At 34.1% G+C, this 125,014-nt stretch overlaps 1 protein-coding gene across 1 annotated transcript; it reads left to right on the forward strand.

Annotated features, from left to right (window-relative positions):
- Nucleotides 1-69,248: 69,248 nt before the first annotated feature.
- On the forward strand, nt 69,249-115,441 carry LOC129225108 (clavesin-2-like). The gene is made up of 6 exons (XM_054859667.1): nt 69,249-69,408; nt 89,169-89,277; nt 90,521-90,648; nt 106,234-106,430; nt 108,317-108,427; nt 115,184-115,441. The coding sequence occupies exons 1-6, from the start codon at nt 69,249-69,251 to the stop codon at nt 115,439-115,441; spliced, it is 963 nt and encodes a 320-aa protein (XP_054715642.1).
- The last annotated feature ends 9,573 nt before the right edge of the window (nt 115,442-125,014 follow it).

Genomic DNA, 125,014 nt, shown 5'->3' on the forward strand with positions numbered 1-125,014 from the left:
TGCCTTGAGTAGGTGAATAGTTTTTAGTTTAGCAGCGTTATTTTATCGAATCACATTTTCGTTCTTTCGTTTTTCTTTCCGCATCATTTTCAAGTGGAAAGTGGATAAAGCAAGAAATTTGAATGTTTTATCTCGTCGTGTGGTTACATAAAATGCTTTTTCTTCGTTTCACTGCGTACAAAGATGAAGTTCAGCCAGAAATGAATGAGCCTATTTCCCATACACCAAATTCGATTTTGAAAAGTATCTCCATTCCATTTCGCTTATGCTTCAAATTATTTCAAATATGTCATTTAACTGTTAAAAAATTATCTACCAACTAAATGAATCTTTTATGCCCAAAAAGAAAACAATTTTTTATTTGAAAACGATATCAAATTCATTCTCTCAAAATGTTGTATATCAGGAACTGCTTATATTTTCGATAGTTATATTTTAAAATCAAACAAACTTTTGTTGTCCATGTATAAGCTTAAAAACGTAGAGCACATGAGGTAGAAATGATATGCATCGAAAATCACTTCCAAAACGGATAATAAAGGACTTTATTACGGACAAGTTTTATCTAAAATTTTACAAGGGTTCTTAGTTTGAGGTGGAGTACATTGAGGTTTCAATCACTTATTACGTAAGAAACGACTGTTGTTTTAGTTTTACCAGAAAAATAATCACGCATTGGATACGTAAATGTTAAGAAAGTATAAAAAAGTATAATTAATTCTTTCAAAAAATAATCTCTTATGTCTAGGTATGTGGTTGTGACAAATCAAACTAACTTTCAAACTAAAATATTTACTGTTACAAATAAATAAATAAGTAACTGGCCCAAAATGTATGAAAAAGGATAATTTGATTTTGAGTTTACGTGATAAACTTAAAACTTTTTATGCACAAAATCAATAACGCTAAAACATATTTTGTGCACCAAAAAATCTCCTAAACTAGAGAGGACCTAATAGAGGCTGGAACATGAAACAAAGTTTCTGCTATTAACACCTTTTTCTGATTGAGGTTATGATTGCAAGTTGTCTAAACAGTTGTTTTTTGTGTCTGCAAACTTTCACATGTAAGTTCATGGAAACATCTGATATCAAAAAGGTCAAAATAGTTTTATGTTTGCATTCTATTTCTTAATAAAATAACTGTTTTAAGGTTATAGCTATATAACTAACACAGTAACTGATATAAAGTTAGTAAAAGTGCACTGGTTCCCTTAAATGGAAGCTACTTGAACCCAGCGTTCAAACGGCCCCAAACCACATTTCACCACTAAATTACGTTCAGTAAGGTTTGTAATCTTTTAAAATAAAGACGTTAGTTACTATTTAGAACCGTTTTTTGCAGATCTGGGGATAAAAAGGGTCCGAAAGTAAAAGAGAACTCCTTGAAGTAGGAAATAATGCGGATTATTTAGAGGAAAAATTACAATTATGTCCAGATTCAACTAGTTCCGGAGAAATGTCTCAGAGAGTGGCATCAGCCCATTTTGACTTAAGTATATCAACTCTAAAATGGAAATTAAAAGATCGTTCACGAAACAAGTCTGGGCATCCTGTAGTATTTAGTAGGTAGGAAAAGCAGTATCTAATAATCCGATCCGAGAAAAAAAATCCACCCGAACCAGTAAATTGAGGGGTTTTCTTTTTAATGTCTAATGTTTAAATAACGAGCATTTGCAATTGGTTTTAGCTGTAGTTACATTATGTTTCTGTTTGAGAAATTATTTTTGCCTAAAAATATGTTTTTATGTATACGTTGATTTTATATTAATTTATATAAATAATTTGCAATTTATACAAATAGTTTGCTTTCTGGAATGTACGTTTTGAGTTTATTTTTCAAAATCATTGGTCCTTCTTGATACCACCACCTGTTTTACAGCTTTTTTCTAATGGATTTGCTGAGTGGGTTCAAGTAGCCCCAGCGCGGGGCTACTTGAATCCAATTTAAAAAAATAGAAAACAAATATATAAAAAGAGTTAAAATTGTTGTTTAAAAAAATGTTAAGGTGGTAGCAGAACCAGGGCTATGGAGTCGGAGTCGGAGTCGAAGAGTTGGAGTTGGAGTCGGAGTCATTGAAAAGCATACCGACTCCGGGCTTCTTTTTTTTTGTCTCTAATTTTCACTTACTCTTTTAACATAAAAAAATGACTACAAATTGGTTTGATTTACGTATATAGTTCTCCGAATTAAAAAAAAAAACATTGGCAACTAGCTGGCTTCTTCATTTATCGAACTTTCACTTTCTGTAATAGCTTATTCCACGTACCCGCTAGTTTGCTTGTTTTTTTTTTAACTTTCTTGAACTAATAGCAACTGTCAGCAAACGGTTTTGTTGCCTATTACATTTATACAGTAATCACTTTCAAATAAAAATAATAATATTTTTTTACTCCGATCACAGTTAAATAATAAAAGGAAGGTATTCCTTGAGCAAGTCGGGAATATATATCAGTTTTTTAAATCGAAAGACTATATATATAAGCTTGGTTCTCTCTAAAATGTATAAAATAAAAAAAAGTAGGGGAGGGTGGCCCAAGGCGGGTTGGGATTCGTATGCCACCGTATGGAGTGCAAGCTGCGATGTATGCGTATGTCGTGTTTACCTGAACACCCCTGAGTTTCAATCAGTCATTGCGAAGCAGCAGTGAAACGGCATGGCGTAACCAAGCTTAAAATAAGAAAAGTGATACATATCAAAAAAACTGGAGGTATGTAACTTGTGATTACTCGAAGAAAAGCTTTTTTTTTTTTTTTAATGTCAATAATATTACGTTATTCTGACACCATCCGCGTTCAATTTTGTTTGTTTCTTTCTTAAATTTGAGGTTATAATGGGGTCGTTTATAAAATTAACTTGGGGTCGTTTCCAAAATTTTAAAAGTACTTTTTTCTGAAAGAGCATGCTTAAAAATATAGGATCTGACCATTTTTTAAATAATTTGTCCAAGTTTAATATTTTTAAAAAAATTACTTAAATCGGTGCACTTTCATTGTTTACGTTTCTGTCGTGTGACATCACAAATGACGAAATGCCATTCAGTGTTGTCATTCACGGAGAAAAATATTTAATTCGCATCTTTACTCACGTGTATTGGCAACGATATGGTTGATATAGCAAGCGTAGAGCGCAATATTTAATTCGCTTCCTGATTATCATAACGTGGAAACGTTGTAGAAAATGCGCCAAATTGCATCATTTGTGACGTCATAAAGACCACACTTTGTTTTCAAAATTGGACATTTTAAAAAATTAATTAAAAAATAACTGTTGGGAAAATGAAAGTATTTTCTGGGTTCATGTTATTTTTTTTACTCATTCTATCAATTTCAGTGACTAAAAGTAGTACTTTTAACTGAAGGAAACTACCCCATTATTGAAATAAAAAACGTGCCTTCGAGCAAAGCGAGTGGGACAAAACGGGTATAAAACTTAATCATATATTTATTTATAATTTCTTGACACATGTGCTGGCTTCGATTTTCTATTTCAATAGGATTAGTAAAAAGTTACTTTTTGTAATGGCAATTAGTTAGTCTATTAATTTAGTCAGTTATTTCTTTTTGTTTTATAAACAAATGTGCAGACTTAGTTTTTCAATTTAAATTGGATAAGTATAATTTTTTTACATCTATTTTTTTTAATGACAGTTAGCTAGTCAATTAATTCAATCACTCATAAGTTCATATTTGATTGGCAAATGTACCAAATTACAATAATTACGCTTACCCGCTTTAGGCCCCCTGGTTAGGCAAAGCGGATTTTTCAAGTGTTTGTAATGTTTCATAATAAATAAATATTTGGTCTAAAGTAATTGCAAAAATCATTTTTTATTTTGAAGTTCAAAAACCCTGCTAAGAAATAAAACTGATATTGTTGCGATAAAAATCCAAAAGCTACAACTTTCGAGCGTTTCTTTGTTAACTTACCCGCTTTGGACCTCCCTCCCCTATATGATTTCTTCGTTACAACACTCAATAATTTCAATTAATCTTAAAAATCTTCATATTTAGGTTAATTCTAAAGCAGCCAATAAAATTTTAATTAAAAATTGAACGAAGAAGAAATATAGGTACAGTAAAAGCTATTCGCACAAGGCTGTATACCGCCACATTTTGTGTAAAATTGCTCAAGCCGTACATGTACCCGGCCTCTCTTCGTAAAAAAAAATTTTACGCTTAAATTTTATAGATGCAATATTAAGATTTATTGGGGAAGTTTTTCAGAATTAAAGCATTTATATCTTTTATAAACTCTGAAATTAACTTGAGGTGGCACCCACCACATGGATGTCACCCGGATCAGACCTCTCCCTCTCAAGAAAAGTTTTTTGACTTTGCAAAAAAAGGTTTTATTTCTCTCTCAAGTTACAGCTCTCAGAAATTTAAAGCACACGATTTAATCACCATTTATTTGTTAAACATTGAAGGAGAGCACATTAATCTTTTCCAATTAAAAAAAATGAGATTTTTAAGATATCTCACTTTTAAAGTCGTAACTATTTTAAAATTTAAGTTTTAAATTGAATTTCAATCGTTGTGTGCATCGTTGTGTACAATGAAATACCACGCGAAAACTTCATGAAAAGGAATTAATATTTCATTCGCTGTTCAGAGGTTTCTTCCTTTTCCCATGAGGGAGGAAACCGAAATAAAGAAAAGAAAATAAATAAATAAAAATCTGGAGTCGGAGTCGGACGTTTCAAAATCCAGGAGTCGGAGTCGGAGTTGAAGTCGGCCAATTTCCTTCCGACCCCGCAACCCTAAGCAGAACGTCTAAAAAGTAGTAAAAACAAAGTTATCAGTTCACATTAAGGGTTTAACAAAGCATTCAGTGTAAAACTCGCAAAAAGTATCAAATTTCGGGTGCAAGTAGCAGCAGTTTACAGTATGTGATTAGTTTTTGTTTCACAATATAAAAAGAAGGTTATTAACAGAAACAAATACATTTCTTCGTAGACTTGACAATGAGGAAAGAAATGTATTCATTGATTGATTCAGATTGAAGGTTTTGGCGATTTAATTTTCTCACAAACGAAGAGCTGTTAACTTTCTTTTCTGATATGAAGGAAAAACATATTTTTTCTCTGTTTCTCTAAAATTTCATTCTAGATCAACAACCCCAGTGGCGTACCTAGTATAGGTGACACCCGGGGCGGTAAGGCGGTAATTTATTGTGTTCCCCCCCCCCCTTCCCGCTACAAATGCAAAAAAAAAGGTTTTATAATCTAAGTAAACATGAAATTCATACAATTTTCACAAACAACTACATTTGTGTTACAATGAAATTTTAAGTGGAACAATGTATAGAAGATAAATAAAAACAATGAACGCTTTTTATATAACTTGTGCTAGGCGCGTGTGTGCGTCGAGTAGTCAAAAAAAGTAAGGGGTTGTATGAAATTGTTGGCCCTTTAATTATTTCAAACGTATCTCAACTCAAACACAGGTAAAGGTAAGTTTCCAGTTTTTTGGTATAAGAAGAAACCACTACTAGGTTTCAGTACTGACAATATGAACCTGATCCGAAATATAGTATTGACTCCATGATGGGAGGTGCAAGACAGAGACGGAGCACGGGGGAGCAAGGAGCACGGGGGGGGGGGGGGTTCCCCCGTACTCCGCCTCTTACTGGGGGGAAACTTCCGTACTAAAATTTACGGGAGTTTCTCCCCGTAAAATTTTTAAATTTATAGTTTTAAAAATACATTTTAGCTTTATATTTTTCAAAAACTTGTAATTTTGACTTTAGGTATCACCCCCCAGACGAGTGACACCCTTGCAAACCCGTAGCGACGCCACTATAACACAATAAATTATTATTATTATTTTATTTTTGGAAGCGATTATAAAGTAAAATACTTTCTCATGGAAAGCACTGTAATTTTAATATAAATTGTTTGACAGTAGGTGGCGTTTGTAAAATACTGTATGGAAATCGTTCTTTCTTTCTTTATCTTTTTAAAACTTCAAATTCAAAAATTTGCTCTGAGAGAAATTTTTACTGTAATTTGGCTCTATATACTTCTCCAACTCGCCAACGCTCGTTCGTATGCTTGCACACTGAAACAGAAAATGCTCAATTAAAACATTTTTTTTCTTCTTTTTTGTTGAAATCTCGTTAAAATATATGGAGTTTACCGAAACATAACGCTAACATTTTAAGATTATGGAATTAATGCTGGTCTTATAATAAAAAGCAGTTTTCTTTCCGCAAAGAAATGTTTTCCCTCAGAAAATCGTTTTAACTCTTAAAAGTGCAGGTTGGTAGAGTCAAAGATAACTATGATAATTACAGCTATTAGGGGACTTAACTACAGCTGATGTCGGAAAATCGATGCTGGTATGACGGAACATAGACTTGTTTAGCTTTAGACATATTTCTTGTTATCATAGATATGACGTGATATGTCTTTTTCTTAGCAGCTGGTCTAAAGGTAACTACCGCCACTTTATCGTCTCTAAAAGCATGGAATTGAAAACACCCAATGACATCTGACACATGTAAAATTCAATTTTCCATGCAAAATCAATTGTTTTCTCTTAAAATTGCATTTGCAACGAGCCTCTGCAATGTTTTTTGTCCCACATGATTAGGGGGTCCCAAATGCTCTGCCGCAACTCGAATGTGAGTCGGCACTGTTAAGTGAGATAATGAACTTAAAAGCGTGGGAAAGGCGGAAGTCCAGGGGAAATAACTATCGACCCAATTAGTGTGTGTGGTGGAGGAAAATAAAAACCCATCAAAAGAGGACATGCGGCTACCCCTCCACTTCCGACCTTCTCTTGTTTTAACATCATTTTTAAAACTATCTTGCGTAAATAAGCGTCATTCATCTCTTTTTGTGTTTGCTTTTGTGAAATTCCTTTGAATGTTATCTCCTGACGAAAAAGCTGTTCAACCAGAAATAAGAGGCTTACTTTTTGATTCTTAAAATATTTCAAGTATGCTTCATTCATTAAGGTTGTTCAAAATGGTTGACAAGTTGAATCCGCTTATAACGAGCCCGGATTTAACGAGAACAGGGATTTAACGAACAAATAAGAAATACTTGTTTGTATCAATGATAAATCCATGGCTTCCAATGAGTGAGCCATGCTTAAAGCGAACAATACTTTGTGATTTTTAAAACAGTTGACTGATATTCCTCGGCAAAATTTTTTTCCTTTTAATATTATTTCTTCACAAAATTCCTTTACTTTGACTCATTTATTGGCAAAAAAACTGTTCAACGAGAAATAAGAGGCATACTTTTCTACTCTTGAAATATATTTAAAGCATCCTTCGTCCATAAAAGTTGTTTAAAACGGCTGTTGATTCAGACAACAGTTGAATTCGAGCACGGATTTAACGAGAACATGGTTTTAACGAGGAAATCAGAAATACTTGACCGGTTAAATGTTAAGTCTATAGGATTATACCTTGCTTTTTATGAGCGAACCACGCTTAAAGCGAACAATACTTTGTGATTTTTAAAATTTCTATTGATTTCTCCCTTTAACGTTTCGTAGTCAACCAAAAGTTATAAATCCTGACACCAACTGATGAGGCCCTTGTTTTTCATTTGCGGAGTAGTGAAGCATTTGAAAATCATATAATTCTTGACGCTTGAAATTTCTATTGACTTCCAACTCAGCTTATACTTTTCTTCTTCTTCTTCTTCTTTTTTTTTTTTTTTTTTGAAAAATTCCTTTATTATTTCGTAGTCAACCGAATGTTGGGGATGAGTCATAAATCCTGAGAACAGCTGATAGAGACTGGGGATTGGGTATAAATTTCTAACAAAAAAGTGCCCTCTAGCAGTGGCGTTCCAAGCAGAGATGTCAACCTTGGAGGGGAGGGGTAATTAGTGGTGTCGTCCCTCCCCCCACCCGCCAGAAAAAATTAAACTTTTATGTAAACATGAAGTTCATACAATTTTCAGAAATAAATTTTTATTTGTGGGGTGTAACAGAAGCTTACATAAATAAAAGACAAGTACAAATTATTAACACATTTTATGTCAAATTGGGCCCTTAATGCAATACATCGCAATATTTTGCTCCATTTTCGTTGAAATTTAATAGATTAAAACAATTTAGATGTATTTGGGGAAACTCTTCAGGACTGATATATTTACTATATTTTTCAAACTGGTAAATCCATTTTGGGTTTTGCCCCCCCCCCCCTCCTCTCCAAATTGGTTGGTACCCTGGTCGGACCGCCTTACCCCTCCCCCTGTACTGTGTTGACAGAATCATTGTCATACGTAAATAGTCTAAATTCCTCCTAAACTGTACAAATTCATATACAGTGCAGAACCTTTTATCCGGGAACCAAAAAACCGGGAAACCAGAAAACCGGTAACCTGTTGCCGATTTTACCGCCATTTTTAAAAAATACGCATTTTCTGCAATTTTTGAAAAAATAAGCATTTTTTGAAATACTTAAAAAAATATGAGCGGTTTCTCAATAAATACCATATTTATATAAGGGAAAGTGTTTACAAAAAACGAATTTTAAAGGGTTATCCTTAACGCGGGGCAAAATTTCCAAAATATTTTCTTGAATTAAAAATTACACTCAAGTCTGAAATTTTCGTGTTTTATTTCAACTGCAAACTAAAGAAATTAGTGTCACATTCTAATGCAATATTTTATTGAATGATCTCTAATTAAAGCCGTTTAGAGCGTAAGTGACGACGCAAAAGCGAGTGAAACGCCGAAAACCAGATTCGCGAATTTTTCGGATAGTTGATGATGGAATCTAGAAATCGTTAAACGCAAAACTTCATTAATTAAATTTCTATTGGTATGAACTTAATGCAAAGGCAATAGTTATCACTAACTACAGTAATCGCAAACACCAAACCTTTAGTGGAAAAAAAAAAAAAAAAACCGCATTCCTTTCATACACTATAGTAGAAAAATCGCACATTTTCAAAAACTCGTTTCTTGCCCTTTCGTTTTAAAACATCGAAAAGTGGTGGTTTTTTTTTTTTTTTTGCTTTTTTTTTTTCCTTTTCAAAATGAATGTGAGGGTCTCAGGGCTTATGGATAATTTATCTTTTTTTGTTGCTTAAATTTTTCTCTCTCTAGTAGTTTTTAATGTTTCGATTTGCCACAGTTCGTCTTCTGAACGAGGCAGGGACAGAGTCTGCAAACGGCGTCCAATCACATCCCACACATGTTCGATTGGTGACAGGTCAGGAGAGCATGGTGGCCAGGGAAGCATCTGTGTGCCTTGGAGAGCATGTTGGCAGATACGAACACTGTGTGGTCGGGCGTTATCCTGCTGAAAAATTGCATTAGGTAGCCCTTGAAGGTAAGCGATTGCCACCGGCCTCAGCATATTATCCAAGAATCGTTGGGCCGTCATAGTGCCCTGAATACGAACTAGAGGTGATATGGAATTGTACGCAATTGCGCCCCAAATCATTACGCCACGTTGTCGTTCGGTGGGACGTTCCACAGTTACTGCCGGATTAGATATGCCTCCACGTCGACGCCACACACGTATGCGGCGACTGTTACTGGATAAACAGAAGCGGGAATCATCTGAGAACACGACATTTCGCCATTCTGTCATCCACGTCGCTCTAGTCCGGCACCATACTAAACGTTGCTGTCTATGTTGTGTGGTCAATAGCAGTCTTCTTAGCGGACGCCGTGATTGCAAACCACGTGTGACCAAACGACGGGAAATGGTTCTAGTTGAAACGGGAACATTCAGAATATCTTGCACCTGCTGCAGAATCGAGGAACAAGTGACTTGTGGGTCTGCTACAGCTTGTCGGTGGATGTGTCGATCCACGCGTTCTGACGTCACACTGGCTGCCCCCGCACCCTTCAATCTTGCCACATTTCGTTGTTCCAACCATCTTCGGCACAGCCGTTGCACTGTGCTCGCATCCATGTGGGTATCAGCTGCGATTTGACATACGGACCAACCTCCCCTTTTCAGTCCGATCACTATACCCCTCGTAAAATCGTGTATCTGCTGGAAGTGCCTTCATTGACGGCGGCCTGGCATTATCTCGTGTTGCACGTATCTTCCGAAACAAAAACAAAATTTCTACGATAATTCTCCAGTCAGAAATAACGACACGAATATTGTCCATTCTGCAAGTTCCTTCCCGTATATCTTACTTCCCATTACGTGTCGGAGAGCTGCACATTTCACATCATTTACATAACTCAGTGATGTACGTTTACTCAAAAATTTGCATAAATTTCAGAACACTCCTTCTTGGTGTTGCATTTTCAATGTCGAGCAGTGTATATAACAGCGAATGATCGAGTTTCGCTTCTGACGTCATCAACAATCAAACTCGCTGCACGGCATGATAATTTGGTAATATTTTTTTGTTAATGTTTGACATGCAGAGAAATGCTTTATTTTTACAAGGCTGAACTGGATACGGTAACTTAACTGTTTTACTGGTAAGACTGTCAATCTAGGAGCCATGAAGGAACGAATAAAAATGGTCAACAGTGAACGCTGTCTACTGGAGTTTAGGGTTAATCCACTGCGGTTAGAATTAAAATTTTAACTATCAAAATATCACCAAACAGGCAATTGCTTCGTTCAAATGTATAAGCATTTTTCACCCGCTATATCTTGATGGGCGGTTTTCTAGTCATGATATAATTTCCATCTCATTCCATCTTATCTACAATAGTGCAAGAAATGGACTTTCACTTAACCTATAAATTAATAATCGCGAGTAGGAAAAACTAATATTCTGCTAAGTATTCAAAGTTTCCTAAATTAGTTTATGATGTGATCCCATTGAAATCCCGTTGTGAAATTTCCAACATATTTACGTCACATTTGTACGCAAAATATCTTTCAAATTTTTGAAAAAAGCTTTTTGAAAATATTCAAGGACAGGCAATACTTTTCACAACCTTGAAACTTGAATATCACATAACCATATCAAGGGATAGCATCTCAAAGCTTATTGCAACAGTTTGTAAATGTCACCCATTACCCCCCCCCCTCCCCCCTGTTTTCAACAGAGCTGAGAAAAAAAAAACTTTAGTAAGTTCTTGAACTACACTTTTTGTAATTTTTCGATTATTAAGGGAGGCGTCACACGAAAAACTAAGAATATTTTTTTTAATTCCCCTTTTTTTTTTTCAATATATGGGTAGTCTTACAACCAATAAATGTTGCTAAAATCGATGATGGTGAAGTTGAGAGGCTATTTGATAGGACGTTCAATCACGCTAAAATAAAAATATCATTATGAAAGATAAAATAAAAATTCAGGACGGATAAAAGATATAGGGGGCGTTTACAAATGAAGTCACGCTTTGAGGGAGAGGCTTGTGAAGTTTTGACAGTCTGTGACAAGGAGAGGGAGGGGGTGACAAAAACTGACATTACACATTTTGGTTGAAATATTAATACAGTGAAACCTGTTTAATTTGACCACTTGCGGTGCACTACTTTAGTGGTCAACTTAAACAGGTGGTCAACTTATAGAGGTTGAATTATATGATATAGATCCAACTCTGTGCCTGAAAGTAGCGGTCAACTTAGAAAAGTGCTCAACTTACAAGGGTGGTCAACTTCACAGGTTTTACTGTATTTTTTTAATAACAATTTGTTTGCGTAACTTGCATGATATATGACATGCGAAGGGAGCGGGACAAAGCTAATTGCTCTGCGTGAAACAATTAAAGGCTTTTTTTTCATGGTGTTGCACTACTTTTTTTGCGATGAAAGTAAAATTTCATCATCAAGGGAAACAGTTAAACAAAGTAAGGCCCCTATATATACGAGCCGGCGCATCAGCTTAAGATCAGCCTTTTTGGATCGGAGCGCGGGTTTGATTGGTTGTCTTTTCTGGCGATTGTTCGCGTTTGGTGATTGTTCAATGCGAGCGATTATTAACGGCACGTGAATTGTTTATCAGATAAAGCATTATTTTCGGCAAATTTGGCGAAACCCGAAACTGTGCTGTGGTAACCCAAGCAGTGCAACAATGAAAAATCCGATCCAAAATGGATAAACTTAAGCTGATGCGTCGGCCTGTCTATATAGCGGCTCTAAAACAAAGTGCTAACGGGAGTGACGTCATAAGTTAATAATCATTTGGTAACAACTCACCAAGTCGTTGCCAAATTTAGCACCGAAACTAAAATGCCAAATCTACTGTCAGTTTGGCAATAATGAGGACTGTTGATTGTATTTCTTAAATCTCCCAAATTAAGCAATTGCGGAGACTTCAAAGAACGATATTTTCTGCTCTTCCTCAAAATTTCTAATTTCTGCTTAGAACTGTTTGTTAATTGCAGATATAATTCCTACTTTCCTGAAGTATTTCTGCCAAATTAAATTGAAAATTTACGGGTTATCCGTAATGGGGTTGTTTCCAAAATTTTAAAAGTATTTTTTTCTGAAAGAGCATGCTTAAAAACATAGGATCTGACCATTTTTTAAATAATTTGAGTGAGTTTAATATTAAAAAAAAAAAAAAACTTAAATCGGTGGCTTTGATTGTTTACGGTTTTGTCGTGTGACATCACAAATGATGAAATGCCATTCAGTGTTGCCATTCACGGAGCAAAATATTTAATTCGCATCTATACTCAAGTGTATTGGCAACGATAGGGTTGATAGCAAGCGTAGAGCGCAATATTTAATTCGCTTCTCGATTATCCTAACGTGGAAACGTGGTAGAAAGATGCGCCAAATTGCATCATTTGTGACGTCATAAAGGCCACGCCTTGTTTGAAAAATCGAACATTTAAAAAAATTTATTAAAAAATAACTGTTTGGAAAATGAAAGTATTTTCTCGGTCCATGTTATTTTTTTCACTCATTCTATCAATTTCAGTGACTAAAAGTAGTACTTTTGACTGAAGGAAACCACCCCATTAACTCCAGTGTTGCATGTCCTTTGCAATTTTCTAATTTTCAATCATATTCGTTTTGATTTTTTTAATCCTTTTCATCCGTCTTTAATGTAGCTAGTGACACCTCATCCAAAATTGCTCCCCTTCATTTAGGAGGCAGACTTTTGTTTACTTATTATAATGTTGTATCATAGTCTTCAATTTTGCTGTCGTCATTTTGTGTTTGGTTCTGTTTTTTAAAATTAAAATTATCCTAAAATTATTGTATAGACCAGTTTTTATAAATTTAAACTTAGTTTATGTGTTTTTTTTCCAGCAGTTTATTTCAATATTCTAGTAGTTGTATGTCCTTTATTCTGTAATAAACTTTTGGTAGCATTTTTCGTCATTCACTTTAGTTTTGAAAAATGAATAAATAAATAAACAACCATTAGGCGTAGTATGGACTTCCAAGCTCTTGCGTTTTTAAATCTAATAGAACCAAACAACAGTTCAACTGAGGAATATTTTACTCTTAAAAGGTAATTCACAAAAAAATAAATTTTTCGATTTTTTAGTCTCAGAAGAATGGGGTTGTTTCCTTCAGTCAAAAGTACTACCTTCAGTCATTGAAATTGATAGAATGAGTAAAAAAAAAAATAATAATAACATAGACCCAGAAAATACTTTAATTTTCTCAACAGTTATTTTTAAATTAATTTTTTTAAATGTCCGATTTTGAGAACAAGGCGTGGTCTTGATGACGTCACAAATGATGCAATTTGGCGCATCTTTCTACCATGTTTCCACGTTATGATAATCAAGAAGCGAATTAAATATTGCGCTCTGCGCTTGCTATCAACCATATCGTTTCCAATGCTCGTGAGGAAAGATGCGAATTAAAAATTTTTCTCAGTGAATGGCAACACTGAATGGCATTTCATCATTTGTGATGCCACACGACAGAAACGAAAACAATAAAAGCGCATCGATTTGAGTAATTTTTTTAAAAAATTAAACTTGAACAAATTATTTGAAAAAATGACTAGATCCTATATTTTTAAACATGCTCTTTCAGAAAAAAAAATACTTTTAAAATTTTGGAAACGATCCCATTGTGCAGTTAATTCATTGAAAAGTTTCTGATTTTGTATTGATAACACATGATATCGATTGCTCTGTTTATTTTCCAAACCAACTGCTTGACTGTACGATCAATCAGAATTGCTTTGTAAGCAATTGTAATTTGCTTAAGTAAAGCTAACATCATAAAAAAATCAGACGGTGACCCCACGGCACATCCTCAAAATCCTTTAGTGCTAATCAAGAGAATGAGCAGGTAAAGGGCAGTATCTTCAGAAATGAGTCCTCGAGATATTAAAGTAACGCGTTTTGGATTTTTGGAAAATTTTTGAAATTAGATGTTTTATCGCCGTTTATTTTTCCGACGGAAACCAAATAAGAAAGCTTGTACAATAAAGCTAACGTGCAATAGGTGAAAAAATGCAAAACTTGAAAAATGAATAATTTGCAGTTACACCCTTAACTTGCCCACGGCAGAATAATCCTTCACTAGTCGACCCGTGCGGAACTCCGCACTGTTCTTCGAATCGTTTCATAAGGCATTTCGCTCTTTAAAAATTTCAGAGAAAGAATGTTATGAAGAAAAACCGAAAAAAGTAAACGGAAAAAAGTAAGCGCACAAGAGAAGGCATGTAATTTGAAGACATCAGTAACAAAACCTCGTTAAATACAACGTTACAATAATATGATCATCGCTCCCCATTTGGTTGTATGTATTTTCAATGAAAATATAAATATCAGTAAAAGTGTGGCAGAGTGACACGTGAAAAATCAGTAATTTTGCATGTGAAAAAACAGGTTGTGGCAAATACAGTCCTGCCCATGTGAGCATCTGACGGAAATAAAAAGAAAAATTAAAAAGATATTTAGTGGCACGGATTCGAACTGGCGCCATTCTGATTAACAGTACGACGCTCCAACAAACCTAGCAACTGCGCCTTCCTTTTCGAATGCTATTCATTGAAGGAATGCGTAATAAAACACAGTAAAAAAACTTTTTGCCGAAAAAAATATAATAAGATTATGTGTCTATGTTTTGTCATTAGCCAGCATGATACGATTTAAAATTATTCGTAAAACATGGAATTTGATTAAAGAATGAGGAAGATCTCACGTAGCGATTGAAACAAACATTCTAGAGAAGTAATAAATTCGATTGAAAAAATAAGTGTTTTTATTTTTGAATATTCACCAATTTCCCATAGCAGGCTTCTTTAACCTGTACGGCATAAATGCCCGCACTTGTTTTTCTTTTAATCGAACACTTAAAATTCAAAACCAAAACCAGTTGAAATGAGTCCGTTTTTTAAGTGTAATTTTTCGAATGTAGACAAAATGTTTTTTTTTTTTTTCAGCCGAAAGCAGAGGAGTAGAAAATGATTTCTTACTAATGAAGTTGATAATAATTTTAATGTTTTCTATCGTAATCGAATAAATAATTAAAGATTTACTGGGTGAAACTCGTAGTTTTAATTTGGCGTAGTATTTTTTCATTTGTTCAAAAGTTCGAACGCTGCTATTAGAAAAATCTACATTTCAGCATACAATGAAAATTTTTCTGCTCAAAAAGGATTCCCTTGAGGTATATCTAATATTTTTTTTATGCTTACATTATGCTCAGTGGTCTGGACGGAGTCAAAGCTTTAAAAAAAAGGGAAGAACACCCTTCGATTAGCAGTCAACTTATCTGAATGATAACTGTGGCCTGCATAAAGGAGTCGAAACACCAAATAGCATTCCCACTGCATTTATTTTATTACGTGTGTTATCTGTTGTATGTTATGAGTACATGTAATGCGTAATATTACTGTAAATTTGCTATTATGTCGGACAGCCCGAACTGGCCCGAAGTTCAGACAGTTTATAGCAGAACGCTCTACCGAAAAAAAAAAAAAAGAAAAACCCACAGGTTAATTTAAAAAAAATTTTCTTGCCGAGTAGTGTTTTTATTTTTGAAAATTTTTACAATTTGTTATCACAGTCTGTTTGAACCGTTATGGCTTAGATGGCAGCACGTGTTCATCATTTAACAGCACGGTTAAAATACAAAATAATTTGAACTAAGTTCTTTTTTAAGCGTAGGTTTTCAAATGTAGTAAAAATGTGATACGCTATTTGTTTTTTTGCAAAAAGAAGAAAAATATATAAACATATATAAATTGAGGTAGTATTTTTTTTATTTGTACAAAGAATCAAAAACTCATTAGAAGAATCTATATTTACACATACGATTTATTATATTTTACTGAACAAAAAACAATTCCATTGTAGTCTGGAATCTTAAACCTGATACTTATATTTTCGCTTACATTATGCTTTAATTTTCTTACCGGAGCCAAAGCTTAAAAAAAAAAAAAAAAACTTACAATTGAGTATCAATTCAGCTCCATGTTGCATCAAGTTTTCATAAGAGCTAGGAGCGTTTCTATATCATGTATTCCCTCATATTTGTTATTCATTGTTCATGTAATGCGCGATATTTTCCTAAATTTTTGATGCAGATTGTCCGGACGTGGGCCCGAACACGCATTCTCCTGGTTACCAGTCGAACCCTCTGCCGATCAAGCTATTCAGCTCTGTCGGTCATAGTGCAAGTTAAAGTTATAAATTTAACCGGAAACCTCATTCTTGTTATTTAAAGCAGGTTTTTTTTGCCCGAAAAAACAATTTTTAGACCGTGGGTCTATTTTTCGTCAGTAGCCTGCATGATAAGCTTTAAAATAAGGTGTAAATCAAAGAAACCGATCAAGAATTGAGGAAAATCTCGCGTAGAAACCAAAAACAGGCTACAGAAATATTATATAAGGATTGCAGAACTTTTTAGTTTCCTACGCCTTGAAAAGAATAGTAAACACCGAGAATAACACTTTAAATGGAGACAAAGGGGATGAGTAATGGTTTTGTTAGCGTCGGAGATTCGAAACTTCATTAGGAAAAAAAAAACAATATTTGGAATATGTATGTAGAAAAAAAACAATACAATAGGGCCTTCCCCATGTGAGGAAAAAGAAACAAAACAAGTTCAATTGTTACCTTCCTAATTTTGTTGCGAACTGATGCAGAAAAGACATTTACGGAGATGCATTTTACAAATTGATTTTATTGTTAGTGTAATTAATTGGATTTTCGCTAAATATTTCTAATATCGCCAAACTGACATCGGACTCGGCTTCACGTTTTTATCTCCAATTTTTCCCCAAATTGGCGATTCACTGAATTTGAAAATCTAAAATTCTGAAGGCAAGTTAAAATTTTTCGCGGACGACCAGCGCTTTGCTCCCTGCACTGCACTTTACACTGAAATCATCGAAATTCAATTTGTCAAGGATATAAAGGCAAAATCGCAGATTATTATTCTTGTGCACTGGGGAAAAGTGAACTCGACTGACCCTTTCGAGGGAATGAAATTACAGAACATAAAACTAATAAATTTGAAAAAAGCAGCTGAATTAAACAAAGTGTTTTTGTTATACATGGCAAAGTGCAGGGTGATATGAAGGGGAAAAAATTAAAGAGAAAATTTAAGCTCTGCCGAAGACGAATTAAGAAGCTATTGTCTTATAAAAATATAAAAAATGATTCTGCAGTTAGAAAATCGATGTTGACTTTCGCGGAAGTAGTCTTGTTTAACTGTGGACAAATTTCTTGCTCATCATTATTATTAGAAATGCGCCAATTAATCGGCCATAATCTTCTACTTTGCCGATTATTTAATTACTATCCAAATTTTGCCAATTCATCGGCCGAAAAAAGAAATTTTTCAAAAAAATTTTTAATGCATACCTTCAACAAGAAACTGCGATGAATACATTTCTTACCAATAAATAAGTATAATTTTCTACAAACATTATTCTAACACGAGTATGAAAGTACACAGAGTGAAAACAAAACAAGTAATTTAGAAAGTGCGTAAATAATCTGAATGAAATATTAACTGAACATTTCCTAAGTTTGTTATGATACCCTCACCCCAGCTTTTGATGAAACACCTTTTTTTTTATGCATTTTGTTCCTTCTAACTATGGTACAATTCATAACGGTACAATTCTGCCGTGTGCAAGTAAACGGCAGTATCTATGGAAATGAGTTTTCGAGATATTTGAGGTGTGAAGAAATGTGTGGTAGATTCAATACTAACAATGGGAAAATCTTGAAATTAGACGTTTTTTTCGTGCCTTTTCTCAGCGGAAACCAAATAAGCGAGCTTGTACAATAAAGATAACGTACAATAGATGACAAAAATGCAAAAAAAAAAAAAAAAAACTTTTCTCAGCGGAAACCAAATAAGCGAGCTTGTACAATAAAGATAACGTACAATAGATGACAAAAATGCAAAAAAAAAAAAAAAAAAAAAAGAAGAATGAAAAATTTGCAGTTGCTGGCATTTACCTGCATACGGCAGAATTAATGAGAAAAATTCCGAAGAAATAGAGAAATGTGAGGCAAATTTTTTTAAGATTTTGGATCATACACTTGACATGGAATGACCCACATATAATTACATCATACATTTTACAACTTACTCTTTGAATAATTAGTTTTGGATTCAACAGAAAATTTATTATTATTAGATACCATTTGATTTTTAAAAAATATTTACATTCATCATTAGCTTTTTTTACAGGATGATGGTTGTAGTAATGTTATTTTTTTTTATTTATTTTTTCTCTTTTGAATTAATACACACATGCATAAAATGTTGCAACACATCCGCGTTTCGGTACTTTTCTCCTTTTGCAAAGTACTTTTGGGTATTCCATACAGATTCAACGGATGAGTTCCCTCGACCATTTTTAATTTTTTTGAAACTCATATCCCAAAAAGATGCATATGAATGATGTTTAAAACCACTTTTATTTTTTCTCTAACCTTAACCCTTGATTTTTTAGGGGTCATCAAAAGTGATTTTCGCAGTCAAAAATGGGACTTTTAGATCTTTGCATTTTGGCCAAAATCTATTTGAATTACATTTATGGCAGTTAATTTTACGCTTTGATGTTAAAGTGCATAAGATGATCGTCTCACATGCTGAGTTACGTGGGTGTAACTTAATAATTAAAATAATGGCAACAGGTTAAAGTTCAAGGTCAAATGTAAAATTTTTGCTCATTTTAAAGGGTCATAACTCGCTTAGGGGACGGAAACGCAAAATGAAATATGGCAAAAACTAACCACTGGAGTCACACTAATGAGAAAATATAGCTGTAATTGTGTGTTTGTTTACCCTTTACAAATTACAGCCCCTCAAAGATCAGAAAATTGAGAAAAATGACATCTTTAGACCCCTGTAAACCAAAAGGGGATGAAATTAAAAATAAAATTTCTTGGCCAATTGAATATTCCATTCAAGTACTATACATTTTATACATATTGTTTTGTGTATTTGGTTTGTAAAAAAGATACAGGTCTTTGAAATTGAGCAATTTTGCTAGTTAATTTACGCACTAAAACAGAAATAAAAAGTGTGAAAATTTCATTGCACTTTCTTAAATGGCCTATATAATATATAATACTGAAAAACATATTTTAAGTATAAAAAAAAACTATTTTAATTTGATAACTTAGAAATATTTGAACATAAATGAGTAGTTCATACATGATTGACAGCTTAAGTAGTTAATTTATAGACTATTTACATACACAAATTTTCAATACATACAAACATACGCTCTGTACATTAACTTATGCAACTTGCCTAAATACGTGCAAACGCATTATCTACATAGTTGAAAGGAAAAAAAGGTGAGTTTTTCATTTCTTGCTTCAGTGTAGTTTTAAGAAAATGAACTCACACAGTAGTACTATAGTTCTGGTGGTGACACAGCATGTGGCGTACTGAAATACTTTACTCAAATACACAACAAAAAAAGAAAGAACTTTCTTAATTTATGTAATCACGAAACGGATGTCAACTTGAGAGCTGAATGCCATTTCTATGCAATATCACACGGTAGTGGACATTGTAACGGAATCAGAAGAACCGTAAAAAGAATTGATACTACTAAGACTAGCTTGCAAAGAACTACTAGAAGTCACATTTTAATTCCTACAGAAATGTAGGTATACCTTCTGCATTTTTGCTACTAACCATTGCATGTATCCTTGTGAGCATTCAGCATATTAAACTTGCTGAAAAAATGCTGCAAGAAAGGTTTGACTCTGCAAATAAAATTCCCAACACAACATTTAATCACTGCTTTATGCCACCGTATTTAAATATTATCACTGTAAAATTATTGTCCCCTAGCAATAGGTATGAAGAATAGTGTGTTACTAAAAAGACTATCAAAGGAAAATGCCCATTATTGTCAAAAAAGCTATTACATAGCTTGTGTTGATCACTAAATTTAGAACCCCTCTCATTGTCTTGCTCCTAGTACATTTTCGAAGTAGCAAATTATGAATGTGCCTTGGTAAAGCATTTTAAAACGCCATATACTTGAGTCACTATTACAACTATAGGACTACTAAGCGAGTTCATTTTTTCAAAACTACACTCAAACAAGTTTGCATATGTTTAAGGCAATTTAGATACGTTAAAGTACAGAGCATATAATTGTGTGTATTGAAAATTTGTGTGTGTAGATAGTCTATAAATTAACTACTTAAGCTGTCAATCATGTATAAACTACTCATTTATGTCCAAATATTTCTAAGTTATCAAATTAAAATAGTTTTTTTATACTTAAAATATGTTTTTTTCAGTATAATATATTATATAGGCCATTTAAGAAAGTGCAATGAAGTTTTCACACTTTTTATTTCTGTTTTAGTGCGTAAATTTACTAGCAAAATTGCTCAATTTCAAAGATCTGTATCTTTTTTACAAACCAAATACATAAAACAATATATATAAAATGTATAGTACTTGAATGGAATATTCAATTGGCCAAGAAATTTCATTTTTAATTCCATCCCCTTTTGGTTTACAGGGGTCTGTCATTTTTCTCAATTTTCTGATCTTTGAGGGGCTGTAATTTGTAAAGGGTAAACAAACACACCATTACAGCTATATTTTCTCATTAGTGTGACTACTACAGTGATTAGTTTTTGCCATATTTCATTTTGCGTTTCCGTCCCCTAAGCGAGTTATGACCCTTTGAAATGAGCAAAAATTTTATGTTTGACCTTGAACTTTAACCTGTTGCCATTATTTTAATTATTAAGTCACACCCACATAACTCAGCATGTGAGACTATCATCTTATGCACTTTAACATCAAAGCGTAAAAATAACTGCCATAAATGTAATTCAAACAGATTTTGGCCAAAATGCAAAGGTCTAAAAGTCCCATTTTTGACTGCGAAAATCACATTTGATGATCCTTAAAAAATCAAGGGTTAAGGTTAGAGAAAAAATAAAAGTGGTTTTAAACATCATTCATATGCATCTTTTGGGGATATGAGTTTCAAAAAAATTAAAAATGGTCGAGCGAACTCATCCGTTGAATCTGTATGGAATGACCCTTTTATGTAAATCTTATAATTTTTATAAAGAATAAAAGTCTTGGATAAAATGGCTACTAATAATTAAAAAATAAATTAAAATTAAAAGCGCTCCTAAATTTGCCTACTGAACATCTGAATATCATGAAATTTCTGGCATAAAATAATTTACTCAGAAATTTATAATATTTATTTTCCAATTACTTTTTTCTACAATTATTTTTTTTATGTTCAGTATCCCTCATGAAAACATGAACTTTGATAATGCAGAAAGCTGTAAGATATTTAACTTTTCTGTACATCAGCTATTATTTGCTACTTTTCTTAGTAAAACTGAATCTATAAGCTGAAACAGAATTATATCAAAATCAATTATTAAAAATGATGAAATTTAATGTATGGCCATTAATGTGTGTCTATATATGTGTATGTTCACACATGTATAAAAGTGCATGTAACAAACGTTTTTAGAAACTAGCTTTCTGTCTAAAATTTCAATCCAGTAAAAAAAACTGAAAATTACTGTCAAGAAAATCGTTTAGTAAGCTTTCGTGTTTTGAACAAAGAAAGCGATTAGCAATTGTGATACAAAAAGGTTAATAATATAGTTAATAATTATTGGTAGATTCTTATTTATTTTTCAGCTAAGGAAAAAAATTGATTGCAAATTGTTACACTTTGTGTGTTTTTTTTTTTATAAAAATTATTTTTTCTCATTTTTTCTAATTTTTTCTTAAAAAAATCTAGAAAAAATAACTTTTTTTTTTTACCTTCACTTCAAAATTTCCAGAAATTTTCACTTTTTAACAATGACTAATTTTATGCTTCCAGAGATTGTTTTATACAGTAAATATTACTACACAAAGTTCTCTTCATATGCGATTGAATTCCAATAACATAACAAATAAGAATGAATTGATATTTTTTCTCACTTTTTCTTTATTGAGACATTAGAGTGGCTTTTATTTATTTATTTATTTTAACATTTGAAGAATGAGCAACTTTTTTTTTAACGAAAACAATAAGCTCAGTCTTTATAATAGAAACAACTAACTTCAAACAAATAGCGGAAGTTGAAACTATATTACGTATTTGATCATAATAATTACAACAGGTTCTATTATACGAAAAACAATCATGTGCTAAAACATTTGATTGGTTACGCTTCAGCGGATACAAGTTCATGTTTTTATTGCGCTCCATTTTCTTGAAAATTCCTCATGCATCATTGTTTTATTATTTTCTTTTTAATAAACATATATTTCTTTGTCTTATTTATGATATTTATGCTATTTTACAGTAGAGTTAACATTTGTATACTATATTATTAATAGTTTTTAGGATTCATTGCTGCAGCTGAAATGAAATTTCAGATTAAAAAAAAAAAAAAGCTAAATATTTTATGGCAGTATGCAATGAAAGGTTTACGAAAGGATGCTAACCATTTGAAGCTGCTTTGTATTCATTTTGGTCAAGCTACGATTATTTTCTATCGCCTATGTGGTCCTGATGTGATATTTTGAAATATTGTACGTAAATTTAAAAATTAAATAAATATGTAAACTTGTGCTAACGTTTAAAAAGCATAAAAAATTACCTTTGAACCTCTTTTTAATATTTTTAAAGAACAAACATGTTCCACGAAAGATCAATTTATTTTCCACTAAAGTTACTAGTTTAAAGCCTAAGTGTTATCGTTTTTAATGGAACATTCTAATCTCATGTTTTTAGACTTTGTTTATGAGATCGTCTCATTGTTTTTTTTTTTTCCTTTTCAAAATTGAGTTTTCGATCAGCTATTTTTCATAAATTAAAAATATTACTAACTAGAAAATTGCCCGCCAGAGTATGGCAGTTGAAAATTGCATTTATATTTGAATGAAGCAATTTCCTGTTTGGTGATATTTTGATGGTTAAAATTTTAACTCTAACTTCATTGGATTAATTCAGGGGCGGCATTTCAGCATTTCGTTTGGGGGGGGTCGAGTTTTTTGAATATGAATTTCCTCAGTACGGTATAAAATACATATTGGTTAACAGGAAGTGATAATAAAATGGTTTTAATGTTAAGAACAATAAAGCAATATTGAAGTTGAGACACAATTGTTATCTACTATAAAATGACTGACCTGATTGAAATAGTCAAAAAACAATGAAACAAGAAAGTTATATTAAAAAACACATTTCCTTCAAATTAAGCTCTTTAAAGTAACCAAGAAAACTTTTTAAATTGGGCTAGTATTCATTTAGCATCATTAAAAAGTATAGTCGCAATTCACAAAACAATTCCTCTTCCCTCGTGCTATACATTTTATTTATAAGTGTAATATTTTCTTTTTCGCTTTATATAACCGATCTACATAATATTGGACAGATCAATAATAAATATATCTCATCAAATCCTGTCTCAATTTCTTGAGAAACTGAATTGATCATTTTATCCAAAATAGTGATTTAATATTTTGACTAAAACTTCATGTGGTTTTGTTATCTCTTCTACATTGGCATACAGTAAAAACTGTTATGGAAAGTTCTGTCACAAAGTTTTACTCTTTGTTCAAGGGCCCAAGCATGCATTAGTGTGAAATCAATTGTCAATCCAAGAATTAAGGTTAGCGGATTGAAATTTGTATGATAGAGTGTAGCATTGTTCAAAAAAACGCCCCGCAGTATAAATAAAGTAAACAAAAATTCAAACAAAGTCATACATATTAAAATGACATCAGATTTTCTATCATTGAAAAGGTCACTTTCCAGTAATTATTCCACGGGGCTTTTATAGATTTAACTTTTGAATACCATCGTGTGTCACTCAGAGATTGTCAAGTAAAGAGCCTCATGATATATTTGTTGATGTGAAAGTATTTTTTGATGTGGTATGTTTTTCATAAAGAGCATATCTTTACAAAGAGTTTCTAAGAAAGCATATAATGTTGCTAAATCGAGTGGCTAAAATATGTTTCTAGTACAAGGAATCAATGAACACTTATTAGCTAAACATTAAGTTATAATATGAGCATAAAATTTTATGTAAAATGACATGGAGTTTACGCGTAACAATTGCGCAGTCTAAACACTGTACGGGCATCTCATAGAAGATACACCATCGTAGCATAGAGTACACAATTTTGAATATTTAACCCATATGAAGAGATTACTTCTTTAGTTAAGGCTAACAATTATTCTCCATCTGTTCTTTCTGTTCTTAAAATGCAAGCAAATAATTTTCTAAGTTATCTGAATTGAATTTAGATATTTTTCATTATTCTTAGTGAAAAATTTGGGGGTGCAACCGCCCCCTCTCGCTTCCCCTATTTGCCACCCCTGGATTAATTGTTAACCACTTTTTTGTTTCTTCATTCTCCTAAAATTAGTTTTCTTCATGTCAAACATTGCTAAAAAATATTATCAAATTATAATAAATAACTTACTGAATTTTTGGTGCTTAAACAATGAAATAATGCCATCACGCATGCTATGGCGCGAGTTTCCTTGTTGGTGACGCCAGAGCGTTACTTGATCAGTGATTTTGGCTATTATATATATTTTTTGTCATTAGATTTAAAACTGAAAGCGGTCTTTATTTTCAGCAAGCAAATTTTTACTTTTTTGAAGCAAAATCCCATTTTGAGGTTTAATGAGGCTGTACATTAGAGTGGCCCATGTCATTATGGCAAGATTTGAAGGTTCTCTAAAACGCCCGAGATCCCCTAAATTGGTTAAAATTTAAAACACATATGTTTTGAAACATTTCGCCTCTTCAATTTAAGTGCAAAAGAGTATTAGGACACTGGTAGAGAGAGTTTAAGAAGATTAGGTTCAGATTTCAAAAGCAATCGATGGCAGCAATGGCCGGACTGATAAGTCCTCGGAGTCGTAAATAAAGGTTCGAGAGTTCGATGCGACTCGATCGAAGAACCTCCGTGTTCGCTATTAGCGACTGGTGCACGTTAAAACCGTTGTGGTCACGAAGTCCGCGAAGTTCCCATTCCAAAGCAATATCTCTGGTTACTGGATCAGGAGTTGCATGTATCCGAACTTTAGCTCAGGTGTACTCACAAAAAAGTAGCCACTATATTGCAATCCGACATAAGTAAAAATAAAGTATATTTTTCAAACGTACAAAGATGTAAAATGGAATTATTTTAAAATTGTATATCAAAATTATTCTCTGTTGAGGTTTATGAACCACACCTTCTACTTTCCTCAGTTGTTTTAGAAGCAAACTTTTTTTTTTATTCTATTTGTTAAAATATAAGTAAGAAAAGTTTTTTTTTTTTTTGACGATAACGATTATCGGCATTGTGTTAGTCTAAGAATTTCTCCTTTTTTATTCCAAGCATTCTTTTGTCAGGTCCAGACTGTAGTAAGAAGCGTATTATGTACAGTCTTTAAAAAATTTGATTTTTTATTCCATCGTGCCGTTAATTGCATGAATCTTCACACGCTTTTTTCCTTGAATAAACTCTTGGTTTTAGTTTTATAGCTCAAATGGCAAGTTACGAAAAACATTTATTGCCAACTATTAAAATAATGTAGTAAACTCTCGATAACGTGAAGCCTTATAACTCGAATATTCATCTATCTCGAAGTTTTCTTTGGGTCTCACTCTTGAGAAGGCTGTAGGAACTTCAAATAACTCGTACTACTAATGACTCGAAGGTTTTAGCCGACCCTTTAACTTTTCGAGTTATCGAGAAGTATATTCCATAACAAAATTACATGAGTTTATCAGCCATGCTTTTGGTACTGAAAATAACACAGCTTGTATTCATTTTTCGTGATACTTGTTACTTGCTCATTAGCGTTCTTACGAATTGTCCCTTTGCTGATAAAATAACTTTGTGTGAGAATAACGCCAACCAATCCAAATTTTTCTGGCAACTAACCACAAATGTCATTCGAAAAGATCTGCATCTGTAAGGACTAAAATCAAAGGACTCCTAACTTTTTAAAATCTTTCCTAAGATACAAATAATTGAAAAGAGCTTATGAGCTTAAAATGACTTCAATCCAAGATTTGATGCATGGAATGGCACCAAGCTTCGAAATTCGGTCAAGTGCATGTTCTTCTTTTTTAGTGAACTTGAAAATTCTTTTTGATAACGGATTACATATTGATAACGTGGATTTGTTTCGCTTTTTACCTCGGACTCTGGATAGCATACCTGCTTTCCAGTGTAAACGTGCAGGTATTTTACCACCAGTACTACAGTTGGAATTTTTTTTTTTTGGGGGGGGGGAGGTGCAGCATTCTATTTGGTAGATGTCTTGGTTGACAATTTTTCTTAGCCTAAGAAAAATGAGCTAAGACTCCTTTTACACTTTTAATTCGAAGATTAGGCATTAATCTGGATCTCTGGTTGTCTGCTACGCGCATAAGCGTCTAGACAGTTCCGTCGATTTTCAGGAAATTTGGCACAAAATTAGTTTGTAGCACGAGGGTGCGCAACTCGAAGCGATTTTTTGAAAATTGGATTTTGTTCTTTTTCTATTCCAAGTTCAAGAACATTTTATCGAGAAAATTATCATAACGTGGACGTGCAAATTACCACAACGTGGACGAGCAAACTACCATAACATGGGCGAGCAAATGAGCATAGCAAATTGGGGAGAAATTCATCATCCATTATTTGTAGTTATACAGGCGAACCAAATGATCTTCTAATTTTATACTACGGGCAAAGCCGTGCGGGTACCACTAGTTGCCTTTAAAAAGCAGCTTCAAACTAATTAACATTTATATTCAGTAAATTACCGTCCATTAGCCAGGGCTAAAGCAGAAATACATGAAATACACCGCCAGCTCAGTCATTTCCAGCCGAGGACTGCAGTTTCGTGCTTATTAGTACTATTAGTTGAGATTTACATCAATTACCACTCATATGCTCCCAAAACCAGCCTTAGCAAAATTTTGTACTTCCAACACTTCTACAAATTCAATGACTTTTAGTTGTCGTCTTTTTTTCCCCCTCCCCATTTTTCAGTCCCAATCGCCGCCTCTGGCAGTTCGTGACGAAGGGATGTCTTATTGGTGCTCATTTGAAAAGGAATACGTTTGCAAAACTGCTATGAAAGCAACCCAATTTAACTCAGCGCCAATTACCCTTCGCTATTACCTCTAAAACAAGTAAGCATTGTCAAGTTATAGTTCAACTTATTGGAGCCGTACTATAACTTACATAACAGAACAGTTAGTATAGTAATGTCGCTTTTCCCGTATAAATTAAAAAGTTTACATTCAAATTTAATTTCCCTTCCAGCTCTATTGCAGATTAATAAGCTCGAAAAATACCCAACTCGAAACCGTTTTCTCTTTTGAATGAACAACATGTTAGTTCAATACAGTTTATATCTTAAAATTCCATTCCAGTAAAAATAATTTAATTTTTGAAGCGCATTCTAATCAACCTCGCTTTTGTTTAGCCTTCTCGTACAGCTATTTTTAACTAATTTGCCATTTTTAGCGGAATTTTTCCGTAAATAATTAGTGAAAAACAAAATAATAATAATAAAATGAAAATAACTAATGCGCCACATGAAAGAGTGAGAATAGGGATTGATTTATATAAAAGTAATCCCCCGAGACTCCTGACGTCATTAACAATAAAACTCACTCCACGACATGATAATTTGATAATATGTTTTGGTAATATTTGACATGAAGGGAAACGCTTTATTTTGACAAGGGTGAACTGGATCTGGTAACATAACTGTTTTCCTGGTAAGACTGTCATTTTAGGGGAATGAAGAAACGAAAAAGTGGTAAATAATTCACACTACCTACTGGACTTTAGGGCTAATTCACTGGAGTTAGGGTTAAAATTTCAACTATCAAAATATCACCTAACAGGCAATCGCTTCGTCAAACTGCTGAAGCAATTTTCACCCGTCATACCTTGACGGACGATTTTCTAGTAACATAACAAGAAGAGAGAAGAAGTAAGAAAGAATAAAAAGGGAAGATTGGGAAAAAAAAGTAAAAAATGAAAATAAGGAGCAAAAATCTTGTTTATCAAAATGGGTGAAATGTACAAGGAGTTCGAAAAGTTTTTGACGCGTTTTAAAAATACATAGAAAGTCACACATTGTCGTGTGAACATGCGGTTTACGCCATAATACTTTACAGGTTTAAGAATTTTTTATGACATTATAAAAAAATGAAAAAGGGGAAAAAAAAGGAAAAAGAAAAACGTGCAATCGCTATATTGTCACAGTAAGGGAAGAAACGTTATGTAAGGGTGTTTACGGTGCACACACTGAATTTTAATAATGAAAAGTACTACTTTCGGTTTAATAAGATGATTAAACATTTCACATGACGTTTGTATTTCTTACTGTGAAGATACAGTCATTACCTATAATTACACTTTTTTCATTTTCCCCCCTTTATTTTAATTTTTACAATGTAATTATAAATTCGTGACCCTGTAAAGTATTATGGTGCAAACCGCATATTCATACGACAATTTGTGGCTTTTCTATGAATTTTAAAAATGTATCAAGGACTTTTCAGACACGCTCTATATTAAGGAGATCAAGTAATCAATTGCCGATTCTAAGAAATTTCATCTTTACTAATAATAAAGCTGAAAGTCTGTATCTGTGGATAGCTGGGTGTCTATTTCGCGCATAGCGCCTGGACCGTTTGGCCCATTTTCATGAAATTTGGCACAAAATTAGTTCGTAGCATAGGGGGGAGCACCTCGAAGCGATTTTTTGAAAATTCGATTTTTTTCTTTTTTTATTCCAATTTTAATAACATTTTATCAAGCAAATTACCATGACATGGACGAGTAAATTACCGTAACATGGACTAGCAAAATACCATAACGTCGAAGAGCAAGTTAGAGGGGCGAGCAAATTAACATAGCAAATTAGCGAGAAATTCATCATCCATTATTTGTAAATATACTGGCGAATGAAATGACCTTTTAATTTTCTACGAAAAGCTAAACCGTGCGGGTACCACTAGTTATGTAAATAAAAAGGTAATTAAGGTAGCTTAAACTGATGAATAGAAATCTGTTAAACATGGTATTAAATGCTCTTTTACCCGGCTCTTGTAAAATCTGAATTAAATTTTTTAAAATAAGAAAAGCATTATTAGCTTCTTCTTCAAAAAAAAAATTAATTTGAATTTTGTCATCTTGAATTTAAATTATGTTTTTCGCAATCACGAGTGTGTGTGTATATGTAAGCGTGCGTGTTTGTGTGTGGAGGGTATGTGTGTGTGTGTAGGCATGTGTGTTTGTGTCTGTGTGCAGGCATGAGTGTGTGGGTAGTTGTGTGTATGTGTGTGTGGGGGTATGTGTATGTGTGTGTAGGCATATGTGTTTGTGTCTGTGTGCAGGCATGAGTGTGTGGGTAGTTGTGTGTATGTGAGTGTGTGTGTTTGTGTGTGTAGGTGTATATATGTATATGTGTGTAGGTGCGTGTATGTATGCGTGTAAGTGTAGGATATTGACGAAACCTGGAGACTATTGCTGATGTTTTCTTCGTTGTATAAATATATATGCGTCCCTTTTAAAAATATTTCTCTCTATTCATGCAAAAACTATTTCAATTTATATCACATTTACACTTCGATTGTTAGCAATACACTTCAAGAAACATTAACGCCTTAATTTCCTCATGTTTTGAATTCCTTTTTTCTTGCTTGCGACAACTTTCTAAATGTGAAATTATTTCTTTTATACAGTATTTCAAAGAGCATGCATATAACTTGTAACTTATGTGTCAAATATATTTCTTTCATATGAAATATTATGCACATGATCTTTTATTCCAAACGGCCTATTGAGAAGGTGGAAATCTTTCATTCTGCTCTATTTTATGACAGGCTTCTTCGGAATGTTCATGATAGCAGAAATCGTGTTTAGAACTTGTAAGAATAAGTATTTATGTCATAATATATGATCATATACATTTTTTTTTCATTTTCAGGGGGGGGGGGGTAAATGAATTCTGAAACTTCCTTAATATTTCAGCAAACTTCATGACTTAGGTATTATTTCGAAGAATTTTCCTCGCTTTGGGTGAAAAATAAACGAACAATTAACATGAAGACTTTTTTTTAATGCACTTAAGAACAAATGATTTTGTTCGGTAAAATTGCAAACTTCTGCCTGCATTGTTAAATAGAAGAGCCAAATAACTCGGTCGGTAGAGCGGTAGGCTTTCAAGAGAATGGTTAAGGGTTCGATCCTCTCTTCGGGAAGTCTATCTTTATGGGATTTTTAAAGCTAGGCTTTTCCGTTTTGTTTTATTATGTGGTGCTTGTGGGGTATGGGCACCACTGGTCTTAAATTCAATAGAATGTGTAAAAGGGCAAAAATATTTAGAACATTTATCACTTATGCTGACTTGTATTTATGCCCCGTGCTGCTGTTTGTGGAGAAGCTTTTCTAATTTGAAGAAAAAAGCTAGCGACAATTTTCATTGCAGATAAAGAGACTTGAGACAAACGTCATGATCTTCACAATGTCGCCTCAGAGCAACAGTAGGACATTAGTGTTATTCCTGGGATTAGATATCATACCGGTCGACTGCAACTCTAGCCGGTTGATTGGTTGATGGAACCACGTGACATTTTTGACCAATTATATGTATTTTTCACCTGCGTGTTATTCGTCTGCGTCATGTCTGCGCAAGTAAACGGTGATCAACCGAAAGCGTTCGATGAAGCATTGGTTCATGAACAACCGGTTAGTAACCGCTGACGTCATTACTGTCACGTGTTTAACCAACCGGTCGCTACCGGTCGTGCTCGTCGAACGTAAGCTTAGTGTTGCTCTGAGGCGACGATAAAGTGCCATGATATCAGAGTACCACAATTGTACCTCGTTAAAACGAACTCAAAGGTACCTTTGAAATTAATTCGACATTGCCGAAACACAATAGCTCGCGTTATTTGTAAATATGATAGGACGGTGACAGCAAATGTAGTTCGTCATATATGTAATTTCGTTTAGTCTGTTCAAAACTATAAGATTCAACTCTTCAGTAGACGGCCAACTATCAACAAAGGGGGAGGGGTGAGTGCAATGTAACCGCGATAATCCACCCCGCGGATAATTGGGAGTTTACTGCATTTGCCTTTATTATTTACTTTTGGTTTCTGTCTATAAAACAAAACATTTTGTTAAAAACACTGTGTGGCAAACAAAATACCTTCAAAACTCTTCTGACATAATTCTTGCTGATTCTTGTGTAAAATGAAGAAATCCAAATCTGGCCACTGTTTTCCCCTGCATGTCCCACTTTTTGGAAATGGCACCCCCAATTATTTTCAACATTTTCGTAGTCATTATTTTTACTCGGAGCATTGTATTAACACTTTTCTGAAGGGCTAGAGGGGTGCAAAGTTCAAAATCATGACCATTTAGACCAAGTCAAGAATGTGGGTTCATTTTTAACTATAACTATATTTAGGAATACAAGGTGAAAAAAACATACAGGAGAGAGTTCTTTACTGAAGATCTGTGGTGCGACTCTGACTATGCAAAATATACGCTGCTCCCAATCTTTTTTCAAATTTCTTTTATACGTGAAAATTTTTTCGGACTTGAGGCTCACAGGAATGAGTCCTATACCTGGTTTTATGCCGAAAAATAAGTGAAAAAATTATAAAACAAACCCCCTAGAAAAAAAAACAGTTTTTATGATTTTTGAAATATTTTAGGTGGAATGCCCTTGAGTCTCTCGACTTGGTCTAATTGTTCATGGTTTTAAACTTTGCACCTCTCTAGCTCCTCAGAAGAGTGTTCATGGCTAATATAATGCTCCCTTCCCCTCCAAATAAAAATAATAACTAAAAAACTGCTGAAAAGTTTTTAAAAAAATGGAGGACGCCATTTCTAAAAAGAGGGACGTGTAGGACAAAAACGATGATCATGTTTGAATTCGGGGGGGGGGGGGGGAGCACATTTTACATAAGAATCAGCAATCATTATGCCAGAAGCATTTCGAAAGTTTTTTTTTTTTTTTTTTGCCGCACAGTGAAATCGTAATTCTCCTTCCATACGTTTTTTTCCGTCAAATTTCTTAAAATCTAATACCTGTACCAAGATATTGAATTGAAAGTATTCTTTTTTTTTTTTTTTTTTGTCGCACAGTGAAATCGTAATTTTCCTTCAATATATTTTTTTTCCGTCAAATTTCTTGAAATTTAATATCTGTGCCAAGCTATTGAATTGAAAGTTTTTTTTTTTCTTTTGCCGCACAGTGAAATCGTAATCCTCTTTCCATATTTTTTTCCCGTCAACTTGAAGTTTAATACCTGTACCAAGCTATTGAATTGAAAGTATATATTTTTCTTTTTTTTGCCGCACAGAGAAATCGTAATTTTCCTTCCATATTTTTTTCCGTCAAATTTCTTCAAATCTAATACCTGCGCCAAGGTATTGAATTGATGCAAGATCCATTTGCTTACTCCAATTGGGTTATCAAGTTCACAGTTTCTGCAGTCGAGAACAATTTGAATGGAATTCGTTACTCACAATCATCGTCTGGCATTAAAAATAATGTGAGGGGAGAAAAAAAAATACTCCAACGTCACGTGCGCGATATCATTCCCCATATACAAACAATCACACTTCTTCCTACTGGGGAACTAGTTTTTTCCGTGATCGTCTGACATATTGTGGCTTAGAGATCTAGTAATCGTGCAAGGTGGCCAGAGGCTGTAGAAATCGGGGCCGCGGCCGAGAATCTGCTGGCTTCGGGGGAGGGGGGACGAGCTCGGGCTGAAAACGAGCCGGCCACTTCCTCTTCGAGTAAGTTCCTCGGTGGCCCAGATCTGTTTCAAAATGCTGGAATGATGCATGGTACTTTCACTGCGGCCGGTCGGACATTGTTTCGAATGTCACGTATTTGTGACAATTGACCTTCTGTTTCTTCGAGGAAGTGATGTCTGTTTTTCTGGAATTGAGATTTTTATTCGATTAAGTAATTCGGTAGTGCTTGGGGAGAAATGATGGAATTCTAGATCTTCTTGCCTAAGAATGTGATTAACACATATGTATCAAGCGATTATATAAGTACATTTATCGCAGTTCGGGAAAACATACGAGAACCAACAGATCTATTAATACTGCTGCGGGTAGGTAAAGGGCAGTAACTGCAATTTTTTCCATTTTATTTATTTACTAGTGGTACCTGCACGGCTTTGCCCGTAATAGAAAAAGGTCTTTGGTATAATAAAAGGTCTTTTGGTTCGCCTGTATATTTACAAATATTGTATGGTGAATTTTTTCGCCAATTGGCTTGTACCCATGTTACGGTTCCACGTTATGATAATTTCGTATCTCGCCAATTGGCTTGTGCCCATGTTACGGTTCCACGTTATGATAATTTCGTAATTTACTCGTCCATCTTATGATAATTTTGTTCTTAAAATTGGAATAGAAAAAGAACCACATCGAATTTTTGAAAAATCGCTTCGAGGTGCACACCCCCATGCTACAAACTAACTTTGCGCCGAATTTCATGAAAATCGGCCGTACGGTCTAGGCGCTATGCGCGTCACAGAGATTCTGACAGACAGAGATTCGGACAGAGAGAGATCCTGACAGACAGGGAGAGATCCGGACAGAGAGACTTTCAGCTTTATTATTAGTAAAGATTTATTTATTTGCATTTTTATCATCTATAGTACGTTAGGTTTTTTTGTACGAACTTGCTTATTTGGTTTCCGCTGAAAAAAAGCGCCAAAAAAAAAAAAAAAAAAAAAAAAGCTTAATTCTAACCTTTCCCTGTTGTTAGTATTGAATCCAAGATGCGTTTCTTCTATTATCTCGAAACTCATTTCTTCATATATTGCTGTTTACTTGCCCACGGCAGAATAAGTCTTATTGCCAATTAATCGTCATTTGGCATCACTGTCTGCTATTTGTGCTTTGTCTTCTATGTACCTTTTACACTGCTTATGAAATTGTAATTTGTTTTTAGAAATTGATATGGGTTGTTTAACATTTTTTCCAATCACTCCCTATCTTTCAGCAAGTCGGCTTAGAATGGCGTCGTTTTCGAAATTTTAAAAGTGTTTTTTTCTGAAAGAGAATGCTTAAAAACATAGGATTTAGATAAAAGTCGGAAACAACGTTTATAGGATTTAATGAATTTTTAAATAATTTCACAAAGTTTAATATGTTTTAACAATTCTTTTAATCGGTGCGCAGATTGAAATTCAGTTGCGCACATGACATAATAATTGATGAAATGCCATTCACCAATGCACAGCGCAGATTATCATAACCTGGAACCACGGCTGATGGCAAAGCGTTCATATTTAGCACGGAAATGGAGTTAGTGTCCCAAAGTACATCAGTTGTGACGTCATAAAGACCAGGCCTTATTTCCAAAATTGGATATTTAAAAAAATTAATTAAAAAATAACTGTTGGGCAAACAAAAGTTTTTTCTGGCTCCATGTTACATATATATATTTATTTTTTTAATACTTTCTTTTGCTTATTCTATCAATTTCAGTGACTAAAAGTAGTACTTTTGACTGAAGGAAACAACCCCACTATAGTATGTGGCACGCATGACGCGAAAATGGTAGTCCTCAAACATTTAGCATGATTATATCAAGTTGGATTTCCAAATGGACAGAAAATGCTCCTTTCTTTTTGAATTTGACCATTTTAAAGTCAGTATTAAAGGCGTGAGAAGGGTTCGATTTCTTGCTTGGAAAACTGGTTAAGGTTTAGCTGGGCGTACATAAAATAGTTTACGTTCACACACATAAATATACGCTATTGCACAAATATGTATAAATATGAATACATAAACTAATAACAACATCATTTTTTTTCTAATGGTCTTTCTTTTTTCTAATACTACCTTTCGCGGACCAAGTGCGATCCCCGCTATAACATCCATGCTTTCATGTAGCAAGCCCCCTCCCCCCCCCCCCTCAGTTACTTAAATAACATCATTACAATATCTAAAGCATGTCAATGTATACATTTTCCATACAGGAAGGAATAACACTCACAGCATTAAAGGAAATCGGGGAAAGCGAGAAAAACTTTAAAAGCGGGAAAACGTTAAATCGAGGTTCTACTGTATTACAATAGAGTGTTCAGAGACATTAGTTCGTTTCATCTGGTCAGCCCCGCCCATCTGGCCTTAACCCGTGCATAAGATGCCATTTTAAATGTTTAAGTTAACTGTCCAACCTTCATTTTTGTAAGCTATGAGGGGTTCTTCATTAGCTCGGATGACTTTTCAACGATTTTAGTATCTTGGCGTCGTGAGTTGTCTCCGTTATAAAAGTTAAAGTGGTAAAAGAGATGGTAATGTGTACGATTAACACCTTTGTCCAAAAACCTCCCCAATGCATTTCGTATATATTGCTCACTATCGATAATAGGGGTACATCTCAAAAATGTTTTTAAAAAAATAATAAATATTCATTTAAAATTTGAAATTAATGCTCTTTCTTCAGATGAGTTTAGTTTCAAATTGCTAGTTTTCATCATTGAACCGGGTTAAAGTATACATTTTGAACAACATTTTGAATTTGTATTTGAACCACATTTTTGAAATTTCCTAAATTGGAAAAAACATTAGCTAGCTTTGACTATACACTATTAATTTAGACTGCAAAAACAAACCAGTAATCATTGGGTATCAAACAATTTTAGTAAATTTTGAGTATTATATAAGAAGCGGCGTTGTGTAGAATATTAAAACTATTTGCATCATAGTTTCATGAGGTAATTTCTTAGAACTAATTACAAATAAATCGTTATTATTATAATTTATTTATAGAATTTAATTAATATTATTATTATTTTGTTGTTATCTACAATATCGCGAAATGATTATTTGCATTCTAGTTAAATTGATGCCAAGGTTCTTGCGAAAACTTTTCAAGTCAAACTACCCAATTCTTTACTTTCCAAGTTAATTGTTACACGCGAAAGGAAAAAAGAAATAGTGAGCTAATATTATTTTAGAGTAAATGAATTTTGTAAGGATTACAGTGGATTAGTACCCATCAAGATCCAATAATGTCAAGGTTGAGTCGGAATCAGAGCATTTCCAGTGTTTAGTGGAATGAGCAGTGAACCACATCAAATGGGTAGATGAAAGCCAGCAGAGGAAAACACCAATTGCACTCCATAACCACAGCTTTCAAAAAAGGAAAAGACATGAACATTAAAGTAATGTCAAACAAAAACTTTCCTCAGAACTCGAAACAGCTTCTTACTTCACTGCTGTCCTTTTTAAATAAGAATGAATGCTTTTGTCAGGGTTGTTGGGAATCGTCAATATTAAACTATGTATAAAAGAAAAACGGTCTTAATGTGTAAAAATAAATAAACGAGTTGATGTGTGCATCACATGACTTCCTTTTACTCCAATTTAATGTAATTTCCCCATTACTGGCAATTTTAATGTGATTCAATAGTTTCCTCTCTAAATATCATCAACAGTGGTTATTGAAACAGATAAAAAAAATCGCCAAATTTGTCGCCAACTTGGTGACAAATATTGGTGACCAAAAGGCTGACGATATATCGCCACAAGTGTCCGCCAAATTATAACACCACTTGAGTTTACATCGAAATTAACAATGATTTCCCTCCAAAAAGGGGCAAAAGACCCCTTTAGAAACACCCGAATGCAACTAAAAGAGGAGGTGCACAACTAAACCCACTAGGGAGCCTACGTACCAAATTTCAACTTTCTAGGACTTACCGTTCTTGAGTTATGCGACATTTATACGCACATACGCACATACATGTGTACATACAGACGTCACGAGAAAATTCGTTGTAATTAACTCAGGAATCGTCATTATGGATATTTCGCGTGTCTATACGTTCTTAGGTACTTATCCACGTGTGGTCGAGTCGAAAAAAAAAAAAAAAAACCTCAACATTCATTTCGGGGGGTGAGCAAAATGAAAATTAAGGTCGATTTGTGAGTGAAAAGTTTTTCGCGAATACAATACTTCCCTTTTTGTAAAAGGAAGTAAAAATGGTCCGTAGGGATCAGTTTCAAAATTATTTTATTTGATTCAAGTAGATAACAGGTAAGGAAAGGACGGTAACAAAAATGACAATCTATTACTAACTCTGAGGGAAATCCATAAATTAGGCCTACGCAGAGCCAAATAGAACATAATTTTTTAACTGTTTACATTTAAAGTCACGAAATTTAATTTTTCTACTTACCTGTGAAAGTTTGACTCTAATTTGCAGGGATGGTTGAAACGCCAATAAAGCCACGCTATTATCTGTTTTTTACGAGAAGGCACTTTGCCACACCTCCTCGAAAGCATAGTTCCATTTTACGCGTGGGTGATCGGTAAGCAATCCACACGCTTCTAAAGGAGACAAAACCAGACATGCTTAACTTGGGCGTGCATTTTAATGTGCAAAAAACTCTGAGTGTCCTTTACATCATTTGCTTCACTTGTTAGATGTCATTTTAGTTATTCTTACATTTGAAACACTGCTGCTTTTACAACAAAATGCTATGATCCGAATGTACCTTCTGCCGAAAACAGCGAAATGGAATCATCGGATACCACGTGACGTGGGAGGAGTCAAGTGCCTTCTCCTGAAAAACGGACATACTAGTGATTATATTTACCTATGCTTTCCCCCCTATACCCAATAAAACTCTGTCGTCCAAGTTGCAGCGAGTAGGGTGCTTCGAAAAAATTGATATTTTTACTTCGAAATCGTTCTCAATTAAGGAAAGATTTTAAAATAAAATCGAGTTGACGTCTTCCATTCGCGCATGAGGCTGATAGTTTGAAAAAAAAAATGTTAAAAATTGAATTTTTCAAAAAATTATAAAATTAGATTTTTGTGATTTTTATAATTCAACAACCATTAATTATCAGCATATAGTGTAGTTTGAACCTAAACCAATATTTTATTGCTTTTACATAAGATCTTTAGTTCGTGCATATACGCCTTAAATTGGGCAAAAATTGCCTAAACTTGAGATTTAAGTGTTAAGTATACAATAATTCATACATGACATATTTACGTTTCAAAAGTATTTTAAGTATTCTAAATTTGTTGAATATAATCTCTTATTACAATATTATAATTATAGTTAGTACACACACATTTTTATTCATAAAAAAAACATTACTTGCCATAGCAATCATTCTGTAATTAGTTATGACAGTTTTACATGCATATAAATGAGTGTGTAACTGTATTTGTACGTATAATACTGTAATAAAAGATGATATTCGGCAAATTTAGAGTTTTGAAAATACTTTTGAAACTTAAATATATCATGCATATATTATTGTACAGGGTGTCAGAAAAGTCGTTGACAATAAAAGATGATATTCGGCAAATTTAGAGTTTTAAAAATACTTTTGAAACTTAAATATATCATGCATATATTATTGTACAGGGTGTCAGAAAAGTCGTTGACAATAAAAGATGATATTCGGCAAATTTAGAGTTTTGAAAATACTTTTGAAACTTAAATATATCATGCATATATTATTGTACAGGGTGTCAGAAAAGTCGTTGACACATTTAAAAAAATCATAGAAAAGCAATAAATTGTCTTATGAATATGCAGTTTGCCCCATAATACTTTGCAAGTTCAAGAGTTTTTTTTTTTATATATATAACACCATAAAAAAATTGTAATAATAAAAGGCCTAGTGCTGCACTCTCCCGGTTAGGTAACGAAATGCTTTCGTACTTTCCATTTTACACAAAAAAAATTAACATTGTTGTGCATAGTTAAGCATTTAATAATTCTGAAGTTACTGTTTGTAAGCTATTTTTGAGGTTGTTGAAAGTTTTCTTCATACATTGCTACATAGCAATGTATGAAGAGCAAAAATAAAGAAATATGAAAAATATTTAAACGGATGTAGTATTTATTGTTAAATATTTATTATTATTACATTTTTTTATGATGTCATTAAAAAAAACTCTTGAACTTGTCAAGTATAATGGGGCAAACTGCAAATTCATAAGACAATTTATTGATTTTCTGTGTTTTTTAAATGTGCCAAGGACTTTTCCGACATCCTGTATATTAAACATGTTAATTAAAAATTTTAGGCGATTTTAGAAAAAATCAGGGCGTATGTGCAAACTAAATGTCTTATGTAAAAACTATAAAAAAAAAATTTAGGTTCAAACTACGCTATATACTGATATTTTATGGTTGTTGCATTATAAAAATTGAAAACAAATTATCTCAAAATTTGTGAAAAATTCAATTTTTAACATTTTTTTTCCAAATTTTCAGCCTTATGCGCGAATTGAAGATGTCAACTCAGAGTTTTTTTTTTTTTTTTTTGAGCAATCACGATTGCTTATTGTTCTCACTTGACCGTCCTTGGCGTTGTGGTTCCTTTTTTAGCTTGAACCAGAGGCGTCTGCATCACCACCGCCCACCGTCCTCTGCAGGCGGTGCGGCCGCTCCGATCCTGAGCTATCCGCTTCTCTTGGTCGGAGGCGTCCATGTCCTACACACACGACTTTACACACAAACACTCAAACACGCCTACGTGCATACACACAAGTCTACGCACACACACAAGCCTACACACTTATACACACAACTATGCACACGTAACCGCCCAGGAGGAGAGGCAGGTTTGAGGGGGACAGGAGCCGTTTCTAGAAACAATAACTCCAATGAGTCTCCACGAGTCCTGTCGCAACTCGTGAATGCGAAAAACATAATTTGAATTCAAAATTTCAGAATTCAAATTAATTTTCTTTTTTTTCATTTTTCCCAATTTAGGATATCAAACTACAAATTTTGAGAGGTAACGCTATTTCGAAATAAAAAATCAATTTTTTCGAACCACCCTAGAGTAGAGCGACCTAAGTTAGATGGTATTTAATGGAGCTTTTAGAGAGTATTAATCGATGGGACGGTAGTGAATCAAATCTGCTGAGACAAAGCAAATTATAAATTTAACTTACATGCTTTTCATATTACAAAATATTTTGGCCTCGTATAAACGAGTACTGTCGGTTCCAAGAAATATTATTTGATTAGGCGAGAAAATCTTCTTAAGCTTTCCAAATTGACATTTGTCTGTAAGCGTAAATAATAATAAATCAATAAATTTTTATCTTTATTTTTACTAATAATAAATCGGAAAGTCTCTCTGTCTGGATGTCTGTAAGATGTTTGTGACGCACATAGCGCCTAGACCGTTCGACCGATTTTCATGAAATTTGGCACAAAGTTAGTTTGTAACATGGGGGTATGCACCTAAAGCGATTTTTCGAAAATTCGATTTTATTCTTTTTCTATTTTAATTTTAAGAAAATTTTCCGAAGCAAAATTATCGCAAGATGGACGAGTTAATTACGAAATTATCATGACGTGGACGTGGAATGGGAGAGCGAATGAACATAGCCAATTGGCGAGAAATTCGTCATCCATTATTTGTAAATATACAAGCGAACCGAATGACATTTTAATTTTCTACTGCGGGCAAAGCCGTGTGGGTACCACTAGTAGCTATATAAAGGAAGCAATTATTGTTATTGGTAAAATGTTTTTGAAATAAGCTAAGTAAACAACAAATTAGTTCATATTCAGTAAATTACCGCCCATTAGCCAGGGATAAAGCAGAAATACATGAAATACACCACCAGCTCAGTCATTTCCAGTCAAGGACTGCAGTTTCGCGCTTATTAGCACTCATCAGCCCGGCATAGGAAAGTGACCGAGCTGGAGATGGAAAACCTCTTAAGGAAGTCAAGAGTACCAAACTGGTAGCTAATATAGAATTAGCACTGACCAGACGAGTGACCAAAGCAATGGTTCGGTTCAACTCGAAAATTGAAAGTTGAGTGGTGGTGAGTGAGTGAGCTGGTGGTGTGTTTCATGTAACAACATAGTTCATTTATTAGGTAGTGTGTTGCAAAACTAATGGTTCATACTGAAAGGGGTGATAGACCTTGCCAATACAAACAACTTTCACAATGCAATGTTGGGTCGAAAGCAAACGGCAGACCGGGAGAGGGTACTTGATTCGCTGAAATAGGGAATGCAATAAAGACCAATAACAACGATATGAAAACAAAGAACCTTTATTTAATATACAATATTTTGAGGTACATTAAAAATAAGTTTTTAATGAAATGATAAAGTATTTTTTAGTTAAACCAGTTCAAATATTAATTGAGACCTACTGATCTTCAGTGCAGCATTTGTTTATTTAATATTAGATACGTTGCGATTTTAAACATATTATGCAATATGTCAAGTGCATGCGGGTAAAAGTAGTGTACAGAAGACCCTCGTTTTAAGCGGGGGTTACGTTCCACGGAAATGCTGCGTAAATCAAAACCGCGTAAATTGAGACCTAATACTAGCGTTGAAATAGAGGTTTGGTTCCGTAGATAACAAAACACTTCATTCTAGTGATGACTAATTGTATAATAAGTTTAATGTATAGTTATATCGACTTTTATGCACAGCATGCTTAAAGAAAACATAAATTAATTTCGTGTTCTGTTTACAAAGAGGAGCTGCCTATGATAGCCTCTTTCGGCAGTCATTAAGAATTTTTCTCTGTAATTCTTTGATCACTTGCGTCATTTCCATGATAGAATATTCCTTCACTAACAAATCAGAAAGATCATTTCTATTATTGCCTAGGAATGGCTCAAAATTTTCAATGTGAACGTTTTTGGTTGTGTGTCACCGCCGTCGGCATCCTCGTTGGTTTTGGCCTCCTTTGTCACTCCTAAAAGCTCTTCTTCCAGTGAGTTCTGAACTGCGTGAATTTAATAACTTTACTTCTGGAAAGAGCTTTGGAACCAATCGCATAAAATGTCTCCAGTGGCCCAAGCTCGATTATTAGCACGCAGTTGATTACGCGCATTCTGCAATCTTTAGGAGTTTGGATTTTGAAAGAGGGAAAAATTTTATCTGTTTGCATTGCCGCATCCGCGTAAAACCGAAACTTATCCGCGTAAAATAAAATAAAGGTGTCAAATCTTAAACCATGTATAATCGAAACCGCGTAAAATAAACCCGCGTAAAACGAGGGTCTACTCTATTTCATTTTATTCATTCATTCAGTTATAGAATCATTTTCATTCATTCAGTTATTCATTTATTTTCATTATTTCACTTATTTATTCATTCACTGATGTAATCTCTTATTCATTTACTACATTTTTCTGCTGTGGGAAGATAAAACGCAGTATCTGCAAATGTTTCTTTCTTTCTTTCTTTTTTTTTTTTTTTTTTGTTGCATTTTTGTCATCTATTTTCTATTGTATATTAGCTTTATTGGACAACTTGCTTTTTTAGTACCCCCTAAAAAGAAAGCATGAAGAATCGTGAAATTTCAAAATTTCCCTATAGTTAGTATGGAATCCAAAACGCATTTGTTCAAATGTCTCAAAAATTCAGTGCCCTATTCCTTCCGGCGGCTGCATTCATTCCTTTATTTACCCCATAATTTATTTTCTTTTGTTATTTTATGTTCTTTTTTAAAAATTCATTTGATGAAACATGTTTGTTTACCAAATAAAAAATATTTTTTAAGCAGAATATTTTAATTAATCACTTTTTCCTATGTATGGAGCAAAGTGATAGTTTTAAGCTTTTATGTGAATGCACAAATTTACTGCCGGAAATGAGGAAAAGAAAACTTTTCAACTCAAGTTTTACAAAAAAGTAATTGTTCTCCCTTTTCAATCAAATTTCCAATTCGTTCACTTTGAAAAATGTAAGTCAACTATCTCACTTCGTCCCACATTTCCTTACCATTCAATCCAGATACGTGCCTTGCAGTTTTGATCTGAATTCCTTACCTTTTACCCAAGAATCTTCTACAATCTTTTTGCTTATTCCCACCTCATGCTTTCAACTCGTTTTCAAACTCAAAAAATCATAGAACTAACTGAAGTGAAACCAATCGACTCAACTGGAAAATCATCCGATGATAATGATGGGTCCCATAAATCACGAATTACTGGCATTACACGTACACACACTGAATTCTCTGTCGCTAAATGGCATTAGAAGAAAAAAGATTTTTTTCAAGTATTTTGACCATTTCCACTTATTGCCATGCAGTTATGTAATTTCTAAGTAAATGAGTGAATTGTAATGTGATTGTTGTTGTTTTTCTTTAGATAATAATCGATATTGAACAAGTGTGAGGTATGACGCCTATAATGTTATTCTCGTAATTCTCGTAGAGAAAACAAGTTATCATTTGCTTTCTTACTGATAATATCTATCATATAAGCAGGTCGGAAGTTTTGAAGGGTGACCATAATTAAATACAGTGGAACCACGTATTCTGTTGGACTAGTGATAAAAATCGTACCAAGCTGTAAAACATAAAAGCGGGTAAAAATCTAAGTATACTGTTTAAAAATTGACTATTCCAATGGACTAGTAGAAAAAAATCCATAATGTTTACTTGTTTTTTTTTTTGTTTTAATACACATTTTCATTAATAGTATGTTCTATACTAGAATTTTTTTCATAAATTTGCTTCGCAAATAAAAATTGTTTTGGAAAAACGGAACAAAAAGAATGCCAGAACGGCTTCAAACGGCTAGGAAACAAATTCATCAGAAAAAACAGAGATGCTCACCCCCATAAGAGCAAGGGTGCACCCCTCTTAAATATCGTAAAGCCCCCAAAAGCAAGAGCCCCCTAAAAGAGGGGAAAATACCCCTCAAACCCCCCGTAAAAATTTCAATGTCGCAGTCTGCGCCATGACCCCCCCCCCCCCCAGATGAGCACTCCTGGCAAAAAAAAAAAAAAAAAAGACACAGAAAAGAGTTTATGTGAGACTAGTATAGGAAATACGAGTTTGATATGTTTAAGAAAAAAAAATTTTAGCGGGTATTCGGAAAACGGGTCGAATAAAATCCGGTATATTTTAACGTTACTGGCTACCGGTTATAGCATTTTTCTCGGATCTACACGAAATGACATCAGAAGCGGTGTAACGCATAAAATGGACAGGGCAAAATCGGGGTTCCACATCATTTTAAAGCTGATCAAGGCAATTTAATGTTCACGTGAAAAGTATCTATTAATGCAAATCTTCACACAAATCAGTTTTTATGAGTATTTTTGTCTGCTTATATTTTAATGCATGTATAATCTAATCTATGAAGTTACTTTAAATATTGAGCTATGCAAAATCAGAAATTTTTATCTCTTTTTATTATTTTATTTTCTTAATTAAAAAAAATCGTGAGCATTCAGATTTTTATTTCAAGTCTGCTCCTCTTTTTAGATTCACAATATTTTGTAACGTTCGCTCATTAGTGATGTAGATTAATCTTTGTTTTTTAATATTTTTACCATTTTTTAATTGTTCAAATCATACTGTATAGCGGCACTTTCCAAACATTCTTTTGCGATGTCGCTCATCAAAAACATAAGAGTTTCTCTTACCATTTGTGCTAGTTATCTGAAAATTCTTAACCCGTCACTTACACCAGGGGTGCCCACTAGGGTGGGCCGAAAAAACTTTTTTTGGAAATCTGTTTTTGGATAGTGCGGAAAAGTTGCTGTATGGGCCCGTTATTACCCATAAAAAATTTCGCTAAATTTGTTTAATATTTAGCCGGCGCTATTTGACCTTGAAAAACTGAAAAAAAACGACAAATGCACTTTTTTCAAAAAAAAAAAAAAAGAGGGGGGGGGGGGTGCAAAAATAAAAGTTTGAAGCTAGTTTCAACAAACATTAGAAGTATCTGTCAGTGCATTAGTTGAAATCCTCAAAGATTTTTATACATTTCGTAGAATATTTAGCTACGCTCTTTTAAGACTGAAACATTGGAAAAATGAAAAAAAAAAAAAAAAAAAAAATTAAAAGTAGTTTCGAAATGAGTAAGTACTGAAATGTTACGCAATACGTTACCTAGAAAAAAACAGTGAAAATTCAATCAATTTTATGCGATATTTGTACGCCAATTTTAAAAAATGCACAACCTCAAATAAAAAATAGTTACATAAGATGCTAATTTTTTAATCTTCGGTTCCAATTGTTTCTCCTGGATAATAAACGGAGCTCAACTGCTTCTATTATTCCTAAGATTATGTTATAACTATTTTATATATGTTTGACAAATAGAGCCCTTGAGTATTAAAAAAATGTGAATCCTCTGAAGTCTTTTAAACGGGAGCCGGACATTTCGAATGTCATTGCATTATTATCTTTGTTTTGGTATACAACACGACTGTTATGTAGAAACGCGCGAAAAAGAAAGTAACGCGAGCAAGCACAAGTAGTAATGTAAAAAACTATTTGGACCTGGAACAGATTTGTCTCCTCCCGATGCTTTATTTCTTCCAACATATGAGGACATTATCAGATGTTATCAAATCACTAAGATGCAAATAAAGGGAGAAGGAAGTAAGCAACCATCTTCAGCAAGTGTGGCCGCTGTAGTTGCAAAAAAAAGCTATTGATATTTGGGGGCGTGCTTCCCTTCCACTTGTTTCGATAAGAAGAGTGATTGCTATAATTTTATCTTATTATTCTAAATATAATAGCGCAACAAAAAATGCTAAAAATATAAAGACGCAACTTTTACAATCAAAGCTAGGCAAATTTAAAGCAGAGGCTACGACTTTGTTTGACGTTTGTGCCTGCAAATGCGCAGATTTATATTCGTGTAATTGCAGAAAAAAAGCAAAAGTCCCTGATAGAGAAAAACAATTCCTAATTGATCAAAGGACATTAAGAAAAATGGCTATTGGAAAAGTGGATAAGGTAACAAATAATGCATATTTCGCTCATCCTGAACAGCTACTGTTGACAATGTTGTTTGATTCAAGGAAATACATTCGGGAATTAGCTGTTAGGTGCATTCTGAACTCTAGAAATAGGAAGACGAAGAGCTCGGATGGTTACGATTTTTTAAGCGTCCTAAACTCATTTTGAAGCCATTGATTATGTTGATTTAGTTCATTGGGCAAACTGTGTTGCTACAGAGCCACCTCTTAAAATGCATCTAAAAGACCAACAATTGAAAGAAATGTGCAAAGAACAGCCTACAGCTGTTTCGAGAAATTTCCCTGTCACACGGAAGCTGTGAAACGTTGTGTGAAACTAATAACCGAAGCTGCAATATAAGTTCGTGGTGAAACTGCACAAGATGGATACATTCGTGCCAAACTTCAAGCTAGGAAAGAACTTCCATCATTTGATAACAAGGGACAATATTATTCCAAAAAATAATATTCATTATGCATGAGGTATTATAAATCAAATTTGAAGATTTCTTTTTCAAAATTTTATTATCTTTATATGTAATTCTAGAAAATGTATGATATTATTGCGTGATAATAATTACTATGATTAATAGTGCTATTTAATTAATTAGTCTATGATTTAATTTTGAAAAATAATTTTCACAATGGTTTTTTAAAAAAATCAATATTTTTTCATTTTTCTCCAATTTTTTCATGTCCGAAAGGAGCGGTTAAATGCTCATTAAAATCAATGAAACATTTTATGGGCTCGAACTGGCTCATTATATAACATTTTCGGTGCATTACAGCAAAATATTTGGAATTTAGTTTTTTTAAAAAAATTTCGAAACAATTCATTTTTCTCATTTTTTTTCGGTTTTTTAGTGTTAAATAGCGCCGGCTAGATATTTTTTAATATCCAAGAAATTTTTTGTGAGTGCTAACTAGCTCATCATGCAACTTTTGCGCGCTATCCAAAAATTGATTTCGAAAAAAAAATTTTTCGGCTAATTTCGGCCCACCCTAGTGCCCACCTGAGGGTGGGGGGAAGGGGGGTCATGGCGCAGGTTGCGCCATTGAGATTTTTAGGTGTGTGTTTTGAGAGGTAGTTTTGTCTTTTTTTGGGGGGGCACTCTCACTCTGGGACCCCTTTGATTCTAGATGCTTCAGTTATCCTTGAACAATATTTTTTGTCAACTCTATACATGTTCTGGGAGACTAGACAAAAGTTGTGCCTAATAGGGTAGTAAACAGATAGATGTACGCCTAATTTGCACTGCACCGATACTAATGTAAATAATGACATTCCACCAGAAATGTCTTAATACATTTTTGAATGTCTTAATACATTTTTGTCAGTCTTAATACATTTTTGAATGCAATAGCACCCCATTCATATCAAAAATACTAAGTTTTTAAATACAAGAGTTCTAGTGTTGATTCAATACAATGTTGACGACGCATACGCTCATTGTTTGACATTTCTTTGTTCATGCTTTTGCTTCTTTGTATACTTAAATAATTAGTAAGCCGACGCAATCCCAAGTTTCAATAATTTTCCTGGATTCATCACAGTTAGCGTTGTGCTATGTAAATAAAGCACAATCTGATTATGTGCATAAAAACATGTTCTCAAAGAAACACTGGTGACACCATCTTCTGTTGCAGACTTAAATTGAGAGTTTTATAATCGCAGAACGAATCGTTATATCGTCGCCTCAGTGGGATATCGTATTGTTATTCCTGGGTTTAGATATCCTACTGTTGTTCTGAGGTGGCGATATACCAAGGGCGTTGGACTTAAAAATGTATTAATCTTTATTCCCTTAATAATGTCACTTCTCAAGAATTCAAAGCACAAATATTATATAGCTGAAAAGATAGTATTTCCATCATCTTCATTAGACTATACAAGGATGGTTTTTTCTTGCTACGTGTAGCTACCAATTTGATTTCATTTTCCTAGTCGACTGTGTCTACAAATGTTGAACTTGATTTCAATGCTTGTTTTCCTATGCAAATTTACCAGTCAAGTAGCCCTCAGACGCACGCTCAAATGATCGATCAGATGGTTCGGGTATCTTACCTCCCAATCCATCATCAAACATTGGTTGAAGAAGGATTCTTCACCCAATCAGCAAACTTCTATCGGAGGTATGCAAGTTCAACACAGGCGGTGAATATGGCTATTAGAGAACAAAATAGTAATATAATGCACAAAAACCTGCCTAATGACGTACCGGGAAAATATTGCTTCTGGAGGTCCTGATCATATGGTCTCTAGTGCAGAGCTCAAGTTTAGCAACAGATGCTTGCAAAGTGGCATTTTACAATTTGTGAAAATAATAATTACTGTTTTAGCAGTTAACACGTCAGCCAACGTTGCTTTTTCGGTTTTATCCGATCATTGAATACATTTTTATTTTTTATTTAGTTAGTGGAAACGCATGACAAATAGTTTTGTCATGCGTACCGCTAAACAAGTTGCTAACTTATATGTATACTAAACAAGTTGCAAAGTTATATGTTTTTAAAAATATATAGCTGTTTCCTTAAAGACATCCCACACTGCATTGTTCGTTCTTGTCTTAAACTTCACACGACCATTCTCTGGTTTTTGAAAAGTTGAAAAAAAATTTCATCTACATATTTTCATTGAGAGCATCTCCGACAAGTATAAAGACAGTCATTGAACGGGGACTAGCGAGTTATTATGTCACAGCTCTCAACATCTCTTTTTGCGCTACTTGCTTCATTCCAAATACGAAACGTTCCACAAAATAACACAAGTAATCATTTTTTTCTGCATCTTTCGGGTCATTCCAATCCACTGCGCGTATCCTTTCTGCACGCGAGTACAGAGGTAGATTTTTTCCCAGCTATTTTTTTATCATTCAGTTCGAAGAGATGAAAAAATTTATAGCAAATGCAGCAGTATTATTCATCTTCAGTTTATTTGATTCTTGAAAGAAAAAAAAAAAAAGAAGTGCAAGAGCAAATTTATTATTGAGCTTTTATTTTTTGTCAAACATTGAATCATTATCATTAGGATTTGATTAAATGCTTGATAAATGCTTTAAGTAGTAAAATCTTCCCAATTCGAATAAGAAACGACGATTTTTCGTCTTAACCGTAATTTGTTGTCTTTTAAGAAGAATTATAGTTCTTCATCTACAGAGGGTGGTTTAGTGAATGGGGTAGTGTCGGACTCGGAAGATTCCAGGTTCGGAGCCGGTGCCCCTAAACATCCATCGACTTCATCCTGGTTAAATACTTGGGCTTGAAAGTTCTGTGGTCGATGGCTAGCTGTTACCGTGAGTGCAGAATTCTTGTTTTCTTTAGAACTATGCCTAAACTGTGGAATGTGGAGGTGGTGTCGTCATATTTCTAGGCTAAATTCAGGTACCTATCCATATCCCCAGTTTGACAAAAGGCGCTCCCTTCTGCCTTGACGTGCAAGGAAATGCTTTATTTTGAAAAGACTGAACTGGATCCAGTCACTTAACTTTTTTACTGGTAAGACAGTCAATTTAGGGGAATGAAGAATCAAAAAGTGGTAGAAAATTAACGCTATCCACTGGAGTTTAGGGTTAATCCACTTTAGTTAGGATTAATATTTCAACTATTAAAATATCACCAAACAGGTAATTTCTTCGTTAAAATGTAGAAGCGAAGAAGTAATTTTCACCCGTCATACCTTGACGGGCGACTTTCTAGATGTTAGAATATTTTTCAATTCATTGAAATACTCCTTGACATTTTCTAGAGGACTGAAATTATTTTTGATGGAGTGAAATATATACGAAAACAGTGTCCATAGTTTCGAAAACATGTCCAGAATAGTGATCAATTCCATAAAGAAACTAACTTTCTAAGGATGATATGGAAGGTGGACGAAAAACAAAAGATTTGTACTATTTTGATTTTTTAAGCTTTAATATTGTCAAAACTTTGAATTTTATAAAGATAAAAAATATTCAAATGTAATATTTTTTTCTAATTAAATTGCTTTTTTCGTCCGTTTTCCCCAATATTATTTTATTTGAAATATAAAGCTTGAAAACACGTTTGATTAAAATTTTGAGGCGTATTCTTGAATTTCATACACGAACTATGCTTATAAGCTCGTTAAAATACCTCTGAATCAGACTATGATATTTACTTGCACCTTGACAACAAAGAATCAAAACTACCTAAGGAACAAAATGCCATTTTTTACTGACTGCTACCAAATCCGTTTTTTATTAATCCATTCATTTGCTTAATGATAAATTAACACATTTAAATTATATCATCTATCGTTAGTTATTTTACATACTTACATTTTTCAAATGCATTCGGGTCTATTACGACTACTGAAAGTACAGTGGAGTTGAACTTTCAGTTGAGTGTAAAGCTCATTTGAAAGCCCTACTCAAAAGTATTATCTTCCCAACAAAAATTTTAGAACAAAGTTCAGATACAGTATTTTGCTTTCTCTATCGAAGAGAGCTCAGTTGCCTCCATCTGGTGAAAATTAGACGTTAAAATTATCTGTGCCATTGACATTCACGCCTTAATGGTGGCACATGAAAGACTCGATGCCATTTCGAAGGTCTGAAAAAGATTAAGGCACTTAACGTATTCCAATTAAAATGAAAAAGTAGGAAAAAAACTTAGCTTTCTCTCTAGCATGGTGAGCTATAAGTGTTTCTCACAAATTTGTTTGAAGTACCTACTCTTAAGGGAGAAATTATTGTAAAGGGGTCTGTCTTTATGGCTAAAAGCAGGCCAATGTATGAAAAAAAAAAAATCACCTAGTCTCGACGCGCATGCGCGTGAGTAACCATGCGTGCTCAATATCCCATTAAATTCTTTCACCAGTAACAAGTTCTCACGCTGTGCAGCACTTGTTCAAAATATAAAAAAAGTGAAAGTTTTGTGTGAGAAAGTCTATTTGGTATTTTTTATTACAATGGGTGCCTTAATAAAATGTCCATTAAAATAAAATATCTCGTTAATAAAATTTCGCATTTTTGATTTAAATTACCTGTCTGAAATAAAATTCCAACAGCTTAACAGTGAAATTTTAACTAATGCAAACTGTTTTAATAAGACTAAAGCGTTCTGTTGGGAGCATGCATACTTAATGATATACAAAAAAGGGGTACATGAGTTGAAAAAGGTTAAGAACCACGGCTTACTTTCATTTTTGTATCACTTAATTTTATTTAACGAAATAGTTTTCTTTCTTTTTTTTTAAAGCTTATTGTTTGGATATTGTAGCACATTTTAATTGCTTTAATATGCTCTGCTAACTTTATTTTAATTATTTAAAAAAATATACTTATACTTATATCTCCTTTCATTTTTGCCATAAATTTGTTCAAAAATAGATATTTTAAACCATTGCTCTTCATTTACCACATGCTTCAGTGACTTTCGGTATAGGCTGAAACTTAATCCGATTAACGGCGTTTTAAAACTAGCATACATCTAATGGCAATGAAAACCAAATGTTTAAATTTAAATTTCTTTCCTGTGTTACTATTTGCAGAAAGAGAAATAATTTATAAAAATAAATAAGATATTTTGATTTGAAACGGATTTATTTTCTTTTTTCAGCGATGAACTAAGTACAGTAAAAAACAAACAAATACTCAATCTTATTTTCGTGCTGTCTTTTTTTTTTTTGCGCGACTTTTTTGTGTGCGGTATATGAAAATTTAAATCAAATTGGGACATAATTGACGAAGCTATCTATCTTTTATATGGAAAAGCGAGTGTATGAATCTTTGTATGCATCTATGCATGTATGTATAACTTTCCCGAACGAAAGAGAATTGACGATCGAACCAGATATCGATAGATTCGTAATTTTTCGGGCACCATATTTATGTAACTTTCGGTTTTCTACAACTTAAACTAGCAGAGATATTAATTAAAACATTTTTTCTCTCTTTTCCAAGGTCTCCTTTCGCCTCAGCAAAATTATGGTTTCTTTTCCTTGTGCTTTTAATTTATCTCTCTTTTTGTACTTAAAGCGGAAGTGTTTCGATCTTTGACTGGTTCGAGTTAATGGTTAAGAGGATAGACATGGGAACCGACTTTCTCATGTCTATGGTTAAGAGGCGCAGTGGACTGGCAATAGAATGGTTCTACAGGTGCGCCTCGCTGAAAATTTATTTTCTATTCATTTATTAATTCGAAAAAATGGTAAAGTGGTGGCGCGTAGCGGATTGGGAATGGAATGGCTGTAGACTAGCGGTGCATCGGGTCAAAAGCTGATGCACTTACTAGTTAAAGTACCACCGCAGGTGGCTAGAGAAAGCAAATCCACCAAAGTGTACCGCCAAAAGCGGTGTACACCAATCAGGGACGTGTACAGAAATTTTGGGGCCCGTCACAAATGACTTTTCTGGGCCCCCTCCAGATTGTTTACTCCTATATTTCACGCCTAGTTTTAAAAATAATGAGCCCCCTTCAGGCTCGGGCCGGGCCAACAGGTATCCCTCCTTCCCCCCCCCCCACGTGCATGCCCCTGACACCAATCGCCGCAGGGGGGTTACACAAGCTGGCGTAGGTGGCTAGTTATTTGTTATTCTTCATTTAGAGGACACTAATTCTTGACACTGAAAAAATTTAAAAATGGCCTTTCGTACATATTTTACACGAGGAATACTTTTAAAAAGAATCTTTCTATTCGTACAATGTTTAGTTTTAACTCAGAGCAAAACAAAAAAGCTTTTCTTTAATGGCAGCATTATTTTTCAAATTTTTCTGTATTTATTGAAAAGTACAAATCTATATTTTAAGAAAAGAAAAAGTATATCTATACGTCTAAAACATCAAACATTTATGCCGACTCTGTTATTTATTCAAACAGTTCGAAATATACAGAAAACTTGAAATCAATCATAATTTCTATCGCGAATTGCTAAAATTCGATACTTTAGTTGCTGTGTCGGCGGCTCATCTGATATATGTTTTATAAATTAGCGTTTTTTCAGTGTATGAAAATATTTTAAACAATTTCAAAACTGACTTTTAGAGGGCCATTAAACAGCTGCATGCAAAAAAAAGTGAGAAAAAAAAAACTATGTGTAGTTTTAAAAAAAATGTCCTGAAGTTCTCACGAAACGAATAATTTCAATACTGATTTCATCATACTTAAAAACTGCTTAAATATTTGTAATTTCTGTGGAAAGGACAGAATAAAAACTCGAGTTAACTAAAAAAAAATGTAACTGCAGCAATTAAAACCAAACAAAAATGCAAAATCTTTATTTTTACTAATAATAAAGCTGAAAGTCTGAGTCTCTGGATGTCTGTGTCTCTGGATGTCTGTGTTTCTGGATGTCTGTGTTTCTGGATGTCTGTGTTTCTGGATGTCTGTGTTTCTGGATGTCTGTGTTTCTGGATGTCTGGATGTCTGTTACGCGCATAGCGACTAGACCGTCCGGCGATTTTCATGAAATTTGGCACAAAATTAGTTTGTATCAAGATGGTTTGCACCTCGAAACGATTTTTGGAAAATTCAATTTTGTTCTTTCTCTCTTCCAATTTTAAGAACATTTTACCGAGCAAATTATCATAACATGGACGAGCAAATTACCTTAACGTGGACGAGCAAATTACCATAACGTGGACGAGCAAATTACCATATCATGGGCGAGCAAATTAACATAGCAAATTGGCGAGAAATTCATCATCCATTAGTAGTAAATATACAGGAGAACCAAAAGACCTTTTAATTTTCTACTACGGGAAAAGTCGTGCGGGTACAGGGGCGTAGCTAGGGGGGGGGTTTTGGGGACAACCCCCCCCCCCCCCCGAAACGTTAGTCTCAAAAAAAAGAGAGAGAGAGAGAAAGAAGAGAGAAGAGAAAGAAAAAAAAGGAAGAAAAAGAAAAAAAAATCAAAACGACTTTTTTCTGAGTAACAAAGGTCAAAAATTCACTTCGCTACCCCCCCCCCCCCCCCCCATGACATTGAAAATCTGCTCCATGTGTGACCCTCAAGCATAAGCCCTCTGCTGCGACAATTTTTTGATAATTGAGTGAAATTTGACACTTTGCTTTAGAAATGAGATTGATTTGTTAAACCCACGTATATGCAGCCTTTCTTTGTTTTAGGTTCTGCAAATTGTTAAATTTGTTTAATTTTATGAGCCGCGCAGTGGGAATATTGCATACAGTCGAACCTGTATAATTCAAATTTCACATTAAAGAAAACAATCGAGATAAAGAGGTTTTGAGATACGGGGGCTTTAAGTAAATTTTTATAGAAATTTGAAGTATGATAGTGAAAATTTGAAATCGGTACTAAAGACAATATGGGCTTTTGATTAAAATTCCTCTTTATTAGTTTTGCTAGGTATTTATTCTATTACTAGTGGTACCCGCACGGCTTTGCCCGTAATAGAAAAATTAAAAGGTCTTTTGGTTCGCCTGTATATTTAGAAATAATGTATGGTGAATTTTCTCGCCAATTGGCTTGTACCCGTGTTACGGTTCCACGTTATGATAATTTCGTAATTTACTCGTCCATCTTATGATTTTTTTGTTCTTAAAATTTTAATCGAAAAAGAACCACATCGAATTTTCGAAAAATCGCTTCGAGGTGCACACCCCCATGCTGCAAACTAACTTTGTGCAAAATTTCATGAAAATCGGCCGAACGGTCTAGGCGCTCTGCGCGTCACAGAAATCCAGACATCCTCCGGACAGAGAGACTTTCAGCTTTATTATTAGGAAAGATTACATTATTAAGTGCTTTATTGCGAGTTTAAGGAATCATTTTGACAGTAAAAAAAACTTTAAGCATATCTTTTTCAAGAAAAAGTCTTGTATTGCTTGAAAGTCAAACATCCAATTTACAGGCGGAAATGGAAGTATCTATGAGCTTTCAGGGATATCAGCTTTTGTAGATGTGTGTTAGCCTCTAAATTAAGCAGTCACACTAAAATGAACGGAACACGCTCATCAGATATTTGATTTCCCCCTGATTTGGATAGACTGGTTTCGACAAGACGTTGCTAGAAAATTTCACTTTAAATTAAATGGAGGGAAAAGAAAAAAAAAAGTTGAATTTTCCATAACATTAAAAGAAAAAAAAAATCTTACTTTTCGTTTTGTTTGACACAAGTATCGGAATTGGGGCACCCCATTCCAAAGTATGTAAGATTCACCTCCCTCTTATTTTTTTAATACTAAAAAAGTTTGCATATGTATGTATATATATATATATATATATATATATATATATATATATATATATATATATATATATATATATATATATATATATATATATATATATATATATATATATATAAAAGAAGTAACCCCCCCCCCGAAAGTCGGGTCTAACTACGCCTCTGTGCGGGTACCACTAGTTGGTGATAAATAAGAATTGATTGCCTTGAAATCACGCATGATTTCTTAAACAAAGACATTTTGTGTATTGCACGTTCTGAAATGAATTATAGAACTTTCGCATGAGGAAAACAAAGTCTGCTTTCCATGGAATGGTCCGTATGATTCCTGCTACCTAAAGCTCCGGATTTCAGCATTTTTTAAAATTATTATTATTGCTACTTTTCTTTCCGAACAAACTCTTACGCCACCTCAAAACACCTGAAACACCAAGTCAAAAAAAAAAAAAAAAAAAAGTCATAAGGGCGAAACAAAGCACGAAAACGAAAGTGGTTCCTCGCCTGCGGATGCTGTGTTGATTATCCCATTCCTGGAGGCCAATCGTTGGGAAAAGTGCCTCTTCCGCGACCCACTTGTTGCAGTTTTCTTGGTAGTGAACAACGCCTTTCACGGCCGAATAACCACGTGTTGCGCCGAACGTGATCACTCTGGAACGGAAGATCACAGACCAGTCTGACTTCACGTGTGGCCCTGAGAGGGTTCCCAGGAACACTTTTAATTCATTCGTGGCCTAATGGAACAATGTCCGGAGGTGGCTGACTCTTACACTTCTTCAGTTTTGGCAGAATTTTAATGACTGGTTATGTCATCATACAAGTAGTTCTTGAGAAATAATCCCGAGGGAAGGTAAATGGCAGTATCCAGGGCCAGATTAAGGCATGGGGCACGGGCCCAGGGCACCAACATTTCGGGGGCACCAAATCTGTTGGTAAAAGTTCGATTTTGGACTTATTCCATATCGCACTATTGCAAGATATAAATATAAATATTAAATCCAGGAAAAAAAAAGTTCCTGTAAAAATTTAATATCTTTCGCAAATCCCAAAACCACTCCAAGTTCGTTCTGTATTTACAACACTTTTTAAAGTTATACCATAAATAATTTTGATGTGAATGGCTTTTTCCAATCGGCAAAGTTTGACGACATCTTATATTATCATGTTTAGTTACCGTAATACACTTCTATTTTTTGTGAAAAAGGTACCACCAAATTTAGTACAGATATGTTAATACGCAAGTCTCAAGAAAATTTACTGCTTCTGCATATAAAATAAGCTGGGAGGGGGGGGAACAAATAAATTTCGTACCCAGTGGCTTCATAAATTTTAGTCGGGCCCTGGCAGTATCTGCAGAAAAAAGTTTTTGAAACATTTAAAGAAACACTTTTTAGATTCCATACCAACAATCGGAAAACGTTAGAATTTGATGCTTTTTTCGTGTTTTATGTTAAGTGGAAACCAAATACGCAAGCTTGTACAATAAAGCTGAAGTAAAAAAAAATGACCAGAATTCAAAAAAAAAAAAAAAAAACTTCGACATTTTGAATTTAAATTATGTTTTTTGCAATCACGAGTGTGTGTGTGTGCGTAGGTGTGTGTGTGTGTGTGTGTTTGTGGGGGGGTGTATGTGTGGGTAGTTGTGTGTATGTGTAGGTGTGTGTGTATGTGTTTGTGTGTGTAGGTGTCTATGTATGCGTGTGTGTCTGTGTTTGTGTGTGTAGGTGTCTATGTATGCGTGTGTGTATGTGTTTGTGTGTGTAGGTGTCTATGTATGCGTGTGTGTATGTGTTTGTGTGTGTAGGTGTATGTGTATGTGTGTGTGTGTATGTGTAAGTGTAGGCAAGTAAGTGACACAACCTGAAGACGGTTTTCGATAGAAGAACAGCGTCGTGAGGCGGCCGGCCGACGGTGGTGCTGCAGAGAGCGGTGGAGGGGAGGGGGAATAAAATTATAGTAATTCAAAATTATCAAGTTAGAACAATAAGCAATCGTGATTGCTCAAAAAAAGAAAAATGGAAAAATTTGCAAATACCGCTCTTGACTCTATGATGATAGAATAGATCTCGGGTTTTTCGCGTTGTTTAACCAGAAAAACGGAAAACCTCGTCTACTGGGAAGATGTTGAGGCGACTTAATGTTGGCGAACATGAATATTTATCTTCCCATTTTGTATTGCAATTGTTTGCCTCAAGTTATTTGTCTTAATTACTGGCTGTAAGTTGTTTATATCCAATATCTTTATTAACTATTTGGTAATGAAACAATTTAACGTTTCATTACTATATTATACTCAATGTTTCATTATTATATTATGCTTAATGTTTCATTACTATTTTATGCTTAATATTTCATTATTATATTACACTTAACGTTTTATTACTATATTATACTTTATGTTTCATTACCATGTACATGGTGAAAAAAAAAGTTTCATCTTCAAATTTGAAAGTTTATCGGTTTATGGCTCTGTCGAAATCGCAAATCTCATCTTACTATCCACATGTTAGAAACTTCTTTCTAATGTATACGAAAAAACAAATGTCTCTATTTGCTTCGAAATGAGCTTTTTTTTTGAAAAATCATTATTATTATTAATTTAAGTTTATATTTTTAAACAAGGTAAAGTTAATCGATTGCATACAAATAAAAATAGCGATTAATCGTTTGCTTTTATTTTATTTTTTGATTCTTCATTTTTTAAAATTTAAATATTATTTTACTTTATTTTATTTTTACTTTTGTTCAATATGAAATATTTATTGGACTACTAACTAATACAAAATGCATGTTTTTAATAACATTTCACTCTGTATTTCTTCGCACTAACTTAAAATAATTGCCTATTTCCGAAACTTTTCTCCTAGTCTTGCATTTAAAATTGTGCAGTTGATTTCGGTTTGCAATTTACGGAATTTCTTTGTGATTATATTTTTCTCATTTTCAACATTTCTAAAGTAGTTATATTAATCAAGGTTTTCCATATGTGAGGAATCTTAATATGTCCATTATAATTAATGTTTAACTTTTATGCTTTACCGTATTGGTGTTACTTTCGCCTGTTCCGTTCGATATTGTTTTAACATATATCTCAAAAAGTTACATTTTAACTGATACGAAAACTAGAAAGGATTTACAACTCAAAAATGTGAAGTAAAAAAAATGTTAAGTGTTTTACTTACATTTTTACCTTATGTCTTTTTGTTCGAGCTCTTTTCATTCCGATTAATCGTTCTATGATGTCAATTAAGGATTTCTTCAAATACTAACTTCATTTACTTCTGAAAACCTGAAAACAAAAAATAAAAAAAATCTGATTTTCATCCTCTATTTTCATTAAGTAAGACTTAGAAATAAAAATGGCCAATTGCTCAAATTTTAAATTGGAAAAATTGAGAAAAATTACCCTTTTCTCTCATTTAATAATTGTTTTGAGAGATTTTGGAAAAAGTTATATGTTAAAGCATGTGATAAACACATGCACAACATTGAATCTAAAGTCGACGCACAAAATATGATAGATAAAAAGAAATAAAAGTTAGAACCTCGTAAATCAACCGTAACTGATTTTCCCGAGATTCTTTTTTGTGAGGAGTTTATTAACAAAGTGTAGTGAAGTGTATCTAATCCAAGAAGTATGAAACAAGTCTTCTGTTGGATGATTTTCTGCTTGGTTGGATTAAAAATAAAGTAATCTGATTGTAATCTTGTTCAACAAGATGTTATCCTAGTGGTAATCATGTACTTACAAGCTTCGTCCCTAAACTGAATAATAATTGATAATGTTTAGCAAGTTTATTTGAAAGGAGTCAGTAATAAAGCATTTTTTTCTTGAAAAAAAGGTCTTTTTAACTGTTAAAAATTTAAAGAGACATTGAGATTTTTTTTTTTGCATTTTACTTTCCCAATGATTCTTGTAGTTTTCAAATATTCTAGTATTAACTTGAAAAATCTTTTCTGTATATTTTTAACGAAATATGTGTAGTTTTACCTCGGTATGATGGAAAATTCAGTTATTTTAAGCATTTGAATTAAAACACTATCTGTTTATCATTCCTTGAGTCAGTTATATGTTTTTTTTTCTGAAGTTTGAAACAAAAGTATGGTTGACGTGAAACCGAAGCACTTCATTTTCGGTTGGTGTATAAACAGTTTTAGTAAGCAACCATGGAAATAAAAATTTTTTATTTTCCTCTCTTTCTATCTTTAATAATTCTCCATGAAGCAATCACTTTATAACGTGGGTTCACCTTACTAAATAAGCGATTTTTTAAAATGAACTTACAAATTATTGAAGTACGCTCGTAATGTCACTCTAGCTTCTAGCCTGGCTTTTTTATTGGGCTACAGCGAATCAAGAGACGGTATACAATGCTAAAAATTGTACTAGTCTAAATTGGTAACTTTTGTGGTTATTTCCCTCGTCTTATCTTTCAGGAAAAATGAGTCATGTTTTGGGAAAACTATTTGCTACATTGGAATCTGAATAGGTAAAATAAATTCTGCCATGTGTAGGGTGATTTGCCAATGATTGACCACTTGTCAGTAGTTGACCACTCGAGCATAATATGTAAAAATAAGAATAAATAAGTAGATATTTTAAATCTGATTGCTGGAACTAATTTATAGCACTCCATGAAGTGTTCTCTTATAATTTATAGTTTTAACTAAAGTTTTGAGTGGAGGTTTGGACGGAACAATTACAAAGACATATAAAAAATTTCAAGAAAATCACTTTTCTTACTAGTGAGAATTGGCACGAGATAAAATGTTTAATCGTATTCCTCGACGTTAAATTTTATTCTTAAGGTTCATTTATTGATCATCCATGTTTATACTAAGTAAATGAAAAAAAAAATGCATCAATTTACAAGGGCAAATCAAAAAGTCTTTGCGCCTATTTTTTATTTGCCAAAAAAAGATACCTACAGGTATTTACAAATATACGTAATTAACTATGTCACTTTCACTATTTCTCCACATAGTCACCACATCGTTTCAGACATTTGTCCCATCGCGGGACTAAGTTAGAGATCCCCCTGTGGCAGAATTCTTCCGGCTGCCTGTGGAACAATGCACTGTCGGACCGCGTTCTTGACTTCTTCGTCAGATGTGAATCTCTGTCCTGCCAGAAACTTCTTCAGTAGAGTCAAAATCACTAGGACAAGGTCTGAACTTTAGGTGCATTTCCCTGTGAATTGCAATGGGCTTTTATCTCTTGCTCCGTACAAAACGAATAACACTTCTCTGCTCATAAGCTATGGACGTCTGAAGAATAACCGTCATCTTAAATGACTGATGGCAGCTCCGCTCTTCCGAGCAAAAAGCAGATACGGCTGGTTTGGTTCAAAGAACTGTCACTGTTGGGAATGTATATGTTTGCTTTGTATTCACAGCCTTATTTTGGCTAAAAAAAAAATAAAAAAAAAATAGGCGCAAGACTTTTTGATTTGACCTTTTACTAATCATTTATGCTGGGATTGAGGGGTGGTCAACTACTGGTTGTCTAAAATGCCATCAATGCCAGTAGTTGACCAGAACGGTCAAGTAATGAACTTATGTTGGTTTTAAAGCTTTTTCTCGAAACCAAAGTGATTACAAACATTTTTTAGCTTAAGATAAAATATAGTGCTACTTTTTTTTGGAAAAAAAAATATATATTTTTGCAAGTAATTGACTAGCCGCCTGTCCGCTGAACCAATAGAATCAAAATTTGTCATACGCTTGTGAACAGATGTTCTCTTAATTGCGAAAATTTTAAACAACGTAGTATTGACACATATTCTGTTATAGTAAACTAATTTCGGAAATTTCGAATGGCAACACTCACATTTTTTTGCGCAAATTGATCCGCGTATTAAAAACCTCAAATTGCGTTGTAACGAGTTGCGTGTGACAAAAACTGCAAAGATGAAAATTGTTTATCCTAGTGACAGTATAAAAGAGAAGCATTTTGCATAACTCGCAGGGTAAGACAGTAGTAGAAGAGCCAACCACTAAACACCATGTACAAAGCTTAAGGAAAAAATCCTTAAAATGCAGAGTGAAAAGCGTGTTTCTTCAGTCGGTGCTTGTTTTTTCGAACAAACAATTTTCGTCACATGTCGATCGATCCAACGCCATTTCTGGCTCATCAATACACTGATCAATTTACTCAAGGAAAAAGTGGGTGTTGTCATTTGAAAATTTTGAGATTCTATCACTGTAACCGCAGTCATGAGATCACAGCGTTGTTTGAAATCATCAATCTCAAACGCATTAATTCAAATAACCGTATCTAAAATTTTGAATCGATAGGTTCTGCGAATAGGCCGCTAGCACTCCGTACATAGGGAAAGTTACTTTCGGACACGCCGTATAAACTATTAAATATTTTTCATGTATGGGTTACTTAACAGTAATGTTATAATATTTAGGCATTTTTCTGGCAGCTATGCTGATTAGATTCGGGTTGATGGCAACGTTCGGGTCCTGCGGCGACTTATATGATGGTGATGTCATATCTGCTTGGAGTGACTGCTGTGGGCTTGGCGAGAAATTGAAGAGGTATCGCTACGTTGGCATCATTTTCGGCAACTTATTTTTGGAAGACTCCAACAGAAAAAATATTCATAGCCATTTGCATTTGATGCAAAGATGTTAAAACGAGAATTTTCTTGATAACCAGAAAATTGGAAATGATAAATTTTTATTTGAACTTGAGTTTTGTTTAGACTAATTTGGTGATTGACCGTTCCCGCCAATAGGCTCACTGTGTGGCTCCTGGGCTTGTCGAATAGAGTTGAGGGGTAGGGTTCCTGCTGCCTAACTATTATTCTTGCATCTCATTATGTAAAAATTGTTTATGGCATTTAACCTAACTTGCGTACTTGTTACTAGAGCAAAAAATCCGGATTTAAAGACAGACCCAGGTTCAAATTCTTCTATGTCCAAACTATTACGCAGAATATTTCAAAGTTTTTATTTATAGTTTGAATTCATTTTGATTAACTCTGACGGCTGCTTAAAACGATGAAAAGTATGCAGTGAAAAGATGAGCTATATAGTTGCTATAAGTATAGCTAATTTGTGGTAAGGCGAATCTCAATGTTTGGTGCATTTAATTAATTTCAAAAATGTAGTTTTAACTAAATTTGGGTTATAAAATTGTTTTAGTATATTTTGCTCGGTAAAATGCCTGTCACTGTTGTCCTCATTTTTATGTTTACCCCCGAAGCTCTTCTCAGAATTTGGCACTAAATTTTGTACTTATCTTTGAAATTTCTTCATATTCTGTTTCGTGTTTTATTTCAGTGCATTTTACTCTAGCAAAACTTTCATGAGATTTTATTTAGAGAAACTACTTTCCACTGAAGTACTATATAATTATATTATACTTAGTTTGTTGACCTACAAACCCGTTGAAAAGACCTGTTTTGTTATAAAATTGTCCTTTGAAAGAAAACGTAGTATTCGAGTTGCTCTTCTAGTTACCCATTAAATCGCGGAAAATCTCACGTGAACTTTTTAGTGAGAATCTTCTTTAAATTGAGAAAATAAAGTAGCGTATGTGTTTGTACCTATGTACGTGTTGAAGTTATGCTTCTTAAATTCATATCTTGAAAAATATATTTTTAATTTTGATAATATGTTTGATAAGATTGTGTCTAATTACAGAAAGAGTCATTTTTTAGGAATCTGATTTATACGTGCAACGGAAGTTATTCACACACTGCGACGTCATGAGGCCATTTCACCATCACGTGCGGGACAATCAGACGCTTTCATTTCACCAACATTTGTTATATATCTTAATATTTTAGTCATATATTCTAATATTTTCATTAAACAGGGGTAAGCGCATTTTTTAATCTTTACATTTGATACAAAGATACTCCTGGCAGAGCTATATTTTTATTAAATAGTTTTGTTATTTAAAATTTAATTTATTTGCATGCGTCACGTGCGGTACAGGCAAAGTCAACCTTTTGTAACTTTCTGTATGAATTAATATTTTTTCTCTATTAATGTAGCAACGACAAAATAAATTGTAGATTTTGAAAGCATAGGTTCCAATGCAAAGGAACAATAGCTCATTTTTTGAGAAACAATAGTTTAAATCGTTGAAAAAAATTATGTGTTGGGCCACATTCCGCGAAATATTAGTAACTTTGTCCGCACGTAACGGTTCATATATTTTATGAAAAAGGGATAAATTTAAAAGGTAATTACGACATCTTTTGCTTAAGGAATCACACATAAGTTTGTAATTTGTAAAGCAGTAAAATTTCAGTTCAATAATATGTTACATGGATTTGCTTGATGTCATGCAATTTACAATGAAACAATGTGATCATATTTCAAGTACTCTATACAAAGCTTGTCATGGGTGGCACACTCTCTGTCGGGGCTGAGCTCATATCAAACAATTGACGAGGAAGGAAAAGCATGACTGTAGGTCTCAACAACAATTTTAGAATACTTGTTTATTTACATGTTAATGTCAAGACAAACTTCTACTGGAAAATTTGTGGGCAAAAAGGGAACCTTGAATTTATCTAACAAATTCGATATTTGTAATAAAGTTATAAATTTTTTTTCTTTCTTTTTTTTTTGTTGAAAAATTTCTCTGTGATTTTCCCTTAAATAGAGTGTCCCTTAATGAGAGAAAAATGAGAGGAGGTCCCTATTCGATGGGAATGGGACCAGAATAAGTGTCCCTAAAATAGAGGTGTCCCTCATTCAGAGGTGTCTCTTAAAGAAGGTACTATTGTACTTTCCTTACTTTTTTTTTGCAACCAATGCCAAACAAATATTCGTAAAGCTGAACAACTTCATAATAGATAACTTTTTCCTGACTGGAGTAGCCCACATGTATCACTGCATAGTTCAAGTATTATCAGAGAGGTAGTACTGAAAACAAGGTACATATTTCACCAATTCACCTTGCTCTGCATTGACCTACTACAATTACTTAAGACCCAATTCAAAGCAATATGAGAATTTAGGATAGTTAAATGAAAAGATATCTTGTGAATTTCCGACAGTAAAAAATTAATTATTCTTTTCTGTCAAAATAAAATAACACATTTAGTCTGCTTTTACATGTATTGAGACTGTTTGAAAGTTATGTTTTTGTGGTCCTACAATCATTCAAGAATCGTATTTAAAGTCAATATAGGGTTTTAATATTTCCATGCCTATCAAATGCCAAAAACTGCTTGCAAATTTCCGTCAGCAGAAAAGTAATTATTGTCTGAAAGAAATTACAAATAGCACGCGATGTTACAAATTACTCCACTTACATTTCAGTATGCTTCACTTCGATGGTTTAAAAATAAAATTTTTCGAAAAAGAAAGCCTTTTATCTAATCGTACTTCCCTAATTGTGTTCCTTTTATTGCCTTTCTTTTATTGAAAGCAACTTTTAAGTATTTCATAATGATCAGGATGATGAAAGATTTGACAAGATGATGTTAACTTGGCAACTAGTATTGCCAGATATCGGCCTCATTTGTTTCAAAAATCAGCGTGGCTTGCAAAACGTCTCTTTCCCACAAATGACTCTTTCCATGTCTTTTATTGGCGATTTGACTTCATTGTTTGGTATTTTTACGCTTCGTTGTGGTTAAATTAATTTTATTGCTAAACAATAGTGCGGTTTGTGGTTTTATTTTACGAGTTTAATTAAGCAAGACTTTTCGGAACATGGTTTTCTACGCCTCTATTTCTGTACAAAATGGGCTCAAAATATTACTATTGAACAACTTCATGCTCTGTTAAATAAAAAAAAAAAATGGTGTGACTTTTATTCATTCAGAAGCTAATGCTTTACAAACACAGAGGACTGCCTCTGAAAGCTCAGTAGTAATTTAACTGATATAACTGATGAAAAGTAACGCATCGCTTTTTGAAAATTAAATCATAGTTATGTTATTAGATTGTAACGTATCACTAATTTATGTGTAAGGTTACACCAGAATTTTCTGTAAGCTTACAGAGATATTGTTTGAAAGGTTATGCATTAGCAAAAAGGTTCTATCATTGGATTTTCTTGAAATGTTACTCATTTTTGAGTGTATAAGTTCAGTTTTTATTGAAAAGTAACTATTCGCGATGCTTTAAATAATCCAAAGCCATTGAATGATCAGATAATAACTTCTTATTATAATTTCTAAATTGAAAGTATAAAAATAAATTAGTAGGTTACAATACTTTTGAAACTACCTACCACATGAAATAAGAAATAACAACGTCAAAAAGCAAAAATTGCAGATTACTGCAGACACGTGTTTCGTCGTTACAGGGAATACCTTTTTCAATGCAAAATAAATGAGCTTATGGATGAAGAGACGTCCGACAAAAGCTTTTGTCGGAAACGTGGTCTTTGATTTGACATTTGAAATTGCGTTGCAACGCTTCTCATGCTTCTTTTGCACTTTACAATTAAAAGCAGCATAAGATTTAGTGTCAGACGGGGCAATTATGGGTCAAAATACCATAACATCTTAATATTTTCTTAAGTATAAAAGATAAAATGATTTAATTTGGCATGGAGTAAGCTTACACAATTTAGAAATTATTCACATAATCCCCCTTTACCTAAAATTACATTATTATTTATTTTATTTTCCAGTTCTCTAATGCAATGAACCTTAAAACAGATTACAAAGTATTGTCGCAGGTTTTGATGGGGGTGGGGGTGTCATGCCCCCCCATGATCCCCCCTCCATGTATCCACTTCTTACGGTTTCGATCGAGTTTTTATATGTTTTCAAGCAAATATTCAAATACTGTTGTGGGTTTGGGGTGGGGGCTCACGACCCCTCCTTGTAACCGCCACTGTACTCCCACTCTTGTGGCAGTGGAAGGATTTTCTAAAAATGCTCGAGGCAATTTTGCATGAAGGAATGTCAAAGCTAAAATGTACAGCTTTTAAACGAAAGCAATTTCTATCTCACCTTCTATATTAAAATACTAGCGGTACCCGCACAGCGATGTCCGTGCTAAAAATTTAATGGAGGTCCGTTGAATAAAAAAAAAAATGACGCCCCCTCCCCCTCTGATGTGAAATGATCATTTTTCGTTGTATAAAATGCGTACTCACCTTTTCAAAAAAAAAATGTTTCTTTGGAATTTAAAACTTTTCGTCAAATGATTAAATTAGATTTACATTTGCTTTAGAACTCTATTTAGCGAGTGAAGCGATTTTTTCTGCAATATAAAATATTTTGCCAAATAAACAAAAAAAGACATCATATCTTTCAAATGTAAAAAGAATTCCACAACTCTATTGTTTATCGCCAAACTTGCCCAGCAACCACGCTCTCATAATCTATCCGTCTAACGAAAAAAAAAAAACATGTCGTGGACCATTCAAAAATCATCGTCAGAAAAAAAGAAAATGTCGTACATTTCCCTCGGATAAAAACAAATTAAAAGTTTCTTTTATTTCAAAACAAATAAAAGAAATTTTCATTAACGGTTGCCTTAAAACAATAATCCTAGACTGAACAGCTCAGTTTCAAGTTGTTTTTATCCTTATAAAAGAAAGAGTAGAGAAATATTGGTTGACCATACTCTCTAAGTATGAAAGTTAACAGCAGATGGCAGCACTAAATATTTAGCAGTAAAATTCTAATAAGAAGAATGGAATTAATAAACTTATCCTTTAGACAGCGGCTTACAGTGGCATAGCCAAGGGAGGGAGGGCGGATAGGGCATCATAATCTCCTTCCCTTATGAAGCAACAAAATTTTGTTTAAACATGCATGCAAAGGAAGGACCTAAAATTGTGCTTTTCGACCTTTAATTTTGAAAAAAATCATATGACCCCCCCCCCTCCCCCAATACACACACACACGAAAACTTCTCGTTACACCACTGGCAGATACGCTGACAAATCATTACGGATGGGAAGAGGGTGGTGACTGAGTTCGAAGCTGAAGTTCCAAAAACGCAATTTTGTACGATCTTCGATGATCACATGTGGGTTTCGTGGGCGTTTCCTAAAGAAATTACGTTAAGTTGAAATTACAAAATATTTATTTGTAGACTAACTTTTGCGATATTAAGAAAAAGAAAGGCTCATAGAAGCTTCAATGTTACCAATGGACATTGGGAACATTAAGGAACAGGAAATTTTTTTTAAAAATTTCCTCCGATAATGTTAATGTTACGAAATAATGCAATTATAGGCCATCTTTAACAATGTTGGGGGAGGAGAGGTCGCGTATCTTCTCCAAAAAATTTTCGAAATTGATCAACTGGAAACGCAATTATAGGCCTTTTTTGATAGCGTTAGGGAAAAATGGATGAGTTTTGTAACTCTCCTCAGAAGTTTTTCGAAATTGAATTCTTAAAACGTAAAATTTAGGTTACTTTTGGGATCACGCATAAGTATGGGATTACCGACATTAGGCGACCCCTCTTCTTTTCTTTTTTCGCTACCCATCCGAAAGGTTGTCCAAAAATATGAAAAAAGTGTGATATGGATAACTTCTTAGAAGATGTCGGTTCCACTCTCTCATGGAGTCATACAAAATTTGAAGAATTGAACGTAAAGAACTAGTAAGGAACTAGTTCGGAAACACCCACGTTTTCTCAGTTTTGTATTTGCATTCCTTTTAACGGTTAGTGGGGATACTATGGTACCCCTCGTTACCAAACTCCCCCCTCCCCCACTGAGCTAGTCTATGTGTGGCCGTGGTGGCCTGACCGTCAAGTCTTTGAAATCGTAACTGGAGTGTCACGAGTTTGATGATGACAGTCGGTTGCTCTTATCATTCGGATGAATTTGGAGTTTCATTTGGAAAATTGAGAATTTCTCCAGTTTCAAAAAATTAAGTTCGTTGTGTCCCTGTGTAAGACACTTCGTATGCGCTAATGGTTGCTGGTGCACGTTACTGTCGTGGTCACAAAGTTTTAAAAATCCCAATTCCAAATCAGTACCTATGGGGGGACACTGTATGAGGAGTGGCTCGGCTCCTGGATTGGATAAAAAGAACAGAGATGCCTTCAGGGCTCAATACAAATGGTTAAACAACGTGTAATGGTAGGTACAGGGGACGTTGGAGTGTAGTGAAATCTAGGGTTGATTTATGAGAAAGAAGTCGTGTTCTTGTCGATAAGAGCTTTACAATGCAGGATCTAGGAAGGCGAAAGCCGGGCCTTTGCACCGGGTGGCAACGTTCGGGGAGGGGGGAGGCAAATTCACTCTATTTCTAAGAGTTTTCGTTGAAGCACCACACAAAAACTCGAATGAAGATAGGTCTAGGGGGCACTTTCAAGTTTTTGCCCATACTCAGAAAAACCTAACATTGGGCGCATTGGGGTTTTGGATTATCTACCACCTAGATCAGAGTTCTCAAACTTTTTTGAACTCGCGGTACCCTTTGAAGAATTAGAATTTTCTCACGGCACTCTAGTTCTTCTCCATTACTTGAGGTAAGTGCGTAAGTGTGCCAAACAATGTTACACTTCGGTTCAAAACCTAATAGTCCAACTTTTGCATATTCATCAGATGACCCATAAAAATTAAGAAGAATAAAATAAATCAAATGAAAATTTAAACTTCAGTGGTGTTTCCCAGTAGTTTTAGCAAATAAAAGTCTTATTAAAAACATGGGCCCTAATAAGGGCAAAGGTCTTTGGGCAAATATTACTTCACACAGAGTTGAAGCCATAACCCCAGTATCCAACTAAAGTAGTATCCAACTAAAACGAATCGAAATCGTCTTTAATATAAGTATAAATGTTAAACCACATTTAAAAACCTTGGATGGCCTTATTGGTCTAAGTGACTTTATTTGGCACTTAATTAATATAGTATATGTATATTAATAACATAAACACTTCGCGGCACCCCTCGCCTCTTCCTACGTTACCCTTGGGCGCCGCGGCACCAGGTTGAGAACCCCTGATATAGATAATACTTTTCAACAAAACTGCTTCTCTCCAATATAATGTCTTTATCAAACTTAATTTATTGTTTTTTTTTTCTTCCAGGATGGATACTGCTCGTAGTTTTAGGGATGGCAGCGCTGTCTACCGACCCCTACTTGATCCAACGTTGACGAAGGAAGACAAGCGCAAAGCCAAACTGGAGTTAAATGAGAAACCGGAAGATGTGCACAAACACCTAAGTAGAATCAGGGAATACTTGGCCCGTAAGTAGGACCTCATTTGATATTCTTCTCACTCGCACCAGAACATTCGACCAGATCATTAAAAAGAAGCTTTGTCTACTGGCACACTTTGCATCCTTCCGGAGAGAGTGTTTACAGAAAAACGTGACTTTAACTTTTCGGACACGTGTAGCTACTTAAATACGATTTGAATTTATAGTTGAAGCAACACTTCATTTAAGGTAAATGCACCTACAGGAGTGAGTGCCTCGATGGGAGGTCACGGAAGGTCACTGTGAACTTCCAAAATTTTTGCAAGTTAAAAACTTCCGCCTTCTTAAAAATTTAACTTTAGGGCACCCCTGTGCACCTATAGAGAGGATTCTACACGAGAAGCGGATAACGTCCATGAAAAATACAGAATAAGGTATTTCCACCAGCTAGGTGACTCCCTAGGCTAGTTAATTAATTTTTTTATGGGGCCCACGTAGCTAAGAGGAAAGAAAATCTTATTATCTTTATTTCTCGAAGACTTTATCACCTTATGGTGTAGTATCTACTGTAGGTGCACTTACCTTAAATAAACTCTCAAACAGGATGCAGGAATAAAAAAACAATTTGTAACCCCTTAGGTGGCAACTGTACACACGCTTTCGTTCGTTAATACGAAATTGCGTTGTTATTTTTAAAATTCCGTTTCAATATAGTGACCAAAAGGTTCACTGACTCTGGTCAGTAAAATTTCCGCACAATTAGTTTTTAAAAACAGTGACATTCTTATGTTTTTATTTTCATACTAATGGCATTCTTATTTCATCTTAATTTTAGCTTGCCATTGGAAATAAAGAAAAATTTTTAACAACGGAAAATTAACCCGTGTAAATCCTCAAATATTATGCTATGAGCAAGTATCCGCCCCTTATCCAGAGGCATGACTACAAACAAATACCAATCAGATCGTTATGGCATCCGGAGACAGCAATTTCACTTGTTTTAATAACCGTCCGTCTGGAATACAGTCGTCCCTCGCTATTTCGCGCTTCGATTTTCGCGGCTTCACTACATCGCGGTTTTTTTTCTGTTTTTTTTTTTTTTATTTTTTCAAATATAGTAATTAACTTTTTTTATGCCCTCGTGTAAACTGTTTCCTACATAAGAATAACAAAGTATGTCTTTTAAGTAAGGTAAGCTCTTCTGAGGGCTGTAGCTGTACTAGTTGAGGGAGTGGAGGTATAAAATCGTCGAAGAAAGAGTTGGGAATCGCTATCTCATTTTAATCGTTAAACACTAACTGAAAAGTATAAATCGTTGCATTATTACATCTGTACTTGTAAATGGTGTTCAAGAATGTATTAGATTTTTGAGTTGTATACGTAATACCTTAAATGAGGATAATTGTAGAGGAAGAACGGGGGTACATACGGTTAGTAACTGGCAATTAATTCATCATCGAACAAGTTGAGTTATTTTCACAGATTAGTAGTAGTGTGTACGAACTGCATTGTGTATGAAGTTTATTTCCCAATAATTAACAACGTGATACCTATTATGTCTAACATATCTTATTTTCTCATATTTTGTGCAATTTTTTAAATAATGCAAATGTAATGGTGGCTACGTTTCATGTCTAAGGGGCTCTACCTATGTTAAAAACCTATTTAAATTGTCTTAAGTAAGTTTTATCCGCTCCAATTAGGAAAATATACGGTTTATAAATACAGAATCCTCAGGAATCTGTAATCATTCATAGAAGTTCTTTACCACAGTTTTTTTTTTTTTTTTTTTTTTTTACCTTTGTTTTACGAGGCAGAACCGTACTATGTTGATAGACACCTCACTGCTGTACTAAATAATTATAGTTACCAGTGCGAAGGTAATCTTATTGGAAAATGCTTCAATTACTGCGCAACTTCATGATTAATTTCAATCAACTATCAAACAATTTTGAGATCAACTCTACCAGTGAGTCAGGGTTGAAAGAAGGAAAATCATTGTGACAAAAATACTAAATTTTATATTTTAACATTCCTCCTTGCCACAGCAAAACATAAAGACAATATTAAAGACTTTCAAAGATTTAAGACGACTTACGCACTAACTTATAATACAGTAGACCCTCGTTTTAAGAGGGTTTATTTTACGCGGTTTCGAGTATACGCGTTTTAAGATTTGACACCTTTATTTTATTTTACGCGGATGAGTTTCGGTTTTACGCGGATGCGACAATGCAAACAGAAAATTTTCCCCTCTTTCAAAATCCAAACTCTTAAGATTGCGGATTACGCGTAATCAACTGCATTTTGGCGTGCTAATAATCGAGCTTTGGTCACTGGAGACATTTTATGCGATTGGTTCCAGAGCTCTTTCCATAAGTAAAGTTATTAAACTCACACAGTGCAGATCTCACTGGAAGAAGAGCTTTTAGGAGTGACAAAGGATGCCAAAAGCAGAGAATACCGATATCCATGACACAGAACCAATAACGTTGAAAATTCTGAGCCATTCCTTGTAGGGCTCGACCGATGGCATTTTTTGGCCGATGGGCCGATGCCGATTGTTGGCCGATTGTTCAAAGATGGCCGATGGCCGATGGCCGATTGTTTTCCTCCAAATGGCCGATTGCCGATGGCCGATGGCCGATGTTGTTGGCCGATGGCAAAAAAAAAAAAAAAAAAAAAAAAAAAAAAAAAAAAAATCTAACAGAAATAAATTGATAAGATTGTCAGGTTTAAAGAATCAATGATTCATTTCATTTTACTTTCTTTCGACGAATAAGGAATTGTAATCACAAAATATATATATCAGATTTCGATCTAAATTTATATTTTACGATCACCCAATTTAAACTTCACAAGTTTTTTCACCACATCTGTACATGCATATGTACCTAAGAACATATAGATGACCGAAATTTCCATTTTGAACTCATCCTTAGTTAATTATCGCAAACTCACTTGTGATGTGATGTCTTCATCCGCGTAAACTTGCGTCACTCAAAAACGTTATGAAATAGTAAGTTGAAAACTCATACGTACGTAGTATGACCTAAAAGTTTGAGGCAAGCTGTATAAAACCTTACCCTGAATAGTTCACATTACCGAAGGACATCTATCTACAAAATTGTCACTTTGAACGACTATGCACTTCTGCCAACTTTCGTATAGCTTTTAGAAGCACTGTCAGCCTGTTTCGCAACTTCCTGTAAGGCTTTAACTTCACCGTGAGGAAGAAGGCGACTTTCATGCTGAGGACGCACGGTTTGGTTTGTCAATACTCTGATATGACAAACAAATAACATAACGTTTCGTCGGACTTAGCTCCGTATGACTTTTACCTGTTCCCTGCAAAAAAGATTTGCATGGACGCCGCTTTCTTCCGTCAGGAGAAGATAAAGCTTCATCACATAAGGTAGCGAAAAATGGCTTCCATGAGTGTTTCCAAAAGTTATATGAACGCTGGAAGAAGTATCATAGTCCCTCATGGCGACCTTTTGAAGGTGGGTGTGCTTTGGTTATGTGAATTATTCTGGGTAAGGTTTTATACAGCTTGTCCCCCGAACTTTTGGATCGTAGTACGTACAATCTGTATAGGGTGTAGTTATGTTTTTCCTTTTTTGACTGCTGTATGATGGAAGACAAAGAACAACCAAAAAAAAGAAAAGAATAAAATTAAGAAAGAAAGAAAAAAAAAGGAAGAAAAACAAAGAGACTGTTTAATAACCAATTGATTTTTTTTAAATTGAACATATAACTAAGATTTCAGTAATATTGTCAAAATGTATGGATTTAGGTACATTAAACATAGTTATACAAATACAAATACAAATACAAATACAAATGTGACGACCAGCAACAGGCTCTGGGCCCAGCTAGGCTGGTCCTAGTCAATTAATTAGTCCCCAATGAAGATCAATGGCTCTCTTAAAGCTATCCACTCCCTTGCTCATTACCGCCTCTTCCGGTAAGCTATTCCAAGTGCCCACGACCCTGCTAAAGTAGTAGTTTTTCCTGATTTCCAAGTTAGCCTGAGATTTAAATAGCTTAAAACAATGACCCCTTGTCCTGCTTTCCCCGCAAAAATTTAATCCATTTACGTCTTTCATTTTGATAAATTTAAATAACTGAATCATGTCCCCTCTGACTCTCCTTTGCTCTAGGCTATACATGTTAAGCCTATTAAGTCTGGCATCATAATCTAAATCTGAGAGTCCCCTTACTAATTTAGTTACCCTTCTTTGAACCCTTTCCAATACAAAAATATCTTTCTTCAGATAAGGCGACCAAAACTGAACAGCATACTCCAAATGAGGTGTTACTAAACTCCTATATAAAGGCAGAAGAACTTTCTTAGATTTGTTTGAAATAGATCTATTGATGAACCCAAGTTATCCTTAAATTCCGTCCACTGCTGATCTACGTCGCTATTTTCCAACCCTGACGAAAAAAAGATACAGTTATCGTTAAACACACTGGAAAAAAAGTTATTTAGAACATTTGCAATATCCCTATCGTTTTGGATTAAATTTCCATGCTCATCAACCAAAGGCCCAATTTGACTGTTTCGAGCTTTCCCAGAATTAGCGTAAGCAAAAAACCTCTTAGGGTTCCCATCAATGTCATCTGCCAGCCTTTGCTCCAATTCCCTTTTCTGAATCCGTACCAAATACTTAAAATTTCGCCTTGCCTTACCATACTGGAGCCTCTCTGCACTCTGACCAGTTTCTTTAAACTTACGAAAAGTGGCTTGCTTATAATTAAGAGCTTCTTTAGTCTCCCTGGAGAACCACATGGGCCAAATTTTGGTACTAACACCTTTTCTCCTAAATGGAACATAGTCCCCAACGTTAAAAAACATTAAATTATGTTTTATCATTAAAATGAAAATTAAGAATAAAACTATAATACCGTCAACAAATAACGCAATTAAAGTGGAAAAATTGCACGTAGACATTTTTTAGTCATCAAATTAAACAAAAAAGATAACAGGTAAATTTCAATATTAAATCATATTAGGAATATTTTTATATTTATTTAAAATTTATGAATAGAAAAGTTTGCATTTTTCACAAAAGCTATAAGAGTGACATAAATTTTGCTGAAAAAAGAAATAGCCATGAAAAGAGCAAGGTTCTTAAAACGCAACTACAATAAACAAACTCAATATTTACACCAAGTTAATAACTGAATATATATACTACTTGATCTGATGTTTGCACACGTAATATTGAATAATTTGATTGTTTAATCTTTTATGAAGCACTACGAACAAGTTCAAATTAAATTTTTCAATTTAACAATAATTTTCTGAAATTTCAAAAATTGCATAATAGAAAATCCTTTAAACTTTTCTATAACATATTATTAAAAATATGATGAAAACGAAAATAACTTATTCATTGATTTTATATAAATACATAAAAATAGTTACTTATAACAGAAAAAAAATCGATTGCTATTCATGATGCAAAAAAGATTTCGCATTACGAAATATAGGTGAAACAAATATAAGAAATACGCAAAATGACATTTCATGATCAAAATAAATAATCGTTAAATATGTAAGAAATGCTTGACACGACGAGGGTGGGTTAGGAGGGTCACCATTTGATTTTGGGGTAACTCACAACATTAAACTTTTTGGCCTCATGTTTTTAGTACAGAACCGCTACCACCAACGCCTCGGAAGAGTTTCTGAATCTACTTCAGCACTTACGAAGAAAAAATTCAAAAGTCCCTTTGATTTCCGAATTATGTCACTATTCAAAACGTCTTTAATCAATTTTGTTAGATTAATTCTTTAAATTTTTCCTAAACAAAAAATAAAGCTTGAAAAAAAAAAAAAACTCTAATTTTATGAATGGTGTTACTTTTAAACAACTCAAAAGTACAACTACAGTTTAATTTCAGAAATTGAGGGGGTGGGAGGAGGGGCACGCAAGTGTTCTCGGAAATATAAAAAATAGTCGTAAAAAATAGAGTTCAAAGTAATCATAAACATTGAGCAGAAAAACTCTTTTAAAACTTGCACCCGAGTTTGTTTTGACGCGCACAGGCGCGATTTAAAATATAGCAAATATTGCAATTGCACGAGAGGCCCCATAACCGTAGGGGCCCGAGTTACAAAAATGCTTATGATAAATGTTTTACATTTTCTATGATAGAGAAATAGGGCCCCAAAATATACTTAGACGGGCCCCAAACTTGTAGCTCCGCAGAAACGATACAAAAAAGATTCATACTACAAATATCGAAAAATTAAAAATTACCGTCGATTCAACGAGAATCTAACAAAATGAAACAAAACCGGTTTAGCCATCAAATATTTGTTTCCATAGTCTCCAATTCGGCAATATATCACCAAATGATCGTCAGTCTGAGGCGCTGTATTAGTTTTGCCTTGAAATAAGTAATTAATAGCCACAAAAAATGAGTAAATAAGCTTTTTAGAACATCCGATTGAAAACAAGAAGAGAATTGCACAACTGGAACGTATGCACATCCCACACGCGAAAATTTAGCCTTCTACAGCTTACCATTTTTGAGTTATGACTTATGAGAGATACTTACGTACATCCAACCGCAAGAAACAACGCAATAATTAACTTGTTTGGTACCTGAATACAGTATTAAAAACTCTTTCAGGGGTGATTAAAATAAAAATTCAAACTGAAATTTAAGTAAACAATTTTATGTGAAAACAATAACTCACTTTACTTTGTATTAAAAAGTAAAACAACAAAGGTCCTTTTTTTTCCCAAAAACATCGGCCAATTCCATCGGCTTTTCGATGTTTTTTAAGGCCGATGGGCCGATGTTTCCTGCAAGTTAGCATCGGCCGCCGATGCCGATGCCGATGGCTAAATTGTTGAACCATCGGCGCCGATGCATCGGCCAGGCCGATGCATCGGTCGAGTCCTAATTCCTTGGATGTAGAAATGATCTTTATGATTTGTTAGAGAAGGAAGATTCTTTCATGAAAGAAAGTTTCTATCATTGAAGATTCTATCATTGAAATGATCATGGATGCTTTAATGCTCTGCAAAGAACTACAGAGAAAAACTCTTGACCAGTGGCGGTGCTAGGCGTCGGCGACTGCCGATGGCCTCGCGCAGATAGGGCCTCGCAAAATTCTCAGAAGTTTTAAGAAATTTCCATGCTTTCTATTGAAGCTCTTATTAGACAACAGACACAAAAGTAATCAAAATAGTGCGTGAAGGGAAGACAGCACAGAGCCAGCCTTAGTAAATGCGGGGCCCGATTGGAGAATTCTGTTGGGGCCTTTTACAAAATGATTGTACTATTGAGCAGTGCCTGATCGTCGATTTTTCCAAAGCGAGCAAAGATTTGAAAGTGTTGCAATTATCCGTCTTTCTTCAAGTTTCTACATCACGTTTCATTAATTTTATTTTTTGAAAGAAAAAAAAGTGAAATTGTTTTAAAAAGATATCTATGAATTAAAAATATTCAATTGTTACAGCTTATTGATCAGCTAGCTCTACTCCCTCCACCCCGGTCCTATTTCTTTTATTTTTTCTCTTTTTTCCTAGTTCGTCTAAAAATACCCTTCAAAATGCTGCTCCTCCGAACTCCCCCCCCCCACTCACACAGAAAGCATTATGGAATGTCTGAAATTTCGTTTCGAAGTCTTCAATTTCGCGATATTTCCAGCTGAAAGCCCCAAAACATTTAACAACATTGAAAATTGCGTTTGGAGCTTTACTTTTAAAAATTACTGAGCCTAGTATTACAGAATATGGCCTTACAATCGCGTTTTTAAGGCTTGAATTTCTGGAAATATTCAGGCAAGGGTCCCCATACCGCCTTTCTTTTATATCATAAACAATTAGGTTTTTTAAACTACATCACTAACAAAAGTTTTGAGGAATGGCTCTTGAGTATAAAATATTGCTTAAGTTTTTAGAACAATAATTTTCAAAATTTTTCCTGGGAAGCGCTCCAGAACCTACTTCCCGTAAAATCTACAAAGTTTGTCTAAAATTCTGTTTTTGAAACTTCAATTTTGAGAACTTGCAGGGGGGAGAAGGAATTGATTTAGACCTATTTAAAAAAAAGAATCAATCGGGAACAGTCTCTAACCCTAAAGTCAATAAATATGGCATATAAATACATTTTTAAGGCTTCAATTTTTAGAAATTTCCGCTGAGACCTTTGTACTTTTTTTTCTCCTAACATCAGCAAAGAACGCCTAAAATAGCGTTTTTAAACTACAAATTTCAAAAAATTTCCCCCGGACCCCCCTTTCTATTAGGTCATTTTTCCCCTTCAATGTGCCACCCCCTACTCCATCACCAAAAAACTTCTTGTTGATTGCGCTACAAGTCATGAAAAGTTTTTGTCATACAATTAAGAGGTGAATTGGGAACTCTAAGTGCCAATAATTAGTACAAAAAATAATTATAAATTTTTTTCTGTGAATATTTTATGATTAAAAGGTCCTTGTAAAACTGCACCGCAGACGTCTATTTTTACTCTCGCGCCTCCACTGCTCTTGACTGCCAAAAAACTATCATAGCCAGCTCCTTTTTCATAAACACTAAACAAATTTGTGCTTTCTTTATGCATGTTGTGCATAGAAGTCGATATAAGTAAACATTAAACTTATTATACAGTTAGTCATCACTAGAATGAAATATTTTTTTTTTATTTACGGAACCTAACCTCTATTTTAACACTAATATTAAGTTACGCGGTTTCGATTTACGCGGCATTTCCGAAAAACGTAACCCCCGCGTAAAACGAGGTTTACTGTATACAATTATTATTGCTTTAGATTGTGTTTGCATTTCCCTAAAAATTGCTCTTCTTTGCGGGACACTTTGTACGCTACATTACTTTTCTAAAGACCAGCTGTCAGAAGAAAACTGTAAACGTTCCTATGATTTCTTTATTTTCTCTTCTTACTCCGTCTTCTCTTTTTGAAAAACCTCAATCACTGTCCACTGAGACTAAAACTTTAATTGCATGATCAGTCTTACCTGCCGGAGGCATGTCATAGTTCCTTATTTCTTTTCTTAGAGTAAATAAAAGATGACAAAACATAGAACTCCTTTTAAATGAGTACAAAGAATTGATAAGTTACATCATTCAAATTCTCAGATACCATGAACTAAAGACAGAAGTTCATACACCAAGTGTGAAAACAAATATTGTTTTGGAATAATAGTAGAATAACCGAGTGAAAGAAGTCATTCTTATTTTTAACTTAAAAGAGAAAACTAGAGAAAGAACATGATCTAAAAATGTCACTCATAGGTAAAAGAGAAAAACTGGGATCAAATTTAATGTAGTTTTATTTAACTAATTTTACATAAAATAATTTTTTCGGCATTTGAAATATTTTCTTTAGCTACTCTAAGTTTGTTTCAGCGTATGTTTTCACAACATGGCGGTTTATTTTATTCCAACCATAAAATCGCCATAGTTATTGAATCTTTAACCACTATTACTTTTCAGAATGCATTTGGTTTCTCTTCTTTAAATAAAAAAAAGTGCGGTTTTTTTTTTTTTTTGTCATACATTGGTGATGCTGAATAACTTTGTAATTCACTTTTTCCCGTATCTCGTCCGAGATACGAAAGCTAACTCCAAACTAAAAAGCTACTCCCAAAGAAGAGCTGTAAGCGACTTCATTGTACAGGTGTAGCGCATGGCAACTTTACATATATACCACTTTTATGATTATATCTCTTGCTGTTCAGAAATTATTGGGGATGACAAAGGACTTTAGCGGGTACACTCTATACAAGTCTCTAGAAATGCGGGCCATTCCATCAGATCTTAAACCAAAATAAGTAGTTTTTGGTTTTCTTGGACGAAGTTTGAAGATTTTGAAAAAAAAATATATCAAATTCAAGTGTATTTAAAAACCAGCGGCAACACTATCTGTTCTCTTTTGTTAATAAAATTCTCCAGAAGATAAAAATGGTTATTGAAAAAAGTATGAGTATCTACAACTGCGAAAGCTTTTTTAAAGGTAAGTTTAAATCATGCTTGAAAATTATTCATTTTTAATATACTAGGGGGCTTTGCCCCTGCTCGCTTACGCTCACCAACCCCGAAGATCGCTTCGCAATCTTATTTGACTCACAAAGATTTAAATCGTCAATTAGAAAGAAACAGATTGGAAACGCATTCTGAGCTTCCTTTGGATCTAAAAGCACCCCTTCCCTGGGTTTCAAACTAACTTGTACCAACTTGCAGAGCCGTAAGGGCTAAGGGGCTGAGCAGTGGAAAACTGCAGTTTTGTACATTTGAAAAGTCGCTTTCATATTTGTGGTCTCTAGTAATTTTTTTTTTTTTTTTTGCTCTTTAGCTCGGAGCTTGAATTGAGCCTAAGATTTTCCGTTAAAAGCGAAACCCTTAAAGTTTGCCAATAAGAAAGAAGAAACATGTGAATCGAAAAGACGTAACTATGGTAACGCCAAATAAACATGAATAATTTTAATGGATGTGAGATTATTCGAACTTGATTTTTAACGACTTGTAACTTTTTTTCCCTTGGAGATAGAATCTTAATTTTTTGACCATAGGTCGAGTCAAATCTGGAGTAAAAAAAAGCCGCTCTTTCCAGTGGTGTCAAAAAGAAAACTGTGAGACAATTTCTTCGCTTTTTACTGATAGATTTATAAAGAAAGTAGTGCTAAAATTTTAGCTAAGCCTAAAACAGTTCGAGCTAAAGACATAGATAACTCCCGCCGTATTTAAGTTAGAGCATTGAAATAAATTGCTTAGAATGCGGAAAATTCTACCCTTTCCAAGGATATATAATATTAATGTATGCAAGTAATTTTTCACCGCTTTCACAGGCAATAACAGGCAATTTACGCGATTTTTGAGCTTAAAAAATTAATTACACAAAAAAAAAAAAACTAATTCGAGTTTTAAAAAATAAAACCCCAGGTGCACATCCCCGGTCCTCGAAGTCATTTTGTACAAAATTTCAAGGCTGTAACTGCTATAGGGTCTCCTGGACGCAGGTCCGCCACAGACTTCCTTCCAGAATTTCTCGGAAACCTTACTTTTATCTTCTTTATCTTTACTAATAATAAAGCTGAAAGTCTCTCTGTCTGTCAGGATCTCTGTGACGTGCATAGCGCTTAGACCGTCCGGCCGATTTTCATGAAGTTTGGCACAAAGTTAGTTTGTAGCATGGGGGTGTGCACCTCGAAGCGATTTTTCGAAAATTTGATGTGGTTCTTTTTCTATTCCAATTTTAAGAACAAAATTATCATAAGATGGACGAGTAAATTACGAAATTTTCATAACGTGGAACCGTAACATGGGTACAAGCCAATAGGCGAGAGAATTCACCATACATTATTTGTAAATATACAGGCGAACCAAACTATCGTTTAATTTTTCTATTACGGGCAAAGCCGCGCGGATACCACTAGTAAAGCTGAAAGTCTCTCTGTCCGGAGGATCTCTGGATGTCTGTAGGATGTCTGGACACAGTCATCTTAACACAAGGCCTGCGCGCTCATTCAACATGGCCGCCCGTGAAGGCGGTTTGTTTACATCTCATAATAGCTCTACCGTGAATAAAAATTTAAATTTTTTTTATAATCCATTAAAAAAGCAGTTGGTTTTTACATGAAATACTCCGATACATCTCTCAATTAAAAATTTATGTCGTTCGAGTTTTAATATCGACATAAATAGTTCTTAAATAGTAAACTAAATTAAAATTCATGCATGACATTAAATATTATATTCGCAAAAAAATTTAGATAATGAATAAAAATGCAAATTTTTTTTAAATGGATAAAAAGAAAAGACACTTCAACTTTAAATCATAATGCAAAATAAAGTACGAAATAACTTTTGCTTACTGTAAATTGTAAAATGATTTAAGATAAACGGGAAGTGCATACAGTTGGCTCTCTGTTTAACGACGCTCTATTTAACGACTTTCTCTATTTAACGACGACCTTTCACGGTCCCGAATGCTCCTCTGTAGTTTTAGAAGCATTCTATTTAAGGACGAATTCTGCTTAAGGACGATTTTTTGTGGTCCCTTAAAGGTCGTTAAATAGAGAGTCAACTGTATTTCTTATTCATAAACTAATAAATATTTTGCATTTTTCACACGAATGATTTACAATAGTATTGATTTCCTTTGATAAAAATGCAGACGAATGAAAAAAAAAAAAAGATGGAATTAAAAAAAAAACAATATTTACCCATATTTCTAACACCAACAAAAGAAACAGCATACATTTTTGAGGAAAAAATCACTACAATACCCAATAATAATTACAAAACATCTGAGCAATTGAAACAACTTAAACAATTGGTATAAAAGGACAATACGGATGCATATATTTTAGAGTAAAAAATATAATTAGATTTATCATGAATTATCTATTTACTGTGTTTTTTTTTTTTTTTTTTTTTGGAGAGAGTAAAAAATATAATTAGATTTATCATGAGTTATCTATTTACTGTATGTGTGTTTTTTTTTTTTTTTTTGGAGAAGTTATTCAACAGTATTTTATAAATCGTTTGCATTATATTTCTCAAAATCAAGACAATGTTCTGAGAGTAAAGCTTGTAATGGTCATGTACCACATTTCTAATGCATGGCTCGCTAATAGTTGTTAAAAGCTTTAATTCATTTTCATTTGATATGAATTCCTCCTAAAAAAATTCCACAACATTTTGAAATACCTTTATACGAATGAATACAAGATGAGTTTAAAAGAAAACAGTTGGTGTTTTTCAAAAGTCGCGATTTAATGTATCTATTAAACTGCACTCTTCAGAGAATTCATGTTAAAAAGCTCCTTAAAATTTTTTTTATAAAAATGTGTACCTTTCAATAATAGATTACAGTACCTTACAGTAATAGAAACTGCTTCAAAACTTAAAACAGTTGGTCTTTTTAATGAACTGCGATCTTAAAACGAAATCTGCGAACTTAATGTATAAATTAAACAGCACTCTTTAGCCAATTAATGTTAAAAAGTTCCTTGAAACAATAGGTACAAAAAATAATCATTACACGAAGAGAGGGCAAAAAAGCTTCGTCATTAAAATCGAAAGTGATAAAAATGTGTAGCATGAAAAAAACATTCATAAAAATACGTCCCTTACAGGTAAAAAATCCTTAAAACATTATTTAACAAATACAGTAAAACTCCTCTAATACGAACACTAACAGGACAAATTTTTTTGTTCGCAATAGAGGGGTGTCCGCAGGACAGAGGTTTAATAATTTTATTTACTTTAGAATCAAGGAATTAAATACTGTCGGCATAAAAGGGGTATCCGTTAAGAGGAGTTTTACCGTATTTATTTTTTATTATCAAATTTTGCTTAAAAATAAGCATTGGTAATCACACTTACCTTAACGTTTTTTAATCCAACGATAGTAGCATCAAACATATTTGGGGATGTTAAACATTTGATACGTTAAATTTTCACCACCAAAGTATCCCAACGACTTATAATGTGAACTCACGTCATGACATAACGATTTAGCACAGTCAAATACGAAGAACAAAAAAGAAAACATCATTTCAAGTCCCCATAAAGACAGTTGATAACGTATTCACACATTTAGAATAAATATTACTTTACTATTTGATACTAGAGTCGTAAAATGAAATACAATATTGCATCCGCAACGAGCAGCTAGTTGATGTCCACAACACTGTTTGAACAAAAGGGATTTTCCCGCTCATCGTCTGCTTGAGGTCATGTGACATCGATGGCGCAAAACAGCGCGGTGTGCACCTCGAAGCGATTTTTCGAAAATTCGATGTGGTTCCTTTTCTATTTTAAGAACAAAAATATCATAAGATGGACGAGTAAATTACGAAATTATCATAACGTGGAACCGTAACATGGGCACAAGCCAATTGGCGAGATACGAAATCATCATAACGAGGAACCGTAACATGGGTATAAGCCAACTGGCGAGAAAATTCACCATACATTATTTGTAAATATACAGGCGAACCAAAAGACCATTTAATTTTTCTATTACGGGCAAAGCCGTGCGGTTACCACTAGTTTATTATAAAGAGACACTCACTTTATCCAGATCCAGTTTTGAATAATATTTATCAATTCCAGCAATAGTTAATACTTACTGTCAAAAAAAATTAAAAATACTTATTTCAATGACTCTTTTCGTCACGTAAAAATATTTGTTCTTATTTTTAAAGTTTTCTTTTGAAATAGTAGCAATTATTAAGTAGTATGCAAAAATATTTAATGTTCTGTGCTAAGTGTAAGTTTTCGCTACCACCGTGGCCTTAAATAACGTACGTATCGTAACGATGTCGGACAGATTTTAATGATTGTTCCGTGTTCCGCTGTGTCCTTGTTTATGGGCATTGCCAAGCTCGTTTAATTTAAACTAGAGTCGAACTTGCTTATAACGAGCTCTGATTTAACGAGAACCCGGATTTTGCGAGGAAGTCAGAAATACTTGGTTTAGTCAATGGGAGCATAACTCGGTTTAAACGAGCAAACTCCGCTTAAAACGAGTAATATTTTTGTGATTCGTAAAATTTCCATTGACTTAAAGCTCAGTCAGCTTATCTTTTTTTGGTAAATTTTCTTCAAATTTCCAAAGTCAACCAAAGTTAGTAATCTTCTTTACTAATAATAAAGCTGAAAGTCTCTCTGTCTGGATATCTGTCTGTCAGGATCTCTGTGACGCGCATAGCGCCTTGACCGTTCGGACGACTTTCATGAAATTTGGCACAGAATTAGTTTATAGCATGGTGGTGTGCACCTCGAAGCGATTTTTCAAAAATTCGATTTTGTTCTTTTTCTATTCCAATTCTAAGAACATTTTCCCGAGCAAAATTTTCATAAGATGGACAAGTAAATTACTAAGTTATCATAACGTGGAACCGTAACATGGGCAAGCCAATTGGCGAGAAATTCATCATACATTATTTGTAAATATACAGGCGAACCAAAAGACCTTTTAATTTTCTATTACGGGTAAAACCGTGCGGGTGCCACTAGTAAATAATAAATCCTGAGAACAAACGATGACAGAACTTTTGTTTTTTTATTTGTGGAGTTAAGAAACATCTTAAAATTATATGTGTGTATATGTGAATTCCTCAAAAACAATGACACAAGAAAGAGACATTCAGACAGTTCAAAGCTAAGTTAACTACTTATTTGATACAGGGATTAAAAAGAGGAAGAAAAGCAACTACGATGAATTTTTGTGATTTTTTTTTATCGCGAACTCGTTTTTTACGAGCACTCGGTTATAAGGAGCGAATATATCGGTCCCTTTGGGTTCGTTATAAGCGAATTAGACTGCATAAGTTTTTTACTGTCTTTAGAAATAAATTTTATACTTTATTGCAAGTTTTCTATGTGGAATATTTTAGAATGTATTTCAGGAAGAGGTATTTTCAATACAGCACAATTGCAATCTTACTTTTCAGATACCCTCTATGTTAAAGTTGGATAAAACCACGGCAAAATAACAGAAACAGCAATGACAGAGTTTAAAAGAAAATCTTCAAAAATATGAGAAATACTACAAAAAAAAAAAAAAAAAAAAAAGGTGAATGAAACAGAAACCATGAAAGACATATAAAACAGCAGAAAAAGGAAAGAATCAGAAATACTCCACACAAAGGGGAGAATATTGTAGAATCTTGAAGATTTACCTTTTCGAGACACATCTGATTATTCCACACCACTAAGAAAACAAAAGTTGTCAAAAAGGAATTTCGATCACTTCCTGAAACCCCTATTAAAAAGCTTCTATAGAATCGTGACTGTCCATGGCAGCACTAAATGTTTCTTACGCATATAGGCCGTGACAATTGCTGAAACTCATGGCAACAAAGAGGGCGCTACAGGTAGTCTCTGTTTTCCATTACGTTGCCATTGACCGGTGGATGCACAGGATTCCGTTTAGCGCTTCTTGCGGTCAAAATGGTCAACATATGAAGTTTCAAATTTTTCAAGAACTTCAAGAGCAGATCACAGCTGCATCGGTTAAACACAGAAAAGTCATAAATTGTCAAGGCCGGAAAGTGTCAGCGCCATCTCGTGGGGCCATGAACTGACCAATCCTCACTTATGCCCAAAAGTGGAACAAAATAGAAAGGACTGTGCGAGAGGCATGATTTGGCAGATTTCTTTTCTAAGCGGAGTATGTATGACTGCAAGCTCCTATCGCAGGAGAAAAGCATTGTGACATTAAAAAATGGTAAATGAAAATTTTACAGCTGGATTCCATGCGAAAATTAAATCATCATACTGAAACTCTCAACAGATTAAACATTTCAACACAAATACTTGAATATGTTGGAAGCTATGAAGTTATGCAACTGATGCAATAATGAGTTATCCTTATGCTGTTAACATCATCCATGAGATACTCGTTTTGCAAATCAGTAGTTTTCAGGTGCTATTGCGGTTCATGTATTTTTAGTGGAGCAGCAGATCTTTTAAAGCTATATTAGTTGAAAAGTCGTCACCATTTCAGAGATTTTTTTGTTAGTGTGCCTCCGGGATTATTGCCAAAAACTAGTATTTTGTTCAAAACACGAAGTGAATCTACAAAAGCAAGGGTGATCAACTGGGGGAGGGGGGTGGACGTGTTGTAGACTGTGTCACTGAACATTTGCGAGGGGGGGGGTGTTTTTTAGGGAATCTAAGTGGTATTTGGGGGGGGGGGCTCCATTACTTTTGGGAGGGCAAAAGTAAAAATTGGCTGCTGGTATGACAAAATGGTAAATGATAAAAGGTACTCATTTCATGATGAAGAATTCTTTCGTTACTCTGCGGTTCAAAATCATCACAACTAGATTTCAAAATTCAACAAAATGTATTTCAAATTGAGTAATTGGAAGAAAATAGCGAGAGCTAACGGCCGTCTTCACATTTACATCGGAAATAAATAACAAGATCTCGTCGAAAAAAAAAAAAATTGAGAAAAATTGCTTTCTAACTCGACCGCATTTGTACTTTCTAAAGGTGTTTCTTCTTTCAATGTGATGCATAAGGAACTCGCCTTCGCTATACACTGCAACTTTGATTTTCAGACTGGCAAATGTCAGCAGACAAATGTGTTACACGTACCATAAATGTTTGTTCTTACGATTAAGTTTTTTAAAATTTTGCATTTCAAAATCTCAATTGTTTCGTTTTTCTTACCGAAACGGTTCTTGCGCTGTTACGTCATGCTAAACAAATTGTCTCAGGTGAAAAATGCCAATGTTTTTAATATTTTCGTGCGTCGTAAAAAAAATTCTGTTATGGAATTTTTTATGGGTATTTCAGGACATAGATTCTGACTAAAAGTAAACATTTAACCTGAAACGAAATGATATTAAGGTTTATTCTGTGGGAAAATAAACATTTTGTCGGCAAATGACAGCCAATGTTGCGGCATGATAGCTTCCGTTTTTCAAAACTCAATAAAACTTGTTTTGTGAATCATTATGTTTCATTCTTTTTTCAAAGAAGATAGGTACACATATTTAAAGCTTTTATTTTACACGATTTTGAAAATCACATCAGGTAAGTGACGTTCCCCATTTCCTATGCACTGAAAAAATTCATTTCCCCCCCGCGATTCAATGAATTTGGCTAAAGAGAAATTTTGTTCCAATAACATGGAGAACGGCTTGCTCTCCCATGACATCGTTTTTTTTTTTTTTTTTTTTTGAAGGGACACTGCCCAAAACGACTCATTTCAATGAGAAGCGATTTATTAGAGTGTCCCTAGCTCATCACCTGAATTGGCCCTCTTGAGATTTTTTTGTGGGGCGTTCTGGTACATCTCGTAATGGAAACCGCTATAGGACTCTCAAGGCCTGAAGGTTAACAGCCGGGGAGAATTTGCCAACGTATCTACTTCTATATGTAAGGAGGGATCATGAAAATACCAGCAGCCGACATATTCAGTGCAAAGACAGTGGGGGCATAACCTACCTGATGTGAGATTTAAAACTTCCTAAAACAAAACTTCAGACACGTACCTACATTACTGAAAAAAAACCCTTCCAGTTCTGAATAATAAAATGAGTTTTATAGCGTTTAGAAATAAGGAAGTTATCCTGAGGCACCCCCTATTTCATTAAAAATTATTATTTAAAATTCTAATGAAATAATATTTTTTTTCTTTTTTGATGAAATCATAAACATGTGTGTGATTCGTTAAGCAAAAATTTTTGCTCATTAACCTTTTTAAATTATCATTTTTATTAGAATATTTTAGCTGTCATATTCGGCTTTTCCGTGTAATGGTCATATGGAAGATTCCTAAGACAGTCTTATTGCTGTAGGAAGGTAAAGGGCATTACCTTCCGAAATGCGTTTTTGAGATATTTCATGAAACGCGTTTGAATCCTATACTTACAATGGGGAAACGTTGAAATGTGACGTTTTTTTCGTGCTTTATCTTCAGCCGGACCCAAATAATCAATTTTCTCCAATAAAGCAAAACTACAATAGATGCCAAAATTGAAAAAAAAAAAAGATTTTGCCCTATATTTTCCTACGGAAGTATAGTCAGAATGATACTGAAATCCCAAGGGCGAATGAAGAAAATTTTCAAGGAGGCGCGATTTATTTCAGATACTTACACTTTTTATATTCCCAAGCCTCCGCCTTCTAAGTTTTAACATCCTTTTACAAATTCCAAACCTGGGCCTTTAACATCATGGAAGATCGACTCCAATTTAAAAAAAAATTTTTTTTTCTTTCTTTAACTTTTCCATTTCTAAAAAAATCCGGAGGAGTGTACTGAACCCCATCCCTCACCTTAACATCATGAAAGTTGCCATATAACTGCTGTTTTTTTTTTCTTTTTTTTTTTTTGAGCAATCACGATTGCTTATTGTTCTCATTTGACTGTTTTGAATTCCTATCATTCTATTTTCCCAGCACTCTCTGACAGCACCACCGTCGCGTCGACCGGCCTCAAGACGCTGCTCCTCTTAGGAAAACCGTCTCCAGGTTGCGTCCATATCCTACACACACACGCATACACTCACAAGCCTACCCACACTCATGCCTGCGCACAGACACAAACACACACTCATGCCTGCACACAGACACAAACACATATGCCTACATACACACACACACACAGGAACGCCTACACACACAGCACTGCATACACAACACGCACACACATGCATACATACACACACACGCGCACCCACACACATGCGCCTACACAAACACACGCGCATTCATACACACACACGCTCGTGATTGCGAAAAACATAATTTGAATTCAAGATGCCAAAAATTTAAATTTTTTTTTTTTACTTTTTTTTTTGACTTCAATTTAAAAAAGCTTTCCATGGAAGAGGCAACGAACCCCATCTAATATCATCTAAGATCGTCGGAAATTGAAGTTTTGAACTTCAAAAGCTTCCTATATAAAGTTCCAATTCCTATCCTTAATGTGCTACAATTGCGTTTTCAAGACTACAAATCTCCCTCTCGTAACAGTATTGAAGATAGTCTTAAATTACGTATTTGGAACTTCAGTATCGAACATTTGCAGAGGGAGAGTCTCTGCATCTCGGTTCGAGGAGGGGGCGATCACCTCTCTTGTATCCGTCCTTGCGAAATCCCAAATATTTTCTTTTAACAAGTAGGTGCACGTCGTTTCCTGTAAACTATGTAATGCAATCAATGTTATTTAAAAATAATCAGTTACTTGATTAAATGATGTAATGCAATCAATATTATGTAAACATAATCATTTACTTGATTGAATGATGCAACTATCATATCTTTTACTGCTTCGACGACGATTTTTTTTCATTTCAGGAGAAACGGATCTCAACTATCGGTCGGATGATGGATTTCTGCTTCGATTCTTGCGGGCTCGAAAGTTCAACGACGAGCGAGCTGCCAGTCTAGTTAAAGACTTTTACAAGTAAACACTCTTCATGTGTATACGAAGATTTAGTTCTGAACCAAACGTTTGTTGATTATTCAATAACTTCAAGTAGAGTTATTTTTTTGCAAGACTGTGCTTTTAATATTTTCTTCAAATCGTTTAAAAAGGGAAAAAAAACTACCGTGTTTCCCTGAAAATTAGACCTAGTAAAAAATAAGCTGTGGTATGATTTTACCGGCCCCTTTTAACTTAAACCCTGCCCCTAAAAGTATCCCTATAGATCGTCATTTAAAAGAATACCTTGTGACGCAACAGTCAGACGGCCGTCTTTCAAAAAAGACAACAAGATATGTAGCCCCTCTTTCCTGAACAATCAAAAACAGAGGTATCGAATATGCACTTTTGAAACGATGCAAACAGATGTGCTTGTGAGAAATTTAGTTTATTACATTCAGTCTTTTTTTCAATATTCCACATTAAGAACAAACGTTTTGCATTTACTGAGCCCCGGAAGACAATACCATGCAAGGGTGGTGACAGCTTTAGGCGTTAGGTATCATTATTAAAATATGACCACAGATTTCGGAAGCTACTATCATAAGAGTAATATTCGGGCACTAATAGGGGTCTTCCGGAAGTTTTCTAATTCGAAGTTGCCCCAAAACAATTTTAGGCCATCATTAGTCACTTTAAAGCGAGTCCGGTTCAAGAGGGGGCAATTGCCCCCATGACTTCCAGAAATTAATATACTGCTTACATCTATGTGAACGTGGTTTTTGTTATTTTTCTGCTGAACATACATTGAGCACATTGCCTTTGATAGCCTCCCCCCTCCAGGAAAAATAGGAAGTGACGGGCCTGTTTAAAGGTAGGTAATAACCGCATTGGAACTGCTATTAACGACATGGTTATACTAATGATCTTGCTCATTTTTCATGCTTATTGAACGAGAGAATATATATTGAATTGATCAAATTGAAATAACTGCATTTTTTAAAGCTGAATACATGTGTTGTTTGAGAAGAACAAATATCAACTATTGTGCACTAAAAATCATTATAACTAAAGACATCCACAGAAAGTAAGCCCTAGTGTATTTTTTGCAAAAAAATTAACATAAGACCAGGTCTTATATTCGGGGAAACGCGGTATTTATTATGTATTAACCACCACTCTCGCTTCTAGTATTGACTTGAAAATAAAGTATTTATGTATTGTATGGAAATTTATTTCCAAGTTAATGTTGAATCATTGGTGCCTTTTTTCTTTTCTAAAACAGGTACAAAGCAAAGAATCCAGTTTTGTTCCGAAGACCCAAAGATATGGAAAGTATCTTAAGATGCAATATTTTCAACTATCTTGCCCACAGGGATGCACAAGGAAGAGCAGTTTTTATCATGAAAATAGGTAAATTGATTCAACATTTAATATGGCATACAGTAAAACAGTCAGAAGAAAATAAAAATTGTTTATGTTTCTTCACATGTTTCTTAGTTAATCGCGCTTTTTCGTATAAGGAACTAGATCATGACTCTTCTTAACCTTTTAAGAAACGTAAGGTTTGCGGAAGAGCATGGCATTTTTTTTACACTTGAAACTAGAGATTGCAATACCGGACCAAAAATGAAATACCGGTATTCGGTATAAGAAACAAGATGAAAGCTCTTCTTAGCCCTTTTCGTATAAGAAACAAGATCATGGCTCTTCTTAGCCTTTTTCGTATAAGAAACAAGATCATGGCTCTTCTTAGCCTTTTAAGAAACGTAAGATTTGCGGTAGAGCATGGCATTTTTTTTTTCACTTGGAAACTAGGGATTGCAATACCGGACCAAATATGCAATACCGGTATTCGGTATAAGAAACTAGATCATGGCTCTTCTTAGCCCTTTTCGTACAAGAAACAAGATCATGGTTCTTCTTAGCCTTTTTCGTATAAGAAACAAGATCATGGCTCTTCTTAACCCTTAAAGAAACGTAAGGTTTGCGGTAGCATGGCATTTTTTAACACTTGAAACTAGGGATTGCAATCCCGGACCAAAAATTCAATACCGGTATTCGGTATTTTTTTAACGTGACACCGGGATACCGGTATTAAAAATTTCCCAAAAAACATTCCAAAATATAATGTTTCGTTGCCATATTTTATTATTTTGTGCAAAAAGCGCATTTTTTAGCCTACTTTCCCAGTAAAAGTCAGAAAAAGAAGAAAAAAGCATATAAGAAGGCTTAATGCATCTTAAAAATATCGCAAAAAACAAAAAAAAAAGTCAAAAATAAATAAAACAATTGAATAAATATCGAAAAATTAAAAATTGGAAAGTAGGGTATTGAGATGGGGAAAAATGTCTGTCGGTCTGTCTGTCTGTCTGTCGGTCTGTCTGTCTGTCGGTCTGTCTGTTTGTCGTCTGTCTGTCTGTCTGTCGGTCTGTCTGTCGATCTGTCTGTCTGTCCCCCCCTAATAACTTTTGAATGAATAGTCCGATTCGAACAAACTTTTTTTTGTTCGAAAGATCTCGGCAAGGACATCTCGTTCCCATATTTCACTTTTTGATTTGAACAATTTTCCGTTCAATTTTGAACAGTTCAAATCCCTTAACATTAGCGCCTATGGGGAAACTGAAAGTCAATGTAATAGATTCCGTACTTGGAGGCGGATTTACTTCAAACAAATTTTGTTGGAAATAGCTCTTGACGCCAAACTCCAGACTTCGACGCCGAGAATTTAGGGGCACTTGACCCCGACTCCGACTCCTGTGCCCGACAATTAATCGGACTCCGACTCCCCGACTTTGACTCTGATTTCGTAGCTTTGGCAAAAATTTATACACGGAGGACAAATGACAGAATCCGATTCTTAGATATTCGACTCCGACTCCTTTACCCCAAAATGAGATTGACTCCGACTCCGACTCCGCATCTATGGTTCTGACTGTGAAATAATTATTGTTGATGTGACTTGTTTTTATTTTTACGCTAAAGTTTTAATTTAGGTTTTCAGTTTTCGGCGAATAAACTTGAAGTCATTTATGTTTCTACATAAAGATATGCGCAGACGATTTTTTTTTTTTTAACAATGAAAATTATTTCTTTAAGTTGACATTTTGTTGTTTTTATTTATTTTGGTAAGTGCATTAATTCATTTAAAAAATTGTTTTTGGCTACAGGGGAAAAAGAAACGTTTTTTTTCTTTTTTTTTTGATATGATGTATTTATTTGAATGAGCTTATTAATTTTAATTATTATTTTTTCGTTTTGAAAGCTGTTAAAGATTTTTTTAATGGAAAAAAGTGTATTAGCTGCTTTGTTTAAAAGTTGCTGCTTATCTTTTTTTTTTATATTTATTTTTTTTACGCATCTAATTTTTTTAGATGACTGAGGAATATTTTATTCCTAGAAATCAGCTTAAAGTATTTTAAAAATATGTTTAGAAAAATTTGCGATTTTTAGCTATTTTTGAGAATATTGATCAGGTACTAGAAAGTAGTATGGGTATACGGGAAAGTGGGCTTATCTAGTTCTAGACAGAACTTCTTGTTGCTTATTGTGAACAAATATTAAATGAACTAACAAACGTCATAGTAAAAATCAATATAGCAAGAAACATAATGCCTCTATTTAATTCTCACTGAGCCTGGAACTTATTTTTGTGAAAAAAAATTCCTGCAGTTGAAAATATTCTTTCTGAGTTCAAGCAGGCCGATGGGACTGTTAACAATGTGTGATAAACCTTCTGTAGCTGCCTGAAAGTCCTTCATCTTCAAATAATTCGGCCTTTAACCTGTCGGTTTTGAAAAAAATCATTTTTGTGAGTGTGGGTGTTTCTTTTTTTATTGCGGGTAATTTTTTTTAACATTATTATTTATAGCTGAACGGTTACTATTATATATCTAGTAACTGTTCTTCGAACGACAATTCGTTTCCAGCATTAACATCATCTCCATCAATTTCCTCTTAATCCGAATAGTTTCGTGTTTGCTTTTTATTAACCCTTTGGTTTGAAATTTACAATAGATTTGATCTTGTTAGTTTTTTTTTTTTTTTTTTTTCTTTTCTTTTCGAAATTATTTACGATTATGTTAATTTCTGAAAATATGTTGCAGCTGATTATACGTTACCTCATTGCAAATGTTCAAGGTATAATGCATATTATCTTGCTTGGTATTAGCAGAATAACAAGACGGAACAGTACACTAATACCGGTGACAATAAATCACTGCTTGTTATACTTACAAGAAAAAGTTTTTCTCAAAATTCAGTACAGTAGCGAAAAATATTTTAAAAAATATCATAAAGAATTGCTGCAATTGATGTTTGGAATAAATAGTTCATAGCACAAGCACATTTGTAATTACACTTAAAATTAGTTTTCTCAAGATTGCAAGTCAAGGAAATGGAGAAAAAACTCACGAAAGTGCGATTCATCACTCCATCCGGTGCTGAAAATGTTATTTTGTAATCTTTCCACTACTTTTATTCATTGACTAGCCGCCTTCGGCGACCAGCTGGTCCGCATTTTTACGCCAGGGTTGCCGCCTTCGGCGGCAGCTTAGACAATATAGCGACGGTATTAATCGATGTTTTTCTCTATATATCAATATTATCATCTGCCTTTTTACGACAATGTTTCCGCCTTCGGCGGCTGCTTAAATAAGTTTCGTGGCGGTATCAATCAATCTATATCTATATCATTATTATTTAAATAAAATATTTTCTAGATCTATCTCCAGTTCCGACGTTTGGAATATTTTTAAAGGAGGGGGGAGGGGAGACACAAACGGCTTGCTCTTCATGCAAATTTTGTCGAAAAATAACAAAAAATACTTTTACTTGAAAGCATTGTTTTTTCAAAGTCATGGTGTGTGTGGGGGGGGGGACTGACACCCCGGTTGAAGTTCCTTAAATGACGGGCATGTCTCTTTCTTGCTGTCCATCTACTATATTGACCTCTGCATTTGTCTATCTATCTATCTATCTATCCATCTATCTATACGATCTATGCGTATCTACCTCTGACAGTAATTAACAATCTTTTTTTATTTATATACAAGCAGCCGCCTACGGCGGCCGTGTTTGGCTTACTTGTCATTCACCATTTTACGCCAAGAAGTCGTTAAATAACAAAAATCGCGTCCATTTTTATGTGAAAGCATTATGTTTTCAAATCATAGCGACGCCCCCCCCCCCCAACCCCCGTTGTTGTTCCTTAAATAACGGGTCTGTCTATCTCTCACTGTACATCGACCTGTAGATTTATCTTTCTCTAGATCCATGTAAATTTACCTCTGATAGTAATTAACAATCTTTTTTTCAAAGAAAAAAATATATTAATTCGAAAAAAAAAAAGCATTTTTTGTACACTCACTGTATATCTATCTACCTATTCGACCTATCTCTAAATTTTCTCATCTATCTCTATCTATTTTGATCTAACCTCCAATCTTATTCCCTAACAAAAAGAAAATCATGCAAAAAAAGCGTGCTACTTATTTATTAAAATAGTACAAAAAATTGGTGTCTCTGTGGTACCCGGAGTTTTCCAAAGTATAACAATCATTGTTTTTATTGAAATTCAAAAAAAAAAAAAGACTGCGACCAAAACGATCCGATGTGGTCCGTCTCATTAACCGAAATCGAATGTTTAGCACAAGAAGTTCTGTCTAGAACTAGACGAGCCTACTTTCCCGTATACCCATACTACTTTCTAGTACCTGATCAATATTCTCAAAAATAGCTAAAATCGCAAATTTTTTCAAACATATTTTTAAAATACTTTAAGCTGATTTCTAGGAATAAAATATTCCTCCCTCATCTAAAAAAAATAAATGCGTAAAAAAAAAAATAGCAGCAAGTTTTAAACAAAGCAGCTAATACACTTTTTTCCATTAAAAAAATCTTTAACAGCTTTCAAAACGAAGAAATAATAATTAAAATTAATAAGCTCATTAAAATAAATACATCATATCAAAAAAAAAAAAAAAATCGTTTCTTTTTCCCCTGTTGCGAACAACAATTTTTAAATGAATTAATGCACTTACCAAAATAAATAAAAACAATAAAATGTCAACTTACAGAAATAATTTTCATTGTCAAAAAAAAAAAAAGAAAGAAAAATCGTCTGCGCATATCTTTATGTAAAAAAAAAAAAGGCCTTCGAGTTTATTCGCCGAAAACTGAATACCTAAATTAAAACTTTAGCGTAAAAATAAAAACAAGTCAGATCAACAATAATTATTTCACAGTCAGAACCATAGCTGCGGAGTCGGAGTCGGAGTCAATCTCATTTTGGGGTAAAGGAGTCGGAGTCGAATATCTAAGAATCGGAGTCAGTCATTTGTCCTACGTGTATAAATTTTTGCCAAAGCTACGAAGTCAGAGTCTAAGTCGGGGAGTCGGAGTCCGATTAATTGTCGGGCATAGGAGTCGGAGTCGGAGTCAAGTGCCTCTAAATTCTCGGAGTCGAAGTCTGTAGTTTGGCGTCAAGAGCTATTTCCAACAAAATTTGTTTGAAAAAAATCCGCCTTCAAGTACGGAATCTACATTGACTTTCAGTTTCCCCGTAGGCGCTAATGTTAAGGGATTTGAACTTTTCAAAATTGAACGGAAAATTGTTCAAATCAAAAAGATATTTTATATACAAGTTTTTCATCAAAAGCTTTTTCCTACAAAGTTTGTTTGAAGCAAATTCGCCTCACAGTTCGGAAGTGCCTTGAATTTCCCCGTAGGCGCTTATGTTAAGTTTTTTTTAATTGTTCAAAATTGAACAAAAAATAGTTCAAATCAAAAAGTGAAATATGGGAATGAGGTGTCCTCGCCGAGATCTTTCGAACAAAAGAAAGTTTGTTCGAATCGGACTATTCATTCAAAAGTTATTAGGGGGGGACAGACAGACCGACAGACCGACAGACATTTTTCCCCATCTCAATACCCTACTTTCCAATTTTTAATTTTTCAAAATTTATTTAATTATTTTATTTATTTTTGACTTTTTTTTGTTTTTTGCAATCTTTTTAGGATGCATTAAGCCTTCTTTCATGCTTTTTTCTTCTTTTTCTGACTTTTACTGGAAAAGTAGGCTAAAAACATCCGGGGGGAGGGGGGGGGAGAAACAAATGAAATACCTGGAAAGAAAAAAAAAGCGAATGAATCCTTCGAAAGGAAAAGAAACAAGAAGTTCTGTCTAGAACTAGACGAGCCTACTTTCCCGTATACCCATACTACTTTCTAGTACCTGATCAATAATCTCAAAAATAGCTAAAATCGCAAATTTCTTTCAAACATATTTTTAAAATACTTTAAGCTGATTTCTAGGAATAAAATATTCCTCACTCATCTAAAAAAATTAGATGCGTAAAAAAAAAAGAACAAATAAAATAGCAGCAACTTTTAAACAAAGCAGCTAATACACTTTTTCCCATTAAAAAAATCTTTAACAGCTTTCAAAACGAAAGAATAATAATTAAAATTAATAATCTCATTAATATGAATACATGATATTAAAAAAAAAATCGTTTCTTTTCCCCTGTTGCCATTAACATTATTTTAAATGAATTAATGCACTTACCAAAACAAAAAAAAAAACAATAAAATGTAAACTTAAAGAAATAATTTTCTTTGTCAAAAAAAAAATCGTCTGCGCATATCTTAATGTAGAAACATAAATGACTTCAAGTTTATTCGCCAAAAACTGAGTACCTAAATTGTAACTTTAGCGTAAAAATAAAAGCAAGTCATATCAACAATAATTATTTCGCAGTTAAAACCATAGCTGCGGAGTCGGAGTCAATCTCATTTTGAGATAAAGGAGTCGGAGTCGAATATTTAAGAATCGGAGTCTGTCATTTGTCCTCCGTTATAAATTTTTGCCAAAACTACGAAGTCAGAGTCGAAGTCGGGGAGTCGGAGTTCGATTAATTGTCGGGCACAGGAGTCGGAGTCAGAGTCAAGTGCCCCTAAATTCTCGGAGTCGAAGTCTGGAGCTTGGTGTCAGGAGTTATTTAGAATAAAATTTGTTTGAAGTAAATCCGCCTTCAAGTGCGGAGTCTACATTGACTTTCAGTTTCCCCGTTGGCGCTATTGTTAAGCGATTTGAACTGTTCAAAATTGAACGGAAAATTGTTCAAATCAAAAAGATATTTTATATACAAGTTTTTCATCAAAATCTTTTTTCTACAAAGCTTGTTTGAAGCAAATTCGCCTCACAGTTCGGGATTGCTTTGAATTTCCCCGTAGGCGCTAATGTTAAGTTTTTTTGAACTGTTCAAAATTGAACAAAAAATAGTTCAAATCAAAAAGTGAAATATGGGAATGAGGTGTCCTCGCCGAGATCTTTCGAACAAAAAAAAGTTTTTTCGAATCGGACTATTCATTCAAAAGTTATTAGGGGGGGACAGACAGACAGACCGACAGACAGACCGACAGACCGACAGACAGACCGACAGACATTTTTCCCCATCTCAATACCCTACTTTCCAATTTTTAATTTTTCAATATTTATCTAATTATTTTATTTATTTTTGACTTTTCTTTGTTTTTCGGGATATTTTTAAGATGCATTAAGCCTTCTTTCATGCTTTTTTCTTCTTTCTCTGACTTTTACTGGGAAAGTAGGCTAAAAAGCAAGTTACGTACTTCAGTTAGATCACGTGGATGCGTTACGTCATATTCGAACGAGACCGATTCGAAGCGGTTAGTTCGAAGCGGTTAGCGGATCTTCGGTGAAGCGATAGCTATATCTTCGTTCTGCCTTTAAAAAATTGTAAAAAAAAAAAACTTTTGAATATTTTTGAAAACTTTTTTTTTGTAGAGGACGAAATGTTCTGGCTACTACATAGTAAAATTGTAGAAAAGAGGTTATTATATTTTTCACGGGATGCGTTTAGAAAAAAATTAAGCCCAGAAAAAAATGCAAAATAAAGGTTTTTTCAAAAATTCATAAAAAGTACAAAAATTACTCTATCTTCAAAATTTTTTTGTTCATCATATTTAAAATAAAATTTCCGACACTATAGTACCAAAAATATTTGTCTGGCGCGATTGTTTCGGGGTCTGTGAGGTTAAAAGTACTAAAAAGTGCTAAAAATCACATAAAACATTAAATAACTTTTTTCCTAATTAAAATATCAAAAATCGAAGCCCGAGGTGCACAACTTCAGCAAAAACTACACATGTATACCAAATTTCATCTTTCTAGGCCTTACCGTTTTCCCGGGATGCGCGCCACACACACACACACACAAACATCTTATTTTATTATATGTATAGTTATTCATTGATTTCCCATAAATTCGTGCTTTTGAAGTCAAAATTTTATCTAATAGATTGTTTTTGGAACTGTCTACTCGAATAGAATTTTTTTATTTAAAATAGCAGTAAGTAGATATCTAATTAGTTCTAGTACAAAATCTCTTTAATTAAAAAAAAATTGTTTTTAGCTAATACGAAAATACCGGTATTCTACCCCATCAAATACCGGTATTACGAAATTGCAAAATTGCTAAAACTACCAGTATTTGGTATACTGGCATTGCAGTTACTACTTGAAACTATTAAATGAAGACGTAAATAACATGTCAAGTTTTATGAAAATTGATTCAGCAGACTGTAAATTTCCGTGTGTGCGTGGTAAATAAGTGCAGGACCTGATTTACCTATAAGCCCATGAAGCACGGCTTAGAGACCTCCTAGTTCCAGGGGCCCCCCAAAAATGACAGACCACATAGAAAGTTATACTGAAATATGACTGAAATTTGTTTGTTACGGTGTTTAACATCAATAGAGATTTATCAAGTATATAGCAGTGTGACTTTTAACATTAAAACTGCATTTTTTTCGGTATGTTTACCCTAGCCTGTAGTATTAGCCCAAGTAGCCAAGAAATTCCGTCCAAAAATAAACGAGCCTACTTTCCCGTATACCAATATCGACTTTCTATTATCTGATCAATATTCCCAAAATTAGCGAAAAATCGCACATTATTTTAAACTTAATTTTTTAATATTTTGCCCTAATTTTTAAAAATAAAATTGCCTTGCTCACCCTCGCTCATACGCTTGCTTTTAAACAAAGCAGCTAATATATTATTTTCTATTATTTTCCATTAAAAAACCCTTAATTACTTCCAAAAGGAATCAGCTAATATATTATTTTCCATTAAAAAACCCTTAATTACTTCCAAAAGGAATTAAAAATAATAGGTTCATTAAAATCAATACATTTTGTCAAAAAAAAAAAAAAAAAAAAATCGTTTGTTTTTTCACTGCTGCCAAAAAATAATTTAAAAAAATTCATAAATGTTCTTTCAAAATAAACTAAAAGCAATAAAATGTCAACTTCAAAAAATAATTCTTATTTTCAAAAAAGAAAAAAAAAATCGTCTGCGCATATTTTTATGTAAAGTCATAAAATACTCTGAATTTCTCCGCCAAACACTGAATATATAAACTTTAGCGTGAAAATAAAAACAAAACTTTTCAACAATAAATATCCTCTTATAAATAATAACCGATGATCGAGTAACCTGCGTGTTTCAACAATGAAACTCGCGCCACGGCATGATAATTTTATAATATGTTTTAGTAATGTTTAACCATGCAGGGAAATACTTTTTATTGTGACAAGGCTGAACTGCATCTTATTAACTTGCCGGCTTACTGGTAAGACAGTCATTTTAGGGGAAAGAAGTTAAAATTTCAAAAATCAAAATATCACCAAACAAGCAACGCCTTCGTTCAAATGTAGAAGAGTAGGAGCAATTTTCACCCGTCATACCTTGACGGGTGACTTTCTAGTTTCAAAGTGAAAATCATGGGGGGGGGGGGGTGCCGAGTCTGAGTCAGTCTCATTTTCGGGTAAATGAGTCAGATTCTGGAGTTGGAGGTTTTAAATTCAAAGACTCAGAGTCGGAATCGGTCATTTTCCCTTGCAGTCGCGACTCTGTCAATATTTACAGAGTCGGAGTCGAAGACTTTAAATTTCCAAGAGTCAGAGTCAGTCATTTTCCCTCCGTGTCCAAATTTTTTCCAAAGCGTCAGAGTCGAAGTCGGCAATACGGAGTCCTACTAATTTTCGTGTTCAGGAGTCGGAGTCGACTGCCCTAAAACTCTAGGAGTGGGAGTTAGTAATCAAGAGCTATTTCCAACATAATTTGCTTGAAGTAAATCCGCCTTTAAGTTTGGGATTTATATTAAATTTTAGTTTCCCGTAGGCGCTAAAGTTCAAGGATTTGAACTGTTCAAAATTGAACGGAACATTGTTCAAATCAGAAAGACATTTTCTGTACACGTTCCTTATCAAAAGCTTTTTCCTACAAAGCCCTACTGCCCTTGATATTCAATAGTGCTCCAGACCATGGCGCCTGGCGTTATGACGTCGGATTACACCTCTGGGAGGTGACATTTCCATGTGTAACGTCTGACGCCTACACGTCCATCGTTATAGTCCAGATTAAATCTGGACTCATTCGAGAAGACGATCTGTTTCTAGTTCGCACGCAATTAGGTGTGTTGGTGGGCCCATTGAAGCCGGAAGTGACAATGGTTAAGAGTAAAGGGAATCCTGCATAGGGGAATACTTGCACATAGGCGGATTTAGGACTGAGCTCCTGGGGGGGGGGGGGGGCGGGATTTTTTTTAGCAACGTTTTTATTGCCCCTCCCCCTCCACTCCTATGTTTTTGTTTGTTTCCTGTGATGCATAAGTTCATGCTTTACTTTTTTTGTGTGTCATTTTCATTAATGTGTGTTTTCATGCTGTCCTTTTTGAATTGACCTTAAGAGAGGGAGCTGGTATCAAGAGAGTGACGCAGGGCTCCCTTTTAAGTGGGAAATAGAATATCTCCAATTTTAGGCGGCCGGGGGTTTATCCCCCGGAGGAAATTTTGTAAAACGGATATAAAATTCTGCATTTTGAAGCCTTATAAAGGTTAATTGGATAGACATAGAAATTGATAACTAGATTATACAGTTGTACAGATTGTTCAAACTTTGTAACAAACAGCCATTTTAAGTTTGAAAGAAAAAATAAATATAGATTTCTCATTACAACAACCATTTTTTAATTATAAGTAGTGCAGAAAACGAAAAGGAATAGAAATAGTGTATATTTTTTATTTTTCCTGGCTAAACAGATTGACAATATGCTGTAGAAGTAATTGGAGCCCACTTTGCTTAGGATTTTTAAAGACTTATCTAATTATTTTCAAGGACTCTAGAACAATTAAAATTATTTAACGAACTTCATTTGTATTTTCCAGTCTCTGATATTTTAGTACTTGATTGTAAGTTTTTACAGTCCTGTTCTAACTTTGTGAGAAATAGCTGTTTTAAATTTAAAAGGAAAACAACCATAGATTTCTCATGACAACTTTTCTTCAGTTGCAAATGGGGCAGAAAGCGAAAAAAAAAATAGAAGTAGTGTGTGTTTTTTTCCGTGCTAAACAAATAGACAATATGCAGAAGAAGTAAGATAAAAGCAATCAATACAAAAGAATTTTCAAAATACTGCATTCGGGATTGAATAAATAGCAAGATATGAAAAATGTGAGTCTAAAAATTTATTTCAAATAATATGTTACAAACGTGAGAACCACGATTTTTACATTTTTGATACAGGATGTGGCAAGAAGCTGGATTAGACATATTTTGGCATTCCTCCCCCTCTACCATTTGTTAGAAATTTTAAAATTTAAGGTTTGTAGCCACACGTTTCCAAATATTCAAGGTTTTCATGCACTTAAATATGAAATTAGTTTTTTCAAGCCATTTCCATTTTTTAAGGAACGAATCATGAATTTTTTTTTTAGGAGTTAGGGATCCACTTCAAAGCAGGGGCCCTAGGCTTGTTTATCTTATAAGCAAATTCGGCCCTGTTTGTAATTCACTCTTACCTGCAAATTTTTGCTTGATTTTTTGTAATTTTTATGAACATTCATCAGTTTTTACGATTTTACCAATCTTTGTTAAGTTTTTATAGATTTTTGTAAAATTTCAGCAAATTTTTCCAAAACTTTAGATGACTAAATTATTTGGATTTCAATAATGACAAGGACGGACTCACTTAGACTTAAATGATTATGACTTACCTTACTTTTTAAACAGTATTTATGAAGTAAGTAAAATTGTACTCACCCTCTAAGTAGAAAAATTCATTTAATCAGAATACTCAGATAACTGAAATTTATTCAGTTGCGATTTTTCTCTTAGAAAAAAAGAGAGAGAGATAAGGGAAAAAAAAACTATGTTTTTTAGAATTTCTCAAAGGTCAATTAATCTACTTCAGTGACAGCTGTACTATATTTGTTTAATGTTCGTTTTTTTTCTTTTCTTCCATCAGAAAAGGACATTCGCTTTTCTCTTCATTTTCATTGAACTATACAAAAAAGAAAAAGTCATGATTTTTTTGTTTTAAGATTCTGGAAGATGTGTTGTTACTATATAAAGATCTTCCAAAACTGGGGGCATTGCCCCCTATACCCCCCCCCCCTCCTATAAATCCACCCATATCCTTCTGAACTATTCAAAAAAGAAAAAATCATTTTTTTTTTAAATTTTGTAAAATGTGTTGTTACTACATAAAGTCCTCCCAAAACTAGGGGGCATTGCCTCCCTCTGCCTCCCCATAAATCCGCCCATGTACTTGCATGCAGGTCCTGGCGTAGCAGACGTTAACGAACCGGGGATGCAGCAAGTGTGACACCTGTAGCCGTACTCCAATGTTGTGCTAGCTTACGAGAGGATGCTATACGATCCATCACAGCTAGCGCGGGTGAGGTATCTCGTGGCGCAGTTCGGTTGAGTGAGCTGGCGCAAGTCTTTCGCCTAATTTCATCGTCCTCTGTCCATCTTTTACAAATACGCACCACAGTTGAGGCATTACCCCACGTGTGGGCACTATTTTCTCTATACGTAAGTTCACCCTCACCCATGCAGATCATGCGGCTACATTCGAACTCCGTTTTACTCGTTCGAAATCCGCGCTGCGTTTTGGAAGAGGCATATTGAATACGTGTCATTCCATGTCAAGTGATCCAAATGTTTTTTCCCTCACCTTTTTGTATTTCTTTGAAATTTGGCTCATCGATTGTACCCTTTGAGGTAATCAAAAGTCCAAATTTTTAGATTTTTATCTCTATTATTTTTTTATTTATGACACTTTGATTTTTCGAAAAACCCGCTTTTTTTCATGGATGCTTGAACATAAAATGGACGATAACTCAGCACCAAATATAGATAGAAAGATTTGGTAAAAAGCATTTTAATGTTCATTAGTTGCTGTTTAATGAGATATGCAACATGACTAATTCCAAAAAAAATTTAATTTTTAAAAAATAAAATTTAAATTTTAAATTTATTTTTCTCAGAAAAGGTATAATGAATTTTTTTTGAAAAAATTCTCAAAAATTTGTGTGTATTTTATTTTCATTTGTGCAAAGTTTCAAGTTGGGATCTCAATGAGATCATATTTTTATGAATTTTTAAATAAAATTTGACTTATGAAATAATGACATTTTTCAGATTCTAACCAGTTAAATATGGGGTTCTTTTACTGGGGATAGTCTAGTAAGTAGTAATTGATCATGACTATGCTTGAAATGAACTGACATGACTTTGTAGATTAGTGCCCCCCCCCCCTTTACACAACCACTTTTTATCGTTTTTTTTTTCAAAACTGTATTTAGATTTAAAAAAAAACGGCACGTAAGAGTTATAACCTTAATAAACTGGGACACACGCTGCTAAACATCAGTAGTGACTAAAGCTTATAAATGGGGGGGGGGGGGTCATAAAAACTAAAAGTCAGAAAAACTGAAGAGAACCACTCATTTGCAGATTTTTTTTCTTTCGGAAAGTGGGACAGTAGGGGGAGGGGGAGGGCAATCTGGAATGAAACATAACAACATGGAAGGTTATGCTCAAATTAGCAAAATTTGTTTGATCTATAACTGCTTTTAATGTATGTATAAATAGATCTCGCTGCATTGCTCTCGTTTACAAGTGAAATTAAGAGAAAACTTGCATTAAAGAAAAGAAAAAACAGCTGCACTCCAAATGTTATCGAAAGACAGTTAGTTTTATGCTGACAGACATATGACTTGATACTTAGATTTATTTTTAGTTTAGTGTAAAAAGAATGAAACAACACGGGGGAAACACTCTTATTTTGCTGTGATCTTGGGGCAAACTATTTCTTTCCTCCATCCAAAATTGAAAGTTGGTGCAGGGGTAAGGAACGAAATGAATCATAACTTTCCGTATCAGATAGTGAAATAATCAAGTACACTTTGTGAAGTTCGGATTGAAAAAGAAACACTTGGTCTGAAAAAAAAGCATCAGATGAAGCGTGATACTAGTACAGTGTTAATCGTATGTGTGAGTGAATGTGGGGGGGGGGGGTAATGTACTTTGTCTTGCTTTAAAGAAGAACATTTACCAGCTTTTAATATGTTTTCTATTCATTTTGTTTTATTTTATTCATTTATTTATTTTTTACATTTTGAAAATAGTTTTGGAAAAAAATAATAAAAGTGGTGGCCCGGGGGGGGAGGGGTCTTTTTCTTACTTTAAAGAAGAACATTTACCAATTTTTAATAAGTTTACTATTCAATTTGGTTTTTTATTCATTTATTTATTTTTTACATTTTAAAAATAGTTTTAAAAAATAATAATAAAAGTGGTGGCGCGGGGGGGGGGGGGGGCTTGCCAATTTAGAAATTCACGTCAGCTCATTTCAAGCATAGTTATGATCAATTACTACTTACTAGACCATCCTCAGGGAGAGAACTCCATTTTTAACTAGTTAGAATCTGAAAAATGTCATTATTTCATAAGTCAAATTTCATTTAAAAATTCATAAAAATATGATCCCATTGAGATCCCAATTTGAAACTTTGCACAAATGAAGATAAAATACACAAAAAATTTTGAGAATTTTTAAAAAAAAATTCATTACACCTTTTTTGAGAAATTCAAATTTAAAATTTAAATTTCATTTTTTAAAAATTATAATTTTTTTGAAATTAGTCATGTTGCATATCCCATTAAACAGCAACTAATGTACTTTAAAATGCTTTTTACCAAATCTTTCTATCTATATTTGGTGCTGAGTTATCGTCCATTTTATGTTCAAGCATCCATGAAAAAAAGCGGGTTTTTCGAAAAATCAAAGTGTCATAAATAAAAAAATAATAGAGATAAAAATCTAAAAATTTGGACTTTTGATTACCTCAAAGAGTACAATCGATGAGCCAAATTTCAAAGAAATACAAAAGGGTGAGGGAAAAAATTTCCCAAATTTTGGATCACTTGACATGGAATGACCCATACTAGAGAAACATCTACCATCGGCAGGTAATCGTACAATGATTCCAAAATATCTTTACAGACTTTTATATACAGAGTCTGCGCCACAGTTCAGAGGGCGTAACTCGGTCCACGCATGCGCGACGACTCTGTAATTCTAATCATTTGCATGTCATGCTATACATTTCCTGTGAATTTCAGTTCATTTGCATAATTTCTTGTTGGTGTTGCAATTTTCAAACATGAGTGTATAATAAAAGTGCTTAATAATTTTTAAAAAAAAAGTAAAATGAATTAACTAGATTCTGATTCCTCAATAACACGGAAAAAATATAATTTATTTACATTCGATAATTTATTTATAAAGCAAATTTTGAACTTAGGGTAAGTATTGAGGTAAAGTATGCCGCTGTGGGAAGTAAAGTGCAGTAACTGCAAATTTTGCCCTATTCCCTATTGTCAGTATGGAATCAAAATCGCGTTTTTTGAAATACTCATTTCTGCAGATACCGCTTTACCTTCCCACGGCAGTATGGTCCTTAAATATTTGAAGTAAATTATTTCTGTAATTTTAAACTTCACGAAGTTTTATTTTGTTTCCTTCAACCCGAGTTTGAAATTTAAAACTTAAAACACCTGTTACGTTTTTTTTTTTTTTTTTTTTTTATAGCTGACTTTAATGATTTGTTCCCCCGCAGGACATTGGTGCACTGAGTCCTTCACTTTCAAGGAATTCGTTGGAGCTGGAACTGTGTTGAGCCAGTGGGTTCTGACCAATCCAGTGACGCAAATAAATGGCTTCGTTGCTATTTGGGATTTCAAGGACTATTCCTTCCAGCATTTCTCAAATTCCTGCACTCCTCGCCTCATGTGGATGCTCTGTTCCCTCATGCAAGTAAGTGCCTAAACGTAAGACTGGATTGAGTACGAATTTAGGAAGGATATTACTCCTTGCAGTAAGAAAATTCCAAAACGTCGCAGATTAATTTCGGGCAACTTTCCGAGATTTCATAGGTTTTTATCAAATTCCTGTGAAAATCAAGTATCTTTATCAAAAAATTTCCTGAATTGCTACATGTTGCATAAATGCAGACATTACCCTGATGTAAAAAATATTTTTGGCTACCAGTTTAAAGATTAACTAAGAGTTAGTGCCTTCAGTTCGATTTCGACCCGTCTAGACTGAGTAAACCATTGAGAAGAGATAAAGTGGAGGGAGTAAAGACTTTCATTCGTGAAGGAAAGACCCTCAAGTCACGTGATAGATTTTAAGGAAAAGCATTGGAAGAAATCAGATTTCCTTTGCTAGTTTCACGTGTCAACCATTCGTCATTGTTGAGTCACGTGACTCTGTCCAATCTTTTGCTTAGCCAATGATTGGACTAGCTCTCTCCATTTGCTAATTCCTGCTCTAAGAACTAAACTCCCAATGAGAGCGAATTAGTGAATGGATTAGTGAATGACCGAGCTGGAGCGAGATGTCATCTCATTGAAACTGATAGTGGCAACAAACTGGCAGCTAAAAAAAAAATTCTCACCTGCGAAGTCCACAGCCATGGTGCGGTTTAACTCGTAAATTGAAGGCAAGATTTGGTTAAGTTTCTGCCCTTAGGCCAGGACTAAGGCAGGACTACATGCAACACACCGCCAGCCCGGTTATGACATCCAGAGACTGCAGTTTCGTCCTTGTAACGGAATCATCATTCCGGAGTAGTCAATAACCCAGCTGGAGGCGGATGTCTTCTCATTCTAGCAAAGATTACCTGTTAACTGTTGGTTAAAATAAATTTAAATTGCCAGCGCGAGTCAGCAAGCAATGGTGCTGCTGAACTCGCAAAGGAGGTACATCTGCCACCAGCTTAGTTAATTGACTGTTCCAGAATGTTGAGTCTACTACAAGGGCAAAACTGCAGTCTATGGATGTCATAGACTGGGCTGTCGGTATATTGCAAGTAAAGGGTGTTTTTTTAGAGGTAGAGAACTTTAGGTTCAAATAAACACAGTTAAATGTTGTTAATTGCCATGAATGTTGCTTTATTCGAAAGATGATTCTTTGCCATTTTTATTTTAAATATGATTTCTGGCATACGGTTCACTTCGGCTGGCTCGGAGAAAGTCCAATTGGAAAGTCCAATTTTCTCACTTTTAGCAGCAATAGAGGCCGTATGTCAGTAATAAGGTGGCGAATGTTCTCTTCCAAGGCGTCAATCGTCTGACGCTTATCGGTGTATACCAGAAGACTTCACATAGCCCCACAAAAGGTAGTCCAGCGGTGTTAAATCGCATGATCTTGCAGGCCAATTCACGGGTCCATTACGCGAAATTATTCGTTCACCGATCGTTTCTTTCAATAAATCAATTGTGACAAGCGCTGTGTGGCATGTTGCATCGCCTTGTTGTCTATTTATGATGAAATGGCAAACAACTGAACACGAAACAAGTGACAGCTATAAAAATGCCACACATATCAAACAGTGTTGCCAACTTAAAGTTCTATACCTCTAAAGAAAACACCCTTTAGTTCCTTCTACCTTAGCCCTGGTTTAAGGGCGGTAACTTACTGCTTACTTCAACTCTAATCAGTTCTATTTCTGTTGTTCCCACTGTTGGGTTTAATTAGCAGATGTTAAATTTCTATAAAGAAGAATAAAGCATATTTTCACGGAATCGAAAAATTGTTTGTCATTTAGTAAAAAGTAATTTTTTTCTGATTTTGCCATTTCTTGAAGTAAAAGTGAGCTGAAAAGTGAAAACACTATATTTATTTGATGATATTTTCAGGATTGCTTACCTGGACGTTTTAAAGTTGCTTACTGTGTCAACTGCCCTCCCCTTGCTGATGTCGTCTGGAAACTGTTCAAGCCGCTTATAAGAGAAAAATATCGAAAACGGGTAAAAAATTGTTTCCTTTCATTTGTTGTTTTTTAAATTGATTTTTAAGAACAATTCGGGTCAAAATAATGATGTTTATTAACAAAGACAAAATCTTGAGCGCATACAAGTATCGTTCTCTAGAGTATATAATAATATTCTCTATATATGACTCTATAAAATCGTCCGTCAAGATATGACGGGTGAAAATTGCTTCTTCATTTGAACGAAGCATTTGCCTATTTAGTGATATTTTGATACTTGAAATTTAACCTCAAATCCAGTGGATTAACCCTAAACTCCAGTAGATAGCGTTCATTGTTGACCACTTTTTCGTTTCTTCATTCCCCTGAAATGCCAGTCTTACCAATAAAACAGTTAAGTTACCGGATCCAGTTCAGCCTTGTCACAATAAAGCCTTTCTCTGCATGTTAATCATTACCAAAACGTGTTATCAAATTATCATGCCGTGGCGCGAGTTTCATTGATGATAACATCAGGAGCGTTAAAGCGTTACTTGATCATTGGCTATTATATATATGAGGATGTCCATCTGAAAATTATTTGAGGGTAAAACACAGTTTAAATTAACTTTGTTACAAGCTAATTCCTTCAACCCTTTAACTCGAATATTTATTCGCTCAATCTATTTACGTGGCTGTCACATTTTTACTCTTATAATTGCTTGTTGTGACCGGAATTTTAAACTTTGGCTTTTAATTTCAACATATTCCAATGTCGCAACCATTATGTATCACAATGTAAAGTATCTTTCTAAAATAAAAGTTTGTACACTAGAAAAAATGATTTGTATGTGTTGCAGGTTTGACTGTACGGTTAAGTGCACAAATTCAAGATCCATGAAAGGTCAAATGTGCAAAAAAAAAAAAAAAAATAATAATAATTTGAATTTTAACATCTTGAATTCAATTTATGTTTTTCGCAATCACGAGTGTGTGTATGCAGGCGTGTGTGTTTGTGTGTGGGGGGTATGTGTGTTTGTGTGTAAGGGGTATGTGTGTCTGTGTAGGCATGTGTGTTTGTGTCTGTGTGCTGGCATAAGTGTGTGGGTAGTTGTGTATATGAATGTGTGTGTGGGGGGGTATGTGTATGTGTGTAGGCATGAATGTGTGGGTAGTTGTGTATATGTGTGTGTCTATGTTTTTGTGTGTGTGTATGTGTAGGTGTCTGTATGTATGCGTGTGTGTATGTGTTTGTGTGTGTGTATCTGTTTGTGTATGTGTGTGTGTGTGCATGTGTGTGTGTGCGTGTGTGTGTAGTTGTGCATGTGTGTGTAGTTGTGCATGTGTGTGTGTAGTTGTGCATGTGTGTGTGTAGTTGTGCATGTGTGTGTGTAGTTGTGCATGTGTGTGTGTAGTTGTGCATGTGTGTGTGTGTGCGCGTGTGTGTGTAGTTGTGCATGTGTGTGTGTGTGCGCGTGTGTGTGTGTAGTTGTGCATGTATCCGTGTGTGTGTAGGATACTGACGCAACCTGGACACGGCTTTCGCTATAGGAGCAGCATCGTGAGGAGCCGGTCGACGGTGATGGTGCGGAGGGTGGCGGTGGGAAAATAAAATGATAGGACGCCAAAAACAGTCAATTAAGAACAATAAGCAATCGTGATTGCTCAAAAAAAAAGTGCTAATCATTGTTTTTAAATACAAGAAAACATTAAAGTTGATACTTCATATTATAATACGTAATGTTTCCTTTTTTAGAAAATATTGGGGGAAAAAAGAGAAAGTTTAAAGTTCGGGGGAACAAAGTGCAAATATATACGTAAAAATGTTTCATGTAATAAATAGATTGAGCATATTTAGAAAATTTCACCAAAATTAAGAGTTTTCTTGCGAGTTAAATTTGTAATTTAAATTAATCAAAAGGAAAAAGCTAATTTGTAAATTTGTAAGAAGAAAAGAAACTAATCGAAATGCTTGTAATATAACATTTAATATTTTGACAAAAAATTTGTAGATTACGTTTATATGCTAATGAAAAAGTATTTATTGTAATATCATGATGTAACATAATTCAAACAGCATTGGTGGATATAAAAGTTTTTTTTTTTCCTCAATGCACTAATATTTTTCTTGTCTGAAGTCAGCTCAACAATTACTCATTTAAAATACTCCAACTGGTTTGGGGTTTTACAAGTATGGAGTCATGACAGGCATTAAAGCAACATATTATGGATCAGATTTCTAATAAAGGCATTACAGAAAAATGCCATTATAGAAGAACCTGTTGTGAAAGATTGAGCAGATTAAATAAAAGATTCTGATTTGTTTTAATCTCTTCCCTTGCAATTTTTGAATATCCGTAGTAGTCTAAAGCGTTGCTATAATGAGAAAATCATCACCCTGAGTGTAAGTATCGGGATCTTTTCTGGGGAAAACAAAATACATAATTCATTGTCATCATATACTTTGAGATTGTACTCATCGTAGTAGAATGCTAATTTCGGCAATAAGGTATTTATTTCATTTTCACCGCAATTTCGCTGAAAAAAAAAATTTAAGCACGACATTTTTCGTTTAAGATGAAGAATCTCTACATAGTATAAAATGAAGTCTCTAAAAAGTGTCTGTGTGTTTGAACTCGCAAAACTCGAGAACTACCCAGCCGATTTCGCTAAAATTTTCACAGTTTGTTCCTTTAAGTCCTGAAAAGTTTTGCAGACCAGTTCGAAAAAAAATCGATGAATAGTTCTTTTTTTATTCCAGTTTAGGCCCAATTTTCACATAAATTCTCGACTATGGGGGTCAAAAATTATTTGCACGTATTAATACTATGCATCGTTGGAAAAAGTAGAATTTCCCGCGTTCTATGCAATTTATTCAGTGCTCTTACCTAATTACGGCGGGAGTCATTCGCGTTTTTAACTCGAATTTGTTTAGACTTAGCTGAAACTTTGGCACTACTTTCTTCATTAAATCTATCAATAAAAAGTGAAGGAATTGTCCCACCGTTTTCTTTTTGAAACCATTGGAAAGAGTTTATTTCCATCTTTCTCGTTTTCAATTCTTAAGCTTATTTTATTTTGTGTTTCCATGGTTACGCTTTTTAAATCCATCTTTCTCATTTTATTTTTATTTCTTAAAAGTATTTTAATATCTGTCGTCATTGTTTGCAGGGGAAATTTTGCATGGTGGTTTTTTTTTTCTTTCATTTAAGCCTGGTTATTGAATATACTTCACTCGTCACAATGGTTATTTTCAAGGTAGAACGGGCAAAGCCGGGCCACGGAGCTAGTAGTATATATGAGGCAGTGAGAAGCAAAGGGATGAAAGTGGCAAAATTAAAAACTTGGAGATACAACTAGTAGAAATGATAGGTGAAGTTCTCCTTTGTCTTAGAGAGAGAGATAGTTCTAGTAGCTCTGGTAGATGTTGCTATAATGCATGATTTAGAAAAATGTTTCAATGAAAGCCTACCTAGGACCTCATCTTTAAACGCGTTTTACTCAAAACTTGAAAATGTCCTCTTACATCAATTTACTTCTAACTGCCTCATATACGTATTTTATTTGTTGGTAAATCTAGAGCCGCTATTAATGACAGGCCGACGCATCAGCTTAAGTTTAGCCATTTTGGATCGGATTTTTCATTGTTGCACTGCTTGGGTTACCACAGCAAAGTTTCGGATTTCGCCAAATTTACAGAAAATAATATTTTATTTTATAAACAATTCACGGTGCCGCTAATAATTGCTTACAGTGAACAATCACAAACGCGATAACTCGCCAGAAAAGACAACCACTCAAACACGCGCTCCGATCCAAAAAGGCTGATCTTAAGCTGATGCGTCGGCTCGTATATATAGGGGCCTTAGGTAAATCATAGTCAATAATTTGAAAGACAACAAAAAACTAGGAGGTCCTAAGATTAGCGAAAATATTGTTATAACCAATAATTGAAAAACTATATATATATATATTTTTTTAGTTATATCTTTTAAAGAGTTGGGTAACCGCAGTCAATTTAAAAGCTTTTACAATCGATATCAAGCAATAACCAAAAACTATAACTGTGTTATGATTACTGAAATATTTTCATAATCTGTAACTAAAACGTAACATATTGAAAACATCAAAGAGCTAAAGTTTCATCATTCAGAAAGTAATTTCATGTGAATGCAATAACTTTCTGCAATTATAAGATATCATTAAATAATTTTAGAAAAGGGTACAGTTTCAGGTTCAATGTCCAAAATGTCTGATTAAATACTGTCATCCCTGTCACACTTGAAAAGAAAGTTTTGAATATCCATACAGTATTTAAAAAATAAATTTTATTTCTCTACCTTTTAGTGTGAACAAACTTCTAGTTGAATAAAAATTTACCTACATAATTTTAAAAAACGTTTTTCGTTTCTTTTTTTTTTTTTTTTGGTTGCTTAACGTTTTGCTGTTCACGAAAAACATAAAAAGCTCTCCTATAGGTTGATCTAAAGATTTTGAATTGGTATAAAATAAATGCTCGATCTTTTATTTTATCACATAAATCGTTTCCTAGATTTTGTTTTCTCGTAAACATTATAATTTTGTGTACTAACGGGCAATTCCACGATAACGGACACGGACGTACCAACTGCTAAACAAAACACTCTCTAAAACCCATACTGTCTAACCACGAAGAGACGGACGATGGAAAAGCGAACACCCGGTTGCGGGCGGAAATGAACGCATCTATTAGTTTGGAGGGGTGTCAGCTTTTGCAGATGTGTGTTAGCCAAAATGATGTGTGTTAGAAAATTGATTAGAGTCACATTGAAATGAACGAAGCACGAACATAAATATTTTGCTTTCCCCCCTCCCCATTCAAACAGACACGCCCTAACTGGCAGTTTGCCAATTCCATAGCAACCGTGAGCAGACAGTTACATGTTAAATCCTTGTTTTATTGCATAAACTTCACGAAGATGATAGGCTCTACCTTAATACAATTCAATGAAATTTTAAAGATTTTCAGAAGGAATGTTTTAATAAACTGTTTTGCTCCGTAATGGATGCATGCCATAAGATGCGTCCGTTACTGCTCCAAAAATTGTTATTTAATTAATGATTCTAGAAATATTCAAAATTTAATCACATCATATAGAAGTAGAGTCCATGTTCGTCATAAAACTCATACAGTAAAATAGGAGACTAATACAGGGTTACTAAAAAGGAGTCATTCACTTTCAAAACCTGATGTATACAAAATAATTATACTTACAAATATTATTGATGTATGAAATTACAAATATTATTGATGTATGAAGTCAAAACTATTCAAATTTTATGTTCACTCTATACAAGTGTTCTATGTGTGCCCTTTAGTAGGCATATGTCCATGTTTCAGTTCAATTCATTCTATACATTTTGTAGCATGATCTATCACGTCAATGTCCCAGTTCACCAGATTTAACACCAAGTGACTTGTTCCTTTGTTGACACATTAAGGACAATATCTATAAAAGGATTAGTAATGCATTTATGAACATTTACGTGATCATGCTTCAAATTGTGTGGAGTGAATTTAACTATTGCTTGGATGTGTGTCGTGTGACCAAGGGGGCCCACATAGAGCATTTGTAGCTTAAAACTTGAATAGTTTTTGGTCATTTTCATTTATAGATCATACACTGTACTCTCGATTATCCGTGTGCGAATTATCCGGTTTGCGGATTATTCATGCAGTCAAATATTTAAATTAAAAAATTTAAAATTAATTAAAGCTAAAAGATATGCCAATTTTTATTGCATATTTCATTACTAGTACTAATACATTACTTTTTGCATTAGTAGAGTATCGTAATTAAACTCGAAGTATTTTATGTGCCACTGTGTCAAGGGCGGATTCAGGGGATGGTCAAAGGGTCAGTTTACCCCCTGTAAGAAAGAAATAAGAATTTAAATTTCAGTTTTTCAGATCCAATAAAAATAGTACTTGGAATCAATTAAAACTTTTTTTTTTTTTTTTTGCTTGGCTCTGTACGGTGTTTCTTCTCAGCGCGTCATAATCCCAAGGATTGGCTGGGTTCGTTTATTTAGCTATATTTACTAATTTGAGTTTTTTGTTCATTTTCTGAAGAGTAACTATCTATAATAAGCTTAACGTTTTTTCAGAGCACTCTTCCACCTCAACCCACATGTCGCGTGTGGTGTTATGTGTACTTTTTACAACTATTAAATAGCTGTAATCTCATATATATAAGCTTACGGTCCCATGAACAGCCTGTCTGCCTAAAGAAATATGACTTTTGATGAAAATTTGAAGGAATATGACCAAGGCGCAGGGTGCATCATTGAAAAATTTTATGGGAACAGGTTGTAATTAAAAAGTGCTTTGATATCTTTGGGGGGGGGGGGGGGGATAGCGCTGTAGCATATGAGGAGTGCACCATCCTCTGCTTAACTGATACATTTTTACGTAGGAGGTATATAACGCCGGCCAATGAAACCTGACCCCCCTATCAAAAACTTCTGGATCCGCCCCTGCACCGTGTACTTTACTTATAGCTTCTTAATATACATTTTTCTGCTTCTTGGTCATTTTCGGATTATCCATGTACACCCTTGCATTAATTAGCACGGATAATCGGGAGTACAGTGTATTTGTAAGTGTAATACTGTTGAATAAATCGGGTTTTGAAAATGAATGACTTTTGTGGTAACCCTGTACATTTGGGGCCTTTATAGCGTGTTTTGCACAACAATCGATACAACTATTTAAATGGAATTGTCCAAATGTGCAATAACTGCTGATGATTTTTTTCTTTTCACACAAACTCAGATAATGGTTTTCGGAACCAATATGGAGCTCTTGCACAAATATCTTCATCCTGCCATCCTACCAGTTGAATATGGGGGCCTACTACCTCCTTCAGACTGTACAGACACTGTCGAAAAGCTGTTGGAAACAGACACCGAATGGCTGAAAGATCGCCGGTATGGATTCCGATCGCAGACCCACAGATGCAAAGATGAAGAGGAAGAAACAGACCTAGTCGCCTCACAGAGCACTGCTCCAGAGGAAACTTGTGTCGCTTGACGAGTGGTATCGCTTAAAAAAGAATGGCGTATATATATATATTTTTCATTGCTTATTTCGTCCATTCTAGAGGAATCTATAATTGAATGCATTATTTTGAACAAAATGAATGTGAAACAAGATATCTTTAATCTGTAATTTAAAAGAAACATTCGATAGATACGCTTCTTTTAAAGTGTATAGTGAAATAACTGTTGGTTAACGTACTTTTTTGGTTTTTGTTTAAAGAAATTTAGAAACAAAGTTTTATCAGATAAAATTCTTTCATAACGAATGAATATAAAAATAAAAACACATATTTTAAGCAACATAGATTTATAAATAAAAATCATTCGTGAAACTAATTTGCTGAGTAGTGAATAATAAAAAAAATGTAATGTGTCTCTATTTTTAACACATTAATTTCGGCATAAATTACTGTTCTTAACTATCTTTCATCATTCTTTTCTTGTGTATAATGAAGTTAGAAAAATCGTTATTTAGTACCAGCTAATCGTAAATGACTAAAACTGCTAAATATTTCAAGCTGGATAAAACAATATTGCCGAAAAAATATCAATTAATTAAAATGTAAATAAAACATTGTTAAAGAGTACAGAAAACTAACCGCACAACAAAATGCGCAATAAGTCTGCAAACATTTCGCTCCTCCAAAAGTGATCTCTGTAAATTTTGTGAAAAAAAATCTTCGCCACACGTTTGTAATAAACCTCCTATAATGTTTTTCGAAGTTGAATGGAACCATTTTGCTTTGGCAAAACCCAAATGGATCTTTAAAAAGATTGACTCGTTAATGTTTTAAAAAATTATTTTTCAGTACGGATAGATCCGTAAATAGATCGGTGCAAAGCTGAAGCAAATTGTGAGGACAAAACTTATATAATGGCTGCCTAATTAAACTTTTCTAACACGCTATATTATTTCAAAATATTTATGTAAAAACACTACATTACCTCAGACTTCGACAAAATTTTCATTTGCTGTGTAGACTACAGTAACTTCTCAAACTTATAGTGCTATTATAAAATGATGCTATTAATAACTATTTGCTCTTTGTACAGTTTTCCCAAAGTATGAAATTAATATTTCTAGCAATGGTACCTGTAAATCTACAGCACTAGTCAAATTAAAAGTATTTCATTTCTGAATGAATGATACGATAAAATTGTGATTAGTTCTCAGTGTTTAGTTTTTGTCACAAATTTAGTGTTGCAAATATTTTCCAAAATGCCTTGCTGTTTCAATAGGTTAAATGTGAACATTGCAGCTATAGTACCAATTATGTACTATGCATCTAATTCTTTCAACGGAATATCTCTATTTGTTGTAAAACTCTTGTGTTACGTATTTTGTCAATAATTCTAAAGAATTTAATTTATGTTGGATTCAGAGCTGTCTTATGACTTCTTATTAAAATATTTAAAACTCAAAAAACAAGCGATGCCACTTAATGTACTATTGTTTTGGTGTTGGTTATTTGTATGTAGATTTGGAAATTGTATATTTTTATTGTATGTCTCGCAGTGGTGGATTTACGCCATTGAGAGCCCGTCGCGATGTATTTTTGGGAGCCTCTTTTGTCTAATGTAAATGCTTTTACATCGCAGAGTTAGATGCCTTTTGTTGCCCATTTGTCGGGAGGGGTGGGAGAGGGGGCTCACAATTGCGACTTTTGTGACATGGTAAATGAGCCACTGATGTCTTGCTAATCTGTTTTTTATTTCAAGTAAAAGTAAGAGTCACACTGATGAAAGCAAACTTTTAATTTTTTTTTCTTAAAACAATGGCAATGTATAATAGCATAAAAGAACCGTATTCCTACATAGTTACATGTCATGGCTAGAACATGATGTTACAGACAAGTCTGTTCATCAATAACCTTTACAAATATGATGGATTGTTTGACGCAGTGACGTTGCATTTTGATTTTGACCTATCACGTATTTGAAAATCCCAAGCAAAAAAGATAATTTGGTTAAAAAAAGAAACAATTGTATTAGTGATGCCAAAACTTTCATGCCCCACAAAACTTTATTGTCAATAAAAATTTCTTAGGCTTAATTTATAAGCAGAAACCACAACTATGGTAGTGCTATGATAGCATAAATGAGGAGTAATTTATCAAAAGGTAACATATTCACTTTTTGGAAAAACTCATTTTATGACATTTTCTGAAGCTTTCAGATGACCATAATCGAATCACTTACTATTAAAAAGTCTAAACCTGTCAAACCCTGGTTTGTTTAAGGGTAAAGTTTGACATTTTGATCAAAAAATAACAAATATATCTTCTACACTTTTTATTTTGAACTAAAGGGGAAAGATCCTGAATGAATCTGCTGAACGAAAAAATTTTAATTCAAAGAAACACATGTACAAAGTCTTCAAATTTTATTGCACTAGTTTTAGGTTCAAGTACTTTAGTTAGAGAAGGTGAAATATTAATAGGTTTTTGGAGAAATTAGAGTTCTCAACATTCAGGTTTTTGTTCAAAAGGGCACATATTCAAAATTAAGATGACGATGTCTCTTTGTTTTTTTTTTATTTTATGCAAGCATTTCGTACTCAAGGACATAATTTTTCTGTACTTTTGGGCTCAATTCTATGTTCAGAAAAAATGACAAAACTATTTTGCTTTTAACATAATTCGTTTTTTTTTTTTTTTTTTTTAACCTCCTGAAAATGTTTGAAAAATGGATATGCTCCCTGTTTATAAATTAGTCCTCAAATGAAACTTCATAGTTATTTTCAAGCCAGTTGTCTCATAGCAAAGCTGTCGCAACGCTAAAAGAAGGTCTTTGATTGAAGTTGCAAGAATCGGGATAAATTTATGGAAAAAAGAGGGAAAGGCGGGACAAAAACTTGCGTTCTGGAAAAAAAAACCTAAAAGCTTAAATATTTACAAAAGCAAAGCAAGAAGAAATTGATTCGCTCTCGTCTTTTAGTGGAAAGTCAAATGCATATTTTCTCCGATTTGGATTGTGTGTGAAATATAGAAAACAGTTAAAAGCAGAATTCAAATGGCAAGAAAGTTCGCTATTTTCTGTTTGAGGAGTTTAGAATCAAAACTAGGTTAATCCACTGATTAAAATTTTAGAGGAGGGACAAAAACTTTCATGAATTCAGGAGCACCCCGGCGAGAGATCACTGAAACTTCCAAAATTTTCCTTATTTTACTTTTTTTTTTTTGATTCGGTAAACTTGAAGGCAATAGTGCAATATTTTTCTTTTTAAATGATGCCTGTACCTCTTCTCAGTAGAGAAAGGTTAGTTTGGCGTACACTCGTATTTTATCACTCGGTAAAATTGGGAGTTTCATTCAGTAAATTGAAAACTTAACATTTCCTCCAAAAACTTCAGCTTGGAGCGCCCCTGCACAGATTGAACTGTTATTCTATTTCAAAAAAAGAAAAAAATTTTGAACTCTATTTTCGACTTGATTGGGCTGAACGCGATTTAAATCACTTTGTCGCCTGATAGATGATCAAGTATAAAATTACGATTTTTTTTTTAATTCAAGGTTTGAACTAATTTTGATACTAAACGCCAGATTTTGTTTCGAACTAAAAATATTTTCTGAATCTTCTTTTCCATAACTTTGGGTGGAGAATAATATAATTAATCAATCACCAAAGATTCTTGATACTTAACATGATAGCTGGTCCGGAAATGAATCGTTTGCTTTCAAGAACGGAAGCTTGGGCGAATATTTTTTCAAAAAAAAAAAAAAAAAACGAAGTCATTAGCAATACTTTTTCGATTACAATCTATATTTTGAACTATTTTTAACGGTTCTCATTAATTTAATGCACCTCCTATCTGAGTTTTTCAAGGTCCATTACCCCAGTTCTGTGTATGTACCATTTTAATATCGTTCATTGAAGTTCTTCCATGTAATTATACCTAAAATGCTTATATCAGTGTTGTACCTCTTTTACTTTTGTACTTTATATTAAGATCTTTTTATATATTTTGTTTGTGACCAAACCACACATGTACTTATGTGTTCGAAGCCATACCTCTACCGTGGTTTGTATAATGTGTATAGTTTTGTATTGAATAAAAATCGTTTTATGTGCATGACTTGGTTTTTCTCAAGAAAAAAGAGTGAATGAAAATTGAACAAAAAGCCAAATTTTAACACACAAACAAAAACTAGTGTAGGGAAGACACATTTTTGCTGCAATTATTTTGAGAATTTGTTTATGTAACATCACAGTATGTGCAACCCAGAAAATAAGAAACATATGCTCCGAAAATAAATAACGCACGTCAACGAATGTCTTCTTCCAATTGGGTGAATCAAAATATGTCAATCTGTGATAGAGAATGCTATGTATTATATATTCGTAAAACTAAAAATAATTCTGGTGCTACTTTCTCTATAGACATAAACACTCCTGTTTGTGAAAATTGCAACACCACGAGGGACTTACGCGAGTGACCTGAAAAATGCAGGAAATGTAAAGTAGGGCATGATATGCAAATGATTAGAATTGCAGACCGGTAGCGCATGTGTATACTGAGCAGCGCCCTCTGAACGGCGGATCGAACCGAATATAAATAGACGGCTGTAGCGAGGCGTGTATGATTATCGGTGGTTATATGCTAGAGTAAACGTTAACTGAATCTTTACTATGCCTCTTCGACGAAAGTTTGAACGGGACAGAATCGTCGCCCTTCGCGAAACTGGATTGTCCTATCGTGCAGCAGCCGCTCGTGTGCAGCGTAACAGCAGCACAATCATGCGTGTTTGGAAGCAGTGGACGGACGTGGGTCGGACAGCTCAGAAATCCGGGAGTGGACCCTGAAATGTGACGTCAGCTTGCGATGACAGACACCTGGTGCGTATGACGCTGACGGACCGCACAGCTTCTTCTAGACAATTGGCAGCACAGTGGTCAACAGTTACAGGTGTTTCATTGTGTGCTTCATCAATTCGGAGACGTCTCCTGCAGCGTAGGCTGCGCGCAAGGATTCCTTTATACAGGATTCCTCTCACGCAAAACCATCGCCGCCTGCGGCTACAATGGGGCAATGTGCGTAGGAGCTGGCGTGCTGATTGGCAGAAGGTCGTCTTTTCTGACGAATCCCGCTTCAATTTGTGGCACCATAATGGCCGAATTCGTGTCAGGTGCTATGCCGGTGAACGGAACATTCTGGAAGGCATTATCGAACGCCAAAGTGGACGAACACCCGGAGTTATGGTCTGGGGTGCCATTATATGAGACACTGAGATTTCAGAAAAAAAAAATTCTAAAATTCAATGTAGTAACAAGAACTATTTCATTTGAATGTATCCTATCGCTAAGTTTAAAATACATCCTTCAAAACTTTTAAATCTGAAAACCTCTGCAACTGTTTAAAAGCGGACATTAAATTATTTGTTGAGAAGAACTATAAAAACCATGTATCGTACAATTAACTGAAAAGTGAGGCAAGAAATCAGAAAATTGAACGTGCCATTTTTCGTTCCAATTTATAGATTTTCCACGCTTATTAGTTTTAAACTTGAAAATATGCACACATTTTGATGAAATTTGAAACAGAACCTAAGCTAATATAATATGTATTGAAAAATCATTTGAAATTTCTTAAACTAGCGGAGATAATCTTCAAAATTACTGATCAAATTTTAACCATTTTTTCACCATAGATAGCTACATTATCAGGGAGAAACCTAGTCTATAATTTATTACTAAAACCTTAGTTTTTAAAAACGTTATGATGGAAAATAGTAAATTTCATGTAGTTACCCCATTAAATGATTAAATATAAAGCCCATTGTTACGAAAATTCGTGGCCTAACAACAGCAATATTAAAAGTAATCATAATGAAAATTTTGAGTTAGGGCTTCTCTGGAGCGAGCATCCTCATCTTCTTTATCTTTATCTTTACTAATAATAAAGCTGAAAGTATCTCTGTCCGGAGGATATCTGGATGTCTATGACGCGCATAGCGCCTAGACCGTTCGGCCGATTTTCATGAAATTTGGCACAAAGTTATTTTGTAGCATGGGGGTGTGCACCTCGAAGCAATTTTTCGAAAATTCGATTTTGTTCTTTTTCTATTTCAATTTTTAGAACATTTTCCGGTGCAAAATTATCGTAAGATGGACGAGTAAATTACGAAATTATCATGAAGTGGAATGGGAGAGGGAATGAACATAACCAATTGGCGAGAAATTCGCCATCCATTATTTGTAAATATACAGGCGAACCGAATGACCTTTTAATTTTTCAACTACGGGCAAAGCCGTGCGAGTACCACTAGTTATACATCAATGGCTACTTCTGTATGTATGTTTGTCCAGTGTAATCCTCAAAACTACTGGACCGATTTTAACCATTTTAACACCATAGATAGCTGCATTATCAGGGAGAAACTTAGACTATAATTTATTACTAAAAACTTAGTTTAAAAACGTTATGATGGAAAACAGTAAATTTCATGCAGTTACCCCATTAAATGATTAAATATAAAACCCATTGTTACGAAAATTCGTTGCCTAACCACAGCAATATTAAAAGTAATCATAATGAAAATTTTAAATCAAGGCTTCTCCGGAGCAAACATGAGTTTAAAGTCATTTTAACTTTGGAAACTCTACTTTTTGCACACTTAGGCAGTGGTGGTTCGTGGAAGGGGCCGAAGGGAGCCCGGGCCCCCTCACTTTTTTCAGACAATAATTAATAACTTTTTATTTATTTTCCTTTTTTTTTTTTTTTTTTTTTTGGTGCGTGCGTGCTTGAAATTTAAAAAAAATGGAATGTATGTGTGGGAAGGAAAAGGGGAGGGGTCCAGGAAATATATTTTTTTGACATTACTTTGTTGCATTTTCCCCCTGAAATGAAATGATTCCTCCCAATATTCTCAACTTTTCCTTCAAGAGGTAATTTAAAATTTAAAATTTTCAATAGTTACAGCTAGTTGACGCCCCTCCCGCCCCGTATTATTTCTTTCTCTCATTTTTTAAGTTTGTCTGAAAATAAAAGTCTCTCCAAATCCCTCACCCCCTTCTCGCCAAAAACATTACGAAACTCTCGACTTTTATTTCCAGATTTCCAATTTCGCAACATTTCCAGGGAAAGTCTCCGAATACCTTACAACATCGCTTAAAATTGCGTTCGAAAATTGCTCAAAATTGAGTTTTTGGAGCTTCAGTTTCAAAAGATTGCTGTTCCTAACGTTACCAATTATGGTCCTACTATCGCGTTTCTAAGCCTTCATTTTCACAAAAGATTTGGACAAGGGCCTCCAAACCGCCTTCCTTTAATATCATCAAAACATAGGTTTTTTAAACAGCGACTCACGAAAAATTTAAGTGGAATAGTCTCTCCTCCTCATATTACCATAGAATCTTGTGCTTAAGTTTTTAGGACTTCAATTTTGAAAAGAATTCCAGGGGAGAGCTTCACTACCCCTTTTCGTAAAACTCTTGAAAGTTTGTCTACAATTACGTTTTTGGAACTGCAATTTCGAAAAATTGGAGGGGGAGGAAGAATTAATTTCCATTTATTTTTCAAAAAAAGAAAAGATCAAAGAGAGTCCCGAAGCACCATCCCTTAGCCTAACGTCAATAAATATGGTCTAAAACCACGTTTTAAGGCTTCGATTTCTGAAAATTCCCGCGGAGTCCCTCTGTACTGTTCTTCCCCTAACATCACCAAAGACAGTCTAAAATTGCGTTTTTAAAACTACTAAAAGTTTCAACATTGAGAGATTTGATGAGCAAATCAAATCAATCAAATTGATGAGATTTTTTTCCTGTTGTGCCCCTCCCCACCCTAAAAACTATTTTCTAGTTGCGCCACTCCCGTGTGTTGTGTTGAATGTACATGAGTGCATATATTGTCAAAATATTATTTTTTTAATTCAAAAAATGTTTTCCCATTGTTACACAGAAATTATTACTTGTTTTAAGTTACTGTTCATGTGGTTTTAAAGAAAATGTTAGAAGTTATCAATAATTTTTGAAGAAAATCAAGTGTTCAATATTTTTTTTTCTTTGTCTGCAGAAAAGTTCAGTATCTGGCTCATGGAATAATATGCAGAAAGGCGCACTTGCATGAGAATCGCTCAGAATTTTTTTTATTACCTAGTTTATTTATTTTTCCTTTTTAAAAATTTCGTTTATCTATTTTTACCTTATTTATTTTAAAGCGAATACTAAGATGTATTTTCATCTTTGTTAAAGGTTTTTGATTTATAATTTCTACATATTTCTCTGATAACAATATTTTTGCACTTTTGTAAATTGGTCTTGCTTAAAATAAAATTAATTTTACTCATTCAAAATAATTATTTATTAAAAGATAAAACATAATATAACTATTAAAAATGTTAGATTAATATTGCTTTTTAAAATTTATTTATTATGAAAAGTCTCCCTTGCAGCCTCTTACCGGTCCAGAGGGGTAGTTTTTGATTTTTAAATTTTAATTTTGAAAGTCAGGGGGTGAAAGTGCAGCACCTTGGCAGCGATCATGGATATAAACATAAGATTAATGTGTTTCGTGATTTACTTAGTAGTTTAAGTATTTTGTAGCTTGTCCCTTGTTTAAAAAGGTTTTAACTTTATTAATTTAACACAAATAACTATTTTGAGAAAATTAAAAAAAAAAATTTTTTTTGTTTACAAAACTCGACGGGATGGGGGAGGGAGGGGGATGCGTGCACCCATGATCTGGCCCCCTCACTTTTTCAAGGCACGAACCGCCACTGCACTTAGGGAAACGTAGTAGAGAGGTTTTTTTTTTCTTCTTTGTGTGTGCGTGTGTGTGTTCTATTTAATTAAATAAAGAGCACGGATTTTTTTTTAGTGATCTTTGTTTTTGTTAGTTCATATTTGGGTCATTCCATACAGATTCAACGGATGAGTGCGCTCGACCATTTTTAATTTTTTTGAAACTCATATTCCAAAAAGATGCATATGAATGATGTTTAAAACCACTTTTATTTTTTTCTCTAACCTTAACCGTTGATTTTTTAGAGGTCATCAAAAGTGATTTTCGCAGTCAAAAATAGGACTTTTAGACTTTTACATTTTGGCCAACATCTATTTGAATTACATTTATGGCAGTTAATTTTATGCTTTAATGTTAAAGTGCATAAGATGCTAGTCTTACATGCTGAGTTACGTGGCTGTAACTTAATAGTTAAAATAATGGCAACAGGTTAAAGTTCAAGATAAAATGTAAAATTTTTACTCATTTTAAAAGGGGATAACTCGCGTAGGGGGACGGAAACACAAAGTACGGCGAAAACTAATCAGTGGAACCATGCTAATAAGAATATGTAACTGTTGCTGTGTTTTGGCTTACCCTTTATTGTTTACAGCCCCTCAAAGATCAGAAAAATGACGAAAAATGATATTTTTAGACCCCTGTGAACCAAAAGGGGATGGAATTAAAAATGAAATTTCTTGACAATTGAAGATTCCATTCAAGTACTATACACGTTATATATATTGTTTTGTGTATTTGGTTTGTAAAAAAAATACAGGTCTTTGAAACTGAGCAATTTTGCCAGATAATTTACCACTAAAACAGAAGTAAAAAGTGTGAAAACTT

This window comes from Uloborus diversus, chromosome 6, assembly GCF_026930045.1.
Source record: "Uloborus diversus isolate 005 chromosome 6, Udiv.v.3.1, whole genome shotgun sequence".
NCBI classification, from domain to species: Eukaryota; Metazoa; Arthropoda; class Arachnida; order Araneae; family Uloboridae; genus Uloborus; species Uloborus diversus.

Excerpts from the sequence above, each read along its gene's own strand:
- LOC129225108 (XM_054859667.1), top strand. The coding sequence starts at position 69,249 with ATGGATACTGCTCGTAGTTTTAGGGATGGCAGCGCTGTCTACCGACCC. Across the intron at positions 90,649-106,233 it reads AGTTTTTATCATGAAAATAG|GACATTGGTGCACTGAGTCC; the intron begins GTAAATTGATTC and ends GTTCCCCCGCAG. Across the intron at positions 108,428-115,183 it reads GAGAAAAATATCGAAAACGG|ATAATGGTTTTCGGAACCAA; the intron begins GTAAAAAATTGT and ends ACACAAACTCAG.